Genomic DNA, 144,179 nt, shown 5'->3' on the forward strand with positions numbered 1-144,179 from the left:
TGAGATTAATGCTGCGTTCACATCTTGTCGGAAACTGAGTTAAAATGAATGCAAATTATTTGCATCGAGCTTCCCATTGGTTGATTCTGATACTTCCCAATTGGGAAACTCAGGTATCATCTTTCTACAACGAGTAAGCAAGTCGAAAATCTCTGAGTTTCTGACATGACGTGAACGCAGCATAAGGTATGGTTTGATCCCATTAGGTAGGTGTGGCCTGATCAAAATGGCTGTGAAATATTGTGTGTGAAACCACATAAAAATGTGCAGCTGTGTGAAGTGATCCTTCAGAACAACACCGTTACCATTAAATCAAACATTGCACACCATTGTGTCCTGCTGAACGGGGCCCTGATTGCTAGCTAGCTTACAGCGTTGGTACTTAGCTAATGTTTGAACTAGATAAATATTATCTACAAACTAGCTAGCTAGCTAACTGGTTTTAAGTTAGCTAACTTAGAACAGCCCCTAACATGGCAGCCGTTCTAAAACCTGGCCAAACTATCTTAAACATATGGGGAACTTTGAGCAGTTCTGAACTGGCTCCGACTGACATTTGTGAAGTGTCAGCTTTCCGACCCCACATTTGCATGTCATTTTCTGGCCTAACCACACAAAGAATCTATTATCAAAATTGACAGTGGCAGTCTAGCAAGTCCAGCCATTGTGGTTTCATCTCACTGTGATATTCTCAGTCAGATTTAGAGCTCTCAACATGAAACAAATACAACATATTTTCATAGAATTTAAATAACAGCACTTTCTCTTAGTCACAGACAGGACAAAATCACTTTGTGCTTAAAAGCTGAAGTTGTGACAAGTCTGCACACATTTGAATGGATTCTCAGCCGCTCTGTGGACGTTTAGGAGAGAATTCTGTCGACAGTTATAAGAAAGTGAAGATATTGTCCTGTCATTAAGCATGATATTTATTTGACAGGTATGATAGATTGTATAGTAAGTTATTTACAATTTGATTGTTATTATATCTAGAAAGCATTTCAGTCATTTCAAGCCCTCTAGCCACACCTTTGAACAGGGAAAGAAATCATAGATATGATTTTGCATAATATTTGTACTATGTACTTGAGATTGTGTCCTCAAAAGTGAGTACACCTCAGCAATAAAAAATAATAATAATAATAATACATCTTCCAAAAAGCTGAGTTCCAGACTTAAAATTATTATTTTTTTAAAATGCAACATTACCTGTTAATGTTTATGTCAATCTCATGAAAAGTAATTCAGTCTGGGTATGTCTATTTAGGCAGAAATCTAAATGTTGCCCCATCATTTAATAGATGGCTCTGCCAACAACCAAAGACTCTTAAAATCTATTTGCTACACAACCCAGCAGGAACATGCGTGTTGGCTTGATATAGCTAACGTTAGCTAGAGGTGTGTGGTTATCTACAATATCAGTAAAAAGTTTGTACACACCTATTCATTCAAGGGTTTCTTTATTTTTGACTATTTTCTAGATTGTAGAATATTGAAGACATCAAAACTATGAAATAACACATATGGAATCATGTAGTAACCAAAACATTTGTTAAACAAATCTAAATATTGTATATTTGAGATTCTTCAAAGTAGCCACGCTTTGCCTTGACAGCATTGCACACTCTTGGCATTCTCTCAACCAGCTTCATGAGGTAGTCACCTGGAATGCATTTCAATTAACATGTGTGCCTCACCAGCAAAGCACCCCACACCTCCTCCTCCATGCTTTACTGTGGGAACCACACATGCGGAGATCATCTGTTCACCTACTCTGCGTCTCACAAAGACACGGCGGTTGGAACCAAAAATCTCAAATTGAGACTAATCAGACCAAAGGACAGATTTCCACCGGTCTAATGTCCATTGCTCAGTTTTTTTGGCCCAAGCAAGTTTCTTCTTCTTATTGGTGTCCTTTAGTAGTGGTTTCTTTGCAGCAATTCAACCACGAAGGCCTGATTCACACAGTCTCCTCTGAACAGTTGCTGTTGAGATGTGTCTGTTACTTGAACTCGGTGAAGCATTTATTTGGGCTGCAATCTGAGGTGCAGTTAACTCTAATGAATTTTTCCTCTGCAGCAGAGGTAACTCTGGGTCTTCCTTTCCTGTGGCGGTCCTCATGAGAGGCAGTTTCATCATAGTGTTTGATGGTATTTGCGACTGCACTTGAAGAAACTTTCAAAGTTTTTGACATTTTCCGAATTGACTGACTTTCAGGTCTTAAAGTAATGATGGACTGTCGTTTCCCTTTGCTTATTTGAGCTGTTCTTGACATAATTTAAATGCATTCCAGGTGACTACATCATGAAGCTGGTTGAGAGAATGCCAAGATTGTGCAAAGCTGTAATCAAGGCAAAGGGTGGCTACTTTGAAGAATCTCAAATATAAAATATATTCTGATTTGTTTAACACTTTTTTGTTAATACATGATTCCATTTGTTATTTCATAGTTGAAGTCTTCACTATTATTCTACAATGTAGAAAATAGTAAAAATAAAGAAAAACCCTGGAATGAGTAGGTGGGTCCAAACTGACTGGTACTGTATTTAGTTAGCTAGATTGCTAATGAAAATACTATTTTTAAGGTCTCTGTGATAAATTAAGTAGAGTAGATAGTTAGCCCTTTAGCATAACGCTAAGAGTCATAGGACGAAGGCATCTTGTTCTGTGTGGGGGAGTTTTGTTAAGAGCTCTGACAGTCAGTCTGAAGATTAACACGCATCGCTAGCGGCACGGTTTTGGAAGCATAAGGACCTTATCTTTCATACCAGGGAGACATAATTGGCAAAAAACAAAAGGTTAAATTGATACTATAGGGTTAGGGTTCCCACACGGTCATATCACAGTGCGTGTTTACAAACAGAAGACAGTGCTAATTAGCTATCATGCTACGAATACCTGTGTGTAATTATTTACCCTCTTGCACCCCAGTATTTCGACTTGCACATCATCACTCCAGTGTCAATACTACATTTTAATTATTTCGCCTCTGTCCTATTTATTGCCTTACCTCCCTACTCTTCTACATTTGCAAACACTGTACATTGAATTTTCTATTGTATTATCGACTGTACGTTTGTTTATGTGGAACTCTGTGTTGTTGTTTTTGTCACACTGCTTTGCTTTTTCTTGGCCAGGTCGCAGTTGTAAATGAGAACTTGTTCTCAACTGGCCTACCCCGCCAGAAAGGTGGTCACTGAAAAATACTGTCAGTTGAAACTGTGATAAAAACCGTTTAAAAAAAAGTGTACAGTAAGTGTATATTTAGCATGTGAAATTATTTTGATGTGATATGAAAGTAACATTAAATGGCCTTTATGTTTCTAGAACCGTATCGCAATTGAGAATCGATTCACGTTTAGATAAGAGTATTTTGCTCTTCTGACAAAAACTTACGGTCCTTGAACCTTAGGGTAACTAACGGTAGGCTCCTTAAGAGTACATATTGGACTAGGTAGATAGCTCGCTTGCTAGCTAGCTACTGTACGTAGCTGATAGTTACTTATCTAGCTATGCAACGCTAGCTAGCTACCTTTTAGTTAACAGAAAGAAACAAGCGACTCCTTTGGCGAGCTTACCCATTCATTTGCTTTGGAATTAAATGTGTACAGTGCTACCTGTCCGGTAACATCGAGAAGTTTGTTGATATACGGATCTTGTTGTTGTAGAGCTGCAAGGCTCATTTTACTGGCGGTCTCCATCTTGAATACAATGCTTACCACACGGAATAATTTCTATGAACACTCAATGTCCACTGTCCTTGGAAGACATGGTCACAATGCCTTATAGTTCTGCCCCACTTTTAGTTCCGCAATGAGTTGGAGTGATTGGTCGTGTTCGAGAGCGTCAAAATTAAAAACCGTAGCGTATCATGTGTAAATTGTGATTGACTGATATACAAATGCTATTGATAATTTATTAATGACTCATGGTGATTTGTAGATCAGTCCAGTCAGTGTTGAATCTCATTTCGCAAGTGCCTAAAAATGATTGCTCGCTCACGCTCATGCATTTGAGAGGTGGCTATTTTGCTATGGGCCTGTCTATCCAAGTAGACTATATAACTTGAGGATGACAAAACGTCAAACCCATAGCTCTGGATTATCATAACCCAGATCTCTAAAAACCCAAACAATATTTTTTTTGATCAACATAGCCAGCTGTCAGTGGAAAATAATGACCACACCAACCAATTCATCCATTTATTTTAGTCCCAGGAAAAGTGTTAGGGTCTAAGAATTAATTTCGGACTGGGCAAAATATTATATTTTTTCCTTAGGGCCAAATACTATGTAGACTGCACGATTTACCACAAGGCGGCACTGATGCAATATATTTCGATGACACCGATAACCCATGTGGCAACACCTTTATAATAGACAATTTGGAGCTACTGGTGACCCTCAAATTTAAAGCATCTTTTAGCATAGGGGGGAAGACATGTTTTTGAAATAAGCACCTCAATGTGGGGTTTGGAATAGTAAAAGAGATACCTGTTCTGTCAATAAACCTACCGTTATTAGTTTTAAGTGAATGACGGGCCTCCAACTCAGTCTTAAACCCGTAGGCCTATGCTATAGGCCAAAAGATCAAATTGGATATTGAAAGTCATTAGTTATTTTCTGAAGTAGCCTTAGGCTAGTTAGGTCAACAACATCCTTTGCTTCAATTCACTGGGGAACGAAGTATTATAATTAAGGGATTATCGCTGTGAAACAGTAGTCCAGCTGAAGACAGGTAGACCTAGGCTAATCCAATAACCAGTAACCGTCCAACACACAGATGGTTCATTTCCTTTCGGTTCGTTACAGAATGTGGGCCCTAAACTGTGTCATGTGGTCCCAAAAAAGAGGGAGATGATATTACGGTCACGGTCAGGGTTCGACGACACCGGGGTAAATCATGGGGATAGTGTTACACAATTTATGTTGCCTAACGACCTCATGCTATTAGCCTAATCAATGGCAAAATTTGAAAAAACAACTGACTGACAATATATATTTAATGTGTAGGTATAATAACACACGAGCGACATTATTTTTTATAGGATATACATTTTATACCGTAGACCAGTAGCAGTGTGTGGGTAAAATCACTGGGGAAGCCAGAAAAAAAATCTACATTACAACCTGTGTTGTGATAATTGCCTTGTTTGCTCTATAAATACAGTTAGCTCATATGCCTTGCAACCATGATAAAAATAGGCCTAAGGCCAAGACAGTAAGACAAAGTGGCAGAATAAATTCCTTTGTTTCATCACAAAAGCAGAGAGCAACATCTGTAAGGTGAAGTCCACAAAGCATATTTCATGTAACAAACAATTACATGACCTACAGAATGGCCAAGCAAATTAATATTTCCAATATTTTCCCACCCCTAAAGAACTATTGATTTAGAACCACGGAGACTTTACCGCAGGTTGCAAAGAAAACAGGAGCTACCTCCACTCTTCCTGAACCATTTCAACTTTAACATTTCAACATCAAATCACCTATAACTCGTCTAATACAGTGCCAACTAAAAGATACCAAAAACAATTTAGTCCAATCAACATAAGCTAAATATGATGTGGCGATGTTTGTGTAAGTAGAAAAAACATGTTGACTCACTCTACTTGTAGAGAGAGATATGCCATTACCATCCTCCTCTCTTTCATGTTGACAAAACAGTCTATCACGCTGTCATATAGTACACTCTTTTATTTTTTTATTGTCCTAGGCTACCTGGCTAAAACACCTGCTTGATAGCCTTACTTCCTTTCATGGGCAACATTAGCTAGTTAACATTGGCCTTCTACATCTAGCTACATATTGAACTTCAAAACTCCCAGGCCTGGCACACAATGTATGAATTAATGGTTGGATCAGAATCACAGTTATAATCATTGGCCAGTATGGATAATCAAGTGTAACCACAACTCCAAATCCCTATCTCCATCCATGGCTAATTTAGGAAAAGGACAATTTTAGTTAGCTAGCTAGCCACTGGAGGGCAACAACACAACAAGATGCAACAAGTTGTTTCTGTTAATGATATATGCTCTGGATGCAATTTGATAGGAGTGAAGCCAAATCCAAACTGGCTTCCCTTGACACTTTTTTTGGGGTGTGCAAGGACCATTTACAGTTGAGCTCACTCAGTTTAGCTCAATGCTGATTTTTATTTTTTAATTTTTAAATTTAACTAGGCAAATCAGTTAAGAACAAATTCTTATTTACGATGACAGCCTAGCCCGACCAAACCCGGACGACGCTGGACAAATTGTGCGCCGCCATAAAGGACTTCAATAACATGGGCAGCCACAATGTCATACTTTTTTTGGACCAGATAGCATCAGATAGATGGCCTACACACACGGAGACAGAGTGGCGCTGTTTCGCTCGCTCGGATGCTTTCTCCGGTGAGATGCATTCAGACAATTAGGAAACACAGAGACAAAAGATAAATAATTGTATGTTTTTTGCTTGGTACATTTTGTTGAGGTAGACTGGCTTACCATGGGCCCATGAATACACGCCACTGCTGTAGACCTATTTTATGGGCCTTCAATTTCTGTGCGTAATGTCCTCCTCTACATGATAGCCTATGTACCAGATGTAGAACCTATGTTGGACTAATAATTGGCTAATGATTATTTGGCTTTTTAGACAAAAAAAATAGAGCCTTTTAAAAACCAAGTGATTATAATGAGACAGAATGATGATTAATAACGTGATAAATGTGAAATCTGCAAGGTGTGCACACAGTAATTCATTTGTGAAATATACATGCAGGGAATTCAATTATGTGATATAAAAAACTAATAATTTTGAACTTAAAAGTTGCCCATTTTGGTTTATAATAAGACATGTATAGCCTACCAAGCCCATAAACACATTTATTGTCCAAACCTCAGTGACCCGTATTAATCCAAAAGCATGCATATTTTATTGTGGTGTCAGCGTGTGTGTGTGTGGGTGTGTGGTGTGTATTTGGTTTGGCCATGCGTCCACCAGCGCAGGTACGTAATTTACGATGCCACAGGCCCATTTGTCTCTGTGATTGCCCTGGAACGTTATTGAGCAACAATTGATTAACCTTAAATCTACACATGATCATAATAGTTATTACATCGATGTCATAGTAATATTAGGCCCATGATTTATTAGTTTACTTTATTAGTTTGATTTATTACGGTTATTGTTGATGGTTATTAGGCGATATGGCCATCCATATAGCCTAATAATAATAATATGGGCTCCTGAGTGGCGCAGCGGTCTAAGGCACTGCATCTCAGTGCTAGAGGCGTCACTACAGACCCTGGTTCGATTACAGTCTGTTTCACAACCGGCGGTGAATGGGAGTCACATAGGGCGGCGCACAATTGGCCCAGCGTCGTTAGGGTTTGGCCGGGGTAGGCCATCATTGCAAATAAGAATTTGTTCTTAACTGACTTGCCTGGTTAAATCAAAATCAAAACATTAATTTTAATTGATTGGCATTGGCCCAACTCAGAAGCTGTTTTTTAATTATTATTTTTGTTATTTTTTTTTACAACAACCGTACCTGGTAGACTACTACAGTAGATTGCTATCTCTAAACGGATTAGCATGGGATGCCCATTAGAGAGTAAATAGTGACACCTTGGACACAGGGTCCAAAATCACATCTTCGCGTAGTTTTGAGAGGATGGTCACAGCTGTTTTCCTGTTGCTTCAGTAGTCTAACCAAAAACTTCGAAGAGACTCGTAGCCTATGGACCACTGATCCAGGATATAATGTAGGCGTCTTTATTTTATCCATTTTATCCATCTACGATCCATCATGCGCAACACCCGGATGTTGCAATGCAAAGATGCTTGTGGTGTAGGCTACTCTCTGGGGTTCTGTAGGATTTATGAAATGTTGTTGTTGAACACTTTCGTTTATTGTTACACTTTTTGATTTTTTTTTTACTGTGTTGGAATTAAAACGGTGTTTCAATGTGGAGAAGAGGATGCAAGAGGCAGAGGAACAGCCCGAAGGTAAATCCGATGTAAATCAGTTGTCACTGGAGCGCTGCGCTGTCGGAAGGACGCCCGTGCGCTCATATATATATGTGTGTGTCTTATGTCAGTCTTGTCGTACGTGTCTCTCGTGTGACCCGGAGCCCAAAGCTTTCTATTTGTTTTGTGCTGCAAGCATCATTCATTTATTATTATAGTTTTATAAGCAGTGGACGTCACTGATGTCTCCGTAATATATTTGAATAATCCTCTGAAATGTAGTCCTGAGAAAAAGGTAGGTATATTTGTGGATTGATTTGATGGAAGTTTGGAATGTGATCATATGAAGTCCAGGCGAGAGGAAGCAGTGACATTATTTAGATTTCAATAATTCAATTGTATTTTGTCTGACTCAGTTTTGCATCAATCAATCATCAATTGGTTGTAACAGTGGATTATGTGATCCATTTCACAGTATTCAATTAGGTCATCACCAGAAATAAATCATTATTTCCACATTATTTTCCGTTTTTTTTTGTAGCATCCTTTATGGTCTATTAGGCTCTTACAATGAGCAGCCTTCCTCTGTATCCTCTGTGTTTTCATTGGTTGTCAAGGGAATGCTCCCTGGTCAGCTTAGCCCCATCTCATCAAGCAATAACAACATCACTATCCTGTCCAAGGAAGTCATTGCTTTGATTACAGCTTGCCATTCTAATCAGCTCACCGCAAAATTCATGTTTGCCAATATAAATTAAATGTAGTGGTTTTCTGAGACCAACAAAAATCAAGTTTTATTAAAAAGAGATTCACCAATATCTAGGCATACATACTAAATAAAGCCAATTGGCTTCAATTGTGGACGTTGTAGCATCTTCCTGTGAAGAAATACATGCAGCGTTAAAAGGTTTATTTGGATATTGAAGTGTGACTGCATAGTCACAGAGACTGGTGAGGGAACCTTCTGAGTTTCACATACAGTTTGTATTTCATGCCTTTCTCTCTCTCTTCCACTCTCTTTCCCCTGGTTGTCTCACCATTCACTTCCCTCCCCTTCCCCACTCTCCCTCTGGCGTGCACCTTTCTCTGATCAATCCATCTCTCTCTCCCCTTTTCTGTCCTCAGGGGCACAGTATGCCAGCAGCAACAGAGCCCATCACTCTGGTGACACGTCGGCCCTCGGGTCAGAAAACCCCTCCCACCCGCAGCCCGAACCCTGCCCCCAGACCGGCACTATCTCCTGGCAGGCCGCGATCCATGCTGCTCGTAACGCCCAGGGCGAGGCACCCCAGAGCATGAGCGCCCGCCCCCCTGTCCCTGGGGCCACACCCGCCCCGGTGGGCTCACTGTCACAGAGGAAGAGGCAGCTGTATGCCAAGAGCAAGAAGCAGGGCGGCTCCACCAACAGCAGACCGCCCAGGGCACTGTTCTGCCTCACCCTCAACAACCCCATCCGCAGAGCCTGCATCAGCCTGGTGGAGTGGAAGTATCCTTTCTGGGGCTCTCACGATGGAGATATACAGGGACTCTCTGTGTCCCCACATGGGACCATGGAAAACACCTGTGGCTTTTGGTCTATTTGTTTACAAGAGAAAGCAGTCCATGATAGCCATGATGGCAAGTGTCATCCTCTGATATTTCGCATCTCTTCCCAAGCTCTAAACAAACAATCGGCAACAAAATCATTTATTCTGCAGTCTATAGTGATCATTCTATAGTCTATAGTGATCATGTATCCTTGCCATTGTCTGGGTCTTTCCTCTTCTAAGCTGAAAACACTCCCAGACCAGACCTCGGCTGGAGACAGTCTAGAGCAGCGTCCTCGAGTAAACGTTTTTGCCCTAGCACTACACATCTGATTCAAATGATTCAACACTTGATGATTAGTTGATTATTTGAATCAGCTGTGGAGTGCTAGGGCAGAAAACCAAAACGTGCACCCCTTGGGGTCCCGAGGAGTTTGGGAAACCCTGGACTAGAGAAATTCATTTGAGTGTAGTGCTGAATGCAAACATCTCATACCGTATCCAGTGTGTTTTTATAGATGGCGCATTAAGACAATCCCATGATAAGGAGTAAGCTCCCCATCTTTCAAACTGATGAAGTCCCTGTATTTGAAAATGTTTGCTTTGAGCATTGTGCTTTTCACCTCATCAGAGCCAAGATAATTTCAGGATCCCCCCCCACCACCTTTACATGACTGCAATGTGCTCTCTCTGTTTTATGCTTGTTCCTTAACTGTGTGCCTCAGACCCTTTGATATCTTTATACTGCTCTCTATTTTTGCCAACTGTGTGGCCTTAGCTGTTTACATCCCCTTCCCTGAGGACGACTCCAACTCCACCAACCACGACCTGGTGAGCATTCCATTCTATTCTATTCTATTCTATTCTAAAGTATGGCAGGGTTTCAGGAAGTGACACTTGTCCATAGTTTTTCTAGGAGGATTGTTTCTGCTATTGAATGCTTTGTGTGTTGCCGCTGGTGGATGTGGCTCACCATAGGTAGTCTGAAGAACACACACACACACACACACACACACACACACACACACACACACACACACACACACACACACACACACACACACACACACACACACACACACACACACACACACACACACACACACACACACACACACATTATTTGGTGATGTATCATGTTTCGTTTGTTGACGCAAACAGTATGCTACGCTAGTCTGTTCTGGAGGTCATCTGTCCTGTGTGTCACGCCCAGTCTGTTCCACATTCAGCAGTGAGGGCTTGGAGAGGAGAATGCCCTGATCATTTGTTAAACCATGTTAGTTTGTTTACAGTATTGTGCTGATATAATCGCACACACTGCTGCAGCATAGAAGCAATAAGGAAATTAAAATGATCAAATAGAATTTACCCAGAGCAGTAATAGTTAGCATTATAGTTCTATGACCAGTTATATGTCAATCAGCAACCTTTAACAGTGACCAGCAAATTATTTTAGAATTATATTGGAGCGGCCTCAGGTTCTGACTTCTTGGCGTAACGCTTAAAGTGTTGGATTGATAGTCGATGGACCTGGGTTCGAGTCCCGGTCGGGGCTACCCCCCAAGTTCAGTATATTGGCGTCAAAAGTGGAATGGAGGCCGTTGGGCCACCGGAGGGGCGTGTACACACAAGGGACTTGGTCTATACCAAGTGGGGACACGCTCTCCCAAAGAAAAGGTGTACTGTAGCGACCTTAACCCAACACCTACCGACCTCGTTAAGAGGTTTGGACTTCTTGGCGTAATGGTTAGAGTCCCGGTCGAGGCTACAATATGTAACAAGTGCTTGTCAAAGATACTTAATTCCATTTTGACATACAGAGCTGTATACCTTGTATCTCACGATTCACAGAGAGTGGTACAGGGAAGGATGACATGAGAGATGGCCGTAGGTATTCAGAGTTTCTGATGAGTTTTGCTCCTTCTTTGCGTGTTAGAATGACCATCTATCTCGGTTCTATACCATCTCTGTGCATGCAGATCCAATGGCATGCCAGGCCCCTAACTGTTAAAAATGTGAAAAGACGTTTGTTCTCTTTAGATTGCACCGGAAGACACATGCCTATGAACTTGTCGTGCTGTGAATGATGTTGCCCTGAGATCTGATATTGCCCTGAGATCTGATATTGCCCTGAGATCTTCTTAGAGAAGTAAGTATTAAAAAACAGATCTCTTAACAGATGGAGGAAACCGAGTATTAACTCTCGCCAAACCTCTGGTCGGCATCATCTCATGTCCAATCTTTATTTGATGGAGGTTTTCTCTACTCTCAAAGCTCTCGTCAGAATAAACACATTTAAAATGAGCAGGAAGGAGATCAAATAATTGATTTGTTTATGTTGTAAATTGCTGGAGGTATAAGGCTGTTGTGAACACATTTTGAGAGAGTCATTTCTAGCATATTTTAGCCCCTCCCACCCGTCTTATTTTATGTGCATAACTTGTATAGAAGCAGTAGGTAGTGTTGTGGCGACAGCGGGAGACATTATTGGAACGCAGCTGTTTCCCATACAGGCCAAGGACGCAGATTCCTCCACCATGGTTATTGTTGAAGTGAAAGCTATAGTGAACTGAGTCACTAATTCATTTTCCTTTAGGACAGTAGTTTGCTTTATTTGAGGGATTGGACTTATCAACATCTGAGGATTTCTACTGTGAAACCGTAGAGATTCAGGTGACGTGGTTTTAGATTTCAACACCTGATGTGTGAGTTGGCATGAGTTAAATCATTTCCAGTGTCTGTGCACTAACAACACACACACACACACACACACACACACACACACACACACACACACACACACACACACACACACACACACACACACACACACACACACACACACACACACACACACACACACACACACACACATGAGCATTACTGAAGGGGGAGGGGTGAGTCTGTGTATGCCAGGGTTGGGGTCAATTCCAGGCAATTCAGAAAATAAACCATATTGCAATTCCACATTTCATTTGTAATTTCAGTGTACTTCCTGAATTGTCTGGAATTTAAATGGAATTGTCCCCAAGCCTGGTGTGTGCTTAATAGGCTAGCTAGCATGAATGAAACCAACAATTCCTAATCTATCAAAACCTTGAATGCACTCTCCCTCTCAGGGTGTAATCCTCATTTGAACACTGTAAGGGTGGATCAGTAGAAGTGCAGATCTGGAGCATGAATGAGTGCGGGTGCTTTAAGGATGATTGCATGTGTGTCTTAAGAGTACATGGCCATGTACTGTCATAATCTCCACCCAGCACAGCCAGAAGAGGACTGGCCACCCATCAGAGCCTGGTTCCTTTCTAGGCTTCTTCCTAGGTTCCCTGACTTTCTAGGGAGTTTTTCCTAGCCGTTGTGCTTCTACATCTGCACTGAGTATCGGTTTCTGTTTAAGCACTTTGTTGCAACTGCTGATGTAAAAAGGGCTTTATAAAATGCATTTGATTGATTGTGTGTCGTGCTGTGTGACGGTCACTTAGGGGCTTGAGACCTTCTCCCTTATGTTCATTGAGCCTGGCCACTCACACCAGTGTGGCTCTTTATCTGGGGTGCCTATATCTGTGGGAGTATCCTAATTTGAGCGGGTGAGGAACTAGGAACATCCTATATTGAGAGAGAGAAAGAGTGTGTGTGTGTGCGCACATGCCTCAGTGACCCTATGAGTGTATGTGTGTGGCCAGGTTTGGAGGATTAAGCTGTGCTGTAGATTAGTGGCCAGTAGATGAGAGGAGGTTGTGCAGGCAGAGACGGGGAGGGGGAGTGGTCAGGGTCTAGCACACGAGTGGGAGGTGGGACTGTGAAAGGGATGAGGGTTTAACAGTGGATCGTGTGACTCTGTCTGTTTGGGTCAGACTGACCCCTGCTGTGGCTGGGATGACGATAAGGATCCTATTCAGCTTGGCTATGATCTGATGGGTACTTATACTTATGGCGTCTCCTCTGACCACCAGCATACTGCTTGTCCAATGAGCGAGCCGTCGCATTGGTCTCCATTGGCAACAGGAGCCAACAGTCACAGCATAAACACACAGTTGAGTAACACTGGATAGACAATCTTAATGAAACCCATTGAGGGATGATGCTTACTGTCCTGTGTGTTCCTCTGTGTTTGATTATTTTTATTCCCCCGGAGATATGTCCATGTATCTGTTGAAGAGAGCCATTGTGTGTGGGTTGTTTCATTGATTCTGTATCACCACGGTCTCACTTTTGATGGAATTGGATAGCTGAATGGTTTTAATCTGTCCAACTATTTTAGACAGTATGCTAGTATCTAAGATAGGGCTTTTGGATTTAATGGTGTTACTAGATGAGTTGTAAGTGGTTTTGGGCTGCGTTCTCATTCTGAGCCGAGCAGACATTGTGTTCATGCCTTTGCATTCTCATTCTGAGCCGAGCAGACATTGTGTCCATGTCTTTGACTGTATGTAGCACATCGTTCAGCGGCTCAAGGCTCAAGACCATGTTTTGTGTGTGTATATACAGCAGGGTCTGAAATTATTGACACCCTTGATAAAGATGAGCAACAAATACTATTTTTCCCCAAAAATGTAGGGGTATAAATTATTGACAGCCCTAAAGAGTCTTATAAATATGGTAGTCAGATATTTGTTCGATTTGGTGGGTACTTAATGACATCTCCTTTAACTACGTGTGTGAGAAAGTCACAGAGGGTCAAAGATCATACCCCTAAGACGTGCTAACCTCCCCTGTTATTGGTAATGGTGAGAAGTGGAAATCTCTTGGAGGTACAAGCTTGATGTAGTAATTTCTTGGAATATGGGACCAAATACTAAACTTTTGACCACCTTATTTTGTTAAACAAAATACATTTTTTTCTGAGCAATTCTATTAGTGTAAAATACTATAATTTCCCCATTCTCTTGAGCATACAATATACTCAATATTTGAGTTATGTATTTTATAGTCATTGTTGTTCATCTTTATCAAGGGTGTCAATAATTTTGGACCCCACTCTATGTGTGTCTGTGTGTCTGTGTCTGTGTGTGTTTTATGCTGCCTATGTGTGTTTGTGTGTCTGTGTATGTGTGTGTTTATGCTGCCTATGTGTGTTTGTGTGTCTGTGTATGTGTGTGTTTATGCTGCCTATGTGTGTTTGTGTGTCTGTGTATGTATGTGTTTATGTTGCCTATGTGTGTTTGTGTGTCTGTGTCTGTGTATGTGTGTGTTTATGCTGCCTATGTGTGTTTGTGTGTCTGTGTCTGTGTATGTGTGTGTTTATGCTGCCTATGTGTGTTTGTGTGTCTGTGTCTGTGTATGTGTGTGTTTATGCTGCCTATGTGTGTTTGTGTGTCTGTGTCTGTGTATGTATGTGTTTATGTTGCCTATGTGTGTTTGTGTGTCTGTGTCTGTGTATGTGTGTGTTTATGCTGCCTATGTGTGTTTGTGTGTCTGTGTATGTATGTGTTTATGTTGCCTATGTGTGTTTGTGTGTCTGTGTCTGTGTATGTGTGTGTTTATGTTGCCTATGTGTGTTTGTGTGTCTGTGTATGTGTGTTTATGTTGCCTATGTGTGTTTGTGTGTCTGTGTCTGTGTATGTGTGTGTTTATGCTGCCTATGTGTGTTTGTGTGTCTGTGTATGTATGTGTTTATGTTGCCTATGTGTGTTTGTGTGTCTGTGTCTGTGTATGTGTGTGTTTATGTTGCCTATGTGTGTTTGTGTGTCTGTGTCTGTGTATGTGTGTGTTTATGCTGCCTATGTGTGTTTGTGTGTCTGTGTCTGTGTATGTGTGTGTTTATGCTGCCTATGTGTGTTTGTGTGTCTGTGTATGTATGTGTTTATGTTGCCTATGTGTGTTTGTGTGTCTGTGTCTGTGTATGTGTGTGTTTATGTTGCCTATGTGTGTTTGTGTGTCTGTGTCTGTGTATGTATGTGTTTATGTTGCCTATGTGTGTTTGTGTGTCTGTGTCTGTGTATGTGTGTGTTTATGCTGCCTATGTGTGTTTGCGAATAATATGTGTGTTATACATTACATTTTCACCGAACAGCATTCTGTGCAGTCTGCCAAAAAGGTGTAATGTGTGTGTGTGTGTGTGTGTGTGTTTGTGTTATTCTTTCTGTCAGGGATGGAATGTTTAGTCAAACAGGAGGGGAAATGAGTCAGGCTAAACAGGTCACGTTTGTGTGTGTGTGTGTGTGTGTGCACGTGCGTGCGTGCGCATGTGTTTGTGAGAGTGAGTGAGAGAGAGATAGAAAGAAATAGATAGATGCAGACCTATTTCAGCCACTGTAAGACTCTCTACTTCTCTCCCAGTCTCACTCTTTATTGATTTCTCTGATAGATTGACTACCTACTAAAAAAATGAAGTACTGTGTTGTGAAACGGATCTAACTTGCATGGTTTTTTTTGGGGCTAAGATACAGTAGCCAGTTTGTGTACAAACAGTAATTTGATTAAACTATGAAAATATATCCATCTATAGATTTGAATCTATAAAATCTATCATTTGGACAGGGTTTCCACTGTTGGGGTTGTGCTATTCAAATGAAATAAAATTGTATTGGTCATATGGATAAGGTACAGCGTAGTTTACACAGTACAATGGAATGCTTCCTTGTCAGCTCTCCTCTCAGCAGTGCAAAAGTTACAAAACAAAGTACAGTACAGTTGAGTGCGTGGTTATAATGCAACTCTGTAGGTTTTAAGCACACAGGGTGTTAGTATGGAAGGCCTTATCCCTATTTGAGACCACATATACAGTGCCTTGCGAAAGTATTCGGCCCCCTTGAACGTTATGTTTGAAGCCACATTTCAGGCTTCAAACATAAAGATATAAAACTGTATTTTTTTGTGAAGAATCAACAACAAGTGGGACACAATCATGAAGTGGAACGACATTTATTGGATATTTCAAACTTTTTTAACAAATCAAAAACTGAAAAATTGGGCGTGCAAAATTATTCAGCCCCCTTAAGTTAATACTTTGTAGCGCCACCTTTTGCTGCGATTACAGCTGTAAGTCGCTTGGGGTATGTCTCTATCAGTTTTGCACATCAAGAGACTGACATTTTTTCCCATTCCTCCTTGCAAAACAGCTCGAGCTCAGTGAGGTTGGATGGAGAGCATTTGTGAACAGCAGTTTTCAGTTCTTTCCACAGATTCTCGATTGGATTCAGGTCTGGACTTTGACTTGGCCATTCTAACACCTGGATATGTTTATTTTTGAACCATTCCATTGTAGATTTTGCTTTATGTTTTGGATCATTGTCTTGTTGGAAGACAAATCTCCGTCCCAGTCTCAGGTCTTTTGCAGACTCCATCAGGTTTTCTTCCAGAATGGTCCTGTATTTGGCTCCATCCATCTTCCCATCAATTTTAACCATCTTCCCTGTCCCTGCTGAAGAAAAGCAGGCCCAAACCATGATGCTGCCACCACCATGTTTGACAGTGGGGATGGTGTGTTGCTTTTACGCCAAACATAACGTTTTGCATTGTTGCCAAAAAGTTCAATTTTGGTTTCATCTGACCAGAGCACCTTCTTCCACGTTTGGTGTGTCTCCCAGGTGGCTTGTGGCAAACTTTAACCGACACTTTTATGGATATCTTTAAGAAATGGCTTTCTTCTTGCCACTCTTCCATAAAGGCCAGATTTGTGCAATATACGACTGATTGTTGTCCTATGGACAGAGTCTCCCACCTCAGCTGTAGATCTCTGCAGTTCATCCAGAGTGATCATGGGCCTCTTGGCTGCATCTCTGATCAGTCTTCTCCTTGTATGAGCTGAAAGTTTAGAGGGACGGCCAGGTCTTGGTAGATTTGCAGTGGTCTGATACTCCTTCCATTTCAATATTATCACTTGCACAGTGCTCCTTGGGATGTTTAAAGCTTGGGAAATCTTTTTGTATCCAAATCCGGCTTTAAACTTCTTCACAACAGTATCTCGGACCTGCCTGGTGTGTTCCTTGTTCTTCATGATGCTCTCTGCGCTTTTAACGGACCTCTGAGACTATCACAGTGCAGGTGCATTTATACAGAGACTTGATTACACACAGGTGGATTGTATTTATCATCATTAGTCATTTAGGTCAACATTGGATCATTCAGAGATCCTCACTGAACTTCTGGAGAGAGTTTGCTGCACTGAAAGTAAAGGGCCTGAATAATTTTGCACGCCCAATTTTTCAGTTTTTGATTTGTTAAAAAAGTTTGAAATATCCAATAAATGTCGTTCCACTTAATGATTGTGTCCCACTTGTTGTTGATTCTTCACAAAAAAATACAGTTTTATATCTTTATGTTTGAAGCCTGAAATGTGGCAAAAGGTCGCAAAGTTCAAGGGGGCCGAATACTTTCGCAAGGCACTGTACCTGATGTAACTTGATGTTCACGGTTGTTCACTATAACAGCACAGTATGTGTCAACCGGGGCCGGACGGCAATTCTGAGAGCAGATGTCCATTGATCGAATCGTGCTATCAGAGCTGTGTAACAGGGTATGACCCCGGACGGGCTAGCCGAGGCCAGGCTCTGCTCCCCAGGCAGCATTATTACAGCCTCGTTTCAGTTCTCGCCTCATTACAACCGGGAAGTGCTCTGTTGGCCTCAGGGGAGGGACACACACACACACACACACACACACACACGCACGTAGTACACGTGCACCATGCGGACACACACATGTACGCAGACACGTGAAACGGACTTCAGTTTGCTGCTGTCAGTATAGCTTCCTCCACTGTCCATGTCCCCATACCGGGCTCAAACCCGTCACCCTCTGTTCGCAAACACAAGTGACCACCCTCCTTGACAACGTACCAACCGTTTAAACTATCGAGAAATATCTCATTCGATAGCGTCATCGGCGACATTTCAAGCAAACCGTGGAGTGAGCTTATGGTACATTCTTAACTCCGTTACACATGCAAGCATGCACACACTTGCACACAATTTGTCTTGACATTTTTGGGCACCGTATTAATCATTTAAGGAATGCTTTGAATTTACCCTGACTCCAAAGGAAACCACTGTTCTTAGTCCACTCCACAAGGTAACCTAAGTGTCTACCACAGAGCGGAGTGTGTGGGCATGGCGAGTGGGTGGATGTCTTACAGCAGCTAGGTCAGGGCTCATTGTCAGTCAGAAACAGCAGCCAGAGACATGGCTGTCAACAACAAAACGAGTAAAACACACCGTACAGCACAGCACAACAACAGTGGGACAGTACAGCACAACTGAACACAACACTGCACTACACAATACAACACAAAGACAGCCTCTCTCTCCCCCAGGGCTATGGAGGACAGAAGCAAATGTTTGCATACATATTCATTTAAACTTAATGGTGTGAAAATGTACTCCCTTTTCCAGTGTGGCTTTTGACTCTCTAAGTATTTACACGGCCAACAAATATCATTGTGTGTATCTGGAAGAGATAGAGAGGAGGAACATACGTGTGAAAAACAAACTTAATGCCTAGCATTTACTGCTCCAGTCTCCTCCTGTTTTCCACAGGATTACCCTCATACTGTAATCATTACCCGCATACTGTAATCATTACCCTCATACTGTAATCATTACCCTCATAATGTGATCATTACCCTCATACTGTAATCATTACCCTGATACTGTAATCATTACCCTCATACTGTAACCATTACCCTCGTAATGTGATCATTACCCTCATACCGTAATCATTACCCTCATACTGTAATCACTACCCCCACACTGTAATCATTACCCTCATAATGTGATCATTACCCTCATACTGTAATCATTACCCTCATACTGTAATCACTACCCCCCACACTGTAATCACTACCCTCACACTGTAATCATTACCCTCATAATGTAAGCATTACCCTCATAATGTAATCATTACCCTCATAATGTGATCATTACCCTCATACTGTAATCACTACCCCCACACTGTAATCACTACCCTCACACTGTAATCATTACCATCATAATGTAATCATTACCCTCATAATGTGATCATTACCCTCATACTGTAATCATTGCCCTCATAATGTGATCATTACCCTCATACTGTAATCATTACCCTAATAATGTAATCATTACCCCCACACTGTAATCATTACCCCACACTGTAATCACTACCCCACACCGTAATCATTACCCTCACACTGTAATCATTACCCTCACATTGTAATCATTACCCTCACACTGTAATCACTACCCCCACACTGTAATCATTACCCTCACACTGTAATCATTAATCTCATACTGTAGTCATGCATGCAGTGTGTGTGTGTGTGTGTGTGTGTGTGTGTGTGTGTGTGTGTGTGTGTGTGTGTGTGTGTGTGTGTGTGTGTGTGTGTGTGTGTGTGTGTGTGTGGAGGTTTCATGAAATGTCAACAGTATTTTGCAATGGGTACAGAGTGTGTCTTTGGTCTGGGTGAGGTGTCAAAAGCTTTTTGCCATGAGTGCTTTTAGGTCTTATGAAATGTCAACTGCAGTTGGCTTCACGCGTGTTAGCCTCATGTAACTTATTTGGTCTTTTGAAATGTCAACAAAAGATCTGCTGCAGTCACTGTATGTCCAGGCCCTGAAGTGGTGTGTGTGTGTGTATGTGCATTTGTGTCTGTGTGTGAACCTGAGGTTCTTTTAGATATACTTGTCAGATCCATCAGATGTGGTCAAGCTGCCCTCATGGCGTTGTCCGTCTGAGATTAGTCATGCTCTGGTGGATGTGAATGTAGTTGCCCTGCTTCGGTCATCTCTCTGTGGGAGGGAGATGGGGACACTGATAGGAATGATGATGATCCGAGCCATGTATTTAGAGAGTTGGGCCAATGCGGTTTCAGCATTATGGTACATTTACACGGAAGCCATTCTATGGCAGCCAAGTTAGCTCCCCATTAACATTACATGACGAATATATATATTTTAAATACTATAAAACTGATTGCCTAGAATGAGCATTATGATGCATTTACATGACACTACAACTATGGCAGCCATGTTAGCTCTGGATTAACATTACACGGGGAATACTGAAACAATGATATGTAACTGAATGTTGAGAATTAGAACAATATTCAACATTCTAAAAGTTGTCATAACTCTCCAAATACAGTATATGCTCTGATGATGATGATGATGATGACGACGACGACAGAGATGTTGGATGGAGAACGGGGAGGATGATGATGATGATGAACAGGATGATGAACAGTGCGCCTGGCTGTGAGGAAGCTTGTCTGTTTTAATCCTGTTGTTTAATCCTGGGGCGGCAGGGTAGCCTAGTGGTTAGAGCGTTGGACTAGTAACCGGAAGGTTGCGAGTTCAAACCCCCGAGCTGACAAGGTACAAATCTGTCGTTCTGCCCCTGAACAGGCAGTTAACCCACTGTTCCCAGGCCGTCATTGAAAATAAGAATTTGTTCTTAACTGACTTGCCTGGTTAAATAAAGGTAAAATAAAAATAAATAAAATAAATATATGGGCCAGTGAGGGCAGATTACTGCAGCCAGGCCTGTGCAGCTAGAAAGTGCCTGCAGCCTGATTGATGCCTGTGTCACCATTGTGCCATCAATGGTCCATCCCCCCTCCTATCTCATTCATCTGTCTCTGTTGTCAATCCCTCACAGTTGTCCGAGAGTCTTGTTTCCTCTCTCAGCTGATCCCTCACTCAATCACTAAGTCATTGTTCTGGACCCATGATAACAGGTTAGGGGGATGGATAGAGCGATGGAGGGAATGTGGGAGCATTGATTAGGTTGTAAGTGGTTTGACATGGGGATTGGGAGGGTGCCGCCCCCCCCCCGCCCTCTTCATTATGCTAGACCAGTTGTTCGACTGGGGAAACAAAAGACTGTGGTGGTAGTTGTTACACACTGCTATGAATCCAAAGAAACTCATTCTTGATGAAGTTTTGAATGTCGAAAGTCGTGGGAGCAGTTTGTTTTTCTTTGGTGTTTTTACAAATCCCAAAGGGGTGGTGAGCAAGGCAGTATAATGAAGCTGTGTTCAGGGTTAGGTAGGTTACTTTCTAAATGTAATCTGTTAGTTATTTAGTTACCTGTCCAAAATTGTAATCAGTAACATAACTTTTGGATTACCCAAACTCAGTAATGTAATCTGATTACATACTCCGGTTCTTTGGCGACTAGTAAGCATTTTTTAAACCTCCCACTTTGGGCTGGATGTGTCAATGTGTAATTCATACATGCATAATGTATGCACAGAATTCCTGTCTTATTTAAATTTGCCAAGATATCCCAAGTTTGAAAGCGACTGTTTTCTGGAAGCTATGCTGTGCAAATGTACCTCTATTTCCCCCCCCATGTGGACCACCCCCCTAGCAATTCGAATTCCAGCCAATGAGAGTCAGCCCCTCATCATTTGAGTGACAGCTAGCAAGAATCACACACAGCAGAGCGCGAGAAAGAGCAATGGTGGTGCATATATCTGCACATTCAGTGCATTCAGAAAGTATTCAGACACCTTCCCTTTTTCCACATTTTGTTATGTTACAGCCTAATTCATTCATCAATCTACACACAATACCCCATAATGACAAAGCGAAAACAGGTTGTATTTATAAAAAAAATCTGAAATACCTTATTTACATAAGTATTCAGACCCTTTGCTATGAGACTCAAAATTGAGCTCAGATACCTCCAATGATCATCCTTGAGATGTTTCCACAACTTGATTGGAGTCCACCTGTGGTAAATCCAATTTATTGGACATTAATTGATCAGGCACACACCTGTCTATATAATGTCCCACAGTTGACAGTGCGATGACCAAGCGATGACTTCGAAGGAATTGTCCGTAGAGCTCCATGACAGGATTTTGTCGAGGCACAGATCTGGGGAAGGTTAACAAAAAACTTCTGCAGCCTTAAAGGTCCCCAAGAACACAGTGACCTCCCTCATTCTTAAATGGAAGATGTTTGGAACCACCAAGACTCTTCCTAGAGCTGGCCACCCGGCCAAACTGAGTGGGCCTTGGCCTTGGTCAGGGAGGTGACCAAGTGATAATGGCGCTGGAGGGGATGGATTCTGTTTTACGGGCTCCTAACCATTTGTGCTATTTTGTTCGTTTTTTTTTCCATTGTTTGTAACTCATTTTGTACATAACGTCTCTTATGACACATCAGACCAGCGATTACTCAACTCAAACTGGACAAAGATTTTTTCATTAGTGTTTCCGGCCCAAAGGATATACTGCTTTGTTGAGACAAGGCCCAAATCCCGTCATCCGCGTGAAGAAAAGACGGGGAAAAAGGGGGACGAAAGCGGGGTGCCTTGTAAGAATTCGCAGACGAGTAGGTAAACCATCACTACCCTCCGTATTATTGGCCAACGTGCAATCATTGGAAAAAGAACTGGACAATCTACGATCAAGACTATAATACCAACTGGAGATTAAAAACTATAATATCTTATGTTTCACTGAGACGTGGCTAAGCGATGTCACAGATAATGTAGAGCTGGCTGGCCTCTCCGTGTATCGGCAGAATCGAGCAGCTACGTCTTGTAAGACGAGGGACAGGTGTGTGTGTCAATTTGTCAATAATTGCTGATGAGCAATGTCTAATATTAAAGAAGTCTCCAGGTATTGCTCACCTGAGGTAGAATACCTCATGATAAGCTGTTGTCCACACTATCTACCAAGAGAGTTCTCATCTATATTATTTGTAGCCATCTATTTACCACCACAAACCGATGCTGGCACTAAGATCATAAGCAAACAAGAAAATGTTCATCCAGAGCCAGCGCTCCTGGTGGCCTGGGACTTTAATGCAGGCAAACTTAAATCCGTTTTACATCATTTCTACCAGCATGTCACATGTGCAACCATAGGAGAAAAAAAACTCTAGACCACCTCCTGATTCCTGCTTACAAGCAAAAACTAAAGCAGGAAGTACCAGTGACTCGCTCAATACGGAAGTGGTCAGATGATGTGGAAGCTACGCTACAGGACTGTTTTGCTAGCACAGACTGGAATATGTTCCGGGATTCATCCAATGGCATTGAGGAGTATACCACCTCAGTCACCGGCTTCATCAATAAATGACTGTGCGTACATATCCCAACCAGAAGCCATGGATTACAGGCAACATCCGCACCAAGCTAAAGGCTAGAGCTGCCGGTTTCAAGGTGCGGGACACTAATCCGGACGCTTATAAGAAATCCCGCTATGCCCTCAGACGAACCATCAAACAGGCAAAGCGTCAATACAGGACTAAGATTGAATCCTACTAATCCTACACCAGCTCCGACGCTCTTCGGATGTGGCGGGGCTTGAAAACTATTACAGACTACAAAGGGAAACTGTGATCACGTTCTCCGTAGACCTTTAAACAGGTCAACATTCACAAAGCCGCGGGGCCAGACAGATTACCAGGACGTGTGCTCAAAGCATGCGCGGACCAACTGGCAAGTGTCTTCACTGACATTTTCAACCTCTCTCTGGCCGAGTCTGTAATACCTACATGTTTCAAACAGACTACCATTGTCCCTGTTCCCAAGAAAGCGAAGGTAACCTGCCTAAATGATTACCACCCTGTAGCACTCACATCTGTAACCATGAAGTGTTTTGAAAGGTTGGTCATGGCTCAAATCAACACCATCATGCCAGAAACCCTTGACCCACTCCAATTCGCATACCGCGCTAACAGATCCACAGATGACTCAATCTCATTTGCACTCCATACTGCCCTTTCCCACCTGGATAAAAGTAACACCGATGTGAGAATGCTGTTCATTGACTACAGCTCAGCGTTCAACACCATAGTGCCCAAAAAGCTCATCACTAGGCTAATGACCCTAAGACTAAACACCTCCCTCTGCAACTGGATCCTGAACTTCCTGACGGGCCGCCCTCAGGTAGGCAACAACACATCTGCCACGCTGATCCTCAACACTGGGGCCCCTCAGGGGTGTGTGCTTAGTCCACTCCTGTACTCCCTGTTCACCCACGACTGCGTGGCCAAGCACGACTCTAACACCATCATTAAGTTTGCCGATGAAACAACAGTGGTAGGCCTGATCACCAACAATGATGAGACAGCCTATAGGGAGGAGGTCAGAGACCTGGCAGTGGGGTGCCAGGACAACAACCTTCCCTCAATGTGCAAAACAAATGAGCTGATTGTGGACTATAGGAAAAGTAGTGCCGGACAGGCCCCCATTCTCATCGACGGGGCCGATGTGGAGTGTTTCAATTTCCCTGGTATCCACATTACCAACGAACTATCTATCAAGTTTCAGGGAAGACCCAGATGCAGACAGTGTCAAAGTAACAAACGTTTATTACTAGAACAGGGGGCAGGCAAAACCACAAGTCAAGGGCAGGCAGAGATAAGTAATCCAGTGGGGTGCGACAAGGTACAGAACGGCAGGCAGGCTCAGGGTTAGGGCAGGCAGAATGGTCATTACCAGGTAAACTAGAAAACAGGAACTAGAAACAGACAGGAGCAAGGGGGAAAATGACGGTAGGCTTGACGAACAAAATTAACTGGCAACAGACAAACAGAGAACACAGGTATAAATATAATGGGGAAGATTGGTGACACCTGGAGGGGGTGGAGACAAGCACAAAGACAGGTGAAACAGATCAGTGTGTGACACTATCACACCAAGACAGTTGTGAAGAGGGCACGACAACACCTTTCCCCCACAGGAGACTGAAAATATTTGGCATTGGTCCCCAGATCCTCATAAAGTTCTACAGCTGCACCATCGAGAGCATCCTGACCGGTTGCATCACCGCCTGGTATGGAAACTACTCAGCACCTGACAGGAAGGCGCTACAGAGGGTAGTGCGTACGGCCCAGAACATCACTGGGGCCAAGCTTCCTGACAACCAATACACTAGGCGGTGTCAGAGGAAGGCCCAAAAAATGGTCAAAGACTCCAGTCACCCAAGTCTAGACTGTTCTCTCTGCCACCTGCACTGCAAGAGGTACCAGAGCGCAAAGACAAGGACCAAAAGGCTCCTTAACAGCTTCTACCCTCAAGTCATAAGACTGCTGAACAATTAATCAAATGGCCACCCGTACTATTTACATTGATTGACCCCCCCCCCCCCCCTTTGTTTTTATACTGCGACTACTCATGGTTTATTTTCTATGCATAGTCACCTCGACTAACCTATACCCCCGCACATTGACTCGGTATTGGTACCCCCTGTATATAGCCTTGTTAATGTTATGTCATTTTCTTGTGTTACTTTTTGATTCGATTTGATTTGTTTACTTTAGTTTATTTAGTAAATATTTTCTTAATTCTATTTCTTAAACTGCATTGTTCGTTAAGGGCTTGTAAGTAAGCATTTCACGGTACACCTGTTGTATTCGTCGCATGTGACAAATTACATTTGATTTGATTTGACAGAGCTCCAGAGTTCCTCTCTGGAGATCGGAGAACCTTCCAGAAGGACAACCATCTCTCCAGCACTCAACCAATCAGGCTTTTATGGTAGAGTGGCCAGACTGAAGCCACTCCTCAGTAAAAGGCACATGACAGCCCGCTTGGAGTTTGCCAAAAGGCACCTAAAGGACTCTCCTATCATAAGAAACCAGATTCTCTGGTCTGATGAGACCAAGATTGAACTCTTTGGCCTGAATGCCAAGCATCCCATCTGGAGGAAACCTGCCACAATCCCTACGGTGAAGCATGGTGGTGGCTGCAGCATGCTGTGGGGATGTTTTCAGTGGCTTGGTCTGGGAGTCTAGTCAGGATCGAGGGAAAGATGAACAGAACAAAGTACAGAGAGATCCTTGATGAAAACCTGCTCCAGAGCACTCAGGATATCAGACTGGGGTGAAGGTTTACCTTCCAACAGGACAACGACCCTAAGCACACAGCCAAGATTACGCAACAGTGGCTTTGGGACAAGTCTCTGAATGTCCTTGAGAGGCCCAGCCAGAGCCCAGACTTGAACCCGATTGAACATCTCTGGAGAGACCTGAAAATTGCTCTGCCGCAACGATCCCCATCCAAGCTGACAGAGCTTAAGAGGATCTGCAGAGAATAATGGGAAAAACTCCCCAAATACAGGCGTGCCAAGCTTGTAGCATCATACCCAAGAAGACTCGAGGCTGTAATCGCTTCGACAAAGTACTGAGTAAAGAGTCTGAATACTTATGTAAATGTGATATTTCAGTATATATTCTTTTTTTGCAAAAATGTCTTAAAACCAGCTTTTGCTTTGTCATTATGGGGTATTGTGTGTAGATTGATGAGGATTATAATTTTTTTGTTATCCATTTATATCATGACACAAGGTGAGACCCAGATGCAGACACAGGAGGTAGATGGTTGGAGTTTTACAGTATTTAATAATCCAATAGGGGAAGGCAAGAGAATGGTCGTGGACAGGGAAAAGGGTCAAAACCAGTTCAGAGTCCAAAAGGTTCTGAAGGGCAGGCAGAATCAAGGTCAGGGCAGGCAGGATGATCAGGAAGGCAGGAAAGTAGTCCGGAGTCAGGCAGGGGTGAAAACCGGGAAGACTATCAAAAATAGAATAGCAATAGGAGTATGGGAAAAACAAGCTGCTTGACTTGACTAACATACAAGACGAACTGGCACAGAGAGACCGGAAACACAGGATAAATACACTGAGGAAAATAAGTGACACCTGGAGGGGGTGGAGACAATCACAGGAACAGGTGAAACAGATCAAGACGTGACAATTTAGAATAAGGCGTCTGAATACTTTCCGAACGTACGTGATGTGATGTAGTACACAATTTTTTATGACCACTTTTTGGCTTTTTTGTGGCTACTTTCAGAACTACTGGCTAAAAAGTATACGAAAGTACCAGAGAATCCCTTTAAGGAGCGTTAGAAGAATCCATCAAATGCATTTGGTGTGTCTTCACGGTGGTCTCTGACTTGTGGTCAGACTCGTTCATTTGGAACGAGAAAACAGAAAGTTGTCATAATGTATTTTTTCCACAAACTTCCTTTCTGAATTTAAAAGTAATCCAAAAAGTAATCTGTAATCTGATTACAATATTTTTCATTACAGTGACAGTTTTTTTTGTAATCAGATTACATGTAACTGATTACATCTTATCACTTACTCCCCAACCCTGGCTTTGTTAATAGAAATCTACTTTATTAAACCATTAAACCAGTTATTAAACCAAGTCACAATGAGATTTACATCCCTTTTTTCATTTTTAATGAGGAGGAAGGCCTTCAGAGGTCCACATAAGGCCACACACAGAGGGTCAGTCACAGTCACATGCTCCTCTCCATCAGTCCAAAACCAGCTCCTCAATCCCCTATGTTACTGATCCCATCGCTTGCCGCAACCCAGTGACCAGCCAAACTGATGTAATGTTGTGACATTAGGTTCACTTAAGTCTGTGAGTAGAACAACAGAATGTGACCTTAAATAGAGTGGGGCTTTACCACCCCGTCCTGGCCGGCCCACTAGGAGGTAGATACCATGACCCGGTTGCCCAGCCTGTCCTGTTGGCACACCCTGTTGTTACACAGACGCCCAACCAACAGAGGGTTAGTGTTAGAGGGGACATAAACTGCAACAGCAAGTCAGAGGGCATTCTTGGGGACCTGGCTGGCACCTCTCTCACATGTGTTTTGTAACCTGTCTTCCCCGTAACTTGAGTATTTACGCCAGTGTGAAGTTAATATAGCGTTTTGGTACTGTGGTTAAAGGAGCAAAATCAATGGCATTGTGTAGAGGGTTTGATATCTGCTGCCCCTTTAATGAAATGCTCAATATCATAGGGGTACATACTGGAGTTGAAGGTCAGGCAAGTGTTTAGTCTAGCCTTGTGTCCTCTGTGCTTATTCCTCTTATACATCTGAGTGGTTATGTGTCTTGTGTGTGATGTGAGTGTGTTATTGTAAGCGAGCGTGTACTGTGTGTGTATTCATCTGTGGCTCCTTCCCTCACCACATTTTACATAAGTGCTCCGCTGCCGTGACAACTGTGTCCATGGAGACTTGAGGGTGTCTGGGAGGAAGTGTTTGCCTCGGAGACTCTCTTCAACCAGGAATAGAGATGAGCTACAGCTGCTCTATTTGCTGCCTGCCCGCCCGCCCACTCACTCCACTCTGTCCACTCCGCAACATAATCTGGCTGTGTTGATGCATAAATATGTGTTGTGTTTGTGTGTGTGTGTGTTTGTGAGTGTGTGTGTGTGTGTGTGTGTGAATGCATGTTTGTATACCAATGTATGTTAATCTGTTTCTCAATGCATACTGGATGTGTGTACATGTTAGGGAACATGTTAGAGAGACACTGTGGCTATTCAAAGGCTGCTGGTGCTAGGCCAACATCAAATATGTTTTAAATTCATTTTATCCATACATCTAGCACTTAAAATAGAAACAAGAGGGAATCATATGGGCTTCATTGTAAAAACCTGTGAGGATATGATGAGGATGGTTGGGAAGAGTTTGTGGAGTAAAGCTTGTGCACTATAAAACACATGTTTTTATATTGATAAAGGACCAGCAAATTCTTATGGATCTCTCGTGCTGTCTCTCTCTCTCTCTCTGTCTCTCTCTCTGTCTCTCTCTCTCACACACACACGCCTTGGTTAACCCTCAGCGAAAGTACTTCACATCACCATAACTCTGACCCACTCCTGTCTCTTCCTGTTCTCCAACCTCCCTGACTGACCAATCAGCATGTCTTCCTCATTATGCTGAGCCAATTAGATATGACATAACCGATCCATGTATTATTAGACGTGTGACATCACCACCATCTCTTTCATTATATGATATAATCAATTATTAGTAATCATTTAAGTGATAATGCCCGAGAAGCTGGTGTTTGAAGGATATATTGGCACGGTTGTTGTTTGGCCCGAGATTCAAATAATGATTGACATAGTTTCATTAAAAATTTTATTTTAATTAATTTATTCATACTATTTCATCCTTCCACAAGATATAGTCCCGACACAAATCTAGAGTTGCTAGAGACACGACCCAGTCGTTCAGTCTTTTTGTTCTGTATATATGGACCCAGTCGTTCGTTGTAAATGTTCCATTGCCATACTGGCTGGCAACGTTCTGATCCCTTGCTTGCTAGCTAGCCAACTACAGCTAACTCACAGTCATGTCAAAAAGTGCAGCCAGAATAAGAGCAAAGTAGCAGCATTTGCATTTGTTTAAGCTGTTTTCTAGTGACATTTATTTGGATACATCCATAACAATGAGCTAATGAGGCGCGATTTCTATTGGCATAGAAAATGTGCTCACTTGTCAGGACACTGTTGTTCAGAGGAGCTAGCCAGCTACAGTAACACAATCACTTCAAACTGAAGCTGGAAAGACTGCAAATTAGCTGGGTTTCGTTTGACCTTTTTGTATATATTTTGAATAATACCCATAAAAATGGTGCCAGCTGATTCATGATTTTGACTGGCTGAGAAACGCTGCCTGCCTGTCTGTCTCATCCCAACTCCCGACACCTTCATTACTATGGGACAGCAGGAGATCGAATTTGAATATTGAAACAATGTTGCAAATGTCGGAGACACAGACAGTGAGGTTTATACAAATCAGATCAAGTTTATAAATTGCCTGGCTGGGCTGATGAGACAGTGGATTGCGCAATCAAATGGAACAGAGTAAATATGTAAGGATCGACGCTGGAGACGAGAAGCAGGTACAGGGAGAGCATTTAATAAACAACGGACATGAAGCAAGTGATGTCAGGAAAATAACCTCACACTCAACGTCAACAAAACTAAGGAGATGACTGTGGACTTCAGGAAACAGCAGAGGGAACACCCCCCTATCCACATCGATGGAACAGTAGTGGAGAGGGTAGTAAGTTTTAAGTTCCTCAGCGTACACATCACAGACAAACTGAATTGGTCCACCCACACAGACAGCATCGTGAAGAAGGCGCAGCAGCGCCTCTTCAACCTCAGGAGGCTGAAGAAATTCGGCTTGTCACCAAAAGCACTCACAAACTTCTACAGATGCACAATCGAGAGCATCCTGTCGGGCTGTATCACCGCCTGGTACGGCAACTGCTCCGCCCACAACCGTAAGGCTCTCCAGAGGGTAGTGAGGTCTGCACAACGCATCACCGGGGGCAAACTACCTGCCCTCCAGGACACCTACACCACCCGATGTCTCAGGAAGGCCATAAAGATCATCAAGGACAACAACCACCCGAGCCACTGCCTGTTCACCCCGCTATCATCCAGAAGGCGAGGTCAGTACAGGTGCATCAAAGCTGGGACCGAGAGACTGAAAAACAGCTTCTATCTCAAGGCCATCAGACTGTTAAACAGCCACCACTAACATTGAGTGGCTGCTGCCAACACACTGACTCAACTCCAGCCACTTTAATAATGGGAATTGATGGGAAATGATGTAAAATATATCACTAGCCACTTTAAACAATGCTACCTAATATAATGTTTACATACCCTACATTATTCATCTCATATGTATACGGAAATACTGTACTCTATATCATCTACTGCATCTTTATGTAATACATGTATCACTAGCCACTTTAACTATGCCACTTTGTTTACATACTCATCTCATATGTATATACTGTATTCAATATCATCTACTGTATCTTGCCTATGCTGCTCTGTACCATCACTCATTCATATATCTGTATGTACATATTCTTTATCCCCTTACACTTGTGTCTATAAGGTAGTAGTTTTGGAATTGTTAGCTAGTTATTACTGCATTGTCGGAACTAGAAGCACAAGCATTTCGCTACACTCACATTAACATCTGCTAACCATGTGTATGTGACAAATAAAATTTGATTTGATTTGATTTGAAGCAGAACAGGAACATCATCTGAACAGGGGGGAAATAACAACATAAATGCTGACACAGGGAACAAACTGAGGAGCAGACAGATATAGAGGGGGTAATCAACAAAATCATGGAGTCCAGGTGAGTCCAATATTGCGCAGCTGATGGTGTAATGATGGTGACAGATGTGCGTAATGAAAGGCAGCCCTCGAGGGCCAAAGAGGGAGAGCAGGAGCAGGCGAGACAAAATAGGCCTTTTAACATCATAGATTTAGCCTGTGGTAATTTGTGGAATAGAGACCAGCTGGAATGCGGTTTTAGGATTAGACCCACCCGTTGTATAAGATGGTATAACCAAGCATGTTATTCACTATGAAGGATCACAGTGTTCACAATAACTAAGTTTCATATTTTATGTTTAGGTTATTAAATGTTTAGTATATACAGTATCTGGTGTCTCCTTTCAGTATGCACTTTAATAAATTAAATTAATCAAAGTGAACAAATTATTGCATTAGTCTTGATCCATTTGGATGACAGGATCAAATAGCCTTGTTAATTAATACAACCCCAATCACCCAGATATATAACATATATCAAATTTGTTTAACACTTTTTTGGTTACTACATGATTCCATATGTGTTATTTCATAGTTTTGATGTCTTCACTATTATTCTAAAATGTAGAAAATAGTACAAATAAAGAAAATCCCTTGAATGAGCAGGTGCGTCCAAACTTTTGACTGGTAAAATGATAACAGAAGAAAGAGAAAACAAATAAATGAATAATGTGTGTGTGTGTGTGTGTGTGTGTGTGTGTGTGTGTGTGTGTGTGTGTGTGTGTGTGTGTGTGTGTGTCTTCACAGGTTTTGTTTTATCAATAATTTTTTTTACTGATTTTATTGCTTGCCTGAGTTAGCTGAGCTAAAAGAGAATTCCATATAGTCATTGCTCTAAACAGTACTGTGTGTCTCCCATCCTCTGTTCTGGACTTGGAGACTGTGAAGAGACCCCCGATTGCATGTCTTGTGGGGTATGTATGAGTATTTGAGCTGTTTGTTAACCGGCTGAACAGACAATTCAGTACTTTCAGCACATCAATACTTCTTTCAAAGACCAGCAGTGATGCTGTCAATCTCTCCTCCACTCTGGACAAGGCGAGACTGATATGTATGATATTGACATTGGCCATACGTGCTACTCTGTTCTGGGCCAGCTGCAGCTTTTCTAGGTCGTTTTTTGCAAGACCTGACCATACAGCTGGACAATTGTCAAGATGCGACAAAACCAGAGCTTGCAGGACTAGTTTGGTTGTGTGTGATGTTAAAAGCAGAGCATCTCTTTATCAAAGATCAAACCTCTCCCCATCGTTACAATAATATAATCAATATGCTTTGACCATGACAGGTTACAATCTAGTAAAACACCAAGAAGATTACCCTTACAATTAAAAAAATGAATCACGAGTCAGACACTTGGTTTTTGGACACAGGTGTGAATTTTCACATGATGATTTTCACCACTTCCAGCTACATCTGGTCTCCCATCCAGGTACTCTATGAAAGGTGTTTAAAGCAGCAATCTTTAAATTGAAGCATGAACTGTAACGGTCGTCGGTAGAAGAAGGTAAGTGTCCATATTTTTAATAACGAAATTGAACACTGAACAAAAAACAACAAAGTGAACGAACGAAACCGAAACAGTTCTGTCTGGTGCAGAATACAAACACTCAACAGAAAATAATCACCCACACCAAAAGGCTACCTAAGTATGATTCTCAATCAGAGACAACTAACGACACCTGCCTCTGATTGAGAACCATACCAGGCCAAACACAAAAACACCACATAGAAAAAGGAACATAGACAACCCACCCAACTCACGCCCTGACCATGCTAAAACAAAGACATAACAAAAATAACTAAGGTCAGAACATGACATGAACAAAGTTTTCTCCCCGCCAAAGTTTCTGTTAAAGCTGAGGGATGGGGCTATGGATGCGAGGACTGACCATCCTTGATATCTAAATTAGAGTTTTAACCATGTTTTTAGGCTATAAATTGACTTTGCTTACAAACATTGGAGTAAATGTGGAGTTTTCTTACATGTGAACCTGCAAATTAGATTTTCTTTCACATGTGATCTTGCAATTCCACATGTGAAAGTGATCCACATGTGAAACGGCAATTATGATTTTCACATGTGAACGTTTTTTTAACATGTGAAACTACACATTTCTCATGTGAAACGGCAAATCACATGAAGTGAAAACGTTCTCCTCACATGTGAAAAGGTGGTGTTAACATGCAAACGTTAAATGTAGTAATATGGTTTCACATGTGAAATGTAAGCTCAGCTTGTGAAAACAGCTATTGGACATGTGTTTTTTCGTGTAGGGGTAGTACTTGCTCAACAATCACATTATTCATTACCAGATTCAGCTGAGGTCCAGTACCTAGGGGGTGATTTGTACCAAATACAATGCTTTTGATTTTAGATCCTTAGATCCTTAAAACTGACTGCAACTCTTTGTTTAGGGTTGCGGTGAATTCACTAGCTGTGGGTGCTGACATGTGTAGTGTTGGAAGAGTCAGAGTAAATAGACACACGGTCTTTGTTTAACGCTAGCTCCCTCACTAGTGAGGGAGATGTCCGTCTGGCTTAAGGATGGACCATGAGGATGTCTGATTTCCATGCTGTTGCTGCATTTGGAGATGTGCCCATAGATCAGCAGTACTGACCTCAGGGTCGCTCACCTCCAGGCCAGGCCAGCTCTACTGCACCCTACTCTACTCCCAACGGTGGGACACACAAAACCGATCAACCCTGCCTCTTTTAGGATATCATTTGTAGATTAGACCCCATTCAGTCCCACAGCACTCTCCCCCTCTCTCCCTCCCTCCATAGGGCAGTACAGTTTTGTAGCTGGTAGAGAATAGGTTAAGATATTTACTGTGCAGAGTACTTAGCCAATGAGGGGGGAGGAGAGAAGAGTCAGATTTGTATCTAGCGCCTGTTGTCGTTGTTGACAAATAACAATAGGTCTGCGTGGGAGGTGAGGTGACAGAAAACCTGAAACTTCTTTTCAGAAGAGGTCCTTTGCTTATTGCGCTTCCATAGAACATTCCACGAGGGAGTGTTGTAACTGTGGTTCACTGTCATATCTGCTTGTATTGAGGTTTTGGATTGCTGTTTTTATAGCAAGTAGGAGGTAAATGGCTATTGGAGTGGTGCTAATGGTGGAGATGTGGGGCTCCTCTGTTCAGCAGTCACTCTCTCTTCCTACTGTGTTCTGCTGTAGTCTGCAACACACTGTCCACCATTCTGGCTCTTATTCATCTCATCAGTTCAATCAGTGCAGAGCTAATAAGGCCTGATTACCCCCACAGCCTGCTACTGGACTACATCAGGGCCTCAGGGTTACTTACAGTAGCATGCATGCACGCATGCACGCACGCATGCACGCACACACACACACACACACACACACACACACACACACACACACACACACACACACACACACACACACACACACACACACACACACACACACACACACACACAGTGGAGGATTTAGGTATGGGCGACATCTTGCTGGGGGCGGCATGGGGCACCCGCACAAAAATATTCGGAATGGTGACATTTGCGCGATCGGTTTTCTAGCACTCATTTGCACGTCACACGTCAATGATATCATGTCACCGTGTGGGACTGTGGGTCAATTAACCCTGTCGGAGTGGGTGCCCTGATTCTAGGTTGTGAGCTAGGCAGGCTTCTGCCTGGGAAGGTCTCCCAGGCAGATGGGGAGGTGGGCGGGGGTTGACCTCAGGTCTCCCACAGGAAACCCGATGTAGGGGGAGCGGGGGAATCTATCAAATAGCACACCTCTAACTTTGTACAGTGCTAAAATCAGTGACACGACAAAATGCTACCAAATAAGCCACAATTCCTTCATAATACTGTGAATATATAGTTTCACAGACGTTGTTGCTTTTCATTCTGGTTTGTGTGAAATCGTTAAGAATAATATAAAACCAGTCTGCACTGGTTAGTGTTGGGGGGGGGGGGGGATGGGTAACGTATTGATGCTCCAGTGCCAAATGGATAAGAAAAGGTCTAAGACTTCAGGTGCCCGGGTTTAGGAAAAATAGGAAAGAAGAAGAGGAGAAACGTGCAAAGATAAAGCTATGTCATCTCTTTACGAGTATAATATTATGTATGTAATGAAATAGGCTAACCAACATAATTGCTATACTAGCCTATGTTGCTATGTTGCTTGCTATGCTATAACACATAGGGCGACAATATTCCGTTTTCTGTCCAACTAGCTTACATAACATTTGATATAATTTCACCAAGTGTCATCATGATAATGTGTGTAGCCTGCAGCAAAACGATTACAACCTAACTAAGGTTTTCTGTGATTGTATTGACTAGGTCCTGAGCTCAGTAAGGGGAATTTCCAATGCTGTAGGCTAACTTAAAAGACGTCTGTCTATATTATGCTGATATTTTGTATCTTTTGTGATATATTGAGTCTTTTCGGGTGTCTTATGCCTAGAATTAGCCAAGGAGGTTGTGTGGATTATTTGGTTCCTGTTCTCAAAATGTGATAAATTGTGCATAATGACATGTACAGTTGAAATCAGAAGTTTACATACACCTTTACCAAATACATTTAAACTCAGTTTTCACAATTCCTGACATTTAATCCTAGTAAAAATTCAGATTTGATTTCTTTCATCACATTCCCAGTGGGGCAGAAGTTTACATACACTCAGTTAGTATTTGGTAGCATTGCCTTTAAATTGTTTAACTTGGGTCAAACATTTTGGGTAGCCTTCCACAAGCTTCCCACAATAAGTTGGGGGAATTTTGACCCATTCCTCCTGACAGAGCTGGTGTAACTGAGTCAGGTTTGTAGGCCTCCTTGCTCGCACATGCTTTTTCAGTTCTGCCTACACATTTTCTATAGGATTGAGGTCTGGGCTTTGTGATGGCCACTCCAATACCTTGATTTTGTTGTCCTTAAGCTATTGTGCCACCACTTTCGAAATATGCTTGGGGTCATTGTCCATTTGGAAGACCCATTTGCTACCAAGCATTAACTTCCTGACTGATGACTTGAGATGTTGCTTCAATACATACACATAATTTTCCTTGCTCGTGATTCCATCTATTTTGTGAAGTGCACCAGCCCCTCCTGCAGCAAAGCACCCCCACAACATGATGCTGCCACCCCCGTGCTTCACGTTTCGGATGGTGTTCTTCGGCTTGCATGCCTCCCCCTTTTTCCTCCAAACATAACGATGGTCATTATGGCCAAACAGTTCTATTTTTGTTTCATCAGACCAGAGGACATTTCTCCAAAAAGTATGATCTTTGTCCCCATGTGCAGTTGCAAACCGTAGTCTAGCTTTTTTTTATGGCGGTTTTGGAGCAGTGGCTTCTTCCTTGCTGAGCGGCCTTTCAGGTTATGTCGATATAGGACTCGTTTTACTGTGGATATAGATACTTTTGAACCTGTTTCCTCCAGCATCTTCACAAGGTCCTTTGCTGTTGTTCTGAGATCGATTTGCACTTTTCGCACCAAAGTATGTTCATCTCTAGGAGACATAATGCGTCTCCTTCCTGAGTGGTATGACGGCTGCGTGGTCCCATGGTGTTTATACTTGCGTACTATTGTTCGTACAGATGAACGTGGTACCTTCAGGCGTTTGGCAATTGCTCTCAAGGATGAACCAGACTTGTGGAGGTCTACAAGTTTGTTCTGAGTTCTTGGCTGATTTCTTTTGATTTTCCCATGATGTCAGGCGAAGTGTGTGTGTAACTAATGCCCATGTGCTCTCCATTAGAAATGACTGTAGCAGAGGCCCCACCAAATCCTGCTGCTTACTGGCCTTCAGTTCTGACTGACAGAACTAGTTTGCAGAGGACCAAGTGAGGTACCTCCTCAATTTGTTTTCCCAAGGAATGAGAGTGATGGAAGAAGTTGCCACCACCAGTATTTCAGGAAGACCTTGGTGACTGGTGAAATAAATCTATAGAAGTTGGTTGGTGTGTTCTGAAAGAAGCAACACTTTTCTAAGAAGAAAATTAATTTAGCAAACTCAGGACTGACAGACTGGAAACATGCAAGTTCTTTGCTGACTTCACACGACAGTAGTCCAGAACACCAAACTGCATGAAAACATGGAAAGAACTGGCAATGAGCACTCATGGAGGCTGAGAGGATAAGATGGAGAGAGGTGTTGACACGTCTGACTGCTATTGTGCAGTCTCTGGCAATTAGAAATCTGTCACTAAGGGGACACACAGAAACACTGTACTCTCCATCAAATGGACATTTCCTCAAAGAGGTTGAACTGACGGCACAATTTGATCCAGTCATGAAAGAGCACCTTAACCGTGTCCAAACAAAGGTGTCCAAGCCAGACTCCTGGAAATGAATCCAAGATCTCTATTTGTGCCATGTGGGGCTCAAACATTGAACCTGGTTGTGGCTGATGCTGCTAAAAGTCCTGTCGATGCCACCGGTTATTTTGGCACCTTGGCCACCTTGTTCTCAGCCTCCACACAGCGGCAGGCCATCCTGAAAAAACATGTGGACATCACTTTGGAGATGTGGACTGAGACGAGGTGGGAGAGAGAAGTTAAGAGTGTCGAGCCACTGAGGTATCAGGCAGCAGCGGTGAGAGAGGCACTGATTGAGGTGAGGGATCAAACCAAAGTGAACCATGTGAAAACGATTGAGACCCAGTCCTTGTCAGGGGAGGTGGGATCATACTGCTTCAGCACCTGTACAGTCATGTGGTATGACATCTGGAGCCAGATACAACAGGTGAGCAAGCTGATGCAGTCTCCCAGTATGCATGTGGATGTTGCAGTCAGTCTTCTCAGAAAGACAGAGAGAGGTCTCAGCAACTACAGGGCGACAGGCTTTATGACTGCACAAACGTCATCCAAGGATATTTGCGAGGGTATGAATGTAGGGGCCGTTCTACAACAAAAAAAGGCTGAGGTCCACAAAGTCCACATTTTTCAATGTCGTTGTTGATGCTGCAACCTAAGCCCTTCAGGAAAGATTTGCAACATTGGAAAATGTGGGAGAGAAGTTTGGAGTGCTGTCAACCTTCCAAAGTTTCTCAAATGAGGAGCTGACAGAACAATGTGATGCCCTTAGTATGACACTGCACTATAAGGAACACTCAGACTTGGATGGCAGAGAGCTCGCACAGGAACTGAAGAACTTGCCTGACTTGCCAGCGAAGACCATGACCCTGCTTGAGCTGCTGATATTTATACACGAAAAGGAGCTCTTAGAAATGTATCCACATTTGTGGACTGCTCTCAGAATGTGTCTTACTCATCCAGTGACCGTAGCTGAAGCAGAGAAGAGCTTTTCAAAGCTGAAGCTCATCAAATCCTACCTGACGTCCACCATGTCACAGGAACGCCTTCGTGGCCTTGCTGTCATCAGTATTAACCATGCAATTGCTGGGCAGATTTCTTATGACGATGTAATTGATGACTTTGAATCAAGAAAGGCAAGAAAGGTCAGGGTTCAGATGGCAGTTGTGCAATTTAGTTTGTGTGTTTCTCGTTTGAAGTGCAATAGTGTAATAATCAGGCTCTCTTTATAAGTGAGTTATTCTATTTGTGTATTTGTGTGATATAGGATTTGTGCAATTTTAGTTTTATTTGTGTGTTTTAGCAATAGGGTAATAGTGTAATAGTTTAATTATCTTTTTATGTGTATTTATATACTACAGTTTGTTTCTATTTGTCTTTGTTATTTATTTATTTGGGGGGGGGGGGGGGGGGGCTGAAGCGGGGGTTCGCCCAGGGAGCCATACAAGCTAGAGCCGCCACTGCACACACACACACACACACACGTAATCTGTATCTCATTATTCATCATCCTCAAAGCAACTGTCCACAATGACCCATAAGATATTCTATCATCACCAGAAGCCTATTGGCCATAGTTACTGTAGTAGTTATTGTAATAGTTACTGTCTCTGCTACTAACGTCACGTTGTCATCATGTGACACCGACAATTCGGGAGGTACCATGTGATCCAAGGTAGAGGTTGTTGTGGTTTGTGCTCATCCAAGTGGCATTGGGTCTGTCCACTCTGATCGGCGTCAGACGCTCAGATGGCATGGCACAAACCCTCTCTGGTATGCCAACCACTCTACCAGTGCTCCCAGCTGATCCATCTAGCAGGTAATGTGTGACGCTGTCCACCCAACCCTGCGAAATTATCGATCCCAAACACACAGAAACACAGAGAAAGGGAGAGGGAGAACGAGAGGGAGAGGGAGAGGGAGAGGGAGAGAGAGAGAGAGAGAGAGAAACAAAGAGTCAGACTGAGCAGAAAACACAGTGACCCCCCCCCCCCCCCCCCCCCCACAGTATCTCCCTAAGTTCACTTAAACTGAATCAATTTGATTGGCCCACCCATGTAGTTGGTGTCCCACATTTATATACAGTGTCAGTGTTATCTCTCTCTCTCACTCTTTCTCCCCCTCTCCCTCTCTCTCCCTGCCTGCCTCCAGCCCATAAACCCAAATGTTCAAAAGAGGATACCTCAGATACTTTGACTACCTGTCCTGATTGGGGTCAATTCAGCTTTAATTTCAAACAATTCACTTAATGGATTGATTGAATTGAAAATGCAACTGACCCCAACCCCAATACCTTTCCAGGATTATCCAGTAGTGGGCTCCACCTCTTTCCATCTGCAGACAAGCATCAGTCTGGGTGTTTAAATCTGTCAACACCATTTTGCCATGTTGAGTGATTGATATATTTGATGGGATGGTAGATTATTCTGAGTACATGGCTGGACCATGATGAGTGATTTGAGCAGCTCAGGCCTGCGGGTGGGTGGGTGACAGACAGGGTTACAGTGAAAAGAGGAGCACACTGCTGCTCTTCTTCCTCCAGTCTCTCTCTCTCTCTCCTCCGTCTCCCATTCACTGTTTTTTCCTCTCTCTCACTATCGGTCTGTCTTCACTCTTTCTATGTCCCTTTCTCACACTTACACGTATACTTTCTCACTCTCCCCCAGTCTCTCACTTGTCCTTGAGAAATGACACTTATGGAAGCCATGTATTGATGGAAAGCGGCATTCTGCTGTTCTGGTCACTGGGCTATGGACTGTATGCTAGGAGAGCTCCCTCTCCTTCCACAGCAAAAGAAGAACACCCTGCACTGACCAACAGCACTACTGCGCCAACAGGACTACAGAGATAAAGAACACTGGTGGAATTGTGTAGATGAGACACACACACACACACTTATCCAATGGCCCTGTTCTCCTCCATTGACAGTATATTAACAGTCCCTTTTCATTAGTTTGTTGTGCAGGATTCTTTTAGAAAATAAATCGTTTCTAGCATCAATCGTTCAGATGTTGTATGACAAGGACCGGATGTTTTATTTGAGTCCTCGGTTTAATTTAGATTGGTTTATTTGGATGCAGCAGAGCAGTTTGGGTTCAGAGAGAGTTCACTGAGAGAGTCGGCTCTGTGTTCCTTCTTCGTGTCCCACGGGTGCAACACTCAGGACTCCACCTGTCAGAAAAACACTACAGGCACTATTTAACCTAACTAAAAAAATAAAAAAACATTATTTGTGTGCTGCATGTTTACATGTTCACTCACATCTACCTTACCTTTGTCTGTACATTATACCTTGATGCTATTTTATCGCCCCCAGAAACCTCCTTTTACTCTCTGTTCCAGACGTTCTAGACGACCAATTCTTATTGCTTTTAGCCGCACCCTTATTCTACTCCACCTATGTTCCTCTGGCGATGTAGAGGTGAATCCAGGCCCTGCAGTGCCTAGCTCCACTCCTATTCCCCAGGCGCTCTCTTTTGACGACTTCTGTAACCGTAATAGCCTTGGTTTCATGCATGTTAACATTAGAAGCCTCCTCCCTAAGTTTGTTCTATTCACTGCTTTAGCACACTCTGCCAACCCGGATGTTCTAGCTGTGTCTGAATCCTGGCTTAGGAAGACCACCAAAAATTCAGACATTTTAATTCCAAACTACAACATTTTCAGACAAGATAGAACTGCCAAAGGGGGCGGTGTTGCAATCTACTGCAAAGATAGCCTGCAGAGTTCTGTCCTACTATCCAGGTCTGTACCCAAACAATTTGAACTTCTACTTTTAAAAATCCACCTCTCTAAAAACAAGTCTCTCACCGTTGCTGCCTGCTATAGACCACCCTCTGCCCCCAGCTGTGCTCTGGACACCATATGTGAACTGATTGCCCCCCATCTATCTTCAGAGCTCGTGCTGCTAGGCGACCTAAACTGGAACATGCTTAACACCCCAGCCATCCTACAATCTAAACTTGATGCTCTCAATCTCACACAAATTATCAATGAACCTACCAGGTACCTCCCCAAAGCCTTAAACACGGGCACCCTCATAGATATCATCCTAACCAACTTCCCCTCTAAATACACCTCTGCTGTCTTCAACCAAGATCTCAGCGATCACTGCCTCATTGCCTGCATCCGTAATGGGTCAGCGGTCAAACAACCTCCTCTCATCACTGTAAAACGCTCCCTGAAACACTTCAGCGAGCAGGCCTTTCTAATTGACCTGGCCGGGGTATCCTGGAAGGATATTGACCTCATCCCGTCAGTAGAGGATGCCTGGATATTTTTTAAAAATGCCTTCCTAACCATCTTAAATAAACATGCCCCATTCAAGAAATTTAGAACCAGGAACAGATATAGCCCTTGGTTCTCCCCAGACCTGACTGCCCTTAACCAACACAAAAACATCCTATGGCGTTCTGCATTAGCATCGAACAGCCCCCGTGATATGCAGCTGTTCAGGGAAGCTAGAAACCATTATACACAGGCAGTTAGAAAAGCCAAGGCTAGCTTTTTCAAGCAGAAATTTGCTTCTTGCAACACTAACTCAAAAAAGTTCTGGGACACTGTAAAGTCCATGGAGAATAAGAACACCTCCTCCCAGCTGCCCACTGCACTGAAGATAGGAAACACTGTCACCACTGATAAATCCACCATCATTGAAAATTTCAATAAGCATTTTTCTACTGCTGGCCATGCTTTCCACCTGGCTACTCCTACCCCTGTCAACAGCACTGCACCCCCAACAGCAACTCGCCCAAGCCTTCCCCATTTCTCCTTCTCCCAAATCCATTCAGCTGATGTTCTGAAAGAGCTGCAAAATCTGGACCCCTACAAATCAGCCGGGCTAGACAATCTGGACCCTTTCTTTCTAAAATTATCTGCCAAAATTGTTGCCACCCCTATTACTAGCCTGTTCAACCTCTCTTTCGTGTCGTCTGAGATTCCCAAAGATTGGAAAGCAGCTGCGGTCATCCCCCTCTTCAAAGGGGGGGACACTCTTGACCCAAACTGCTACAGACCTATATCTATACTACCATGCCTTTCTAAGGTCTTCGAAAGCCAAGTCAACAAACAGATTACCGACCATTTCGAATCTCACCATACCTTCTCTGCTATGCAATCTGGTTTCAGAGCTGGTCATGGGTGCACCTCAACCACGCTCAAGGTCCTAAACGATATCTTAACCGCCATCGATAAGAAACATTACTGTGCAGCCGTATTCATTGATCTGGCCAAGGCTTTCGACTCTGTCAATCACCACATCCTCATCGGCAGACTCAACAGCCTTGGTTTCTCAAATGATTGCCTCGCCTGGTTCACCAACTACTTCTCTGATAGAGTTCAGTGTGTCAAATCGGAGGGTCTGTTGTCCGGACCTCTGGCAGTCTCTATGGGGGTGCCACAGGGTTCAATTCTTGGACCAACTCTCTTCTCTGTATACATCAATGAGGTCGCTCTTGCTGCTGGTGAGTCTCTGATCCACCTCTACGCAGGCGACACCATTCTGTATACTTCCGGCCCTTCTTTGGACACTGTGTTAACAACCCTCCAGGCAAGCTTCAATGCCATACAACTCTCCTTCCGTGGCCTCCAATTGCTCTTAAATACAAGTATAACTAAATGCATGCTCTTCAACCGATCGCTACCTGCACCTACCCGCCTGTCCAACATCACTACTCTGGACGGCTCTGACTTAGAATACGTGGACAACTACAAATAGTTAGGTGTCTGGTTAGACTGTAAACTCTCCTTCCAGACCCATATCAAACATCTCCAATCCAAAGTTAAATCTAGAATTGGCTTCCTATTTCGCAACAAAGCATCCTTCACTCATGCTGCCAAACATACCCTTGTAAAACTGACCATCCTACCAATCCTCGACTTTGGTGATGTCATTTACAAAATAGCCTCCAATACCCTACTCAACAAATTGGATGCAGTCTATCACAGTGCAATCCGTTTTGTCACCAAAGCCACATATACTACCCACCATTGCGACCTGTACGCTCTCGTTGGCTGGCCCTCGCTTCATACTCGTCGCCAAACCCACTGGCTCCATGTCATCTACAAGACCCTGCTAGGTAAAGTCCCCCCTTATCTCAGCTCGCTGGTCACCATAGCATCTCCCACCTGTAGCACACACTCCAGCAGGTATATCTCTCTAGTCACCCCCAAAACCAATTCTTTCTTTGGTCGCCTCTCTTTCCAGTTCTTTGCTGCCAATGACTGGAACGAACTACAAAAATCTCTGAAACTGGAAACACTTATCTCCCTCACTAGCTTTAAGCACCAACTGTCAGAGCAGCTCACAGATTACTGCACCTGTACATAGCCCACCTATAATTTAGCCCTAAAAACTACCTCTTTCCCAACTGTATTTAATTTATTTATTTATTTTGCTCCTTTGCACCCCATTATTTTTATTTCTACTTTGCACATTCTTCCATTGCAAAACTACCATTCCAGTGTTTTACTTGCTATATTGTATTTACCTTGCCACCATGGCCTTTTTTGCCTTTACCTCCCTTCTCACCTCATTTGCTCACATTGTATATAGACTTGTTTATACTGTATTATTGACTGTATGTTTGTTTTACTCCATGTGTAACTCTGTGTCGTTGTATCTGTCGAACTGCTTTGCTTTATCTTGGCCAGGTCGCAATTGTAAATGAGAACTTGTTCTCAACTTGCCTACCTGGTTAAATAAAGGTAAAATAAATAAATAAATAAAATAAATAAATAAATCTACTGTAGGCACTAAATAAAATGTTTACATTGAGACAAAATGAAACATAACTTAAATGCATATACACTGAGTGTACAAAACACATTTTTTTTGCCCTCAGAACAGCCTCAATTCGTCGGGGCATGGACTATACAAGGTCTTGCTGGCCCATGTTGACTCCAATGCTTCCCACAGTTGTGTCAAGTTGGCTGGATGTCCTTTGGGTGGCGGAACAGTCTTGATACACACAGGAAACTGTTGAGTGTGGAAAAACCCAGAAGTGTTGCAGTTCTAGTTACAAAACCACTGTTTCTGGCACCTACTACGATACCCTGTTCAAAGGCACTTAAATATTTGGTCTTGCCCATTCAGCTTCTGAATGGCACACACACACAATCCATGTCTCCATTGTCTCAGGGCTTAGAAATCCTTCTTTAACCCGTCTCCTCCCCTTCATCTACACTGATTGAAGTGGATTTAAAAGGTGACCTCAATAAGGGTTCATAGCTTTCACTTGGATTCACCTAGTCAGTCTATGTCATGGGAAGAGCAGGTGTTCTTAATGCTTTGCACACTCAGTGTAGATTGTTCCCTCTGAGAACCCATAATACCAACCCACAGTGAGTGTAATGTATTCTTTGCTGAGTAGGACGTAGCCTACTGAGTATTAAGACTGATGAGGGCCAGTCTCAGACTATTCAAAAGCATTACAGAGACTTTGATTAGTGGACTGGATCAACAACTTCAGTTTGGGGTTGGACCCAAACGTGGGGATTTAATGCTTATGGTCTACCAGTCCTTAAGTCAAAAGTCATTGAAGTATTCCTTTGGCAGTGGTTTGGTTCATGCCTCTCTCATCCCGTGATTTGGTCAGTCACAGTGGCTGCTAGGGTCCTGTTTCTGACATATTTTAGGATACTGTTCCACTCCTCCATTGATGATGGATTGGATTTTACAGTATATACACATACATAGCTAGCACTTTCTCAAGTGTTCAAAGTGCTTTACATTGTATAGGGGAAACAGCTCCTCCACTAACAATGGATGAAGAGTTGAACCTCTTGTTACCCCCTCATCATCACTTGGCTCTGGCTCTCGCACACTGGATCTGTTCTCACACTGGATCTGTTCTCACACTGGCTCTGTTCTCACACTGGATCTGTTCTCACACTTGATCTGTTCTCACTCTGGATATGTTCTCACACTGGATCTGTTCTCACACTGGATCTGTTCTCACTATCAGGTTTCAGGTAAGACCCAAGTGCAGACTGTGTTGAAGTAACAATGTTTATTGCAACAAACGGGGGCAGGTAAACGACAGGTCAAGGCAGGCAGGGAGCTGTCCAGAGTAGTGGGGCCAAGGTACAGGACGTCAGGTAGGCTCAGGGTCAGATCAGGCAGAGGTTGATAATCCAGAGTAAGGTCAAAGGCACAGGACGGCAGGCAGGTTCAGAGTTAGGACAGGCAAGGGTCAAAACCAGGAGGACAAGAAAAAGAGAGACTGGGGAAAAGCAGGAGCTGAGGCAAAACACTGGTTGACTTGAACAAACAAGACTAACTGGCACTGACAGACAGAAAACACAGGTATAAATACCCAGGGGATAAGTGGGGAAGATGGGCGACACCTGGAGGGGGGTGGAGACAAGCACAAGGACAGGTGAAACAGATCAGGGCGTGACACTCAAACTGGAACTGTTCTCACACCGGTACTGTTCTCACACCGGAACAGATCTCACACCGGAACTGTTCTCACACCGGAACAGATCTCACACTGGAACTGTTCTCACACCGGAACTGTTCTCACCCCGGAACAAATCTCACACTGGAACTGTTCTCACACCGGAACAGATCTCACACTGGAACTGTTCTCACACCGGAACTGTTCTCACACCGGAACTGTTCTCACACCGGAACAGATCTCACACCGGAACTGTTCTCATACCGGAACAGATCTCACACCAGAACTGTTCTCAAACCAGAACAGATCTCACACTGGAACTGTTCTCACCCTGGAACAGATCTCACACTGGAACTGTTCTGTTTGATGCAGCTCTATCAGCTGCAGGTCCAGTTTTGGCTGTTGTGTTTGTGTTCCCATCTTCAGCTGTTCCATTAGTCACTAATAGCGGATGTTCCATATTCTTAGCGGTTCCACTCCCTCCCTGACGTTCTATTAGCTGATGTTCTATCTGTCGGCTGGCTGTTCACAATGGCTGTCTAATGGAGAGATGCTGCTCCTCTCCTCCCTCCACAGAATACACAGATTCTGTCTCTATTGTCACTTGGCTGCAATCGCTCCTAGTCACCCACAGTGACTTAAGGTCACAAAGGCAGCAGCGGGGCGGACGTGGCCTCCGTGGCTGCCACAGCGTCAGAGCTTGGCTAAGTGCTTCCATTCAGACGTGATTATTACTGTAAAGAGGAAGTGGGCAGGTCTACTTTGTCAGCTGGAGACAGAACAGAACAGAAAAAGGGGCCATTTTGGACCGAAGCAAACAAAGGGGAGATGAGTGAGGAAGGGGACACACATTCAAGCAGTTCAAACGTGTGCGTTCACGGCTCTTATCAGTGTGAGGCAGCTAGCGTCGTCACGTGGAGATGCTGGGCCACCATCAGACTACTGGAGACTGTGTCTGTTGTATACTTATGTACTGGGTGTGTGGCGGCAGGACGTTTATTTATAAGCGCTACTTAGGCTTCTCATTTTAGGTACTCTTGGAATAGGTAGGGTTTAAGACGTTTCCGGGAAGACGGGCAGGGACTCTATTGTCCTAGCTTCAGGGGGAAGCTGATTCCACCATTGGGGGTGCTAGGACAGAGAAGAGCTTGGACTGGGATGAGTGGGAACTGCCCTCATGCAGGGGTGGGAGGGCCACGAGAGCAGAGGTGGCAGAACGGAGTGCTGGGGGTGTAAGGTTTGAGGACAACCTGAAGGTAGGGAGGGGCAGTTCCCCTTGCAGCTCCATAGTCAAGCACCATGGTCTTGCAGTGGATGAGAGATTTAACTGGAAGCCAGTGGAGTGTGCAGGGTGACATGGGAGAACTTGAACACCAGGCGGGCTGCGACGTTCTGGGTAATTGGACGGGTTTGATGGCACAAGCGGGGAGCCCAGCCAACAGAGAGTTGCAGTAGTCTAGATGGGAGATGACAAGAGTCTGGATTAGGACCGGCGCTGCTTCCTGTGTGAGTAAGGGTCTTACTTTACAGATGTTGTAGAGCATGAACCTGCAGGAGCGAGTCACTGCGTTGACGTTTGCAGAGAACGACAGGGTGTTGTCCAGGGTCACGCCAAGGCTCTTTGCAGTCTGGGAGGGGGACACCGTGACCAGAAAACAAACATTCACGAATCAAAAGCTTGCTTGTTTTGTTATAAAGCAGCTTTTCCTATCCATTCATTAGACAGTCCCTACGTTGTTGTACCGTTAGCATCCTAACAGGTAAAGCTGTTCTAACTCTGTATTACTCTACATTAGCTAATCCCTGTGTGAAAATGTCTGCTGTCTGTCTGGCTGCATTACGTCCTGTACTGTACTGAATCAACGCGGAGGCCAGAAACAGAGGCTGAGGCTGACTGGCTGGCTTAATGGCTCTTTAAAGCCTGCTGCTAAATCACAAAGCAGAGGCCTTGAATGATGTGGGAATCTCTGCCAGATACAGGGATATGCTCTCTGATCGGTATTAAAAGTCAAACTCATGCCGTTACCCTGGTAACATTTGCATTACGCAACAAACGGGAGATGACAGTTTTCGAATGTTGACTTTGTGCTCCTTCAATTAATTCACTGAGGTGTGGGTTGTTGGTGGGGAAAAGTGTTGCTTTGCATTGTGCCCACAATTATTTGAATACAGAGGTGTATTCTGACCACAGGCTTGTTTATAGGTGAGATCGAATGCTTTCCCAGACCACGGCAGGTTGGTTTTTAAAAAGAGAATGCCAATGTGTCGACCCAAAACAACTTTTCTCGGGTGTGAACAACATGAAGGCCAAGTAGAGGAATTGAGTAATTCAGAGGCTCTCCTCAGGATTACACAAATCAGGCTGCTTTGTTCAGGCTATTCCTTCCCGCCGCACTAATCCAGACCTCACGCCCTGTCACCTTCCAATCGTCTGTCTGTGTGGCTCTGCACCACCAGGCATGATGGGAAAAATAGAGATTATGATCGTCAATCATCCAATGAGTGACATGAATGTTGTTTTCACCAAACTTTTATCTGTCTAACTGGATTAGCAACCTGTTCTCTCTGTCACTTTCATTCTTTCTTTCCCCCACATCTCTGTCTGTTGTTTCTGGCATATTCCATCCTCCACCACTGTAACTGAATCCTCATCATTGATCAAATCCCTGCTCTGGGCCAGGTGTTGGTGAATGACGATCTCCCCGGCACAGTTTAACCCTGTTGGCTCAACCATTACTGCCTGCTCACAATGAACCAATCAGACTTCTTCTTCTTGAAAAGTGTTTGTTATTGTATTTATTATTCACATCCTTCATGTTTAATGGCCCTCTCTCTCTCTCTCCCCCCCCCCTCTCTTTCCCTCCCTCCCCACAGGAAACAGTAGAATATGCCTTCCTAATCATCTTTACTATAGAGACCTTTCTGAAGATCATAGCGTATGGTTTAGTCATGCACCAGAACTCCTACGTAAGAAACGGATGGAACATGCTGGATTTTGTCATTGTCATAGTAGGGTGAGTACCACCACTGTTTAAGTTGAAATTAATGGCTCCCCCAAGACAGAGTCATAGAGTAATTCACACACACACACATGAGTATTCCATTTCCTACTGATGCCAAGGTACATCATTACAGCCCAGTATGGACCACTGAAGGTGCACTCAAGAAAAAAAGATATCCTTAAGGGTTGCAAAAAGGTTATTGAACCCACTTCTTATAAAAAGACTTACAGATGCCGTATCTTAATTTGATCATTCTTTGTTTATTCAAGGTTTAAAAAGGCTCCTAAAAGTGAGTGATTTCCACTTAAAAATGTCAGACTTGATTTGCCCCAAAGAAAAATGTATCAACCCCTACAAAAATGTCCATTAATTATAATCCACCTAACAATTTGGTCTGGTCTCTGGTCTGAGTGCTTGTTGAAGGGCATTCTGCTCATTCTTTCCTCTCATTTTTGGTGCCTTTCTGTAATGGTAGTTCATTGAATTTTTTATGATATTTTTATATACTCAAAATTGACAGAAACAAATATTTATATTGAGGAGTTTGTTTGCCACACAAACTAGGCGTCAGACAGACACTCATACAGCGTCTGTCTAAAACACACATTACATAGCGGTAGGCGCAATGTTGATTTTACATGTGTTTTTATTAAATTCAAACACACACACACACACAACAGTATGGCCCAGAAAAGATCACTAAGATAAATCAAAGTTCTGTCACCAGAGAGCTCAGAAAGCCTCAGGGCTGTATTTTACAATGATGTCATCTGCATCTCTGTCTGTGATCTCTATGATATCTCTCTCCCCTTCCCTCTTTCCTCCCTCTCTCCGCAGGTTGTTCAGTGTAGTTCTGGAGGTGATAACCAAAGAGGGCGATGCCGGGGGCCAGGGGGGTAAGCCGGGAGGCTTCGACGTCAAGGCCCTCCGAGCATTCCGGGTGCTTCGCCCCCTCCGCCTTGTCTCAGGAGTACCCAGTGAGTTGCCATGGCACCAGAATATTTAATAAATTTAGACTCTAGAGATTAATCATTATGTAGTAATTGATCTGTGTTTCTGATTCTAGTTCAAGCTCAATCTCAAGTTTTATTGATACCCATATAGCAGCCTATACAGGCTGAAATCTATCTGGACATAACGTATACAAATACTGAATGAGTTTCCTCATAATATACTCAATGGATATATTAAATGGATGTCTTCATAGCTTTACACTGTCCCTGCTTCCATCTTGTGTGTATGTGTGTGTGTGTGTGTCTGACCCTTCTCTCTCCATGTCTCTAGGTTTACAGGTAGTGTTGAACTCCATCATTAAAGCCATGGTTCCTCTGCTCCACATCGCTCTGCTCGTCCTCTTCGTCATCATCATCTACGCCATCATCGGCCTCGAACTCTTCATCGGCAAGATGCACGCCACCTGCTACCTGGTGGGCACCGGTAAGGGCCTGCGTCCTGTAACCGGCCTGTCTCGGTCCGTTACTTGAAGTTAAACTTTTCCCAGCTTTTTATTGCATGTCAGTACTGCATAAAAAGACAGGCTTAGGTTATCGATCTATAATTTACAATGGCTTGCGAAAGTATTCATTCTCCTAATCATTTTTCATATGTTCTTGCCTTACAACCTGGAATTGAAATTGATTTTTGGGGGGTTTGTATCATTTGATTTACACAACATGCCTACCACTTTGAAGATGCAAAATATTTTTTTATTGTGAAACAAACAAGAAATAAGACAACAAAAAAATCTGAAAACTTGAGCGTGCATAACTATTCACCCCCCCAGAGTCAATACTTTGTAGAGCCAGCTGCTCCAGCTCCTTCAAGTTGGATGGGTTCCGCTGGTGTACAGCAATCTTTAAGTCATACCACATATTCTCAATTGGATTGAGGTCTGGGCTTTAACTAGGCCATTCCAAGACATTTAAATGTTTCCCGTTAAACCACCTGAGTGTTGCTTTAGCAGTATGGTTAGGGTCATTGTCCTGCTGGAAAGTGAACCTCCATCCCAGTCTCAAATCTCTGGCAGACTGAAACAGGTTTCCCTCAAGAATTTCCCTGTATTTAGCTCCATCCATCATTCCTTTAATTCTGACCAGTTTCCCAGTCCCAGCCGATGAAAAACATCCCCACAGCATGATGCTGCCACCACTATGCTTCACTGTGGGAATGGTGTTCTCGGGGTGATGAGAGGTATCGGGTTTGCGCCAGACATACAGTGCCTTGCGAAAGTATTCGGCCCCCTTGAACTTTGCGACCTTTTGCCACATTTCAGGCTTCAAACATAAAGATATAAAACTGTATTTTTTTGTGAAGAATCAACAACAAGTGGGACACAATCATGAAGTGGAACGACATTTATTGGATATTTAAAACTTTTTTAACAAATCAAAAACTGAAAAAATTGGGCGTGCAAAATTAATCAGCCCACTTAATCAGCCCCCTTAATACTTTGTAGCGCCACCTTTTGCTGCGATTACAGCTGTAAGTCGCTTGGGGTATGTCTCTATCAGTTTTGCACATCGAGAGACTGAATTTTTTTCCCATTCCTCCTTGCAAAACAGCTCGAGCTCAGTGAGGTTGGATGGAGAGCATTTGTGAACAGCAGTTTTCAGTTCTTTCCACAGATTCTCGATTGGATTCAGGTCTGGACTTTGACTTGGCCATTCTAACACCTGGATATGTTTATTTTTGAACCATTCCATTGTAGATTTTGCTTTATGTTTTGGATCATTGTCTTGTTGGAAGACAAATCTCTGTTCCAGTCTCAGGTCTTTTGCAGACTCCATCAGGTTTTCTTCCAGAATGGTCCTGTATTTGGCTCCATCCATCTTCCCATCAATTTTAACAATCTTCCCTGTCCCTGCTGAAGAAAAGCAGGCCCAAACCATGATGCTGCCACCACCATGTTTGACAGTGGGGATGGTGTGTTCAGCTGTGTTGCTTTTACGCCAAACATAACGTTTTGCATTGTTGCCAAAAAGTTCAATTTTGGTTTCATCTGACCAGAGCACCTTCTTCCACATGTTTGGTGTGTCTCCCAGGTGGCTTGTGGCAAACTTTAAACAACACTTTTTATGGATATCTTTAAGAAATGGCTTTCTTCTTGCCACTCTTCCATAAAGGCCAGATTTGTGCAATACACGACTGATTGTTGTCCTATGGACAGAGTCTCCCACCTCAGCTGTAGATCTCTGCAGTTCATCCAGAGTGATCATGGGCCTCTTGGCTGCATCTCTGATCAGTCTTCTCCTTGTATGAGCTGAAAGTTTAGAGGGACGGCCAGGTCTTGGTAGATTTGCAGTGGTCTGATACTCCTTCCATTTCAATATTATCGCTTGCACAGTGCTCCTTGGGATGTTTAAAGCTTGGGAAATCTTTTTGTATCCAAATCCGGCTTTAAACTTCTTCACAACAGTATCTCGGACCTGCCTGGTGTGTTCCTTGTTCTTCATGATGCTCTCTGCGCTTTTAACGGACCTCTGAGACTATCACAGTGCAGGTGCATTTATACGGAGACTTGATTACACACAGGTGGATTGTATTTATCATCATTAGTCATTTAGGTCAACATTGGATCATTCAGAGATCCTCACTGAACTTCTGGAGAGAGTTTGCTGCACTGAAAGTAAAGGGGCTGAATAATTTTGCACGCCCAATTTTTCAGTTTTTGATTTGTTAAAAAAGTTTGAAATATCCAATAAATGTCGTTCCACTTCATGATTATGTCCCACTTGTAGTTGATTCTTCACAAAAAATACAGTTTTATATCTTTATGTTTGAAGCCTGAAATGTGGCAAAAGGTCGCAAAGTTCAAGGGGGCCGAATACTTTCGCAAGGCACTGTAGCATTTTCCTTGATGGCCAAAAAGCTAAATTTTAGAGTACCTTCTTCCATACGTTTGGGGAGTCTCCCACATGCCTTTTGGTGAACACCAAACATGTTTGCTTATATTTTTCTGCCCACTCTTCCGTAAAGCCCAGCTCTGTGGAGTGTACGGCTTAAAGTGGTCCTATGCTTTGCAGCTCCTTCAGGGTTATCTTTGGTCTTTTTGTTGCCTCTCTGATTAATGCCCTCCTTGCCTGGTCTGTGAGTTTTGGTGGGTGGCCCTCACTTGGCAGGTTTGTTATGGTGCCATATTCTTTCCATTTAAAAAAAATTGATTTAATGGTGCTCCGTGGGTTGTTCAAAGTTTCTGTTTTTTTTTTATAACCCAACCCTGATCTGTACTTCTCCACAACTTTGTCCCTGACCTGTTTGGAGAGCTCCTGGGTCTTCATAGTGCCCCTTGCTTAGTGGACTCTGGGGCCTTTCAGAACAAATGTATATATACTGAGATCATGTGACAGATCATGTGACACTTAGATTGCACACAGGTGGACTTTTTGAACTAATTATGTGACTTCTGAAGGTAATTGGTTGCATCAGATCTTATTTGGGGGCTTCATATCAAAGGGGGTGAATACATATGCTTGCCTGTCTGTTTTTTTTATTGAGAATTTTTTGAAGTAATTTTTTTCATTTCACTTCACTAATTTGGACTATTTTGTGTATGTCCATGACATGAAATCCAAATAAAAATATATTTAAATTACAGGTTGTAATGCAACAAAATAGGAAAAACGCCAAGGGGGGTGAATTCTTTTGCAAGGCACTGTACATGCAACATCAGCAGAGAGTTAGGGACTGTGGCGTGTAATGGCGGGGGTGTGTGTGTGTGTGTGGGTGTGTGTGTGTGTGTGAGAGAGAGAACGAGAGAGCCTCTGATGAGCTAGTGTGCTATGAGAATTATGTGTTAACACTGTACACTATACCTATAGAATGTGTATCTGTAAACAAGACAAGCAAAACTGCATAAAGCCACACTTTTCTGTGCGTCCCAGTGCCTTTTTACACCACAGGATGTATTTGATATTCTCATATGGCAAACACACTCTGATATCATGCATCTGATGCGATGCATCATTGTTTACTAAGTTATTTTCCGGCCTTACATCCTATCTTTCTCTCCCTTTCTCTATATGCACTAAAGGTATTCTGGCCGAGGAGGAGCCTGTTCCGTGTGCGGTGTCAGGCCATGGGCGCCAGTGCAGGATGAATGGGACTGTGTGTAGGGAAGGATGGCACGGGCCCAATGGTGGCATCACCAACTTTGACAACTTCCTGTTTGCCATGCTCACTGTTTTCCAGTGTATCACCATGGAGGGCTGGACTGATGTTCTGTACTGGGTGAGGCTGCTTTATGAACCACACCCAGCTAGCAACTAGCAAGCTATCTCTACTTACAGTAACAGAGGTTTCAACAGTGTTAGATTAGCTTCATCGCTAACACTGGATGAGCTCCACTCAAATCCAACTTGCAGAAATAATGTACACAAACATACTCCCCACCTCCCCTCTCTGACCTTCCACCTATTTCTCCCTCTCTCCTTAACCTGTGTCTGTACCCTACCTCTCTGCCCAATCTCTACCTCCCTTTCTCTTTCCTCCGCTTATCCCTCCCCCTGCGTCTCTACTCCTTTTCTCTCTCCGCCAAATGACTCTCCCTCCCTCTCTATCGGTACTGTCCTCTCTTCTCGTTCATGTACCGGTTACTATGGTGATGCCGTGCTATTGAAGCCATGAATGGGGTGAAGGTGACATTGGGAGTGGAAGAGAGATGCAGCCACTCGACAGACATGAAAGGGATTGAGAATGAACTGAACACGGAGGAGGAATGGGGAGATGAGATTGGCAGTTATCCACCTCAAGGTTTTTAAAACACGGAAGAGAAATGCGGAAACTATGGATACAACTTCCCCCGCGGTCGTGCATTATCATAATTCATATGCGCGCTCCACTAGAAACCCTGTCAATAGCATATTTCTGCATTAATTTTGTTAACTGAATCAACTACTGCAATAATACTACTAATACAAGTTAAGACTGGGATGGATCCCCAAAGTATAAAGTGGAAGTATTCCCAAAGTCAATTTATGAGAAGAGACGGACAAACAGTACCCCACCCAGAAGGACTCATCACTGGCTGGGATACTGATATAAACCGTCTGTGACCATCCATAAAGTGAGCCAAAATATACGCATAAATCATTGACTCTCTTGCTGTTGATGATCAGGCTATGGAAAAACTTAAAAAGCTAAGAAGCCTACCAGTATCTAAACAGCGATAAAGTTGGGACCGTTCTGGCAAAGTCCTTCGGAGACGAAGATAAGTGGATCTTCCGAAAAGCCGATGTCGAGCCGAGCCAGTCTGAGGAGCCAGTCCCACCAAGCATGGGTGCTAGCTAGCATGGAGGGCGAGGTACTGACTGCTGGTTTCACATGCATTGCGGTTGAAGGGAAATCCTGCTGCCACGCCACAGCGATGTGGAAGGTGAGATTAATACCACACTAGCTAGTTAGTGGTAGCGATCTATTTCCCCCTTGTTCCTGTGTGTTCGGTTGCAGGACACACATTTCACTCATTTACTTCCCAAACTCATCTGAACTACACCTAGGGGAAGTCTCGTGGGACCTTCCGCAAATAAACAGTGCACATGATGGCACTTTAACATGTTGGGAATGCATGGCTTTCTATTAAATGTTTGTGAAGGTCAACACACACCAACAGGAAAGACTAGAGGAGGAGACGAGAATGCAGGCTTTGTCCGAGGTCTGGTGTGACGCAAGGAAGGTTCAGCAAAGAAAGTGCCTGTGCTGGATACATTTGTACTAGGTCTCGGACAGTGAGGACTTGTCATTTCGTCCCGAGACCAGCTGAGTAAAAAATTATTCTTATTTATTTTGTTTATGTTATGCAGGGATGCACACATAGACACGTGTGTGTACTCATTAAAAACTAATTAAAAAAAACATAGGAAAACATAGGAATTTTCACACAGGGTGCCTTTCCTTTGCTGGGCAGGCCGTTTTAGGCTAAATGTGAGTATACCCACTAATCCAGGCATCACTACACCACTACATAGAGCTGAAGGAAAGACAGCAGTCACACACAGCATGATGTTAAAGGATAACCAGTCCATAAACTCTGACATAATAAGCCAGTAGGTCCCAATCATAAGAATACAAAAACACAACCATTAAGCATTTCCCAATCGAAATGTACAACTATTACTTCCCATTGCAAAAAAACATTTCACATTTAGCCCCCCCAAAGTAACCATTGACCTATAGTTTCAAGTGGAACTGACAGCGCTTTAACGACTTTGCAGAAATGAAACAAACAGACAATCATAATATCAGTAAAAAATATCAAACTCCCAGTTTATGCTACAAAACTAACTTTAGTTTTAAAAATAGGTTATATTTGACTCAACGTTCCATGACGTACATTAGGGCAGTTGGCAGAATAGATGAATACAGTTCAATGCATAATTCATATATTCACCAATACATTTCTTGGTAGTCCAAAAAATATTGCTATCAGGTTGTAAATCACAACTGGCCTGGTACCTTGTTTGCTGCCTCCTGTCGGGATGCATTGCTTCAGTTTCCATGACTCAATATTCTGGACAAAAACAAACCAATGTAACTACGGCTGGGAATTTCAAAACAATCAAACTACCGAGGGCAAATTTAACATTGATACGACACATTTACATAAGTACTCAGACCCTTTACTCAGTACTTTGTTGAAGCACCTTAGGCAGCGATTACAGCGTCAAGTCTTCTTGGGTATGACACGACAAGCTTGGCACACCGTTATTTGGGGAGTTTGCCCCATTCTTCTCTGCAGATCCTCTTAAGCTCTGTCCGGCTTGGATGGGGAGTGTCACTGCACAGCTATGTTCAGATCTCTCCAGAGTTGTTTGATTGTGTTCAAGTCTGGACTCTGGCTGGGCCACTCAATGACAATAAGAGACTTGTCCAAAAGCCACTCCTGCGTTTTCTTGGCTGTGTGCTTAGGATTGTTGCCCTGTTGGAAGGTGAACCTTCGCCCCAGTCTGAGATCCTGAGTGCTCTGGAGCAGGTTTTCATCAAGGATCTCTCTGTACTTTGCTCCGTTCATCTTTCCCTCTATCCTGACTAGTCTCCCAGTCCCTGCCGCTGAAAAACATCCACACAGCATGATGCTGCCACAACCATGGTTCGCCATAGGGATGGTGCCAGGTCTCCCCCAGACGTGACGCTTGGCATTCAGCCCAAATAGTTCAATCTTGGTTTCATCAGACTAGAGAATCTTTTTTTCTCATGGCCTGAGAGTCCTTCATTCCAAGTGGGCTGTCATGGGCCTTTTTACTGAGGAGTGTCTTCCGTCTGGCCACTCTACCATAAAGGCCTAATTGGTGGAGTGCTGCAGAGATGGTTGTCCTTCTGGAAGGTTCTCCCATCTCCACAGAGGAATTCTGGAGCTCTGTCAGTGACCATCAGGTTCTTGATCAACTCCCTGACCAAGGCCCTTCTCCCCCGATTTCTCAGTTTGGCCGGGCTTGGTTTTTTCTCTGACATGCACAGTCAACTGTGGGATCTTATATAGACAGGTGTGTGCCTTTCCAAATAATGTCCAATCAATTGAATTCACCACAGTTGGACTTCAATCAAGTTGTAGAAACATCTCAAGGATGATCAATGAAAACAGGATGCATCGGAGCTCAATTTTGAGTCTCATAGCAAAGGGTCTGAATACTTATGTAAATAAGGTATCAGTTTTTTATTTTATAAATTTGCAAAAATTTGGAAAAATCTGTTTTCGCTTTGTCATTATGGGGTATTGTGTGTATAAAAATTTATTTTTTTAAAATTAATTTTATAATAAGGCTGTAACGTAACAAAATGTCGAAAAAATCAAGGGATCTGAATACGTTCCGAATGCACTGTATGTAACAAGCTAAAAACACGGAGCCTAACATTAGCTAGATAGCTAGCTAGCTGCTAGGAGGATGTCATGTTATGCCATTGGAGAAGTTGGTGAGTGACTGACTTTCCCCCCTCATATCGTTTTTCGGTGGCTATACAAAGCTAGAGATAACAGATGTCATTTGGTTAACTAGCAAGAACTTGAATGGCTGTTATACAGTTAGCATATCTCTTGAGTTTCACAAATTATCTCTGGCTATCTACTCTGATTTCAGAGCACTCTTGTCTGAGTGTGCCAGAGCGCAGAACAACTGATGAATTTATGACCACGCAACACCTGCTGAATATGACAGGTGTCAGTAATCGTAGGCAAAGAAAGTAATAGTTAGCCAAGAACGCTCTGCTAAGGCGAGTAAAATGGTTAGATTTGTCTCATTTGTCTGGAAATAGCTAGTTAGCCAACTTTAGCCAGTTAGCTTGGGTGCTTGGTTGGGACAAGCATGCATTGGCAGGCAAGCTGCAGAAGGACGAGGAGGCTACAATTCCCCATTGTTTATCAGTGCAATTTTGACGGCCAACAAGATGAAAAAGTTTGAGAGGGTTTATCTAATGTTCCTTTGTTAGATTTTAGCTTATCTTGCTCTGGCTAGCATTAGTTGTTGATTTTGTTGATGTGCATAACTGAGGGAGAGAGAGACTACATTTTCATGGTTGTTTTATCAATAGGACTGTACATTTCCCAAACTTTCTAAGAATTTATGAAAACGTGAAAATAAATATATCTAAGTGGTCGTTTGTCATAATTTTTTGTGTCATATTCATCCTGGAGGTGTATATGAACATATTTTAATATGATTTCATGTACGCTAAACTGCTGTCAGTTCCACTTTAAATGCAACAATGTTTCACACACAAGTTATTTTTCAAAGAGATGACTAACAGCTAGCGCACTGCAGTAAAAAAGCACAGTTCCATTCACCAGATGATGATAATTTGAAACTTACCGTCTTTTTGAAAAGGGAGGAGCTAACAAATTAGCAACAACATCCTCTTTGATAACAACTGCTGCAAACTAGCCGACAACAAAATCTTGCTAGCTAGACCGTGGGAAAACTAATGCTCGCTATTGAACAATGACCTGTTGCCCTTCAAGGCAGAAGTTTCCATACGTTTTTGTAAAAACGGTCCCACCCACTAAGTCAAAATGAGATTGGTTAATTCTACTGTCACTCCAAAATTTGCCCTAATACAGTTGAACGGCAGATGCCTTTTTCTAGCTTCTGATGGCCTAGCCAATGGCTGACTAAGCTAGCTAGATTTACCTCCCCGGAGACCAGCAATGAAAAATGTTGATTGAATCTTTTTCGTCTTAAGCTTTAACTCTTTTAAAACAAAACATATTTGAAAATAAGAATAATTACAGTGCCTTGCGAAAGTATTCGGCCCCCTTGAACTTTGCGACCTTTTGCCACATTTCAGGCTTCAAACATAAAGATATAAAACTGTATTTTTTTGTGAAGAATCAACAACAAGTGGGACACAATCATGAAGTGGAACGACATTTATTGGATATTTCAAACTTTTTTGACAAATCAAAAGCGGAAAAATTGGGCGTGCAAAATTATTCAGCCCCTTTAAGTTAATACTTTGTAGCGCCACCTTTTGCTGCGATTACAGCTGTAAGTCGCATGGGGTATGTCTCTATCAGTTTTGCACATCGAGAGACTGAAATTTTTTCCCATTCCTCCTTGCAAAACAGCTCGAGCTCAGTGAGGTTGGATGGAGAGCATTTGTGAACAGCAGTTTTCAGTTCTTTCCACAGATTCTCAATTGGATTCAGGTCTGGACTTTGACTTGGCCATTCTAACACCTGGATATGTTTATTTTTGAACCATTCCATTGTAGATTTTGCTTTATGTTTTGGATCCTTGTCTTGTTGGAAGACAAATCTCCGTCCCAGTCTCAGGTCTTTTGCAGACTCCATCAGGTTTTCTTCCAGAATGGTCCTGTATTTGGCTCCATCCATCTTCCCATCAATTTTAACCATCTTGCCTGTCCCTGCTGAAGAAAAGCAGGCCCAAACCATGATGCTGCCACCACCATGTTTGACAGTGGGGATGGTGTGTTCAGCTGTGTTGCTTTTACGCCAAACATAACGTTTTGCATTGTTGCCAAAAAGTTCAATTTTGGTTTCATCTGACCAGAGCACCTTCTTCCACATGTTTGGTGTGTCTCCCAGGTGGCTTGTGGCAAACTTTAAACAACACTTTTTATGGATATCTTTAAGAAATGGCTTTCTTCTTGCCACTCTTCCATAAAGGCCAGATTTGTGCAATATACGACTGATTGTTGTCCTATGGACAGAGTCTCCCACCTCAGCTGTAGATCTCTGCAGTTCATCCAGAGTGATCATGGGCGTCTTGGCTGCATCTCTGATCAGTCTTCTCCTTGTATGAGCTGAAAGTTTAGAGGGACGGCCAGGTCTTGGTAGATTTGCAGTGGTCTGATACTCCTTCCATTTCAATATTATCGCTTGCACAGTGCTCCTTGGGATGTTTAAAGCTTGGGAAATATTTTTGTATCCAAATCCGGCTTTAAACTTCTTCACAACAGTATCTCGGACCTGCCTGGTGTGTTCCTTGTTCTTCATGATGCTCTCTGCGCTTTTAACGGACCTCTGAGACTATCACAGTGCAGGTGCATTTATACGGAGACTTGATTACACACAGGTGGATTGTATTTATCATCATTAGTCATTTAGGTCAACATTGGATCATTCAGAGATCCTCACTGAACTTCTGGAGAGAGTTTGCTGCACTGAAAGTAAAGGGGCTGAATAATTTTGCACGCCCAATTTTTCAGTTTTTGATTTGTTAAAAAAGTTTGAAATATCCAATAAATGTCGTTCCACTTCATGATTGTGTCCCACTTGTTGTTGATTCTTCACAAAAAAATACAGTTTTATATCTTTATGTTTGAAGCCTGAAATGTGGCAAAAGGTCGCAAAGTTCAAGGGGGCCGAATACTTTCGCAAGGCACTGTATATTATAATCTTCTCTGAAGATGTAGATTGTTCCCCACTGTGTTAGGGTTAGTAATCATTTGTAGAGTGGCTCTATTTTCCCTGCATTTCTTTACTATTCTGAATGTATAAAGAATCCATATGTTCTGAAATATTAACACAACACTGCTGTGCGCATCACCACCAATTCTGCAAAATTCATCCACGAACACTTGTATCCTTCCTTCCGGGGAAACATGGCCACCAAACATGGAAAGGAGAATGAGATCATTGGCCCAGGATTTGTGCAGGCTCAGGAGTTTGAGGTGGCTCACAGAGGTCTGGTGGTCTGCCCAGAGGAGCCATGGCTGGCAGCCCGTCCAGGCGGCATTGTAGATGACAGAGCTGCTGGAAATTAAGTGTACAGTGACCAACTCACTTGTCCAATCCCTGCATGAGAGAAGAGGAGATGTCACTGAGATAGGAGGGGGAATTTGTGATGCAGACCAATGGGCCAAGGTAGTACTACTTAAAAGTTCAGCTGTGGATGTACTGCACAAAAACCACCTCATCAGTGGACCCCATAAGAACAGATAATACTGGACATACCGTTTGACAACAAATTCACAAGGCAGCAAGTAGAATGACCCTGACTGTTCTGCTTTGGGCATATGCTGCCTTTTTTGGGAGATGAGTTTTCTCAGGGGAGACTGCAGCTATGACAGAAATATCTGGACATTCTCAAGAGCTAGATGCCAAAGATGTGTGATGGGGTAAAATGACACAATCTGTTTTAAAAATGGTTAATTCATGGAAATCTCCTTCCATTGTTTGATTTAATCTCTGTCTTCAATCCGCCCTGATAATACACCACAGTATTTTATAATGTTTATGCCGTAATATAATATGCGTGTTCTGATGTCATATTCAACTTATTACAGAACAAACAAGAAACTGTTTAATCTTTTTGCACTTGTTTATTACTATGTCACATAAGTAGATGTAGGAAGTAACATTATCACATTTCTCACATTCAATAATTAATTAACATTTCAAAAGTTAGGATCAGAACATCAAATCAAATCAAATAAATTTATATAGCCCTTCGTACATCAGCTGATATCTCAAAGTGCTGTACAGAAACCCAGCCTAAAACCCCAAACAGCAAGCAATGCAGGTGTAGAAGCACGGTGGCTAGGAAAAACTCCCTAGAAAGGCCAAAACCTAGGAAGAAACCTAGAGAGGAACCAGGCTATGTGGGTTGGCCAGTCCTCTTCTGGCTGTGCCGGGTGGAGATTATAACAGAACATGGCCAAGATGTTCAAATGTTCATAAATGACCAGCATGGTCCAATAATAATAAGGCAGAACAGTTGAAACTGGAGCAGCAGCACGGCCAGTTGGACTGGGGACAGCAAGGAGTCATCATGTCAGGTAGTCCTGAGGCATGGTCCTAGGGCTCAGGTCCTCCGAGAGAGAGAAAGAAAGAGAGAAAGAGAGAATTAGAGAGAGCACACTTAAATTCACACAGGACACCGAATAGGACAGGAGAAGTACTCCAGATATAACAAACTGACCCTAGCCCCCCGACACATAAACTACTGCAGCATAAATACTGGAGGCTGAGACAGGAGGGGTCAGGAGACACTGTGGCCCCATCCGAGGACACCCCCGGACAGGGCCAAAAGTATGTACATTTTCAATTGAGGAAACAAACAACATATATACAGTAGTAGTCTTCCAGACTCTCACCACCTGTTTGTATCACAGCCAGTGGAGTACACGACTGGCCACTGGGATTAGTTGTTTACCAGTTTCCATACTCAGGTTCAACAGCACGGATTTTCCGGATTTTGCTGGTACTTTGGTGTCAGACTGATGGGGATAGTTTGTGAAAGGATCTTGGGAACACCTTCAAGCGCCCGATTGCGCGTTCGACATGTATCCTGACATTTTGCCATCTGCGAGTTGACCTCCCTTGTGTGTGAAACAGGAACGTTCAGATGAAACACCGTACGGCAGAACACAGACTGTTGAGGAGACATTGTATTATTGTATTATTGTAAATGTGTAAATATGGAGAAATGTACATTTGTATGATGTATTACTTGATTAATGGTGTATTGTTTTAGTCCTGTTTGAACCCCAGGCAGCAGCTAATTGAGGATCCTAATAAATACTAATACGTACTAAGGGGCAGGCAGACACGCGTTCAGGAATCTGCATCACCACATCTTGCTTATGCATGAACTAACTACAATTGCCTGTTGATCACGATTCCGCTCAGTTGTACCCAAGGTACAATTCCGGATAGGGGTGTTCCATGGTGGGTTGCTTGTTGAGGAAGTGGAATGAGCGCACACAAACAAGTTGTTTGGTGGCTTCTTCAGATTAAAGCCCTCAGCCATTGTGTCTTGTCAACTTCAGTCACGAGCATCTTGTGAAAAGAAAACCACGGTGGACATGAACATTTTGCCGTAGCCTGTGGCTTGTGGTTGAAACATTTCTGTCTTGACCACTCCTGTAGTTTCTTCCCGGGAATTGTTGCACCCACGAACTGCACAGGTAGTTCCAGAAAACCCGGTGGTTATAGCTAGCTAGTAGCGGCTAACTCTGACGCTAGTAGCTTAATAGCTTACGTTAGCGAACTTGAATGAAATAAATCTACAATCACACTTGTTCACTAACACTTATACTTGGCTTTTATACTGTATAAATTGACCTCTTCTAACAATTAACAAAATGTTTTTCAAACGCTGGGAAAGTAGCTGAAGGTAAAGTTAAGTTTGCCGCTGGCGCGCTGCAGTAAAGTAAAGCAGAAGTCGAATCCATTACTTCCTTATAGCAGTGGTGGGCAATCTTTTCTGTGTGGGTGCAGGCTTTTGCTCCAGCCAAAACAAAAACACAACTAGATGTATAGTGTTCATCAACAAATGAGCTGTGTTACTGTTATGGCTACATCAAAAGCCTGCACCCACACTAGTCTTAGAGAGAGAGAGAGTCACTGCAAAGAGAGATGCCAGGGATCATCTGTAGTTACTGGTGTAATAGTTTCCATCGACAAACTTAATAGGTGTGAGTTTTTATGGCGGCCTGTAATCTGTACTTCTATTAGGGGCTAAATGATCATTGATATACAGGGACGTATGTATTGTCCTCTGAACTGTGACTGTCAATATTGTTGTTTCAGATGAACGATGCCATGGGTTCTGAGCTACCCTGGGTCTACTTCGTCAGTCTGGTCATCTTCGGTTCCTTCTTTGTTCTCAACCTGGTTCTGGGAGTGTTAAGCGGGTAAGATATCCGAGCATTGCTAACACATACACGTACGCACCCACACACATGGAGGGAAAATGTTTCTAAGTGTGTGTGTGTGTGTGTGTGTGTGTGTGTGTGTGTGTGTGTGTGTGTGTGTGTGTGTGTGTGTGTGTGCGCGTGTGTGTCCGTCCACAGAGAGTTCTCCAAGGAGAGAGAGAAGGCCAAGGCTCGTGGAGACTTCCAGAAGCTGAGAGAGAAGCAGCAGCTGGAGGAGGATCTGAAGGGCTACCTGGACTGGATCACTCAGGCCGAGGATATCGACCCTGAGAATGACGAGGAGGGGGACGAGGAGGGGGGCAAACGCAATCGTGAGTCGCCTACCTCGGGCACTCCCTTCACCTCACATTCCCATCTCTTCCCCTCTACCCTGTAAGGGGCATCTGTGGTTCAGAGACAGGGACAAAGGTCTAGTTTTGAAACCCACATGGCTCTGACACTTGGATTTCCTTTGACATAAAAGTGAGTTAACAGTGCTAATCTTCTCTATTCAAGGTGGAGCCCAGAGAGAGAAGAGTTTAGCTTTAAATGGTGGGATGTTGAAAATGTGTTTCTATACGGCGAAATGAATGCATGTCCAGCATTGGCATTCTGCTGCTGCGGTCTTGTTCCATGCTGTTGCTTTTATTTTTTTCCCCTGTGGTTATCATCTAAGACCACTGTGTTAGATCAGTGGTAAAAATACATATTTAACACTACAGTAGCCTGTAGGTTTTTGAGTCTTTGCAGTAATGAATGTTGGTTCCCTGTTGGTTCTACCACCTGTTCCTGAGAAAATTATGAACGTGAATGTTGTGTCTGCTGCTTCAGCCATCCCCCCCCCCCCACACACACACACACACACACACCAGTGGCGGTCAGTGCTGTTTATGATGAGGGAGGACGATTCTTTATTTCACGAGCATGGCCGTATTTCTATTACAGCATATTGGATGACTGTCATTTAGATTTCATTCACCCAGTGCAATGTAACATAGGTTTAGGCTACTACGTGATACTCAAATGTTCCCCTATACCCAGCATGAGGTTGTTACAACCTTGCCTATGAATGAAAGTTTACAACGTAGCTCCTCACAGGTCGAGAGAAAATGTCATGGTGACAGACAGTGACACATTCAATACCGCCTTGCATACTCTTGCCTGCATCTAGCTGATCTAGGGTGTAATCATTAGTCCAACAGTTGCAAAAGAGAGTTTCTATTGGACAAATTCAGGTACGTTATGGACTTCGATGCACAACACATCAGAAGTATATGACCAGGCGACAAAACCTTTCCAAGCCAAACCATATCCTAACCGCTACACACAGCCTACATCGTTGTCCCCGTATTAGCTAAAGTAGCGTCCTTGTCAACATAGCTAGTAGAATTAATGCATTAGTAAACCCCCTACAATCACGCGGTGACGTTTCGGTCACTAAGCAGTATAGCGGTTACACCGGCTGGTCACGGTGGAAATAAATCAATAAAACCAAAAGCTTACCTTGACTTGAAAGAGTTCCAGTGTTGTGTTGGATAGTCATAGCCAGCTAGCTAACATAGCATCCCTCTCTTTGAACCGGGTGTTTTGAGTAGGCTAAACTAGCTATGTGCATTTGCTAGCTAAGTTAAACTGAAAGTGAAAAAAAATTACAATCTCTCTCGCTCTCTTGCTTCTTCATTTTTGAAGAAATTAATTTGTTCAAAACTGTTCAACTATTGTCTTTTTCTCTATTTGAGTGCAGTTCTAGCTAGCTGTAGCTTATGCTTTCAGTACTAGATTAATTGTCTGATCCTTTGATTGGGTGGACAACATGTCAGTTCATGCTGCAAGAGCTCTGATAGGTTGGAGAACAGTCTCCGGAAGTTGTCATACTTTGTAAGTCTATGGAAGGGGTTGAGAACCAAGAGCCTCCTAGGTTTTGTATTGAAGTCAATGTACCAAGAGGAGGACGGAAGCTAACTGTCCTCCGGCTACACAATGGTGCTACCCTACAGAGTGCTGTTGAGGCTACTGTAGACCTTCGTTCCAAAAAGTGTGATTGAATCAATTATTTGGTGACGTGAATATATAATTTCTATAGTTTTATCTAAAAAGGATAACTTTTTTAATGTTTTACAATTTTTATGAAATTCACTGAGGAAGATGGTCCTCCCCTTCCTACTATGAGGAGCCTCCACTGACACACACTTATCGTCAGCCCCTGCCTGTGTGCTCAATCTGTGCAGTGCAGGGTGGTCAATGGCAGGATTGATGATGATATTACTTTTATGTGAAAGAAAGAGAGAGTAATCCAAATCCTTTTTATTTAAGTATGACACGTGGTGGGAGGAGACGACACAGCACTTCCTGTTTGAATGAGACACTCACTGGGCATAGATATTGTTACAGACAGACAGACGGACAGTGTGTGTGTGCACGCGCGCATGCGTGTTTCAATGTTGAGTGAGAGAGAGAGAGCGGCTCTAATTGAGATATCAGCCTCATCTGGGCCATTATTAAAAGACATAATAGGCACATCAGACATGTTGTCGTTGTTCTGTTTTTGTCATTGTTCTGCCCCCCCCCCCCCCCCCCCCCCCACCCACACACACACACAATGCATGACTCATCTATTCCCAGATGTCCATCTTTAGTGCTGATATAATTCAGTGAGTATGCTGCTGAGGCTCAGAGAGATAGAGATATGTTTGATCTGTCATTAGCTATAATGCCTGGTGGAGATATGTTTGATCTGTAATAAATTCTAAAGCCTGTGAGTTAGACTAATGCATGCCAGTAGGTTTGAGTGCCTCATTGACCATCGACTGTATTAGCAGCACACTCACTCTCTCACTATTGGCCTGTACATGGTCGCTACATGATGTACTGTTTCTTATCGAGTGTGCGTGGGACATCAGTTAACCTGGTGGCAATTCTAAACAAAATAACAGGAAATACTACCACAGTGTCCAGTGTCTTATCATGATTAGGATAACCCAATCAAACTCTGCCCTCAATAATTGTAGGTTCATGCTAGAACACTTCATGTCAGAGGGCATATGTATACGTGGTCAGTAGCAGTGTTGCACATGCTTTAGTTTACACCCAGTGGGAAGTATGTTAGTCTGTGATTTCTGAATGGGTTTTCTTGGCAAAGATCACTCAGTTGTAGAATCACTTGAGGCCTCGAGGTGTCTGTGTGAGGTCTGGGAAAAGAGAGAGACGAGTGGTTGGAACAACCCCCCCTCACTGTGTTAGACTGTTGGCTCTCTCTATGTCACTTGTCTGTGTCTGGTGTCAAGCTGCCGTGCTGCATCTTCGGCATAGAGTCAAACTGTGTGTGACCCAGCCGATACTAATCAATGTCCTTCTTCCTCTTCTCTACCTTTACTCTTCAATGGCTTTGTTACTCATTCTTCTTCTGTCCTGTCTTCTAGTTCTTGGCTTCTCTTCTCTTTCATCTCTTCTGTCTTCCTTAGTGCTCCTCTAGTCTCTTCTTAATGTGCTGATATTCTGTGGTGGATTGTCTATTGTCTATTGTTCCCTCTTCTTCGCTGGTGACTCGCTGTGCCCTCTGCTGTCTGAATGCATGTACTGCGTACATTTTAAACACCAAGGGGTGACACTGGCTGAGCTCATGGAGAAGAAGAAAGGGAAGTTTGGCTGGTTCAGCCAGTCCACAGAGTCACATGGTAAATTGTGCTGTATGTGTGTGTGTGTGTGTGTGTGTGTGCGTGTGCGTGTGCGTGTGCTAGTGCGTGTGCGTGTGCGTGTGTGTGTGTGTGTGTGTTTTGCCCTCCCTCATTTCCTTGCTTGTGCTTTGCTACTGGCTTGATGTATGCTCCTCCATTTTTTTGCGTTCAATCATCTTTACTCACTCAGCCTCTTTGTTAGATCTTGTTCTCATTTTGTCCCGAGTCTTTGATAAAGTAGTGAGTGGGTGGATTTGTGGATTAAACATCAGAAGTACATGAGAGACAACCAGCAGGTTTTAGGCTTCTAGAGGTTACGAGAGGCCATGTGCATGTTGTAGCCTAGAATTCTCTAGAAATGGACCAAAGGTGAATAATGTATGTGTTGTCTGCAGAATACATTGATATGTTGACTATGGAAAGGGTATGCATATTTGTAAATCGGTCAACAGAGATAGATTGCAATGTAAACATCCATTGTGTGGTCATTTCGAGTCATTCATTGTCATTATTGTTTTCTTCCATTTCTGTGCGTTGTGGTTTGGATTTTTCCTTTCGATGTTCTGTGGAGTATTTTTGAACCCTGTACTTGAGCATATGGTTTGTACAGCATCTGCACAGACCCACTAGTATAACATTTTGAGCCTCTTTAGAAACCACACTATTGTCATCCCATTCACATAGTAAACAACATGGATGATCTGTGCAGGTGCTGCACTGTCTGCCTCTGAGTCAGCTCTGACTGTCAGTGACAGTCCTCAAAGAGCCCTGTGCTTAATCATGAGGATTTGAAATCATGACACGGTTACTAGATTTAAGCCATAGAACCGAAAGCACTCGCCCATAAGGGTTCTTTAGGTCTGAAACTCAGAGCCATCGTTCGATTGGATCTCACCTTACTTCCTGTGTTTGTGTGATGTCACAGCAAGCGTGCCTGCCAGCGAGACAGAGTCTGTGAACACTGACAACCCCAATGGAGAGGACGATAAGGCTAACTGCTGTGGACCACACTGGTGAGTCTGTCAAGGTTCAAGATTCCTTCATGCCTGGATCGATTAGCTTGAAAAGCTTCTGTAATACGTCATTCATGCAAATGGGTATTAACAATATGATTCTTCATTTTCCCAGTCAAAAAATTACTAAATCAAAGTACAGGTCAGTTCTCTGTCAGTACTATGTGTCATGAATTTTCTTTGCATGTTCCTGGCATTGTGGAGACTCATCGTTACGCGCTTGTGTTCCCCCCCACACACACACACTCCGTTCCCCCTGATCAGTCACTGCACTCCTGCCCATGTCCTCTTCATCATCACCACATTCTCATCATCACAATCATTATATCTCTGCCTTTTGTTTAGTCTGTGACACTTAGATTTGAGATCTTCTGTATTAACAAGCATGATTTCATTACAGTTCACAATTAACCTGTGCAAGAAATCCTGTGTGGACATAACACCATTTCCTAGTTCGAGTCATATTGTGACATCATTTCCTCTCCCTTGCAGTCGGCGATGGCGTCACTGGAACCGGTTCTGCCGCAGGAAGTGTCGTGCTGCCGTGAAGTCGGTGTCTTTCTATTGGCTGGTGATCATCCTGGTGTTTCTGAACACGCTCACCATCTCGTCAGAGCACTACAACCAGCCTGACTGGCTCACGGAAGTACAGGGTGGGTAGAGGGTCAAAATGCTATTTCCCAATTACATACCCTCAGCATAATATGCACTTTACAGTGTCCTTTGCAGGAACCCAGTATACATCCTATGCTCTGTATCAATCGTACAATCTGCAACGTTATTGTACTACAGTGTCCTTGATAATCCGACGATACCCGTGACATAGCCAATAAAATGTTTGTGTTTTTACAACCAGATACTGTATATCTGCAGCATATTGTAACCCTTCCTACCAGATCCCCCATAGCAATGATCTTTGTAACTGGAACGTGTTGTACTGCAATGTCTACATGCTGATGTCCGCTGCTCTCCAGATGTGGCCAACAAGGTTCTGCTGGCTTTGTTCACGTGTGAGATGCTGGTGAAGATGTACAGTCTGGGCCTGCAGGCCTACTTCGTGTCCCTGTTCAACCGCTTCGACTGCTTCGTGGTGTGCGGCGGCATCGTGGAGACCATCCTGGTGGAGCTGGCCGTCATGTCTCCTCTGGGCATCTCTGTGTTCCGTTGTGTCCGCCTGCTACGCATCTTCAAGGTCACACGGTGAGACTGGGAGAGGCTGGACATAGACTAATGTTGTGGAGGTGTATTATGGGTAAAATGTTTGCCTCTGTGATACTTTCACCTCGTATCTTGTTCTTTACTCACTGGTTTGATTTGCCATATACTGTTGGAAGAATGTATATCGGTGTCTAGGTTTGTGTGTGCATGTGTGTGTTTGTGTGTTGTGCATTCATCTTAACCTCTCTAGGGTACGTGGGTCCCACCTCGTCAACAGCCAGTGAAACTGCAGGGCGCCAAATTCAAAACAACAGAAATCCCATAATTAAAATTCCTCAAACATACAAGTATTTTACACCATTTTAAAGATACACTTGTTGTAAATCCAGCCACAGTGACCGATTTCAAAAAGGCTTTACGACGAAAGCAAACCAAACGATTATGTTATGTGAGTGCCTATTCACAGAATAACACAGCCATTTTTCCATTCAAAGAGAGGATTCACAAAAAGCAGAAATATAGATTAAATTAATCACTAACCTTTGATGATCTTCATCAGATGACACTCATAGGACTTCATGTTACACAATACATGTATGTTTTGTTCGGTAAAGTTCATATTTATATCTGAGTTTACATTGGCTCGTTGTGGTCAGAAATGCATTGTCTCAAACAAACATCCGGTGAAAGTGCAGAGAGCCACATAAAATGACAGAAATACTCATCATAAACATTGATAAGCTATACAAGTGTTTTCATGGAAATATAGATAAACTTCTCCTTAATGCAACCGCTGTGTCAGATTTAAAAAATGCTTTACGGCGAAGCACACTTTGCGATTATGTTAGCTAGCCACAGAAACGCATACAGCCATTTTCCAGCCAAGGAGTGTCACAAAAGTCAGAAATAGCATTAAAATTAATCACATACCTTTGATGATCTTCATCTGGTGGCACTCCCAGGTCTCCATGTTAGACAATAAATGTTTGCTTTGTTCGATAATGTCCCTCTTTATGAGCAAAAACCTCCTTTTTGTTCGCACGTTTTGTCCAGTAATCCGAATGCAGAAGGCACTAATTCCAGGACGAAAAGTTTTTTTTAAAGTACAATAAAAGTTAGTAGAAACATGCCAAACAATGTTTAAAATCAATCCTCCGGTTGTTTTTGCCATAAATAATCAATAATATTTCAACTGGACAAAAGCTTCGTCAATAGGAAAGGAGAAACAAGGAAGGCGCGTTCACGATCAGGGCGCATGGCTGATGAATGGACATTTCCACTGGTCACTGATTGAAAGTGCTATATCTCCCTAATTTTTCAGAGTAAAAGCCTGAAACAATGCCTAAAGACTGGTCACATGTAGAGGAAGGTACAGAGCTCATGAACTGGGTCCTAAGTCTTTGTATGGTGGATAGGCTTTCAATGGAAAAACACCCTTTCAAAATAATAGTACATCCTGGTTGGAGTTTCCTCAGTTTTTCGCCTGCCATATCAGTTCTGTTATACTCACAGACATTATTTTTTAACAGTTTTGGAAACTTTAGAGTGTTTTCTATCCACATCTACTAATTATATGCATATCCTATATTCTGGGACTGAGTAGCAGACAGTTTAATTTGGGCATGCTTTTCATCCAAACTTCCGAATGCTGCCCCCTACCCTAGTGAAGTTATAACCCTCTCTCGCTCTCTCTCTATGCCCTTTAGCCACTGGGCATCTCTCAGTAACCTGGTGGCGTCGCTGCTCAACTCCATGAAGTCCATCGCTTCCCTGCTGCTTCTGCTCTTCCTCTTCATCATCATCTTCTCCCTGTTGGGCATGCAGCTCTTCGGAGGCAAGTTCAACTTCGACGAGACGATAACCAAGAGGAGCACCTTCGACAACTTCCCCCAGGCACTACTCACAGTGTTTCAGGTAGGCCGCCTCTACCCGCCTCTCTCACAGTGATTATTGACCTATTGACGTTGTGATAACATTGTGATGACTTGTAAATAATAACACTGTAGTAATGTCGGGATGACGTTGTGATGACTTGTAATAATAACATTGTAATAAGGTTGTGATGGGATGACATTGTGACGACATTGCGTTACCCTGTTGTGCGACTCAGATCCTGACAGGCGAGGATTGGAACGCTGTGATGTATGATGGCATCATGGCGTATGGTGGACCCTTCTCATCGGGCATGGTCGTCAGCATCTACTTCATCATACTCTTCGTCTGCGGAAACTGTATCCTGTTTCTAACACATGGATTCCACTGCCTGTAGCTGTCTAGAGTTTAGATCAATGTTATCCGCTGGTTCTAGAGAGCCACAATATGTGCAGGTGTTTGTTTCGCCCCAGCACTAACTCACCTGACTCAGCTAGTCATGAGTTACTCTTCATGAGTACATGGTTTGTTGAATCAATTACGCTAGTCCTGAGCTGGAACAAAACCCTGCACACATTGCAGGCCCACAGGACCAGGAGTGAAGAACAGTGCATTACATTGAAACGTTAGGTGAACGTTGTAGCTCTGTTGCCCTTAAGTCCTGTGTGTAATCAGACATCCTGCTGAACGTCTTCTTGGCCATCGCCGTTGACAACCTGGCAGACGCAGAGAGCCTGAACACAGCCCAGAAGGAGGAAGAGGAGGAGAAGGAGAGGAAGAAGAGTTCCAGGTAATGCCAATACTGTCTGACTGATAGGAGATAGTGATGTGGTTTTGTTTTTCCTCCGTACCTGACATTTGATTTGATTTGACATTGTCTTCTGTTTGGGGTCATTTTCTCCAGAAGTGACACAGACAAGACCGAGAATCTGAAACCTGAAGGCCAGGATGAGGAGATCAAGGTAATCACAGGCTGACTTCTACTTTCAGAGATTAGAAAGTCAGAGGAGAGCAATCCATAACCACACAGAGGCACCATTAGATAACAAATTGCGCTGGTAATCCTTGGATATTTATTCACGTCTGCATTTTTAGCAACTTAGAATGGTACGGTGAGGTTAAACCATGTGTCATTCATAACAGTACTGATACTGTTCTGACATGTCATTTGTGTCTGCGTGGGTGTAGCTTCCATTGGAGGAGGAAGTGGAAGAGGAGAAGGAGCCGTATCCCACTCCAGATACTCCAGGTAAACTCTTCTGGTCTGAGGTCAGTGTCCTAGCTTTGGTGCTGTAGCTTCTGTGCCCTGACACTGCTTTGTCTCCGATCCTGGGTATCCCCAGTTGGTGACGATGACGACGACGACGATGAGCTCCCGGAGGTTCCGATTGGGCCACGTCCTCAGAGGCTGTCGGACCACAGCGTCAAGGAGAAGACTCCGCCCATCCCTGAGGGCAGCGCTTTCTTCATCTTCAGCAACACTAACCTGTGAGTAGGCCTCAGTTCAAAACATGGGATATTATGCAAACACACGCACACTGACTTTTTTGCATACCGTCCCAACAGATCCATAGATGCTGCTATCTCAATTGCTCTCCACACTGCCCTCACCCACCTAGATAAGAGTAATACCTATGTGAGAATGCTGTTCATAGACTACAGCTCAGCATTCAACACCCTTCGTCCCCTCAAGCACGTCACCAAGCTTTAGTACTGTGGGTCTGAACAGCTCCCTCTGCAACTGGATCCTGGACTTCCTTACGGGCCGACCCCAGGTGGTGAGGGTAGGCTACATCACCTCCTCCACGCTGACTTTCAACACAGGGGCCCCACAGGGGTGTGTGCTTATGTAACGGATGTGAAACGGCTAGCTTAGTTAGCGGTGCGCGCTAAATAGCGTTTCAATCGGTGACGTCACTTGCTCTGAGACCTTGAAGTAGTAGTTCCCCTTGCTCTGCAAGGGCCGCGGCTTTTGTGGAGCGATGGGTAACGATGCTTCGTGGGTGACTGTTGTTGATGTGTGCAGAGGGTCCCTGGTTCGCGCCCGGGTATGGGCGAGGGGACGGTCTAAAGTTATACTGTTACACTTAGTCCTCTCCTGTACGCCTTGTTCACCCACGACTGCATGGCCAGGCATGACTCCAACCCAATCATCAAGTTTACTGACGACACGACGGTGGTAGGACAGATGACCGTTGATGATGTGTCAGCCTACAGGGAGGAAGTCAGTGACCTGGCAGTGTGGTGCCAGAGCAACAACTTCTCCCTCAATGTCAGTAAGACCAAGGAGCTGATCGTGGACCACAGGAAACAGGGGCGTGAGCACGCCCCCATCCACATTGACAGGGCTGCAGTAGAGCAGGTCGAGAGCTTCAAGTTCCTCTCTGTCCAAATCAATAAAGACTTAAAATGGTCCAAACACATGTGCACAGTTGTGAAGAAGGCGCATCAACGCCTCTTCTCCCTCAGGAGATTAGAAAGAGTTTGGCATTGGCCCTCAAATCCTCAAAGTTCTACAGCTGCACCATTGAGAGCATTTTGACTGGCTGCATCCCTGCCTGGTATGGCAATAGCACTGCCCTCGATCACATGGCGCTACAGAGGGTGGAGTGGACAGCCCAGTGCATCATTTGGGCCGAGCTCCCTACCATCCAGGACATTTATATCAGGCGGTGTGGTGGAAAGGCCCGGAAAATCGTTAAAGACTCCAACCACCCAAGCCATAGACTATTCTCTCTGTTTCCGCACGACAAGCCGTACCGGTGCGTCAAGTCTGGCACCAACAGGCTCTTGAACGGCTTCTATCAATACGATTGATAAATAGCTAACAAAATAGCTACACGGACTATCTGAGTTAAACTTGTATATTTATTGACCTAGTTTTGTTTTTACGCAGACTCACATTGCCCTACACACTCACTCACACACACTCACTCCATCTGCTCAATCACACATAATATGCACATACATTTATATTCATACCTTGTATATTTATTGACCTAGTTTTGTCTTTACGCACACTCTACACACCCACCCACACACCCACTCACATACAAGCTGCTTCTACTCTGTTTATCTTCTATCCTGTTGCCTAGTCCCCTTACCCCTATACATATCTACCTCCATCACTCCAGTATCCCTGCACATTGTAAATATGGTATTGAACTGAGCCTGTATATAGTATGGTATTGAACTGAGCCTGTAAAGAGTATGGTACTGAACTGACCCTGTATATAGTATGGTATTGAACTGACCCTGTATATAGTATGGTATTGAACTGACCCGGTATATAGTATGGTATTGAACTGAGCCTGTAAAGAGTATGGTATTGAACTGACCCTGTATATAGTATGGTATTGAACTGACCCTGTATATAGTATGGTATTGAACTGACCCTGTATATAGTATGGTATTGAACTGAGCCTGTAAAGAGTATGGTACTGAACTGACCCTGTATATAGTATGGTATTGAACTGACCCTGTATATAGTATGGTATTGAACTGACCCGGTATATAGTATGGTATTGAACTGAGCCTGTAAAGAGTATGGTATTGAACTGACCCTGTATATAGTATGGTATTGAACTGACCCTGTATATAGTATAGTAATGAACTGACCCTGTATATAGTATGGTATTGAACTGACACACACACACACACACACACACACACACACACACACACACACACACATACACACACACACACACACACACACTCAGAAATAATGTAATTTCATGGCTTTCTTTCTCAGAGTCCGGGTGGCCTGCCACAAGCTGACCAACCACCACATCTTCACCAACCTCATCCTGGTCTTCATCATGCTGAGCTCTGTGTCTCTGGCTGCTGAGGACCCCATACGCAACTTCTCTGCACGCAACATTGTATGTAGGCTGCAGCAGCAGCCTTTTCTCTGACATTCAAAATAACATTTAAAGCTGCAATATGTAACTTTTTGGGCGACCCGACCAAATGTACATATAAATGTGAGATATAGATCCGCCATTCTCATTGAAAGCAAGCATAAGAAGAGGTAGATCTGTTCTATGTGCGCTATTTCAATGCTTCCTGTTCTTAACTTGCGCTTTTGCATCGTTTACTTCCGGGTTTTGTACACCAGCTTCAAACAGCTGTAAAAAACAATATTTTTGGTAATTGAAAATATATTTCTTAGTGGTTTAGATGGTAATTAGGCAAACTATTAGAACCAACCAGGAAATGGCGGGGCCAATTCTGCATATTGCACCTTTAATAGCACCAAGATGATGTCTACTTCCATGAAAGCAATTTTACAGTAATTTTACAGTAATGACATTAAGATCATGTTTAATGGTAATATGGAATATCCATGTTAAAAACAAAACTTGAACTAAAAACTCAAACCTGTACTTTTGTTAACAATTTAGGACGGTTGATGCATTCTGAAGTTGTTGATGTCATGTGGTGATGCCTTGGCCTCCTGTTAAACTTTCACATTGCCTTTTGCAGATACTTGGTTATTTTGACTATGCTTTCACGGCAATCTTTACTGTTGAGATCCTGTTGAAGGTAAATGCTTTCCCCCTGTGTGTGTGTGTGCTGTGCTCTACTGCTTGTGTGGTAACACTCCAACCTTCTCGTTGCTTTCCAGATCCTAGGCTATGCAGATTATGTCTTCACTAGTATGTTTACCTTTGAGATCCTGTTGAAGGTAACCTGGTTTCTATGACAACCATAGCCTTGCTGCACTCCCCTGTCTACTGTACGTCGCCTGCTTGTACTTTGTCTGTCAGCAACCATCACGGCACCTCTTTTTAATCACAAACGGACCTGAAGCTCAATAGAAAACATCAGTTGTTATTCGATGAGTTGTTATTATTTTAATTTGGAGCCAAAAGAGGGGGCAATATATATTTGTGTACATTTTTCGAGAGTAGCATGATCCACTGCATTCTTATTGGGTCCAGTTTAAACTGCACCCTGTAAAGATGAGGGTTCATGGTAGGTCACCTCTTTGTGAATCTCCACCATAGAGATTCCTACCCTGGTTGCCAGATCTGTTTCTCCTTTAGCCAACAAGTTCTGAGTTTGGCCTGAACTAAAGCATAAACAGATCTGGCATCCGCATCCTATTGGTATGATGTTGCCATCCCATCCCCCGCGAGTACTTCCACAGAATGTGCATGAAACCACGACACACATGAATGACTCTGAAGCAATTTGACTACTCTTTTGAATGTAACCTTACCCCCCCACCCCTCCCCAGTTTGAGCAATCTTTGCAGTTTGAGCGATCTTTGTTAAAATCTTTATAGGAAATGAATAGCAATATCTCTGAAATAATGTGTCCAATGTCAGAACAGTTCTCATTTGTCTATGTTTTAAATGTCGTTGCCTGTGTGCTGTCATGTGTGTGTGTGTGTGTGTGTGTGTGTGTGTGTGTGTGTGTGTGTGTGTGTGTGTGTGTGTGTGTGTGTAAGAGAGAGAATATGTGCAGGTGTCGACGATTGTCTGATATGCAATTAAATGTGTACTTTGTTGTGTCTGAGTTTCTGTAGAAACCCATTTGTCTGGCATTGATTATCACATCGAGAAGCATGCGTAGGCGTTTCAGTAAGAGATCTGTGTGTAGGTGGACGTGTTTCACTATACTTGTGTGGACCAGAAGTCCCCACAAGAGTGTCCCCACAAGGAAAAAGGCTATTTCTAGGGGATTTAGGGTTAATGTTAAAATTAGTGGGAGGATTAGGATTAGGGTTAATGGGAATCAATTGTTTGTCCCCACAAGGTTTGACAAACAAGACGGTGTGTGTTTGTCTGCCCACGTCTATGTCATCTACAGTTATGGCTAAAGCTGTTGTGTCTAGTAAGGGGACAGCCCAGTGTATAAGTTCAGGATATCTGATGCCAGTATCTCTGTGCTCTCCAGATGACAGCGTTTGGGGCTTTCCTCCATAAAGGAGCCTTCTGCAGGAACTACTTCAACCTGCTGGACCTACTGGTGGTGGGAGTCTCTCTGGTGTCCTTCGGCATTCAGTACGTAACCAATTTATCCATCCAACAATCAAGCAACCAACCAATGTGGCCATAACTGTCTCTGTTTGGTGTTTAGGTCATCCGCCATCTCTGTGGTGAAGATCCTGCGTGTGCTGAGGGTGCTGCGGCCCCTGAGGGCCATCAACAGAGCCAAGGGCCTCAAGGTGAGACAGGGGTCCAGTTGGCCACAGTGGAACAACTGTTTAACAACGCATCCAGAGAAAAACAGTTCTAACTAGCACACTTCCACAAAGGAACCGGCCGCTGAAATCTCCTGCAAATCATCATGCTAAGGGTAGAGGGTTCAATGAGGTTAATTCGTCCCTTAATTCTCTCTCGTCTCCTCTGTTTTTGACCCCTGACCCTGCAGCATGTGGTCCAGTGTGTATTTGTGGCCATCAGGACCATTGGTAATATCATGATCGTCACCACGCTGCTACAGTTCATGTTCGCCTGCATAGGAGTGCAGCTCTTCAAGGTACCTACCTCCATTGCAGTATGACGGAATGAGTGTTGTGTGTGCAATTTATTATACAGTTGAAGTCGGAAGTTTACATACACCTTAGCCAAATACATTTAAACTCAGTTTTTCACAATTCCTGGCATTTAATCCTAGTAAAAATTCCCTGTCTTAGGTCAGTTAGGATCACCACTTTATTTAAAGAATGTGAAATGTCAGAGAGAATGATTTATTTCAGCTTTTATTTATTTCGTCACATTCCCAGTGGGTCAGAAGTTTACATTCACTCAATTAGTATTTGGTAGCATTGCCTTTAAATTGTTTAACTTGGGTCAAACGTTTCGGGTAGCCTTCCACAAGCTTCCCACAATAAGTTGGGTGAATTTTGGCCCATTCCTCCTGACAGAGCTGGTGTAACTGAGTCAGGTTTGTAGGCCTCCTTGCTCGCAAACGCTTTTTCAGTTCTGCCCACAAATGTTCTATAGGATTGAGGTCAGGGCTTTGTGAAGGCCACTCCAATACCTTGACTTTGTTGTCCTTAAGCCATTGTGCCACAACTTTGGAAGTATGCTTGGGGTCATTGTCCATTTGGAAGACCCATTTGCGACCAAGCTTTAACTTCCTGACTGATGTCTTGAGATGTTGCTTCAATATATCCACATAATTATCCTACCTCATGATGCCATCTATTTTCTGTAGTGCACCAGTCCCTCCTGCAGCAAAGCACCCCCACAACAAGATGCTGCCACCCCCGTGCTCCACGATTGGGATGTGTTCCTCGGCTTGCAAGCCTCGCCTTTCTCCTCCAAACAACAATAGTCATTATGGCCAAACAGTTCTATTTTTGTTTCATCAGACCAGAGGACATTTCTCCAAAAAGTATGATCTTTGTCCCCATGTGCAGTTGCAGATTGTAGTCTGGCTTTTTTATGGCGGTTTTGGAGCAGTGGTTTTGTCCTTGCTGAGTGGTCTTTCAGGTTATGTTGATATAGGACTTGTTTTACTGTGGATATAGATACTTTTGTACCTGTTTCCTCCAGCATCTTCACAAGGTCCTTTGCTGTTGTTCTGGGATTTATTTGCACTTTTCACACCAAAGTACGTTCATCTCTAGGAGACAGAAAGTGTCTTCTTCCTGAGCGGTATGACGGCTGCGTGGTCCCATGGTGTTTATACTTGCGTACTATTGATTGTACAGCTGAATGTGGTACCTTCAGGCGTTTTGAAATTGCTCCCAAGGATGAACCAGACTTGTGGAGGTCTACAATTTTTTTTTTTTTACATCTTGGCTAATTTTTTTTCCCATGATGTCAAGCAAAGAGGCACTGAATTTGAAGGTAGGCCTTGAAATACATCCACAGGTACATCTCCAATTGACTCGAATGATGTCAATTAGCCTATCAGAAGCTTCGAAAGCCATGACATCATTTTCAGGAATTTTCCAAACTGTTTAATTAAAGGCACAGTCAACTTAGTGTATGTCAATTTCTGACCCACTGGAATTATGATACAGTGAATTATAAGTGAAATAATCTGTCCGTAAACAATTGTTGGAAAAATGACTTGTGTCATGTACAAAGTAGATGTCCTAACCGACTCGCCAAAATTATAGTTTGTTAACAAGAAATTTGTGGAGTGGTTGAAAAACACTTAGGTTGGAGTCAATAAAACTTGTATGAAAACTTCCGACTTCAACTGTATGTGTGTGGTAGTGTGTGATAGAATAGCAGCTGTTGATGTTCTGTTCTCTCGCTCAGGGCAAGTTCTATCGCTGCACAGACGAGGCCAAGTCCAGCCCAGAGGAATGCAAGTGAGTTGGATTGCGCTCCATTTTCCCCTCCTTGCGCTATGCTGGATACAATTGTAAGCTTACCGTTGTGCGTGTGCATATGTCTGTATGCTAATGTGTCACACAGATATGTCAATCTGTGTGTAAAAGTGTAACTTCTTCTTCTCTCCTCGCGTAGAGGCACATACATTCTGTATAAGGATGGCGACACAGTGTTGCCTGCGGTCAGGGAGAGGATCTGGTACAACAGTGACTTCAACTTTGACAACGTCCTCATGGCTATGATGGCTCTGTTCACCGTCTCTACATTTGAAGGCTGGCCTGCGTAAGAGCCTCTCACAGATACGCACACGCACACACACGCAGCGAAAGCGTACGTGAACATACACACTCCTACGTATGTCCAGACGTTCATTTTGACCACACGTCTCACTGATTAGTGTGCGTTTGTTTCTGTGGCTCAGTCTGCTGTACAAGGCCATCGACTCCAACAGAGAGAATATGGGTCCCATCTACAACTACCGCGTGGAGATCTCCATCTTCTTCATCATCTACATCATCATCATCGCCTTCTTCATGATGAACATCTTTGTCGGTTTCGTCATCGTCACCTTCCAGGAGCAGGGAGAGAAAGAGTACAAGAACTGTGAGCTGGACAAAAACCAGGTAAGAGTCGTGTATGTGTGTGTGTGTGTGTGTGTGTGTGTGTTTGATTAACTCTGTGTTCTCTCTACCCTCTCTAGCGTCAGTGTGTAGAGTATGCTCTGAAGGCTCGTCCACTGCGGAGGTACATCCCTAAGAACCCCTACCAGTATAAGTTCTGGTATGTGGTTAACTCCACTGGCTTTGAGTACGTCATGTTCGTTCTCATCATCCTCAACACACTGTGTTTGGCGATCCAGGTGAGTCCCTACTGCCAGCCCTCTATAGCCCTAAATAGGCCTCTATGGCCCTCTATGGCCCTCTATAGCCCTATATAGCCCTCTATAGCCCTAAATAGGCCTCTATGGCCCTCTACAGCCCTCTATAGCTCTATATAGCCCTCTATAGCTCTATATAGCCCTCTATAGCCCTTTATAGCCCTCTATGGCCCTATATGGCCCTCTATAGCCCTATATTGCCCTCTATGGCCCTCTATATGCCTCGATAGCCCTCTATAGCTCTAAATAGCCCTATATAGTCCTCTATAGCTCTAAATAGCCTTCTATAGCCCTCTATATGCCTATATAGCCCTCTATAGCTCTAAATAGCCCTATGTAGCCGTCTATATTCCTATATGGCCCTCTATAGCTCTAAATAGCCCTATATAGCTCTAAATAGCCCTATATAGCCCTCTATATGCATATATAGCCCTCTATAGCTCTAAATAGCCCTATATAGTCCTCTATAGCCTTCTATAGCCCTCTATATGCCTATATAGCCCTCTATAGCTCTAAACAGCCCTATAAAGCCCCCTGTAGCTCTAAATAGCCCTATATAGCTCTAAATAGCCCTCTGTAGCCCTCTATATGCCTATATAGCCCTCTATAGCTCTAAATAGCCCTATATAGCCCTTTATAGCTCTAAATAGCCCTCTGTAGCCCTCTATATGCTTATATAGCCCTCTATAGCCCTATATAGCCCCCATAGCCTTCTATAGCCCTCTCTCTGTTCTCTCTCTGTGTCTGAGTCTATTTCTCTGTCCCTCTGTGTCTCTCTGTGCCTGGGTCTATTTCTCTGTCCCAATATGTGTCTCTGTGTCGGGGTCTATTTCTCTGTCCCTCTGTGTATCTCTGTGTCTCTATGTCGGGGTCTATTTCTCTGTCCCTCTATGTCTCTCTGTGTTCTGTGTACAGTGGGGCAAAAAAGTATTTAGTCAGCCACCAATTGTGCAATTTCTCCCACTTAAAAATATGAGAGAAGCCTGTAATTTTCATCATAGGTACACTTCAACTATGACCTGCAAAATTAGAAAAAGAAATTCAGAAAATCACATTGTAGGATTTTTAATTAATTTATTTGCAAATTATGGTGGAAAATAAGTATTGTATATATATGTCTGTACCTCAGTCCCATCTCATCATCCTTCTTTCTGCTCTTTAATGCCCCTTTCTATCTCATCCTCCGACCCCCTCTCTCTCTCTCCCTCTCTCTCCATTTCCTCAGCACTATGGCCAGTCCCACCTGTTCAACTACGCCATGGACGTCCTCAACATGGTCTTCACTGGCGTCTTCACCGTGGAGATGATCCTCAAACTGATTGCCTTCAGACCCAGGGTGAGTCAGCCTGCCTCTCAGCTTGCATCATAGACCAGTTAACTCACCCCTCTCACTCCTCTCATCCCCCTGTCTTTCTGTCAAGCATTTCCCTCTGTAGTATTGACCTTAACACCCCCCTCCCCCGCTCACCCTTTCCCTCTCTACTTCTTACCCTCCACTGACCCTCCTACCCCTCTCCCTACCTCCCCCTGCGGTGCGCTCTGTACCCTGGCCTGTAGGGGTATTTTGGAGACGCCTGGAACGTCTTCGATGCCCTGGTGGTGATCGGCAGCGTAGTTGACATCATTCTCAGTCAGGTAGATGTGAGTATTGTAATAGACCTGCCCTCCTCTCTGCCCCCTCTCTTCCTTCCTTCCTTCCTTCCTTCCTTGCCTCCCTCACCTTTTTCTAGACTCACTCCTAAAGCCAGTCTGTTGGCTCCTTGGCCTAGTGTTGAACCTCTTTCAGGGCTGGTCACCCATAGGTCTTGATCAGGGTTCCCTAACTGGCGTCACGGCCCGCGGATGGTTTTATTTGCCCCCCCCCCCATGTTCTCTGAGCAAAAAAAACTACATTTATTTTTTTTATTTTTTTGGCATCTTCATTTTTGGACTTCAAAATATAATAAAACCACCAGGAAATCAACTCCAAGTGATTGGTTTGAAATGATTGTGTTTTAGTCAAATATTATATCTGTTTGGGCTTCTTGCAGTCAATTTGCAGTCTACAAATGATTTGTAAATATGTTTCGGGCCCCCTGACCGTCCGCTCAAGAAAAAAATCGCCCCCGCCGCTGAATTTTAGGAGATGATCCCTGGTCAGGACTGGTGTTGGGTCTAGGTCTATGGTGGCCAGTTACTCAGCACTGTGTCGGCACTGTGTCAGTGAGAAACGTGTAATATCTTATAGAGGGTTGTAGAGGGTTCATAACAGATCACAGTCAGAAGAACTTCATTCGCTGTTTCATATGTATCAGTTGGGCTACTTAGAGGCATGCGCGACAGAAGCCTGCTGAGGGGAGGGCGGGCTCATAACAATGGCTGGAATGGAGTTTAAGGAATGGTATCAAACGCATGTGTTTGATGTGTTTCGATACCATTCTATTCATTCCATTCCCGCCATTACTACGAGCCCGCCCTCCCCGGTTAAGGTGCCTCCGGCCGCTTTGTATTCTCACAGACAAGTGCCACTCAGACGCTTTTTCTACTTGTTGCCCGTATTCTTTCATGTCTTAACTCATTTGTATTTTCACATATCTCTATCCTTCTCATTCTCTCTTTCTGCTTCTGTGTCTCTCTCTGTCCTCTTCTCTTTTTGTCCGTGGACTGGCGCTTACAGCACTATTTCGCCGATGCATGGAACACGTTTGATGCCTTAATTGTTGTCGGTAGCGTCGTTGACATTGCAATCACTGAGATCAATGTAAGTAGCCATCTTCACGCCACTTGTCCCGCAGCACTATTGGAGGGAATGCCTTGCAACAACGTCAGGGTTGCATTCGAGATCTCAAAATTGTTTCACGTCCCAGACATGTTCATTGACTATCCTCTTGATAAAGGTGTTGCTCTATCTAGCTGTTTAGTAGCAGTGATAATCATGAATGCAACCCTATGATCCTTGGAGATCAAAATGTGATATGGGATGTCTATAAATGTGATGACAACATATTTTTACGATTTTATAATGATAGGACAGTTTTGAAACACTCAGTGGTATTCAAAGTCGGGGTCACTGGGGAATTGCTGTGGGGCCAAAAAAGATACAAATAAACTTTTATTTGAAAAAAAATGACAAAATACTAAGAGTACAGATTATTGTATGGGACAGTATATAACATTTGAGAAATGTAATTAAATTGAGTAAATGTATTGATTGGTTTCTTTTCATTTTGATACGAGGGATGAAAATGTAATGAATTGATTTTTTTTTTAATGTAAAAATCTAAAAGTACCGAATTGAAGGTTGTGTCATTTTGATTTGGGGTGTGGTGGGTTCGCCCGAGAAATTCAAGTGGAAAAGAAATGGGGTCCCCCGCTGAAGAAGTTGGAATACCGCAGCTATGAGGGTTATTGCAATGCCTCCCTCCAATAGGTTATCTAGATTAGTGATCCATGCTTGGTGCTGTTCTGGTAACTGTGTGTCATCATGACGTTTGTGTGGCTTTGTCTTTTGTTCTGTTTGGAACACAAATCTAAACACACACACACTGCCTTACACACATACACAAAAAAACACAGTGTCTTACCTACATGGTAAGTAAGCTAAGTGACCCTATATTATTCTATTAGTTATGTTAGTCATCTTATAACATACTCTCATAAATGTGTTTGACCAGTGAGTGACAATCACATTGGATATTTACTTTAAGTGATTTAAATATTCAACCGAGTTTGTATTTGTGGGACCCACTCGTTCTCAGGTACAGGTCACAGTTTTCTTTCTTCACCTGTGTAGAATTGAATGGCCCGTTTTATGTCCCGAACGTGCCACCGTGGTCATACTGTGCTTAAGCTCTTGTGATTCTGCTTTGCGTGAGCGGCAACGATGATGGTGTCCCGCCGATACTGATGCTTACTGTAACATGTCTGTTATGGATGGCTTTCTGATTCCCGAGCTGTATTAAAGAAGTTACGATCATATTGTTGCTGGGTTTGATTCAATCGACGATGAAGAAATGTAATGACATTGGGAAGCAGTGAAGTCATTATGCCAATGACAATGACTCATGGATGACATCAGTGATGAAGGTAGTCAAGGTGTTAGTGGTTAACCCAGACTTTTTGGTCTCAAGGCCCTGCCAGTGGTGAAGGTGATTGTGGAGCCAGGGGTAAGAAGCCCCTCCCACTACCCCTCTCTTCCTCATCGTCATCGTCATCGTCTCAGCACAGAGCTGTTTCTGTTGTCAGTCATGTCGTCACGTTCGTTTGGAATGAAATATGTTCTGAATGATATTCGTTCATGAGGATTTTTGTCTTGCCTGTTTTGTGGCCCGGTACCATGGACAAGATCTGTTTTGTGGCCCGGTACCATGGACAAGATCAGTTCTGTTTTGGGATCTTGTTTGTGTTGATGGTCATCTCATTATCAGTCTTTTGTTGTGTGCCTTTGTTCACGTTTGACCTGGGATCGCGTAGATGCTGTGGTTTTGCTTGTGTCTCAAGCATTCCCGCCGAGTCTGGAGGCACGTCCCTGTATGACTCCTAGGAGTGGGGACACTTGTATGTATGTGTATGTATGTGGCTGTGTATGCATTGCTTTCACACAAGTCGAGGACTGTTGCATGTTCCTCTACCTGAATGCGTACCCACATGCACTGATGTGCACCCACCCACACACACACACACACACACAAACTGCGTGTTGATCTCTGGCCTGCTCCTATCTGTGTGTTAAAGCAGCACCATCAGTCCTATGGAGGTTCCACCTCCTGTCTCTCTCTCTCTCTCTCTCTCTCTGTCTCAGAACACAGAGGACAGCGCTCGCATCTCCATCACATTCTTCCGCTTGTTCCGAGTCATGCGATTGGTCAAGCTGCTCAGCAGAGGGGAGGGCATCCGAACGCTCCTGTGGACCTTCATCAAGTCCTTCCAGGTGATAGAATAATCCACTCAGGGTTGACAGTGGAGTCATATGGGTCCGACTGTAACCGTACAGGTGAAGGTGCACCCTTCTCTTCCTGAGTCTGAACACACTCCTGAAACAGTCTTTCTCTCTCTTTGCATTCATTCCCAGGCTCTTCCCTATGTTGCCCTCCTGATAGCCATGCTATTCTTCATCTACGCTGTTATCGGCATGCAGGTAACTGGCAAACATTTCTCTTTTGAGTTGGCATTACGATTAGCTTATCTCCGGGACTTGTTTCTTCCTAACACACTGTGTTTGTTTGTTTCAGGTGTTTGGAAAGATCGCCATGGTAGACGGCACACAGATAAACCACAACAACAACTTCCAGACCTTTCCTCAAGCTGTCCTGATGCTCTTCAGGTGTGTGTGTGTACGTGTGTGACTAGTTTGTGTATTATGCGTCATCATATTGCGGTGCGCTAGGGACAAGTTTGGCGTCAGGTCAAACGCACGCGTGTGCGGTTATGGACGGTGAATAGTTGTGATAGTGTTGGGGTTATAACATGACTTGAATGTTCTCAGGTGTGCTACAGGCGAGGTGTGGCAGGAGATCATGCTGGCATGTCTGCCAGGGAAGCTGTGTGACTCCGAGTCAGACTACAACCCCGGAGAGGAGAGAACCTGTGGCAGCGGATTCGCCATCATCTACTTCATCAGCTTCTACATGCTCTGCGCCTTCCTGGTACACACACATACACACAGCATGTAGACACACACACACACACAAAGTCTTGTACAGCTAACCTTGTGGGGACACACAATTCAGTCCCATTTAAAATCCTATTTTCACTAACCTTAACCCTAACCCGTACTCTTACCCTAACCCAAAAACCTAACCTTGACCTTGACCCTAAACCTAAACCTAGCTCCTAACCCTAAATGTAATTCTAACCCTAACCCTAATTCTAACCTTAATCCTAAACCCCCTAGAAATAGCATTTGACCTCGTGGGGACTAACAAAATGTCTCCAGTTGGTCATATTTCTGTTCATTTACTATCCTCGTGGGGACTTCTGGTCCCCAGAAGAATCGTTAAACACGCCCACTGAGTGTTTCACTACCTCTGTTTCAGATCATCAACCTGTTCGTGGCTGTCATCATGGATAACTTTGACTATCTGACGCGGGATTGGTCCATTCTGGGTCCTCACCACCTGGATGAGTTTAAAAGGATCTGGTCTGAGTACGACCCTGAGGCTAAGTGAGTCTGCATTAACATCTGGACATACAGGACACACACACACACACACACACACGGTGGTGAGAAAAGTACTCAATTGTCATACTTGAGTAAAAATAAAAATACCTTCATAGAAAATGACTCAAGTAAAAAGTGAAAGTCACCCAGTAAAATACTACTTGAGTAAAAGTATCTGGTTTTAAATGTACTTATGGAAAAAATGAATAAAGTGCTATCTAGAACCTAAAAGGGTTCTTCAGCTGTCTCCATAGGAGAACCCTTTGAAGAACCCTTGTTGGTTCCAGGTAGAACACTTATGGTAGATATATTAAAACCAGACAGATTTTTTTGTGTAAATGCATTGACAGTTAAGGGGACATTCAAACACTCAGACATCATTTACAAACGCAGAATTTGTGTTTAGTGAGTCCGCCAGATCAGAGGCAGTAGGGATGACAATATGCTAAATTGATAAGTGTGTGAATTGGACTATATAGCTGTCCTGCCTGAGCATTCGAAATGTAACAAGTATTTTGGGGTATCAGGGAAAATATATGGGAGTAAAAAGTACATGTCTTCTTTATGAATGTAGTGAAGTAAAAGTTGTCAAATATAGAAATATTCAAGTACAGAAAAATGAATTAAGTAGTATTTCAAAGTATTTTTACTAAGTTACCTGTGCGCGCGTGCGCACACACACACACACACACACACCTGCAGTCATTAATCTACATTAGTTCTCCCTGTGTTGTTTCTGTATTTGGTGTTGCTGTCAGGAGTGTGTTGCCTTCAGTGTTGGTGTTGCTGTCTCTTTCAGGGGCAGGATAAAGCATCTGGATGTGGTGACCTTGCTGAGACGCATCCAGCCTCCTCTAGGCTTCGGCAAGCTGTGTCCACACAGAGTGGCCTGCAAGGTGTGCTTATGCACCCACACAAACACACACATTGTATTCAACACACCACACAAACACTGCACACGTTACACAAACGTTTCACACAAGGTGTTCATTTTTGTGGGCTCAATCTTGCCCTGGTTAACCCACACGGTTGCATAACCGTGACTCCTTTCAGAGATTGGTTGCCATGAACATGCCCCTGAACAGTGATGGCACGGTCATGTTTAACGCCACCCTGTTTGCCTTGGTGAGGACCGCTCTGAAGATCAAGACCGAAGGTGAGCAGTGCGGTCATCGCAGCACCAGCTGCTGTGGGCATTCAGCTTTGAGCATAGGCGAGCTTGGTATATTACACTACCGTGGCCCGAAAGGTAACCGAAAGGTTGCTGGATCGAATCCCAGAGCGGATAAGGTCTGTTGTTCTGCCCCTGAAGAAGGCAGTTAACCCACTGTTCTTAGGCATTCATTGAAAATAAGAATTTGTTCTTCACTGCCTAGTTAAATAAAGGTAAAAAAATTACACAACCTTTTATAGTAGGGGATTTAGTACTGCCTGTAGCCACAAGAGGGTGCTGCTGGGAGCTGACACAGGGACGATGTCTGAATGAGGACACGCAGTCGTCATCCAGTTTCTCAGAATGTACTGTACTCAAAATACTCGTATATACAGTGGCCCGCTAAATGGCTGGTTTGATTGGTCCAACACATTTACAAAGTGTTTGATTTCCTAGGCAACCTGGAGCAGGCCAATGAGGAGTTGCGAGCGGTCATCAAGAAGATCTGGAAGAGGACCAGCATGAAGCTGCTGGACCAAGTGGTGCCCCCTGCTGGCGGTCAGTAGAATGGCTCCAGCCTCTGTGACGTCTGTCTCCAGTAACTGGACGGTAGATGTAGCGTTAAACTCATGGCTAGCCTGGCTACAGAGGTGTGGCAGACTGCCCTGCGCAACCTGTACACTTCAAACATACAAATGCGCTGTGCAGACGCACATGCATAAGCAGGGTTATTGCTTATGCACTGTGTGTGTGAGGTCAGGGTGGCAACCCTATACTCCAGGCTGACCTGCGACAAAGCTTTCCCTCAGCAGTGGTACTACACACACTATGTTCATGGGACTTGTTGCATAGAGGTGCATGGATCGCTAACAGCATAGGTTATTAGCAGTCCCACATTAAGGATCAACTCGTTCATTGACATCAGTGATCCACTGTAATGCCGACCCTCTAGTGGAACAGTTTGCGTAGACTAATTATTGACAGGCAGTCGAGTCCTCTCTTTTAGTTGTCATGTGTCAATAGCTGTTAAAGCCTAGTCGTTTGACCACAGATAAGAGCAGGACCAGATAGAGGAGCAGACAGTCACTTCAGTTCAGAGAAACTCACCTTATCTGACTCTTATCTTGCCATCCACACCGAGTGTGCTCATATCAAAGGTCAAATAGAGGGTGCTTCTATAAGTCTGTAACCTGTACAAGTGTGTGGTGTGAAATGGAAATGTTTTTTTTTTTTTTGCATACCCCACTCCCCCTGCGACACCCTCAGAGAGTGGGGTCACAGCCAGGGATCCTGAAAATGCTCACTTCAGCCTGACTCTGGGGCTCCCTATTGATAGTCAGGCCAGGTTCAATCTGATATGGCACCCTATTCACTTTCTTGTGCACTTAGTAGTGTTCTTTATAGGGAGGGAATATGATTTTGGTTAGGACGCGGACTCACAGCACCCATGCGTTTCTGTGCAATGCCATGCTCAACTGTTTTGCTGTGTGTTCTTTTGTTGTCTCCCACTTGGCTGTCCTGAGCCGTACTATCCTAAACAGTCTATAGTGTCATGCTGTGCTGGTGTTGACCAACCTGTGATGTTTTCACTGTTCTCTAGTTTTCTGCAACCCACCCCTATTCGTCGTATTCATTTTATTTCCCTAGTTGTCATTTGCTGCACTATGCTTTGTGCTTTGGCTCTCTGATGCTTTGGCTCTGATGCTTGGCTCGTTCTAGCACTGCATGCTCTGCTATAACTACTAACTCATCTTGATCTCTCTCTCTCTTTCTGGCCAAGCTTCTCTTCACCACAGCTTTCCCTCCTCTTCCCTAGCCTCTCTCTCTCTCTCTCTATCTCTCTCTCTCTCTCTCTCTCTCTCTCTCTGCCATCCAGAATTTCCTGCAGCAGTTCTGTTTTTGGCCGGTGGCATGAAACTATTGTTGCCGCACTCTCTTGTGCCTTGTGTCCCCAGTCTGCTTACTAGCTAGCTGAGTGACACAGACCGCTGCTTCCTCTGTTCTCTACTGCTTCCCTGGCCTGCGCGTCGTTTTCACAGCTTAGATATACCAGTCTCTCTGCTGTAGTCTTCTTGTTAGATGCTTCTTAACTGTGGCGGTGTCCCTGTACTGTAGCTAGCTAAGCCTTAGGTAATAACAGCAGTACTGTAGCTAGCTGTGTGGTAGACTTTGGTGAGATGTGATTGTGGTTGGTTTGATAGAAAACAAACGTGACATCGCTTCATCTCCTGACTGTATTGAGTTGAGGCTCGTGTCTCTTTGTTGTTTAAAATTCTACTTTTCAGATCTGTTCGTATTTTGCCATATTTTCTGTTCATATAAATGCCACAGATAGTCTCTAGTGGGTAGAGCTGCCGATGTTGTTTTGAGAGGACTGGTGTGCTGATGTTTTGCTGGAGGTTTCTGTTGGCCGTCTTGTCAGAAGGTCAGGACTGTGCTCGGCTATGTTCTCTGTCACCACAGATCCAGGTACAGGTACAGGCCCAGGAAGAGAGCTGAGAAGCCGCTGAGGCTGTCACACTGGTCTGGTAGACACCAAACTGCAGTGTAGTGCTTGGTTAAAGTCCCATTTTGGTTTTCAGCTTTTTTGATTTCATATTTGAATACGTTACATGCCACAGACGGCTTTGCACAAAAGCTCAGTTGTCCCTAGAAAGTCAGCTACAGTGCCTGAGAATGATGGATAATACGGTGAGTGGTGGCATGGTGCGGTGCTGACAGTGGAGGCGTTTGTGTGGTCTGTTCACTCAGATGACGAGGTAACCGTGGGGAAGTTCTATGCTACCTTCCTGATACAGGACTACTTCAGGAAATTCAAGAAACGCAAAGAGCAAGGCCTGGTGGGAAGAAACTCATTCACCAGCCTGAACTCCACCATCGCTCTCCAGGTGAGTCTCAACTTCTGTACTGGACTGTACCATTTTACCTCCTCTAGGGCTGTAAACACTAACAAAAGTCCACTATTATAGCCAATCTGTATGTAATCAATATTTTTCAACTGCAGGTACAGTTGAAGTCGGGAGTTTACATACACCTTAGCCAAATACATTTAAACTCAGTTTTTCACAATTCCTGACCTTTAATCCGAGTAAAAATTCCCTGTCTTAGTTCAGTTAGGTGAAATGTCAGAATAATAGTAGAGAATGATTTATTTGAGCTTTTATTTCTTTCATCACATTCCCAGTGGGTCAGAAGTTTACATACACTCAATTAATATTTGGTAGCATTGCCTTTAAATTGTTTAACTTGGGTCAAATGTTTTGGGTAGCCTTCCACAAGCTTCCCACAATAAGTTGGGTGAATTTTGGCCCATTCCTCCTGACAGAGCTGATGTAACTGAGTCAGGTTTGTAGGCCTCCTTGCTCGCACACGCTTTTTCAGTTCTGCCAACAAATGTTCTATAGGATTGAGGTCAGGGCTTTGTGATGGCCACTCCAATACCTTAACTTTGTTGTCCTTAAGCCATTTTGCCACAACTTTGGAAGTATGCTTGGGGTCATTGTCCATTTGGAAGACCCATTGGCGACCAAGCTTTAACTTCCTGACTGATGTCTTAAGATGTTGCTTCAATATATCCACATAATTATTGTGAAGAGCACCAGTCCCTCCTGCAGCAAAGAACCCCCACAACATGATGCTGCCACCCCCTGTGCTTCACTGTTGGGATGGTGTTCTTCGGCTTACAAGCCTCCCCTTTTTTCCTCCAAAGATAACGATGGTCATTATGGCCAAACAGTTCTATTTTTGTTTCATCAGACCAGAGGACATTTCTCCAAAAAGTACGATCTTTGTCCCCATGTGCCGTTGCAAACCGTAGTCTGGCTTTTTTATGGCGGTTTTGGAGCAGTGGCTTCTTCCTTGCTGTGCGGCCTTTCAGGTTATGTCGATATAGGACTCGTTTTACTGTGGATATAGATACTTTTGTACCTGTTTCCTCCAGCATCTTCACAAGGTACTTTGCTGTTGTTCTGGGAGACAGAACGCGTCTCCTTCCTGAGCGGTACGATGGCTGTGTGGTCCCAGGATGTTTATACTTGCATACTATTGTTTATACAGATGAAGGTGATACCTTCAGGCGGTTTGCAATTGCTCCCAAGGATGAACCAGACTTGTGAAGGTCTTCAATTTTTTTCTGGGGTCTTGGCTGATTTCTTTTGATTTTCCCATGATGTCAAGCAAAGAGGCACTGAGTTTGAAGGTAGGCCTTGAAATACATCCACAGGTTCACCTCCAATTGACTCAAATTATGTCAATTAGCCTATCAGAAGCTTCTAAAGCCATGACATAATTTTCTGGAATTTTCCACCTGTTTAAAAGCACAGTCAATTTAGTGTATGTAAACTTCTGACCCATTGTAATTGTGATACAGTGAAATAATCTGTCTGTAAACAATTGTTGGAAAAATTACTTGTCATGCACAAAGTAGATGTCCTAACCAACTTGCTTCCAACTTCCAAAACTATAGTTTGTTAACAAGAAATTTGTGGAGTGGTTGAAAAACGAGTCCAACCTAAGTGTATGTAAACTTCCGATTTCCACTGTACCTGTAGAACTCACAATATAATGACCTTTGAAACAACAACTGATGACATGACTTACAAACCCAAATATGGGTGCTATTTTAGTAAGATAATTACACATTGATAAGGGTAAACAATATGTAACTGCTAGTTAGCGATAAATCACACTGAGTAGTGCTTTGCCCAATCACCACAGGACATCGGCAAAGCAGCAGGCCACTGCACCTGAACACACACAATGCTGCTTCTCTGGTCTGCACTTTGCTATTTCACCTCTGGCCGTGCTTGTAGCTGCAGACTATCCCTTTTATTATGAGAGATAAAGAGAACAGTGCTGTGCACACACCCCGCATTATCTACAGCTTTACAAAGCACCTCAGTATGTCTGGTCTGAGGGTCTTTGTGTGTACAGTTCACATGTGTGTATCTCTGTGTTTGTGTTCCTGCCGGCGCTCAGCTGCTCTCTTGTCGTCATTGCAGGCCGGTCTCCGCACACTGCATGATATTGGGCCTGAAATCCGCCGAGTCATATCATGTGACCTGCAAGACGAGGGCCTTGTCGACATTAACGCAGAAGACGGCGAGGAGATTTACAGGGTAAATCCCTGTCCCGGTTCATTCAATAAGCGCGCTTGATTTAGCTCACCCGACACGTTCAGTGGGCAGGGTTCGCTTTTTTACAGCCAATGGAATGGTCTCGAACTCTGTTCGTGGTTGCTGGGTGCTCTAAATCAAGTGCCTATTCAAACAGGTCCTTCGTTGACCCGCGGTTTGGGAGGAGCTTGCTTGCCTGTTAGGGGCTGCATGTTCATGGTGTGCTTGTTAGCAGTAGGTGACGTTTGCTGAGGGAACTAGGTTACGTAAGCTGAAACCCACCCTTGGTAGCTGTCATCAGGTTAATTGACTCCTAACTAAATGTCAAGGATAGTTACATTATCTTTAAACTTCTAGCAACCCAAAGGTTGCGTGTTCGAATCTCATCATGGACAACTTTGGCATTTGAGCTAATTAGCAACTACAGTACTTACTACTTTTTAGCTACTTAGCATGTTAGCTAATCCATTCCCTAACCTTAACCTAACGTGACTCGGGTTCGCTTCCGGCTCCCTCCATTCGATACAATAACACTCATTGCCTGTGAACTCAGAGCATGCAGATGACAGAGTTGTTCAACCCAGTGGTTTTTAAAGGCAATCCTCTTTCATAGCATGTTTAGCGCAAAAACTAAATGCACGGTTAATTTTAGTACCTTCATTATCTGTTGAACATCATTTAGTGAAGATTGGAATTAAGACCTCAATGACAAAGTGCCCTACCACCAGAACAGATCCAAAGCCAGTGGTTAAGTTTAGTCACTGTGTTTATTATGGTCATTTGTACTGTCGGTTCTGACAGTGTTGTCTCTACAGAGGAACGGCGTGATCTTCTCCAACCACACCAATCACGTTAACAGGGACCACCGGGGTTCCGCCCACCAGACAAACGTCACTCAGCGGCCCCTCCAGGTCCCTCCGCCTTCCTGCCACGCCTCCGTGGAGCCCTCCCAGGTCGGCTCTGAGGAGAGGGCAGGCGAACCCCACTGGTACAACTACTACTACCCCAAATCCCCCATATCCTCAAACGCCAACCTTAACAATGCCAACGTGCACCCTGTGCCCTCCCTGACAAACGGGGGGCAGCGCCGCTGTCTTCGCCGTGAGCACCCGTCTGCTAATGGGGCACCCTCTTCCAGCTCGCACCGCAAGATTGTTGACTTCGACACCCACACCACGGTCCAATCTGCAAGGTAACTTAAGATTCTTCTTTCTTGGCTGGGTCTCTCTGGTAAAAGAGGTCTCTTTCATTTATCTAGGTAAGTCAGTTAAGAACAAATTCTTATTTACAATGATGGCCAAACCCTAACCCAGACGACACTGGGCCAATTGTGCGCCGCCCTATGGGACTCCCAATCACGGCCCGGTTGTGATACAGCCTGGAATTGAACCAGGGTCTGTAGTGATGCCCTTTAATGAACTAGGTGATTATTTTAGTTGTGATTTCATGTGTGATGAGCACACACTGGTTACCTGCTTGCGTAATGCCTAGGAGCTGTGGAGCGCCAGTGTTGTAAAGTACTTAAGTAAAATACTTTAAAGGACTACTTAAGTAGTTTTGGGGGGGGTATCTGTACTTTACTTTAATATTGATATTTTTGACAACTTTTACATTTACTTCACTACATTCCTAAAGAAAATAATTTACTTTTTACTCCATTACCCTGGCACCCATAGAATGGATCTTTTCAGTACCGTTAATTCCTGCACCACGAGGGTCTCTATTCAATCTATCTAGCTGAAGCGTTACCGATTTGCGCAATAGAAATGTAAAAGAATTATCAGATTAAGCCGACATATGTAGCGTTTACCGTGAACGCAGGAACATTGCCTTTCAGTTTCAATCACGCTGCAACGAGGAACTTCAGCGATACGGATTGAATAGAGCCTAAGAGCTCTTCATGTTAAAATCCTGGAATTGTGTGTATTTATCAGCAACACACACACACACACTCCAGACCCATTCATTCATGACCACCTGACCTCACCGCTCCCGGTTTCCTCTGTATCCATCCACCTACCTTTCTTATTCATCACCAAATCTACTCTACACACAGATAGTATGTTACCTGTGGTGTTATTTCTATGATGTTTCGCCCTTTTTTTGGTGGTCATGTTTATTGTTTCATACGTCTCTGATTATTATTTCTGTTTGTCTCACATTACGGATTGTGTCTTGTCTGTGTCATTGCATGCCCTTCTCCTCCCTTGTCCCAAATGCAAATTATATACTACTACTACTACTGATTACGGTTGTAAACCATTTGACGAATTAATCTGTGTCTTATTTCAAATGCAGGGCTTTAGTCTGTGATCTGTATGTACTGTTACGTCACTTTTTCCTCAATCGGCCCTCAACTTCTGGTTGAACCTTTGACCTCAGGTCAGATTCAGGGGGTGTTCGTTACCCTACCGTTCGTAGAGAGGAGCCAGGGAGGGCAGACAGTGATGAAGACAGGGGCTCTGGGGAATACTTCAGCGGGGAAGAGTACCAGGAGGATGATATCATGTTGCACAAAGACAGGTATCACCATGGAAACCACTATGTCCTCTACTGTTCCTGCTGTTGACAAAGGTGGCTGTTGATTGATGATGTTGTTGTTCAGGATGTCCCGTAAGGAGTGTCAAGACCATCAACCGGACAGTCTCTGTGATGACCACCAGCAACCCATTTACCAGGATGGTGGGCGGTCGCCGAAGCGATGGTTTCTCCCCTCTACACCCCAGGGTGAGGTCCCTTGGTCACTGATTGGCTGATAAAGAGGACGATGTAACACTTGTAATTATGGCCCAAAGCTGTAACAAACATGGGTCTCTCTTGTGTTTGAACCTCTAGCCCTCCACAGACCCTCATTCAACTTTCATTGTCTGCGGAAACAAAGCAGTCAAGGCGATGACACCCCCTTGACCCCTTCGGTTCCCCTTCGAACAGCTCTACCCCTGCATCTGCTGCAGCAGCAGGTGGGTACCACTGAACCAAACTGATGTTTACCGTTATATCCACCGAAATATGCTAGACAGGACTCGCTACACGTACAATATGCACCCGTCTTCATTTAGGCAGTAGAATAAAGGTATGGTTTGACGCCCGTTAACCCCTTCATTAATCTGTTGCCAAGGTGATGGCGGTGGCTGGCCTGGACTCCAGCAGAGTCCCGCGTCTCTCTCCGTCACGCTCTCTACGCTCCTGGGCCACGCCCCCCATCTCCCCCAGCAGCAGGGACCACTCCCATTACTACACACCCCTCATCCAGGTGTGTGTGTGTGTGCGTGCATGCGTTGGTGTGTGGTAAGCAATGGCTGAGTGTATTGAGAGATACTATACATGTGTGAATGTAAACGTGTGGATTCATGTGTCTGTATTTATCCAGGTGGACTGGCGTGGGCTGAGCAGTGTGAGTAGCACCCCTGGCTCTGTGAGAAGGAGCACCTGGTACACTGACGTCCAAGAAGCCCCCCTAAGCCGTACTTACTCCCCCTTACAGCTCCAGATCCCACCTGAATATCGCAGGCAGTACCACCAGAACAGAGGCAGTGCTAACAGCCTAGTGGAGGCTGTGAGTAGCACTGACACACACACACACACACACACACACTTTGACTGATTGAATGATACATTTTTCCCTCTAATGTTTCAGGTGTTGATTTCAGAAGGCCTGGGGAAATACGCCAAGGACCCCAAGTTTGTGTCGGCGACCAAGCACGAGATCGCGGACGCCTGCGAGATGACCATCGACGAGATGGAGAGTGCCGCCAGCAACCTGCTGAACGGCAGTATGGGTAATGGGGCGGGGCCAACGGACACAGTGACTGGCACGAGCCTCATGGACCGCAATCTCGAGGACTACAGCGATGAGGAGCCGGACACGTGCGGGAAATACGAGGAGGATCTGACTGATGAGATGATATGCATCAGCACCCTATAGCAGTCACTCACACTAGACATAGGCTGCGTCTGACATGGCACCCTATTCCCTATAGTGTGCTTCTAGTGCACTATATAGGGAGCGATGTGCTTTTTGGATGCAGCCAACAACCATACAAACAAACAAACGAGAACAAAGTGCCTTTCTTTCTGTGGAATGAATGGATGGATGAAAACACTGCCAGCTGGAGAGGAGTGGAGTGGCACGCCAAAGATCCAACTTCAGAGGAGTCCCGCCCCTTCCTCTCCGTCTGTTTTGCAGCACCCAATGAAACAGAGAGTGAAATATAAGAGGGGGTTGTCCCAAAGGGGATGCAGTAATGTTGGGTTTCCTCCTCAACGACTTCATACAGAAATCACATATCAGTGAAATTAAGTTCCAGTCCTCAGCCATATCCCCCCTGCCTCCCGTTCGCCTTACCATCTGCACAAAGACACTAAGAGTAGTCAATCATAGATGGAGAGTAGCGGCCATTTTACAGACCGCATTTTGAAACTGTGAACAACCAACATGAGAAAACGGTGTATTCCAATATCACACTCACTCCTGCCCAACCAATCACTCTTCAGGGATGACTTAGCAGCCATAATATTTGAATGAAAATACAATCTATTAAATTGTAGGTGTATTTTAAACCCTAACAAAAATATTATTTGAAAGAGATGCTTTATATGTAGTTATTTATGGATCGTTACAGGTATAACATATTCCCCATGCCTATGAAATAGATAAGTATTGTTTTATTTGGAATGAATATGAAATTATATTTTATTATGTTTAGCCTTTTTTCTCTCACTACTTTTAAGGGGAATCATGTTGATTTAGAATTGATATGATGTCAAAGAGGTACTTTATCTCAAGTGCGCGTAGTTTGTTTCTACAGAAGTAGGGTTTGCCATTTACCAGCTTAGCTCACTGCCAACAGAAAATAACTAGTAACGCCAGGTTAGTGGGTTTGATTCCCAGGATCACCCATACGTAAAATGTATGCACGCAATGACTAAGACGCTTTGGATAAAAGCGGCTTCTGAAGGGCATACAGAAGGACAACTCGGTACTATCATGGAAATGTGTTTCTGTCCTCCCAACCTATAATGTGCAACAAAAGTGCTCTTTCAAAAAAAACACCAAAAAAGGGAAAATTATGCTTTAAAAAGACACAGCTATTGCCAATAAAGCTGTACGATTCAAATGCGTTTTTCCAAACGTGTCAAGGTCAACATAAACCCGGGTCACGTCAGGGATCTTTGTGAAATGGCGTCCCGAAATGTAAATTCCTTGCCAATGGAATAGTTTTCAACTCCTCAGCATAACTACCAGCTTTCTCTCGACACAGAACGCTCTCAGTTCAACACATGAATGGTGGAGGGCATTTTAAGATGGCCGCCAATAGTGATGGCCACTCTGTGGGTGTTTTGACTAACGGGGTTTAAATCCTGACATAGTGGTAACAATACCCACTGCATTAGAAGTTATATCACTGGTTCAAGTATATTTCAAATTAATTTCAAATGTAATTAAGATGGTGAGACTGTACTTTTCCCTGTATGTCGTTACTGAGACCTTTGAATCAGTGACCTGCCAAGTGATACGTGACGGTATATTTCACTAAATTAAAACCCATCTTTATTTATACTGTATGCCAATGATTGAAGAAGAAAAAAAGACAACCTTGAAACAGAAAAAGGTTTGTTATACAACTTGTGCAATTCACAGCTTTATTTTTTCAGACTACTTCTGTTTTAAAGATGCATTGAAATGTTGATGGTAATGTTAAACCCTGTACAGAATGTGTAAATTAAGGTTAAAATGATTCACTGTACTTGAGGATTTCTACCCGCTAACATTACAGCTAATTCCACTTAGTAGCAAATTAGTTTTACCTAAAAATGGAGTTTAACAAAAAAATGTAAAAAATACATTCGCGTTAGGGTCTTGAATATTTGCCTGGAAATATAATGGACTGCTGATGATTTTGTAATGTTCACAACTGAATAAACTCCACTGAATGCCTCCAGAGGACAGCATCTGTGCTCTACGTACTCAGCCGGCAGGAATTAGAAAAAGAATCAAATCTTACAAGGATTTCTAAAGAATATTAATTTTCACAATCACAGCGGTTCTTGAGTCTGCGCTAAAATCGGTGTGCAAAGTGTTCGTGTAAGGCTTAAAGTCAATCAGCTCAAGGGCTCCACTCAATCAGATCCACTTTACCCGACATCCGCAAAGTGGTTGTTTTGACGATGTTGGAGGTGGAACTGCGTTAGAAATGTCGAATCCACCTAAAGCGGACATTGCCATTGGTTGCACGGAGTCGCATTAACAGAAATCCCATGCAGCCTTGTTCACAAATTTGAACACTGGAATGTTGAGATGTAATCTACACCTGGATTAGGCTGATAGAAATCCTCATTTCGTTGAATGATTTTCATTTTGAGCGTCATTTCTATATAGCCTACATTTTCTGGTTCTGAACTTCTAACGTAATTGGGACGAGTGCGGCTTCGTTACAATGATCATAAGAGCAGCTGCTCACCAATCTGACAGCTAGAAACCGCAGACACTGCATTAAAAACATCCGCTGTGTGGGTGTTGGCAGTCGCCGGTTCACGCTTGATCTGATTTAATCTAGGCCCGAGATGACATCTCACATTCCAGTGTTCAAACTTGTAATCAAGGCTGCATGGGCCTTCGTGCGGCCAATGGCAATGTCTGTTTTAGGTATAAGGCCAGGAGCCACTTGACAGCTCTAAACGCTGTCCCACCTCGGACACCGCTAAAACAACTACTATGCGGATGTCGGCTAAAACTGATCTGATTGAGTAGAGCCCTAAGACTTAGAAGTCACATTGTTAAGGCTAGCATGAACATAAGGGTTAATACTATGCAAGCGTATGAGAATACTACTATAACATATTATTGCAGCTCTGCTCAAATTAAGCGATAAGGCACAAGGGGGTGTGGTATGTGGCCAATATACCACGGCTAAGGGATGTTCTTATGCATGACGCAACGTGGTGTACCTGGACACAGCCTTTAGCCGTGGTACATTGGCCATAAAACACGAACCCCAGAGGTGCCTTATTGCTATTATAAACTGGCTATGAACGTAATTAGAGCAGTACAAATAAACGTTTTGTCATACCTGTGGTATACGGTCTGATATACCACGGCTGTCAGCCAATTCGCTTTCAGGGCTCGAACCACCCAGTTTATAATAATCAATAGATTACCATAAAATGTATCATACCAAACATACTTCAATCAAGACAACATACTTCAAAGACACTTTCATGATTGGCAAGGCAACTCAGGTGACTATCAAAAGCTTAAATCCTTCATATAAATCATCTTCATATAATTGTCAACATAAATGTAAGAATTAATACCCAGAGAACTTGATCAAACCACATCAGAAACTCACTGGGAAATGAGTTAGTCTTTCAAAAGGTTAATTAATGTTTCTGAATTCAGGTAACTGCCTTCATCTAAATGTTTACCACATAGAAATTGAATGATTTACTTCATTTATTATTCATATGAAATGTCAACAGTGCAGTTAAACGGACGTCCCAGCTCTCATTGTAAATGAAGAGAGAGGTTGGACAGAAAACCAGCATTATCAGGAAAGTAGGGAACACTGCCATCAAAAGTGATTCTCAGGGTTGTAGTTTCTGCTGGTTAGCATGCCGTGGCACTTTATTGACTACCAACGGAGTCTACTACATCTTCATGATGCTGAGTATTAAATATCAAACAAAAAAGCAGCTGCCACTGAGACCCTTGAAGGTACAAGCTCTACCAGAATTTTACACCAATGGACGGGTTAGACAATGGAAGGCTTATCTGTACTTTTTACGCTACTGTTTTTCTTTACATATATCAAATCGTAAAAAAAAAAAAAGATAAACTTTGTCAGTAAAGACAGACGGATGTGTACATGAATACCTAGCATCCACCTCTGGCTGTTCAGGCCCTTAGGAGATGGTGACGCTGCAGGTTCCACACATCTGTGTGAAGCTCATCGCTGGGTCTCTAGAGATCCAGGCTGGTACACAGGCACCCCGGGGTCGCTGAGCGCCGGTCGCCCTCTGATGATGTCAGCAGCCTTCTCCGCGATCATAATGGTGGGGGCGTTGAGGTTGCCGCTGACGACGCTGGGCATGATGGAGGCGTCGACCACACGGAGGCCCTCGAGGCCCAGCACGCGCGTCTCTGGGTCCACCACCGCCATTGGGTCAGATGGAGAACCCATCTTACACGTGCAGGACGGATGGTAGGCGCTGTCTGCCTTGTCACGCACAAACGCATCAATCTCGGCGTCTGACTGACACTCAGGCCCTGGCTGTACCTCGGGCCCCCGGAATGGGTCGAAGGCCTTCTGGGCAAAGATCTCCCGAGAAAGCTTGACACACTCCCTGAACTCCCATACATCTGTGTCTGAGGCAGAGAGGGGAGACACACAAGTCATCAACCACACAGGGCCTGTTTCCCAGAACCAGATTAAGACTACACCTGGACTAAAAAGCAGAGGCATTTTCAGTTTGGGAATAGGCTTAATCTGGGTCTGGAAAATAATCCATTCAGAGAATTTTGTTAGGCATGGTCTGGTGACAGTATACAAGGCAGAACATACCTGTTGAGAGGTAGTTGGGCTGGATGATTGGGTGATCTAGAGGGCTGGCGCTCTTCAGCTTTAACCATCCAATACTAGTACTTCTCATTGGTCCCACGTGAACCTGTCACATCAAAACGGGCCAATCGGTTTCCAGTCTCAACATTAGTTCATATTTCAGAGACGTGACAGGTTTAGCATGACAACAAACATCATGAGTTTGCTTAAAGCACAAGCTGATCTGCTAACAGGTTAAGGTTCATTGCTACTTCATGGGGAAATCCTAAGTACATGCGAGTGTGAACTTGTACAAACTATGGTAAATTATTGGAGTGTCATTATGTCTCATCTAGGCTCAGTGGTACAGCTTCAGAAAAGTTCTCTAGAAACATAACAGGCAATGTTATTGTCACATTTATGACCGAAGGCAGCGGTTGATAAAAGTACTTTCCATTTAAAATTGCAATAGGAATGGCTACAGATTCTGAGGAATTGTGCCGTTGTTGCTCCCCGTTCAAAACAGTGGATTTACACACATCAAAACGGGCCAATCGGTTTCCAGTATCAACATTAGTTCATATTTCATTAGGTAAAAAGAATTAGGTAAAAAGGCACAGGAAAAAGGTTCAATAAAATGCAAGTCCTGGTGATAAAGTGCTTGCAAAAATTCTCGCACAGTTCAATCGATACCACAAGTGTGAATGCATCTCTGAGAATGCACTACGTGTGTGCAGGTGTGAGTGGGAAACGCCTTTCACAACATGCAGAGCCTTGGATGAGTCAGAGCATGGACATAAAGAGGGTGTTCAGCATGGAGAGATTTATCGGGTGTAAGGACACACACATCCCCACAGACATGCCCAAAAACACATCCCCACGCACAGCTTACCTGGTAAGCTTCTATCTTGGAGGCGACGCGGCCGTGGTCGATGACCTGCGAGGGCAGGAAGTGGAACTGGATGTCGGGGTGGGCCACGCCCCCTCTGCTCCGGATGAAGCCCCCGCTCTCCAGGTGGGCCGTGGCCCCGTATCCTGGGAGGAGGGTGCCATGGTTACCGGGTTAAATCATTTGGATGCCAGACACAATTCCCGTGAAATGACATTCTCACAAAATAGAAACGAGCCATCAGAACCGTCGCTGGTGTGTTTACCCTGTGCACTTGTTTGACCTGTGCACTTGTTTGACCTGTGCACTTGTTTGACCTGTGCACTTGTTTGACCTGTGCAGCTTTGCTGTACTTGTTTGTTATACCTGTATATTGGAGGAGCCACTCCAGGCCAATCTTGACCATGTGGAAAGGCTTCTGGGCCTTGTACAGGGTGATGGGCTGAGAGCACTGCTGCTGAACATACAGCTCCAGGTGGTCCTGAAGATTACTGCCCACTCCTACAGATAGGAACGCACACACAACATTATGTAAGGACATTTAAAAAAAATATTTTTTTATTTTTTTTAAACAGTACTACTCTCCACACACACACCCTGTATATGTAATCATTAGTGAATGTCCTTGAGCTTTGCTACAGCTGCTATAATGCATTTCACTGGCTCATTATTATTTGTATATAACTAACTGACTTCTCTGGAAACTTGCCTCAATGGGAATGTCTTACTATGAAACCTAACCGGCTTTAGCTGTCAAATCAAATGTTATTGGTCACATACACATGGTTAGCAGATGTCAAAGCGAGTGTAGCGAAATGCTTGTGCTTCTGGTTCTGACAGCGCAGTAACATCTAACAAGTAAATCTAACAATTCCCCAACAACTACCTAATACACACATATCCAAAAGGGGTGAACGAGAATATGTACATATAAATATATGTATAAGCGATAGCCGAGCTGTATAGGCAAGGTGCAATAGATGGTATAAAATACAGTATATACACATATGATTTGAGTAATGTAAGATATGGAAACATTATTAAAGTGGTATTGTTTAAAGTGACTAGTGATCTATTTGTTAAAATTACCAGTGATTGGGTCTCCATGTAGGCAGCAGCCTCTGAGTTAGTGATAGCTGTTTAGCAGTCTGATGGCCTTGAGATAGAAGCTGTTCTTTAGTCTCGGTCCCAGCTATGATGCACCTGTACTGACCTCGCCTTCTGGATGATAGTGGGGTGAACAGGCAGTGGCTTGGGTGGTTGTTGTCTTTGATTATCTTTTTGGCCTTCCTGTGACATCAGATGCTATAGGTGTCATGGAGGGCAGGTAGTTTGCCCTGATGATGCGTTGTGCAGACCGCACCACCTTCTGGAGAGTCTTGCGGTTGTGGGCGGAGAAGTTGCCGTACCAGGCTGTGATACAGCCTGACAGGATGCTCTCGATTATGGATTTGTAAAAGTTTGTCAGGGTTTTGGGTGACAAGCCAAATTTCTTCAGCCTCCTGAGGTTGAAGAGGCACAGTTGCGCCTTCTTCACCACAGTATCTGTGTGCGTGAACCATTTCAGTTTTTCGTTGATGTGTACGCCGAGGAACTTAAAACTTTCCACTTTCTCCACTGCTGTCCCTTCGATGTGGATAGGGGGTGCTACCTCTGCTGTTTCCTGAAGTCCACAATCATCTCCTTTGTTTTGTTGACGTTGAGTGAGAGGTTGTTTTCCTGACACCACACTCCGAGGGCCCTCATCTTCTCCCTGTAGGCTGTCTCGTCGTTGTTGGTAATCAAGCCCACTACTGTTGTGTCATCTGCAAACTTGATGACTGAGTTGGAGGCGTGCATGGCCATGCAGTCATGGGTGAACAGGGAGTACAGGAAGGGGCTGAGCACGCACCCTTGTGGGGCCCCAGTGTTGAGGGTCAGCGAAGTGGAAATGTTTCTTACCTTCACCACCTGGGGGCGGCCCGTCAGGAAGTCCAGGACCCAATTGCGCAGGGTGGGGTTGAGGCCCAGGGCCTCCAGCTTGATGAGATTGGAGGGTACTATGGTGTTGAATGCTGAGCTGTAGTCAATGAACAGCATTCTTACATAGGTATTCCTCTTGTCCAGATGGGATAGGGCAGTGTGCAGGCGATCGCATCGTATTGTTCTTTAGCCGTAGTGTACTTAGTTTAAATTTGTTTCTGTTCTTGTCCATTAGTGTTCTGTATTTTCTCATGTTCTATGTTTTGTGTGGACCCCAGAAAGAATAGCTGCTGCTTTTTCAACAGCTAATGGACACACACACACACTGTGTTGATCATTTATCCTGATTGCCTAGTCATCTTTACTCCTACATACAGTGCATTTGGAAAGTATTCCAGACCCCTTCCCCTTTTCCACAGTTTGTTATGTTACAGCCTTATTCTAAAATGGATGAAATATTAATTTTTTCCTCAGTCTACACACAATACCCTATAATGACAAAGCAAAAACAGGTTATAATTTTTTTGCGAATGTATTAAAAATAAAATAACAGATATAACTTATTTACATAAGTATTCAGACCTTTTGCTATGAGAGTCGAAATTGAGCTCAGGTGCATCTTGTGTCCATTGATCATCCTTGAGATACTTCTACAACTTGATTGGAGTCCACCTGTGGTAACTTCAATTGATTGGACAGGATTTGGAAAGGCACACAGCTGTCTATAAGGTCCCACAGTTGACAGTGCATGTCAGAGCAAACACCAAGCCAGGAGGTCGAAGGAATTGTGCGTAGAGCTCCATGACAGGACTGTGTCGTGGCACATACCTGGGGAAGGGTACCAAAACATTTCTGCAGCATTAAAGGTCCCCAAGAACACAGTGGCCTCTGTCATTCTTAAATGGAAGAAGTTTGGAACCACCAAGACTCTTCCTAGAGCTGGCTGCCTGGGTAAACTGAGTAATCAGGGGAGAAGGGCCTTGGTCAGGGAGTTCAGAGCTCCTCTGTGGAGATGGGAGAACCTTGCAGAAGGACAACCATCTCTGCAGCACTCCACCAACCAGGCCTTTATGGTAGAGTGGCCAGATGGAAGCCACTCCTCAGTAAAAGGCACATGACAGCCTGATCTTGATAAACAAGATTTTCTGGTCTGATGAAACCAAGATTGAACTCTTTGGTCTGAATGCCAAGCATCACGCCTGGAGGAAACCTGGAATCATCCCTACGGGGAAGCATGGTGGTGGCAGCATCATGCTGTGGGGATGTTTTTCAGGGGTAGAAACTGGGAAACTAGTCAGGATCGAGGGCAAGATGAATGGAGCAAAGTACAGAGAGATCCATGATGAAAACCTGCTCCAGAACGCTCAGGAACTCAGACTGGTGCAAAGATTCACCTTCCAACAGGACAACGATCCTAAGCACTAAGCTAAGACATTGCAGAAGAAGCTTTGGGACAAGTCTCTGCATGTCCTTGTGTGGCCCAGCCAGATCCCGGACTTGAACCCGATCTAACATCTCTGGAGAGACCTGAAAATAGCTGTGAAGCGACGCTCCCCATCCATCCTGACAGAGCTTGAGAGGATCTGCAGAGAATGGGAAAACATCCCCAGATAAAGGTGTGCCAAGCTTGCAGTGTCATACCCAAGAAGACTTGATGCTGTCATTTTTTTTTTTTTAAATCAATTTTAGAATAAGGCTGTAACGTAACAAAATGAGGAACAAGTCAAAGGGTCTGAATACTTTCCGAATGCCTTGTACATGTATAAATTACCTCAACTAACTTTTACATTGACTCAGTATCGTTACTCCTTGTATATAGCTTTGTTATTGTTATTTATTGTGTTACTGTGTTATTATTATTTGCACATTTTCTCTCTTCATTGTTGGTTAAGGGCTCGTAAGTAAGCATTTCACGGTCAACTCTACACCGGTTGTACTTGGCACATGTGACAAATAAAATGTTATTTGATTTGAAGACAATGGGGGTCAGGTGGGGTCATTAGGTCACCTGGTAGATGCTGGACCACAGGGATGTCTAGCTGTTTCAGGTCATCAGCGTTGCCCACCCCGGACAGCATGAGAAGCTGTGGGGAGTTGATGGCCCCACCACTGAGAATTACCTCCTTTTCAGCAAAAACCTGAGAAAGAGAGAGAAGAGATGAATAGAGAGATATGTGAGGGGATATAGGCTGTTGAATTTCCCAAAGACCTACCTGCTTCTTCTCCCCGTTCTGAGTGTACTCCACACCCACAGCTCTCCTCCCATCAAACAGGATCCTGGTGGTCAGACATTGCACCTCTGTCCTCAGGTTGGCTCGGGTAAGGACCGGTCGCAGGTACGCACTGGCTGTGCTCCACCTCTTACCTTGGGGACGGGGGGACGGGACGGGGGGGGGGGGGGGTGAGAGAAAGAGGGGGATGAGAAGATGATAAGTCTGTTTATAATGCCGTTCCCTACTTCTTTTACTTGTACAGATACAGACGTCTGCATACACTGTGTACAAACATTAAGAACAACTTCCGAATATTGAGTTATGTCCTCAGTACGGCATCAATTAGTCAGGGCATGGACTCTACAAGGTGTCGAAAGCATTCCACATGTTGACTACAATGTTTCCCACAGCTGTGTCAAGTTGGCTGGAGGTCCTTTGGGTGGTGGACTATTCTTGATACACACAGGAAACTGTTGAGCCTGAAAAACTGAGCAGCAGTGCAGTTCTTGACACAAACAGGTGTGTCTGGCACCTACCACCATACCCCGTTCAAAGGCACTTAAATATTTTGTCTTGCCCATTCACCCTCTGAATGGCACACGCACACAATCCATGTCTCAATTGTCTCAAAGCTTAAAAACCATTATTTAACCGGTCCTCCCCTTCATCTCGACTGATTGAAGTGGATTTAACAAGTGACATCAATACGGGATCATAGCTTCCCCCTGAATTCACCGGGTCAGTCTGTCATGGAAAGAGCAGGTGTTCCTAATGTTTTGTACACTCAGTGTATGTGCGCATATCTTTAATTAATCCCCTACCTTCATAGATGGTCATGTCCATCCAGCCCAAGCCCTCCTGCTGAAAGCCGTTCATGTCGTTAGTGAAGGGGTACCCAGCCTGCTGGCCAGCCTCTATGAAGGCCCGGTGTAGAGGGTGGTTCGTCTTCCCCCGGGACACATGCAGGGGCCCGCTGCCTCCCCGGTACCGGTCGCCCCCCAGCTCGTGGCACTGGGCCTTGCGGAAGTAGGGCAGGCAGTGGTCGTAGTCCCAGCCCTCCGCCCCCTCCCTCTGCCAGCGGTTGTAGTCCTCACCGTGGCCCCGGATGTACACCATGGCGTTGAGAGAGGAGGAGCCACCCCACACCCTGCCGCGGGGCCAGTACATCACCCGGTTGTTCACGTGCTCCTGGGGCAGGGTGTGGTAGAACCAGTTGACCTTGTCGTCACACAGGTTGTAGGTGAGGGCGGCCGGCATGTGGATCTTCCAGGAGAGACGGACGTTGCCCAGGGTCCTGTCCTTAGGGCCGGCCTCCAGCAGGAGCACCGACTCTTGGGGATCCTCCGTGAGACGGTTGGCCAGGACGCAGCCCGCCGAGCCAGCGCCCACGATGACATAGTTGAAGGACTCGGTGCTGGATTTGGCTACTGTGGTGCTGTACCTGGGAGAGAGGTCCCAGTCCCTCCTTCTGTTCAGGGCATTGGGGGACCCTCTTAACCAGGCTGACACACACCTGCCCACTCCCATCCCCATATTGAACCCGACTTTGCCTGAAGCAGCTGCAGAGAGCATCCTGATGGCTCTGATGGCACACCTGCACAATAAAATACATCACGAATAAATAAGAAATATTACATGTTTTTTTTTGTGTGTAGTAAAAAAATAACAGATGATTTCAAGCAAATCACTTCAGATGTCAATTATATTATGTAAACGCTTGGAAAACAGAAGATTAGTGGAACAAATATTATAAAAAACAGCACAACTCAAAGTCCATGCACTGCCTGTCACATGATGCGCACAAGTTTGAGATTCTAGGAACAACATGACAAAATGAAAACATGATACAGCACCCTACTTGTATCATATTGCTAGTCTAGTTGAATAATGTATGGGCTTTACGGACTATACTGGGAGGGGCTATAGATAGGAATTAACGCCTTCCTTCTCGAGTTTCAGTTTCAACATAGCAAATAACTTTCATCTCTCTCAAAAAAAGAGAAATGTTTGCAACATCAACTATATTTTTTTGCAATAACGTTTTTTTGTCCGCGTCAATAAAAACACATGTGTATGCTATGATTTTTAAAAGATGCAGGCAATAAGACGATATAAAACTTTGGAGTGGGGTCACAACAATTCAGAAAACGGCGAATAAGTTTGCGAACTGTGGTTGTGGTTGACACAAAGTGTCATTAAACTTCGCCCACTTTATGTGGTTAAACATGGAAATAACGGAGTGGAAAAACGGGTTTACTTACGGTTATACTTGATCGCATCGACCTATATCTTCCGAAACTGTCACAATCTGCAGAGATAAGAGGGCGGAGTTGACGGTCTGCTAGCCACGGGGTGCTGGATTTGGCTTTGCAATGCACCCCGGGTACAGCAAAGTGGTAACGGTCCTACAATGATCTGTCCTACCCAACAACATATATAACACCTCAAATCAAATCAAAGTTTATTTGACACGTGCGACGAATACAACAAGGGTTGTAGATCTTACAGTGAAATGCTTACTTACAGGCAGTGCAATTTTTAAGTAAAATAAAAGGTATTAGGTGAACAAGTATAGAAATAAAAACAACAGTAAAAAAGACAGTGAAAAATAACACTAGCGAGGCTATATACAGTAGCAAGGCTATAACAGTAGCATGGCTATTACAGACAGACACCTGTTAGTCGGGCTGATTGAGGTATGTACATGTAGGTATTGTTAAAGTGACTATGCGTACATGATAAACAGAGAGTAGCAGTAGCATAAAAGAGGGGAGGGGGGGGGGGGGTAGACATTTGATTACCTGTTCAGGATTCTTATGGCTTGGGGGTAAAAACTGTTGAGAAGCCTTTTGGTGCTAGACTTGGTGTTCCTGTACCGCTTTTTAGGGCCTTTCTCTGACACCGCCTGGTATAGAGGTCCTGGATGGCAGGTACAGTGATGTACTGGGCCGTACGCACTACCCTCAGTAGTGCCTTGCGGTCGGAGGCCGAGCAGTTGCAGTACCAGGCAGTGATGCAACCAGTCAGGATGCTCTCGATGTTGCAGCTGTAGAACCTTTTGAGGATCTGAGGACCCATGCCAAATATTTTTAGTTCCCTGAGGGGGAATAGGCTTTGTCATGCCCTCTTCACGACTGTCTTAGTGTGATTGGACCATTCTAGTTTGTTGGTGATGTGGACACCAAGGAACTTAAAGCTCTCAACCTGCTCCACTACAGCCCCGTCGATGAGAATGGGGGCGTGCTCGGTCCTCTTTTCCATGTAGGCCACAATCATCTGGATTGCTAATGTTGTGTATTGGCCATTGAGAAGCTTTGAAGCCATCGGTTGGCCATATTGCACTCCCTAGTAGGAGCAGTCCACTATTGGAATGAATTACATTTTACAGTATTTCAATTAAACGTTTCAAGGACAAAATGACATGTATTTAAGTGTGCGTTCATAAATCCACTGGAGTGCTAGAGTGCACACAGAGTGCACTCTGGGCGTTCATAAATTCAGAGCGTTGGTAGAATGTCCATTCTTAAATTCAGAGCGTTTCGCTCCCGGTGTGTTCAGAACACACACTGGACTCTCTTGTCGGGTAGTAGGGTTGATCAGAGCGTTCTGACCTTCCAACTGCAGTCAAGCACCCAACCTAACTGGCTAACATTGGCTAGATTGCTAGCTACTTCCAGACACAAATGAGAGAACACCTCACTCTGATAATTATAATTTTACTCGCCCCAGCAGAGCTGGTTAGGCTTTTTTCGTGTTATCCAGAGCGTTGGTGAATAACTGTGCAGCCAGAAACAATTTAGAGCAGAATAACTGCTCTAAATTGTTATTCAGTTATTCTGCTCTCTGGCACTCTCAAACGAGAGTCTTCTGATATCGAAGTATAGCCAGAGTGAGGACAGTAACATATGTACTCTCAACAACAACAAAAATTGTTTAAGGAAAATGTTTTTATATATATATATATATATATGTTTAGCTCACATAATATAATTTCAATGTATGCATTAAGGTGTATGTAATATAGTAAACTAATCAAAAACAATGTAGATATTAAAAAATGCATTTCTATAGCTTCCAAAATATTTTTTTACAACGGAGGAGGAATACCAAGATGGCTGCGGTGTGGCTTCAATACAGTTCCCCCTGGTAATCATGCAGGGGTCATCCACATCGTTGGTCCTGCCATGGGACCCTGCAATCCAGAGCTCCGGGTGCCAAGCACACTTAACGGTACATGCTGTAGCTTGTCCTCATATTTAACCAAGACTCAACTTCAGTAGGCGGATGAATTTGGGGCTCTCACGAGTTTATTATAGGGCAGACTCTTTCACGTGATATTTATTTTGCAACTACAGATGACTAAAGTTGTATCATTTTCAATCATGAGGACCTTGACATTGATTTTATTCTCTTAGTCGCTTACTGCTCAGCCATCACCTTCAATTGGAAGTTTTATTTATCCTATAAAAAAAAAACAGCCACATTTTTTGTGAAAAAGCTTTGATGCAATATTCATCTTTTGAATGGTTGTTTATTTCAAATCCACAGTGTTACCTGTGAGAAATTAGAAGATGGTGAGTTGATAGTCCAAGGATGGTTCACTCAGATGACAAAATATTTGTGTTCTCACCTTGAAGGTATGAACAAGGAGAAACTATAATCCACATTAGTCAAAATGAGTCTCTCTAGTACATAAACTGTTTCTCGACCTGCATGGGGCACTATCAATGTTCGCTACACTGGTGTCAGAAGTGGGATGATGGGTTTGGGTTATTTGTTTCCACAAGGGATACCACCGGAATGGACAGAGATTCCTGAAGCCAATCCTTCTCATCTGTGTGCACTCAAAGTTGCTCTTCTGCCTGAAGACTGGGGGGCTGTTCGGCTGAACATAAGTTAGATCATCAACATATACAATAGGGAAAGCTAATATGAATTCAGTTCATGATATAAATAGATTTGGTGAATTTACAGTGATGCATGTTATAGCAACACATCATAACGTTTGCAGGAAGTATTCACGATCTCACAGGAACTTACATACCGCTGTCGTTATGAACCACCTTTGGGAGAAGTTGACCTCAGTGGTCTCGAACAGTTGGGACTACTATAGCCTATTCCTTTACAGCAAACTTAAAATCACAATCATTGGCTGTATTGCTGAATAATTGGAATAGTTAAAAGGCGAATGTCTAACTCTCTGTATTATGTTCAGGTAAGGCTCATTGAGATCATTTCTCTTCTTCATACAGCTGTGGTTCTATCACCTTGCACCTGCAGAGCCAGGTTTCCAGCCAATCACCACTGCTTACAATCTCCCGCCACCGGCATTAGGTGAATATTCAAAGTATACGACATGCAATGAATGTTACGTTTTTTAAAAGTATTATTATATTTGTTTTATTCCTCCAAGTTAATGGTGATATTTGTTTATTTTATTATAATAACATAAATAATTAGCATATACTGATGGAATTGATACTACACTGGAAAAAAATATCAACGCAACATGTAACAATTTCAAAGATTTTACTGAGTTACAGTTCATGTAAGGAAATCAGTCAATTGAAATAAATTCATTAGGCCCTAATCTCTGGATTTCACATGACTGGGAATACAGATATGCATCTGTTGGTCACAGATACCTTTTAAAAAAAGGGAGGGACGTGGATCAGAAAACCAGTCAGTATCTGTTGTGACCACCATTTGCCTCATGCATCACCACACATCTCCTTCGCATGGAGTTGGTCAGGCTGTTGATTGTGGCCTGTGGAATGTTGTCCCACTCCTCTTCAATGGCTGTGCGAAGTTGCTGGATATTGGTGGGAACTGGGACGCTGTCATAAACGTCGATCCAGATCATCCCAAACATGCTCAATGGGTGACATGTCTGGTGAGAATGCAGGCCATGGAAGAAGTGTGACATTTTAAGCTTCCGGGAATTGTGCACAGATCCTTCCGTCATGGAACCGTGCATTATCATGCTGAAACATGAGGTGATGGCGGCGGATGAATGGCACGACAATGGGCCTCAGGATCTCATCACGGTATCTCTGTGCATTCAAGTTGCCATCGATAAAATGCAATTGTGTTTGTTGTCCGTAGCTTATGCCTGCCCATACCATAACCCCACTGCCACCATGGGACACTCTGTTCAAACCGGTCACACACATGACCCCATACACTATGTCTGCCATCTGCCCGGTACAGTTGAAACCGGGATTCACTCCTCCAGTGTGCCAGTGGCCATCGAAGGTGAGCATTTGCCCACTGAAGTCGATTATGACGCCGAACTGCAGTCAGGTCAAGACCATAGTGAGGACGACGAGCACGCAGATGAGCTTCCCTGAGACAATTTCAGGTTGTGCAAACCCAAAGGTTTCTTCAGCTGTCTGAGTTGCAAAATGTATTTGACATAAACTGTGTTCCTTTTTGTGCCTTTTCAAGTGGATCAAGAGGAAGAGTCTTTCCACAAGATTGATGACGAGGGAAAAGCAGCAAGCCTTCTAATAGTCAGTCTTGGATACTGAGCTGGTGGCACTGGTGGCCTGCTCTCTCTGTGTATGTTTGTTCCAAAGTTACCTACCACCTCTCTTATGTTTTTTACTTTGTTTTGAAGTAAAATTCCCACTTCACTCAGCTGCCGAAGGCCTCCGAGGTACTTGTTTTCAGTGCTCGTGGTGTACCCTGCCATAAAACCATGTCTTCCAAAGAGCTGCGCTAGCTTTCGCTGAGTTCATGCAGTGGCATGGTGTCTTAAATTGGACACGGTTGCCCCCCTGTGGCTAAATATGGAAGTCAAGTCTGTAACACATTCCTCTCTTCCAGCCTTTCTTTCCTCCAAAGCAGAGTGCCCAAACAAACTGACAGGCAACAACCTTGTTTTGAGAAATTCTTCAAGACTTCTAAACCAGATTAAGCATGTTTATAAGGTACCTCTGTATACACCCTGATATGCTTAAATCCTTCTTTTGTTCCTTCTAGGTCTGATAAGGTGTTTGAGTGGAAGGGGAAGGGACTGGCCACAATTGAAGACTTATATATAGATAAGCAATTAGCATCATTCATCCAATTAAAGAATACATTCAAACTCTCTCCATCATATGTTATTTACAAGTCAGACACTATGTCAAAGGGAAAATGTTGATACCCTCCCTGTACAACATTCGTTTTGGTCCGCTACAGGGCCCTCCCAACTCAAAACACCTCATCTCACAGTTTGTCTCCAACTACACAGAGGCCTCTACTAGTCATCTCAAGGAGAACTGGGGTAAAGAGTTCAATATTGAGATCTCAGATGATCTATGGGGAGAAGCCCTGTCTAGAATCACTCCTGTTCCATCAATGGAAATATCAATTAATACAATACAAAGTCCAAGTCAAAACCAAATGACATAGAATTTAACCCCAGGTCTCCTCACTGTGTGACAAATGAGGAGGATTCATTAACTCATCTTCTTTGGCTCTGCCCCCTAATTAATAATTTTTGGAGGAACGATTGGTATTCAAAGGTATATGAGAAGGACATTGAACTTGACCCAGAACTTGCTCTCTTTGGCTGTTCAGAGTCTGTTTTAAGATAATCCTATGAGGAACAACAAGCTCTGGTGTTTGGAATGGTGGCTGCAAAAAATGATCCTCACAGACTGGAAGTTAGCCATCCCCCCTTGCTTCCGTAGATGGCAAGCAGAAAAGATTAACATCATAAACATTAAAAAAAAACATGTTTTAAATCAGGACTAACTCCTCCAGAAGAATTTTCAAAAGTTGGGGTCCATTTCCTGACTTTCTGGACTGATTGTGAACACTGATTAGGAACACATTTTTTGTTGTTACTGTCATAGTGTTCTTCTATTCTTGTCTTGCTGAGGCAATACTTTACAAGTCTGGTAGCTGTTTGCTATTTTTGTGTGTTTTTGTTTTGCACTAAATTGTAAAAGAAAATCATTTAAAAATAAATAAATATATAGGGAACACATTATGAACTAACTGTGTCTGAATGTAGACATAATTAGGATTCATGTGCTCCCCTCTACCCTAGTGTTCATTACTATTACATATTAAGGAACTGGCAGTACATATGTGTGTCTCTCTGTTTTCTTCCACGTACATATTAGACAAAGAAGAAAATCACTGAATAAATACCTTATAGATCAGTGGTTCTCAAAGTGGTGGTAGCAAAGTTTTGGGGGTTGCCAGTGTGAAACTGAAAAACATATACAGTGCATTCAGAAAGTATTCAGACCCCTGGACTTTTTCCACATTTTGTTAAGTTACGGCTTTATTCTAAAATCGATTAAATAGTTTCCCCCCCCCCCCCCTCATCAAGCTACACACAATACCCAATAATGACAAAGCAAAAACAGGTTTTTAGAAATGTTTTCAAATTTATAAAAAATAATGAAATATCACATTTACAGAAGTATTCAGACCCTTTACTCGGTACTTTGTTGAAGCACCTTTGGCAGCGATTACAGCATCGAGTCTTCTTGGGTATGACGCTATAATCTTGACACACCTGTATTTGGGGAGTTTCTCCCATTCTTCTCTGCAGATCCTCTCAAGCTCTGTAAGGTTGGATGGGGAGCGTCGCTTCAAAGCTGTTTTCAGGCCTCTCCAGAGATGTTAAATCGGGTTCATGTCCGGACTCTGGCTGGGCCCCGCAAGGACATTCAGAGACTTGTCCCAAAGCCACTCCTGCATTGTCTTGGCTGTGTGCTTAGGGTCGTTGTCCTGTTGGAAGGTGAACCTTCACCCCAGTCTGAGGTCCTGAGCGCTCTGGAGCAGGTTTTCATCAAGGATCTCTCTGTACTTTTCTCTGTTAATCTTTCCCTCAAACCGGACTAGTCTCCCACAGCATGATGCTGCCACCACCATGCTTCACTGTAGGGATAGTGCCAGGTTTCCTCCAGATGTGACGCTTGGCATTCAGGCCAAAGAATTCAATATTGGTTTCATCAGACCATAGAATCTTGTTTCTCATGGCCTGAGAGTCTTTAGGTGCCTTTTGGCAAACTCCAAGCAGGCTGTCATGTGCCTTTTACTGAGAAGTGGCTTCCGTCGGGCCATTTTACCATAAAGGCCTGATTGGTGGAGTGCTGCAGAGATGGCTGTCCTTCTGGAAGGTTCTCCCATCTCCACAGAGGAACTGTAGAGCTCCATTGGGTTCTTGGTCACCTCCCTGATCAAGGTCCTTTTTCATTTGAACTGTTATTTAACTAGGCAAGTCAGTTCAGAACAAATTCTTATTTTCAATGACGGCCTACGAACAGTGGGTTAACTGCCTTGTTCAGGGGCAGAATGACAGATTTTTACCTTGTCAGCTCAGGGATTCGATCTTGCAACCTTTCGGTTACTAGTCCAACGCTCTAAACACTTTGTTGGCCAGCTCTAGGAAGAGTCTTGGTGATTCCAAACTTCTTCCATTTAAGAATGATGGAGGCCATTGTGTTCTTGGGGACCTTCAATGCTACAGATATTTTTTGGTACCATTGGGCTCACGAGTGCTGCAGCGGTCTAAGGCACTGCTATCTCAGCGCAAGAGGCATCACTACAGTCCCTGGTTTGTATCCAGGCTGTATCACATCCGGCCGTGATTGGGAGTCACATCGGGCAGTGCACAATTGGCCCAGCGTCGTCCGGGTTTGGCCGGGGTAGGCCGTCAATGGGGGTTCGGATTGATTGGTTGGGGTTGCTTGGGGGAGAAAGATGCGGGCAGGGCTGGCCCTTTCACCTAAAGAACACAAAGAGGTAAACATAAGTGTTGGACAAGTAGAAAAATCTATGTTAAATGTATCAATGCGTATGTGTGATTGTTCTGCAAAATGATTTGCTTTAGTATGATTTTGTACTCTTTTAGAATGTCATGATTTCTGTCAAATTTAGGTCATTTTGTAGAGATGGTGACTTACCGGTAAATTTTTGCACAGGAAACATTGTCTGAAATAGAAGAACAATGACATTGTTAGTGTTAATCAACAATTACAATCAACAATTACTTAACAGCCTGTACACTGACCAACCTCGAAAGTCCGTATTGACTTTCCTGCAATGCCCCTATTTATCCTGACCAGCCTGTGAGGCCCCTATTTATCCTGACCAGCCTGTGAGGCCCCTATTTACAATGACAAAGCTCATGATTCTGTGAGTTCCGGGCCTGCGAGGAACCTATTTATCCTGACCAGCCTGTGAGGAGCCTTTAATTATACACCAGCCTGGGAGGAGCCTTTAATTATACACCAGCCTGGGAGGAGCCTTTAATTATATCCCAGCCTGGGAGGAGCCTTTAATTATACACCAACCTGGGAGGAGCCTTTAATTATACACCAACCTGGGAGGAGCCTTTAATTATACACCAGCCTGGGAGGAGCCTTTAATTATATCCCAGCCTGGGAGGAGCCTTTAATTATACACCAGCCTGGGAGGAGCCTTTAATTATACACCAACCTGGGAGGAGCCTTTAATTATACACCAGCCTGCGAGGAGCCTTTAATTATACACCAGCCTGTGAGGAGCCTTTAATTATACACCAGCCTGGTTGGACCAATTGTGTGCCGCTCTATGGGACTCTCAATCACGGCTGGATGTGATACAGCCTGGATACGAACCAGGGACTGTAGTGATGCCTCTTGCACTGAGTGTCTTAGACCTCTGCGCCACTCAGGAGCCCATTGAGTTGCACCCCGTTTTGGCCTCAAAAGGACCTCAGGACCTCAAACTGGGGCGAAGGTTCACCTTCCAAAAGGAAAATGACCCTAAGCAAACAGCCAAGACAACACAGGAGTGTCTTCGGCAAGTCTCTGAATGTCCTTGAGTGGCCCAGCCAGAGCCTGGACTTGCGGAAACTGAGAATGGATGAACAAGATTGTAGTTACGTCACAATACTAACCTAATTGACAGAGTGAAAATATGGAAGCTTGTACGGTATAAAAATATTCCAAAACATGCATCCCGTTTGCAACAAGGCACTTAAATAATACTGCTAAAATTGTGGCAAAACAATTAACTTTTTGTTCTGAATACAAAGTGTTATGTTTGGGGCAAATCCAATACAACACATTACTGCGTACCACTCTCCATATTTTCAAGCACAGTGGTGGCTGCATCATGTTATGGGTATGATCGTTAAGGACTGGGGAGTTTTTCAGGATAAAGAAGAAATGGAATGGAGCTAAGCACAGGCAAAATCCTTATGGAAAACCTGGTTCAGTCTGCTTTCCACTAGTCACTGGGAGATAAATTCATCTTTCAGCAGGACAATAATCTAAATCACAAGGTCAAATCTACACTGGAGTTGCTTGCCAAAAAGACAGTGAATGTTCCTGAGCGGCCAATTTAAACTACTTGAAAATCTATGGCAAGACCTGAAAATGGTTGTCTGGCAATGATCAGCAACCAATTTGAAAGAGCTTGAAGAATTTTGAAAAGAATAATGGACAAATGTTGCACAATCCAGGTGTGGAAAGCTCTTATTTACCCAGATAGACTCAACCGTAATCGCTGCCAAAGGTGCTTCTACAGAGTATTGACTCTGTGGTGTGAATACTTATGTAAATGAGATATTTCTGTATTTCATTTTCAATACATTTGCAAACATTTAGGAAAAAAATCTCAATCTAATCCATTTTAAATTCAAGCTGTAACGCAACAAAAATGTGGAATAAGTCAAGGGGTACGAATACTTTCTGAAGGCACTGTAGTTATCGTCTCCCTTTACTACTGGTCTGTAGGATGCCTTGCCCATGTCGATAGCGACGCTGAATTCCTTGACTAGAACACGGAAGTAGCATTGGAGACGACTTTGTCCAATTTATCTATAACTAACCCAAGATAGTTGATCTGTGTCGTTTAGTGGGTGCAAATGAAGCATAGTGGAAAGAACATGCAAGTAGGTGGGTGAAGCTCCTACTAGCGTGTTGTTGAACGTTTTAGGGAACGCCTCCTCTGTGAAGTGCGCCTGTGCACAAACCCATTCTGTCTGTATTGATGTTGCATGTAATTGTGTGGAGTAAAGAATGACATAGCCTACTGTCGGAACTAAATTACCTACCTAACTCACATTCGACTGAAAATGTATCAACTACAGTTATTGCGCGTGTTTTTAAATGAGCGTTTAACCGCGGCTGCTGTGGAGATTTTCGGGGCAGTTGAGAAAACGGTAGTGGAGTACCAGGAGGAGAATGATCGGCTACGGAGACTGCTGTGGATCACGCCAGAGATAAAACAACGTAGAATAGGTTCGTATGCTATTCCACTGATATATAGTTCTACTCAAGCAATTAACTGTTTAATTAAAGCTACCAGCGATCACCGTTTCAACCATGCTAATGGAGTTGTTTTGAAACTTTTAACGTACATGGATAAAAACAATGTCTGCGTCCCGAAAACGTTTGTTTACGGATGTAACCGTGGTTCTCTGATTAGAGAACGACACATGGGAACTCTTTTCCAGTTCACGCGATGTGATGGAGATGCTTAATATCAAACATGTTTACGGTCACGCCACACCCTTACTGTACCCACGTGATATGTCACCATAACAGGCGGGGTGGTCTCTATTACTCCACTTGAACCCCACAGAGGCGAACGACATGAAAGTTATGCAATTACTCAACTCTTTTTATTATTATTTTTTATATCTTTTAAAAAGTTTTATTGCAGAAAAAACAGTATACAGACAGACAATGATAACAAATGCTAGGGGCTACAGCAAATTACAGATTATACAAAGACCTTAAAAGAAACACACATATTGATTGTTTTAACAGCTTTCTTATTAGAAGAATGTAGAATGGTCTTAATGTACTGCTCTAATTCGTTATAGAAAACACGGAAGAGTGTTTTTTTTATTAGTGAATTTACATGTATGAATATAAGATTTTTCCATTAGCGCAGTAAAATTGAAGTAAAATGTTTTTTCTTTATCTTTATTATAGTTAAGGAAACCGGGCAGCACATTCTCCCATAAAAAAACCGAAAGTCATCAAGAATGTTAAAAATGATAAATCTATGAATATCTTTCTGTTTTTTTTCAATAATATGTATGACATTTAATGAGCATCTTTCCTGATGATCCTTAGATATGGTAATCCCAGGGTATGTTACTTTTTCCTTGACTGGAATGTTGTATATAGAGGGTATCACATAGTCTTTAACAGCAAACAATTCACAACCGTAATAGGGAAAGACCAGATGCTTTGGGAAAAATATTTATCACATCGACTGCTCTAGGAATCTGGTCAGCATCTTTCAAAAAGAGGGAGGTGTCATCTGCAAGCTGATTTATGGTAATATCTCTATCAGAAATGATATCGCTGGATTTAACAAAACTTGTAAGAAGTTGGGTTGCAAGCAGGAAGAGGTAAGGTGAAATTGGGTGACCTTGCTATTCCTCATGAAGCCAGATTGGGTCTCTTCTATAATTGAGTCCAATACTGCCTTAATTCTTTTTGCAAATATAGAGGCTAATATTTTGTAGTCGTTATGTACGCCAATTATCGAGGAGAAGCAAGTCTTTTTTGGGCTTAGTTATTAATGTAATCAGACCTTGAGTCAAACTGGGAGGGAGAGCATTATTTACAATGCTTTCAGAAAAGTCCTCCAACGGAAATGGGGCCAACTGTTGAAAAACAGTTTTGTAAAACTCAGTCCCAGGAGACTTATTTTTTTAAGGTGTTCAATAGAATAAATTATTTATTCAACTATAATAGGGTCATCACACTGTTCCCTCTCAGCCTCCCCAATATATTTCACATCCCCCAGAGAGTCAAAAGAAAAGAGTTGAGGAAACTTTCACAATACTTAGAACTATATCAATTCATGTAGAAGTTGCAGCTAAAGTTGGAGATTAATTTGGGATCACATTTAATTGTTGAATTGTATTATTTTTAGAGTGGTATTTTTATAACCTGAAAAAATAAGATGAGTTTTGTTCACCCTCCTCTAGCAGCTTCTTCCTAGATCTGACAAAGGCTCCCTCTGCTTTCAGTTTATACATATCATCCAACTTGTGTTGTAGCTCAAACAGAACAGATTTGTCCTCCTCTGAGAGACTTTCAACATGCTTTTGAACAAGAGAGGTGATCTTTGTAATTACACTTTCTTCCTCAGCTCTCCTCGTCTTGACAAGAATACTCCCATATTTTCTTAAATATTTTCTAACCTCATATTTAAAAAGCTCCCAGTTATTATTGTATGAATTGTCATTTATACCTTTGTTCCAGAAGTGTGTAATTAAATTGTTTATCTCCATCTTGACCAACTCGTGTTTTAATATAGAGCTATTCAGCTTCCAGTAGGATGCTCTGCCAAGGCCATTATCAGAGATGAAAAGTTTAAATAAATAGCTCTATTATCAGTAAGGGGAGTGTCAAGGATGTTAACAGAAATACCCTGTTTATCAAAACATTTAGACACCAGCCAAAAATCTATGCGTGATTGTCTGGAGCATGCCTTATTACTCCAAGTGGAAGACTTTAGGAAACTCTACTCAGAGAGAACGTTTTCTTTCGTTTTCGTACCGGGTCGCCAAAGAAGCTGGGAGAGGCTGTACCAAAGAGGCTGGGAGAGGTTGTACCAAAGAGGCTGGGAGAGGCTGTACCAAAGAGGCTGGGAGAGGTTGTACCAAAGAGGCTGGGAGAGGCTGTACCAAAGAGGCTGGGAGAGGCTGTACCAAAGAGGCTGGGAGAGGCTGTACCAAAGAGGCATTTCAGAAAACAGAGTGTGATAATTAACCATATAACCAGGGCATGCTCCAGGCAGAAGCAACATGAGCAGTCGCTTAGGACCCCAGACCACTCATAATAATAATAATGCATTAAAAAATACACTACCGTTCAAAAGTTTGGGGTCATTTAGAAATGTCCTTGTATTTGAAAAAAAAGCAAAAATGTTGGTCCATTAAAATAACATCAAATTGATCAGAAATACAGTGTAGACATTTTTAATGTTGTAAATTACTATTGTAGCTGGAAATGGCAGATTTGTTATGCAATATCTACATAGGCGTACAGAGGCCCATGATCATCAAATCAAATTTTATTGGCCACATACACATGGTTAGCAGATGTTAATGCGAGTGTAGCGAAATGCTTGTGCTTCTAGTTCCGACTATGCAGTAATATTTAACAAGTGATCTAACAAATTCACAACAACTACCTTATACACACAAATACACACAAATGTAAGGGGATGAATGAGAATATGTACATAGAAATATATGGATGAGCAATGGCGTGCGGCATATGCAAGATGCAGTAGATGGTGAAGAATACAGTATATACATATGAGATGAGTAATGTAGGATATGTAGACATTATTAAAGTGCCGTTATTTAAAGTGACTAGTGATAACTTTATTGAGTCCGTTTAATTAAGTAGCCAGAGATTTGAGTATGTATGTTGGCAGCAGCCTCTCTATGTTAGTGATGGCTGTTTAACAGTCTGATGGCCTTGAGATAGAAGCTGTTTTTCAGTCCCTCGGTCCCAGCTATGATGCACCTGTACTGACCTCGCCTTCTGGATGATAGCAGGGTGAACAGGCAGTGGCTCGGGTGGTTGTTGTCCTTGATGATTTTTTTGGCCTTCCTGTGACATCAGGTGCTGTAGGTGTCCTGGAGGGCAGGTAGTTTGCCCCCGGTGATGCGTTGTGCAGTCCGTACTACCCTCTGGAGAGCCTTGAGGTTGAAGGCGGTGCAATTGCCGTACCAGGCGGTGATACAGCCCGACAGGATGCTCTCGATTGTGCATCTGTAAAAGTTTGTGAGTGTTTTAGATGACAAGCCAAATTTCTTCTGCCTCCTGAGGTTGAAAAGGCGCTGTTGCGCCTTCTTCACCACGCTGTCTGTGTGGGTGGACAATTTCAGTTTGTCCGTGATGTGTACGCTGAGGAACTTAAAACTTTCCACCTTCTCCACTATTGTCCCGTCGATGTGGATAGGGGGGGCTACCTCTGCTGTTTCCTGAAGTCCACGATTATCTCCTTTGTTTTGTTGACGTTGAGTGAGAGGTTATTTTCCTGACACCACACCCGAGGGCCCTCATCTCCTCCCTGTAGGCTGTCTCGTCGTTGTTGGTAATAAGGCCTACCACTGTAATGTCGTTTGCAAACTTGACGATTGAGTTGGAAGCGTGCATGGCCACGCTTTCATGGGTGAACAGGGAGTATAGGAGAGGGCTGAGAACACACCCTTGTGGGGCCCCAGTGTTGAGGATCAGCGGGGTGGAGATGTTGTTTCCTACCTTCACCACCTGGGGCAGCCCGTCAGAAAGTCCAGGACCCAGTTGCACAGGGCGGTGTCGAGACCCAGGGTCTCAAGCTTAATGACAAGTTTGGAGGATACTATGGTGTTAAATGCTGAGCTGTGGTCAATGAACAGCATTCTTACATAGGTATTCCTCTTGTCCATATGGGATAGGGCAGGGTGATGGCGATTGCATCATCAGTGGGCCTATTGGGGCGGTAAGAAAATTGGAGTGGGTATAGGGTATCAGGTACGGTGGAGGTGATATGGTCCTTGACTAGTCTCTCAAAGCACTTCATGATGACGGAAGTGAGTGCAATGGGGCGATAGTAATTTAGTTCAGTTACCTTAGCTTTCTTGGGAACAGGCACAATGGTGGCCATTTTGAAGCATGTGGGGACAACAGACTGGGATAGGGAGAGATTGAATATGTCATAAACACACCAGCCAGCTGGTCTGCGCATGCTCTGAGGACGCGGCTAGTGATGCCGTCTGGGCCGGCAGTCTTGCGAGGGTTAACACGTTTAAATGTTTTACTCACATTGGCCACGGCGAAGGAGAGCCCACAGGCTTTGGTAGAGGTCCGTGTCAGTGGCACTGTATTGTCCTCAAAGAGAGCAAAGAAGTTGTTTAATTTGTCTGGGAGCAAGACGTTGATGTCTGCGACGGGGCTGGTTTTCTTTTTGTAATCCGTGATTGACTGTAGACCCTGCCACATACGTCTCGTGTTTGAGCCGTTGAATTGCGACTCTACTTTCTCTCTATACTGACGTTTTGCGTGTTTCATTACCTTGCGGAGGAAATAGCTGCACTGTTTGTATTCAGTCGTGTTTCCGGTCGCCTTGCCATGATTAAAAGCGGTGGTTCGCACTTTCAGTTTTGTGCAGATGCTGCCATCAATCCACGGTTTCTGGTTAGGGAAGGTTTTAATGGTCACAGAGGGTACGACATCTCCGATGCACTTGCTAATAAACCTGCTTACCGAGTCAGCATATACATCAAAGTTATTGTCAGAGGCTATCCGGAACATATCCCAGTCCACGTGATCGAAGCAACCATCACTCCTGTGTTCCAATGGCACGTTATGTTAGCTAATCCAAGTTTATAATTTAATCATTAGAAATTTGATCATTAGAAAACCCTTTTGCAATTATGTTAGCACAGCTGAAAGCTGTTGTTCTGATTTAAGAAGCAATAAAACGGGCCTTCTTTAGACTAGTTGAGTATCTGGAGCAGGGATGTGGCTCAAAAGGGCTAGAACTTTCTTCTGAAACTCGTCAGTCTATTCTTGTTCTGAGAAATGAAGGCTACTCCATGCAAGAAATTGCCAAGAAACTGAAGATCTCGTACAACGCTGTGTACTACTCCCGTCACAGAACAGTGCAAACTGGCTCTAACCTGAATAGAAAGAGGAGTGGGAGGCCCCGGTGCACAACTGAGCAAGAGGACAAGTACATTAGAGTGTCTGGTTTGAGAAACAGAGGCCTCACAAGTCCTCAACTGGCAGCTTCATTAAATAGTAACCGCAAAACACAGTGAGTCTCCGGGATGCTAGCCTTCTAGGCAGAGTTCATCTGACCAGTGTCTGTGTTCTTTTGCCCATCTTAATCTTTTCTTTTTATTAGCCAGTCTGAGATATGGCTTTTTCTTTGCAACTCTGCCCAGAAGGTTGTGGCTACTGTCTCTGGCTGCGTGTAGATTAATCCACGAAGACTCAGTCTCAAGTCAAAGTCGAGTCCCGAGTCTTGAGGTTCCAAGTCCAAGTCAAGTCTCAAGTAATTTTTTTCTTCTATCAAATCCAGTCTTGGGTGGGTGTAGTCCAACTTGCAGCAGTACAGATCGAGTCCAGGGCCCATGAAGTGACCATGCCCCTGGTGTAGTATGTTACTACACTGTCTAGAGTCGGTCTACCTTCTGCACTGTATGATTTTGACACTGTAGTGGTAATCAAATGTGCCAGTCCCTGCTTTGAGACAGGGTGCCCTTTGGTGTTCTCCCCATAACGCACAACTAAAACTGTTCTGTTTGACCAACAGTTATTGCTGCAGCAAGATAGGCACTCAATGCCATAACCGGGCAAAGTGTATGCAACTCACAAATCTCCTGTGAGGGCTGGTTAACGTTAGGTAAGAACGATTGTAGGACAACGTACAACTCCTATGAGGGTACTGAAGGAGCTTTGCTGGTCCGTAACCTGCGGGCACCATTCATGAATTGCGATACAAGAGGGTTTGCCTATGGTGATGCACCTGCAGTCTGGTCATGACCCATAAAGATGGGTACCATATACACTTTGAATGTATAAGGGTACTACCACAAGCTCCGGGAGGAAAGTCAAAATGTCATAAATTGGGCAGGTGATTCTGCATGGTCGACACACCACTTCCTGAACACATTCCACATTCCAAGAATACAGGGTTAGAGTAAAGGATGCCTGTCTGCCTGAATTGTATCAATTACCAAGGAGGTCAACCCTGCAGCTACAAGGCGGTCACGTTCAGGGGCCACACCCACACCTTCGGTATGCTGGGTTTGTGGTGCCAAAGCTTGCCTTTCGACTTGTGATAGAAGGTCCGCTCGAAGAGAGATGTGGAGCAACAATGTGGAGCAACAAGTATAACTGATGCGCTCTCGAGGCTGATCGTCCTCAAAACCTGAGGGACCAAGGTATTTGGTGGAAACGCATACATCAGCCCCCTTGGCCGTCTGTGTGATAGGGCATCAACCCCGAGTGCGCCTGCTGGACCCTTTATGGAGAACCACATAGGACAGGGATGGGCAACTTTGATGGGGGTAGGGCCCACAAAAAATCTGAACTCATCATGAGGGGCCGCAGTTGCTCGCGGGTCTGTGTACCCATATGTTGATCTGAGGGCCTTCAAACGTTGCCCATCCATGACATAGGACAATGGGTTAAGTCTTGCAATGCGAACAGATTGAAGAGGGCCTCCTCTGGAGAGAAGCTCTGCAGCCTGAATCTCCACCTCCGGCAGGTGTATTTGCTCTGAGTGATGTAAGATGACCGTTTTGCCCAAAGCAGTAGCTCCCTTGCTACCTGGTGCAGTGCCATTGACCTCAGTCCGCCCTGGCGGTTGATATGTGTAACCACGGTTGTGTTGTCTGTCCATATCCGTATATGTTGTCCTCTCAGTACTGGGAAGAAGTGCCGGAGTGCAAGGGAGGGGGAACCGCCTTGAGCTCCAGTACGTTCATGTGAGTTGTCCGTGTTGCTGACCCTACACCGTGAACCCCTGACTGGTTCAAGACTGCTCCCCATCCCTGTATGGAGGTGTCTGTGGTCAAAGTCGCCTGGTTGTGAACTGCGCCTAGGGGAACTCCACTAGGAATTTGAAGCGCCATTGTATTGCTCCCCAGCAACTCGTTGAAACTGTCAGCTTTTTGTTTTTGTCCCTTCCGGGACATAAATTGTGTTTGTTCTACCAGCACTGTATTTGGCCACATTGGGAGCAAGCCCAATGGTATAGCATGGACTGCAGCAGTTAGGAGGCCTAGGAGCCTCTGACTCTCTAATGCTGTCAGCTGTTTTCTCAGTTTGAATGTTGAAAGTCAATTTTTCAAAGATACCACTATTTCTGGAGAGAGTGTTGCTCACATGATTTGAGTGTACAGTGTCAAGCCCAGGAAGTGGGGACCAGAGAACTCTTTTCCAAGTTCATTGTTCATCCCAACTCTGAGAGATGATGTGAGACCATGGATGTGTATGCCAAGGATTGGTGATCCTGCACATATTAGTCAATCGTCTAAGTAGTTCAGGACCCTGACTCCTGCTTGGTGAACAGGAGTTAGCACTGCGCTTATCCACTTTGAAAGTGCGACCGGCGAGCGAAAGGACGAATGGTAGAACGCAAAACTAAAAAACGTGTTTTTCGAAGTCAAATCTCAGTCATTTTCTGTGTGCTGGTAGAATTGGGATATGAATGTATGCGTCGTTCCGGTCCACTGTGGTGAACCAATTGCCTGGTTGTACTGACTGAATGGGGAAATGGACAAAACCATTTTCATCTGCACCATGAACTGTAGATATGCTTGGCATGGCAGGGGTTTTGTCATTTGGCGTGCTCCAAGTGCATTGGAGCTCATGCACAGAGTCTTTGAACAACAGGAGAACGGAATTCATCAAACTTGGATGTGGATACCATGGCAGTAGGTGCATGTTCCACAATTAGCTTCCTGCTTGCCCTCTCAAAGATTTCAGACAAGGATATTTTCTAGTCAACCGTCACTGCCATGCCGGTGGCTGAGACTGGACGATGCTAGGGCTGTGGTACATAGCATCAGAGTACTCATAGTCTGTGTCATAAGAGTGGGAGGCTCTTTTGGACAGAACATCAGTGTCATCCGATTCAACAACCACTCTCCGTTCAGAGGTAAGGGTTGGGTTTGGTACCGGCAGGGGAAGCCTGGCCAGAATGTGCTCGAAGGCAGACCCTATGGTTGCCGTACAACTGTCCAGTGACTTAATCTCCTTGCACATCTCAGTGTATTGAGATTTGTGTCTACGCGAGGATCCGTGATGGGATTTATTGGGGTTTGGAATGATCATTGATTTGTGTAGCAGACTCATCTGATAAATATCCGGAGGCTCCGCCCCCAAAGCGTGCAAGTCGAGATTTCGATGCTTTGTTTTTTTGACAGTGAGTGCAAGACCTGCTACCCTGTGCAGCTGCTTGAGCATGTTCAGTTCCCAAGCAAAACATGCAAAGTGTTTCCTCATCTGAGGCTGGGAGTTGGATTTTCACATAATTGAGGTGTATTCCAAGACAAAGGTAACAAAAAATTGCTTTTTGATTTGGTGTGTCTCGTGTATTCTTTCGATTGCCTCAGTATCGGTTTCGGATGCTTTGAGAGAAAGTTATACTTACTTTTGGCACCGACCTGTCATGCTTTGGGGTCGAGACTCCCGCCTAAATATTTATCAAGGTCCGGGCTCGAAACTCCCGCCCATATTAAGCTATCTTACTGGCACAGTCAAGCGTGTACTGTCAGTCTCGGCGTTGGTCGACCCGGTAGCCTATAGCACAGCTCTGTGATCACAGCAATACTCGAAGCGAGGGAGTGGCAATGGTGGTGTGGCAGTCAAGACTTCCTCAGTACGACATCCTCGTCGACCCACTGTGCTGTCAGACGCAGCATGCTCATGCGGCTGACATCGCTGGTCCAAATGTCAGTCTTGAAGCTAATAGCAGTAGCAAGTAGCTCAGGGATGTGCATTTCAACAATACTGTGTAACTCCGGTAGGGCAACAACTGAAAAATAGCGCCTACTTGGTAGTGTGTACCGGGGCTCGAAGTGCTTGACCAGTCGGCGAATAGCATCACCACAATTCATAAATGTAATATCAACAACCCATAAAGTCCACCCTCTTCTCACTGTGACGGTCCGTGTTCCCATACCAAACTGTAATGGATGACGTGAGAATGCTCTGTATGATGCTTGTGTAAAACTGAACCAACAGCTGTTGTTTAACCTTGTACTTTTTCAGTTGTCTTAGAAAGTACAGTCTCTGCTGGGCCTTCTTGATGATGTGGTTGGAGTTGATGTCCCATTTCAGTAAGTCGCTGATGTAAGTGCCGACTAATTTGAAATAATCTGTCAGTGTTATTGGTTGGTCAGTGAATATGACGGGATCCTTGAGGTTCTTTCTTCTCCTGTAGTCTATTGCTATCTCTGTGGTTTTTGAAGCGTTGAGCATGAGGTCGTTGTCCTTACACTACGTCACCGTCCGAGCCACTTCACAGTGATACTGTGTTTCATTGTTGTCTGTGATGAGGCTGACTATGGTAGTGTCGTCAGCATATTTAAAGACCTTAACTGAGGTCTCCTGAGATGTAAACTGGTTCATGAAGAGAGAGTAGAGCAGAGGGGACAGCACGCAGCCCTGTGGTGCACCAGTACTGAGGGTCAGAGAACAAGATGTCAGATTGTTTAAATTGATATTCTGGCTTCCCTTGCATTCAATGCTACTGGCATCAACAATGTCATACTCTTTATGACCAGACCACATCAGATAGATGGCCTACACATACAGAGACATAGGAGCGCTGTTTCGCTCGCTTGGATGCTTTCTCCAGTGAGATACATTCAGCCTCTTGCAAATTGGCGAAAAATTGCCCCCACGTGCAAAGCTGTCATCTAGGCACAGGGTGGCTACTTTGTTTAACACTTCTTTGGTTACTACATGATTCCATGTGTTATTTCATATTTTTGATGTCTTCACTATTATTCTACAATATAGAAAAAAGTATTTTATTTTATTTTAAAAAACCTTGAATGAGTAGGTGTCCAAACTTTTGACTGGTATTGTATATATTTTATTTTGACATGGTCTATTGATCCAAGAGACACCAGATTCTTCTTCTTCTGTGCTATTATTTGCTATTTATCTTGAATCGTGTTATTTTTATATTGTCGTGTCTCAGTAGGTCACTAGGCTATCAATAGGAGCTAATCGCAATGGTCAGGTCACTCTGGGGAAGACATCAGCTTGACATTGAAATGTCAGTCCCTTGAATTCATCCTGAACAATGGATTAAAGTGGGAAATAAGAAACTCATCTCTCCTTTCTCCTAATTCTGCCACGAATTAGTCCTTTTGAACGTTTTACTTGGTGTAAGCCCTTTTGTTGGATATTTGTCATTGTTGTCGGGAATCCATCTTACTTTCTTTTGTTTGCTGTAGCACGGAGGCCTACCTTAACTCCTATATAGCTAACCTCTGCTCCTCCTCCCCTTCCCTACAGACTCCCTGCAGCTCTCTCTCACAGTATCTGAAGAGGAGGTTCTCCCTGAGCAGCAGCACTGTGAGCCGGAGTGGAGCCCCAGTCTGGGGCAGGAGGACCCCGAGCCCACACAGATTAAAGAGGAACAGGAGGAAGTCAGGACCAGTCAGAAGGAAGAGCAGCTTCAAGGGCTGGAGGCTGATATCATAGAGTTCCAATTCACTCCTTCCTGTGTGAAAAGTGAATGTGATCAGGAGGACCCACTTTGGTCCTTGACTCTTCCCCAAACCCAGACTGTGGAAAACAGAGAGTGTGACTCTATACCAGTGGATCTCAAATCTTTTGGCACTGTGACTCACCCAAAGAGTCTCGCCATTCCCCGTAACCCTCCAGATAATGATAGCAATGCCTCCAGCCACAGCTCAGCCATAAGCAGAGACCCAGTAGGACTTGACAGCAGCCCACAATTGGATTCCAGCCCACCATTGGAGAAACGTTCTTCCAAACCCAGCATGACGTCTAGAAAAACTCACCGCTGCTGTGACTGTGGTGAAATGTTTGCTCCAAAAGCTGACCTGCTGAGTCATGTAACTCTAAACAAGAAGAGACCCAGGGAATGCAGCTTCTGCAAAACCTGTACACTGAAGGCCCATGTCCGACTCTGTCACATGGAGAAACCCTGCACCTGCCCTGATTGTGGCAAGTCATTCAAATACAAAGGAGATCTGTCCAGGCACATGAGGATTCACACAGGAGAGAAATATTTTAGCTGTGGTGACTGTGGGAAAAGTTTCAGTCTCAAGGGGAACCTAATGAAGCATAAACTGACTCACACAGGAGCAAAACCATTTAGCTGTGGTGACTGTGGGAAGAGCTTCAATCGGAAGGAGAACCTCACCATGCATATACGTACTCACACAGGAGAGAAGCCATTTAGCTGTGTCGACTGTGGGAAAAGCTTCAGTCTCAAGGGGAACCTAATGAAGCATAAACTGACTCACACGGGAGCAAAACCATTTAGCTGTGGTGACTGTGGGAAGAGCTTCTCTGTCAAGGGGAACCTAACCACGCACAAGCTGACTCACACAGGGGAAAAACCATTTACCTGTGGTGACTGTGGGAAGAGCTTCAATCGCAAGAAAACCCTAACCATGCATACGTATTCACACAGGGGAGAAATCATGTAACTGTAGTGGCTGGGAAAAGCTTCAGCGTCAAGAGGAACCTAATTGTGCACAAACGGACTCGCACAGGGGAGAAACCATTTAGCTGTGGTGACTGTGAGAAAAGCTTCAGTCGGAAAGGGGACCGAGAGGGGCTCATACTGACTCAAACAAGAAATAAACACTTTTAATGTGGTGACTGCAGGAAAGATTTAGTGTCAAGGGGAATCTAACCACTCATAAACTGACAAAGGAGTGAAACAACATGGCTACTCAGTCTGGTAAAATATTCACTCATAAGGTTTATCTGCTTAAACACGTCCACAAAGAAAATATGAAGAAAACTGAAAGAAAAATGTAATTAAGACATAGAGATCTGTCAGTAGATGGCAATAAAAAGGCAGGATGTGGACAACACTTTTAGGAAAAGCAAAGCAACTCTGGATCATTAATGCTGTGGGTTTCAGATAAATAGATCTATAATGGATACTTTTGTAATACGTATGTAAATAAAGTTTGATTTAACTTGAATGATGACTGGAAGTGTGTGGAGACATTTTCCTTCCAGCACCTTCACTAATCTATTGGGTGTGCGGTAGATTCTGCCTATTATCTACATGGTATTTTCATCACATGTAAAATATATAGAATAATAAAATAAGATTTGAAAAAAAATACAATTTGAATGACATATCTGTAAAACATGGTCCTAAATATAACACGTCAATTTAGTGAATACCATTGGTGTTTAATATGAAGCTTTCAGTATGAAATATCTTTTATCTTTTGACTTTTATTTATCTTACTATGTCTTTGTTTTAAATGTTTTAGCGCAGTTGTGAAAAAAGTCAATAGTTGGAAGAGTTGCAGAGGGAATTGAAAATAATGCCATTGTTAATTAATACTTTTTTTGGGTATTAATTAGGCTATTTTCTCTTGAAACATATGGTCTCTACTAGAAACTCATGAACAATATGGACACAGATATAAAAAAAAGTTATACTTTATATTATTAGAAATTTTAAGTTATTCAAAGTCAAATTTATTCAAGTATAAATTACCATAGATTGCCATAGATTACCTGTTTAATTACCAACAATGATGGTAACACTGGTCATTTACCGGTAGTTTTACAACCCAAGGCCAGACTGCTGTTATTGACACATTAAATATATGCTTTCCAGAAAAGGGCTCCTTCCATTTGTCCAAGACTATTTCTCATCCATTTTGACCTAATGCTGCTCATTCATGATATTGTTTAATCTTGTACAGAGTAATGATATAGAGTTGACTCATGATGAATAATTGATTCTCCCAGATCATCCTATACTTATGATTACCGGGTTGTTCCACGAATAGAGTACAACATGAAGAGGGTACAACAAAACCTATTCCCCATCGGGAGACTGAAAATATTTGGCATGGGTCCTCAGATCCTCAAAAGGTTCTACAGCTGCACCATCGAGAGCATCCTGACGGGTTGCATCACTGCCTGGTATGGCAACTGCTCGGCCTCCGACCGCAAGGCACTACAGAGGGTTGTGCGTATGGCCCAAGTACATCACTGAGGCCAAGCTGCCTGCCATCCAGGACCTCTGTACCAGGCGGTGTCAGAGGAAGGCCCTAAAAATTGTCAAAGACTCCAGCCACCCTCGTCATAGACTATTCTCTCTGCTACCGCATGGCAAGTGGTACCGGAGCGCCAAGTCTAGGTCCAAGAGGCTTCTAAACAGCTTCTACCCCCAAGCCATAAGACTCCTGAACGCCTAATTAACTGGCTACCTAGACTATTTGCATTGCCCCCCCCCCCTTTTACGCTGCTGCTACTCTCTGTTATTATCTATCTAAACTAGGTGAAGGATGTACTCTATTCGTGGAAAGACTTAATCAACCACGGTTTGTATACATGTAGTTATCGTGTTCCTTTACTACTGGTCTATAGGCTGCCTTGCACGGTAGTAAAAACCCTTCCACCTGGCCGGCGCTTTTTTTGCGTTTCTGGGCTCGCCTCTGATCGGAAACAAGGAATTTTCAAAAATGATTTGACTAGAACACGGAAGTAGGTTTGAAGAAGACTCTAGCACAGAGTTTCTAAACCCAGAGGTGCAACCATAGAAATACGAATTAATTCTTATTTGTATGGGCGCAACATCGCGAGACTTCCGGGAACGCTTGTGAAACAAACCAAACAAACCAACCTATGGTTTGAGAAATCAATGATCGAAGTGAAAATTCTTCCTTAGTTGTTGAACATATTATTACTCCAATTTGTTGAAGGTGACAGGTATGTTTTCATTTTCGTCAAAAACAACTTTTTGATTTGACGGCCTGCATATGCGCAGTTCGGCCCGAGACGACATTTGACCCGATGACTCTAGTTTGGAGTTTGACCCGTTCTACCAGCAAGAATAAGGCTGTGACCTCGGGGATTTTCCTTCAAAATAATAGTCCCACAATGAAGATCGTAAAAAATAATATAACATTTTATAAATTTAGACCATTTGTAAGGAAATGTTAGCACACTTAGAATTTTGTTTAACAATATTAAAAAATGAAAAGTTAGTCGCCTTTATAGCTCAAGTAATATTATGGAATTGACATTATTGTTAACAGCACTTCTGGTTTCAAAATCTACAAAGTTTATATTCAGAGGAGCATCGCTGCAGATTATTTTGTACGGTGCAATAAATAATAGTACTTAACAAAACATTGTTGACCATTCAGGTGTAAATATTTTTTTTATAGAAAAAAAATGACAATATTTTTAAAAAATACTTGTAATTATTATTTATATGATAACTAGTATGAAATATTTTGATAATTGTGCACATTTTCCATCATTTTCACAATAATTATACATTTACAAAATGTACAGGATGGGGCATTTATTCTGAAGGACTTCAAAAATCGGTGACCCGGAAGTACTTATTTATTCTTGCCTGCTTCACCGTCGGTTTGATTTAGCATACCTTGTTATAAATAAAGAAAGATCAAGTGACTCAACTGAAGAGGCTACCTAACTCTCATTTGACTGAAAATGTCTAAACTAGATTTGTTGCGTGTGTTTTTAAATGAGCGCTTAACTGCGGCTGCGGCGGAGATTTTCGGGGCCGTTGAGAAAACGGTAGTGGAGTATCAGGAGGAGAATCATCGGCTTCGTGGACTGCTGCGGATTACACCGGGGATAAAACTATGCAAAAGAGGTTCGTTTGTAGATATACTGATAGTTACCTATAGTTCTACTAAATTCGCATACTGTTTAGGCAAATGTTCTCCATTTGTTTTTCTTTATACAACGATGGATCTGATAATGAATGCTGATAGCTTAAAATCACATTCCAATCAAATTTGATTAGTCACATGCGCTGAATACAACTGGTGTAGACCTCACAGTGAAATGCTTACGAGCCCCTAACCAAAAATGCAGTTTCAAAAAATACAGATAAGAATAATAAATAAAAGTAATTAAAGAGCAGCAGTAAAATAACAATAGCGATACTATATACAGGGTACTGGTCCAGAGTCAATGTGCAGAGGCACCGGTTAGTTGGGGTAATATGTACATGTAGGTAGAGTTATTAAAGTGACTATGCATAGATGATAACAACAGAGAGTAGCAGCAGTGTAAAAGGGGGATCTAGGTAGCCATTTGATTCAGGAGTCTTATGGCTTGGGGGTAGAAGCTGTTTAGAAGCCTCTTGGACCTAGACGTGTGGCTCTCCAGTACCACTTGCCGTGCGGTAGCAGAGAGAACAGTCTATGACTAGGGTGGCTGGAGTCTTTGACAATTTTTAGGGCCTTCCTCTGACACTGCCTGGTATAGAGGTCCTGGATGGCAGGAATCTTGCCACCAGTGATGTACTGGGCCGTTCGCACTAACTTCTGTAGTGTCTTGCAGTCGGAGGCCGAGCAGTTGCTATACCAGGCAGTGATGCAACCAGTCAGGATGCTCTCGATGGTGCAGTTATAGAACCCTTTGAGGATCTGAGACCCATGCCAAATCTTTTCAGTCTCTTGAGGGGGAATAGGTTTTGTCGTGCCCTCTTCACGACTGTCTTGGTGTGCTTGGACCATGTTAGTTTGTTGGTGATGTGGACACCAAGGAACTTGAAGCTCTCAACCTGACGGTATCCAGCCGGTGTCTAGTGCACAAGTTACCAGCCAGCTAAATTTATGACATTAAAATGCCTATTTACTCTGGTCCATTTGACTTCTTTATCCACTGTCTCATCAGCCCAACCAGGCAATTTATAAACTTGATCTCCACTATGAAAGCATCTAGACATCATCTCACATTTCCTTTAGACTAACATTTTATTTTCAACAGCGGAGATTTGTGTAAACCTTGCTGTCTGTCTCTCCGACATTTGCAACATTGTTTCAATATTCAGATTCAATCTCCAGCTGTCCCATAGTAATGGTGTTGGGACGAGACAGACAGGCAGCTTTTCTCAGCCAGTCGAAATCATGAATCAGTATAATTTCATGGATATATACAAATATCTATCAATAGAAAACAGGTAAAACTAAACAAAGTGCAGCTAGTTTGCTGTCTTTCCAGCTTCAGTTTGAAGTGATTGTATTAGCTGTGTTGTTGGCTAGCTCCTCTGAAAAACATTGTCCTGACGAGAGAGCATATTTTTAATACCAGGTGAAATCGCACCTCATTAGCTCATTGTTATGGATGTGTCAAAATAAAAGTCACTAGAAAACATCTTAACCAAATGCAGCTGCTGCTGTTATTCTGGCTGCACGGTTTGATGTGACTATAAGTTAGCCCTAGGTGGCTAGCTAGCAAGCAAGGGGATAAGAATGTTTCCAGCAAGTATGGCAATGGAACATTTAGACTGAACGACTGGGTCGCATCTCTGGCAACCGATAGAATGTCCAGCCGGCTTGTGTAGCAACCCTAGATTTGTGTCGGGATTAGGGTTTCAAAGGTTCGGAAACTTTCCAAAAAAGTTCCATGGGGAGTTAAGCCTGGGAATTTTGCTTAAATTCATCAAAAACGTTAGCTTATAACAGTGAACCTTTTCTGTGGGATACACATAAGGCAATTCTAGGTCTTGTGGCATATTTTGGTTAAACTATCCACAATTCATTGGAATTGCAACCCTCTGCATGCACAGTGCATTCTTCCATCACATGTACAGCTGATTCTCAAGATCTTGCACACTAATTAGATGCTATTGAGCCCACACTACGAAACCGTCTGAGCCAAGGACTACATGCTGTCTGGTAAGTTGAGATACTGGGTGGGGTGAATATATTTTATATGACAATTTTTTGTTAACTAGTAAATAGTAGCATACAGCAAAGTGGGTTTAAATAATTTCTGCTAGTTGGTTTTAGCTTGCTTGAGCCTGCTAACTGAAGAGTGTTAATTCACCTGTTTCCATACATGTTTAAAAAAAAAACATTTATCTTACAAAAGGAGTTGTTTAATCTAACTGCTTAACTATTTATCTGTACATGGAATTGTATGTATTTATTTATTTATTTTACTATTATATCATGGCACTGAAAACAATGGATGTACTCTGCAAGAGAGCCAAGGAAATGGTTAGGTATGTGAAGGGTCATCAAGTTATTGCAGCAATCTACCTCACCAAGCAAAGTGAGAAGAATAAGAGCACCACATTGAAGCTGCCCAGCAACACCCGTTGGGGTGGTGTTGTCATCATGTTTGACAGTCTCCTGGAGGGGAAGGAGTCTCTTCAAGAAATGACCATATCAGTCTGCTGATATGGACAGCTTCATCAAGCGGATCAAGCAGCCTGAAACTCCTGAAACCTATAGCAGTAACCATTGCACTGATTGAGGGAGACAATGCCATCCTGTCTGATGTTCAGACTCTGCTTGCAGATGTAAGAGAAGAAATCCATACTGCTCTGTCCACTTCACTGTTGTTACAAGCAGAGGAAACTGCCCATAAATGCCGCAGCGTACATGTTGGACACCAGGTATCTTAGCAAGAGCATCCTGTCAGGTGCAGAGATCAGCACGGCCTATGGTGTCATCACTACCGTGTCTCGCCACCTTGGCCTGGATGAGGGCAAGTTTCTTGGCAGTCTGGCGAAGTACACTTCCAAGCAAGCGCTTTGGGATGGAGATGCAATATGGCAGTCATGCCAACATATCTCATCAGCCACCTGGTGGAAGGGACTTTGTGGATCTGAGGCTCTTTCCCCTGTTGCTTTCATCATCCTCCAAATTGCACCAACATCAGCCGCCTCAGAGCGCAACTGGTCCTTCTTTGGGAACACACACACCAAAACACACAACAGGGTTGAAAAATTGGTGTCCATCCAGGCAAATGTGAGGCTTTTTGAACCGGACAAGAAGCCATCCTCAACAAGGTTGAAAAGTGGCAAGGAAGATGAGGCCTCAGTCTGATATTCAAGAGGTGGACATTGAGGAGGTCAAGGGGGAAGACAACCAAAGCTTTAGTTTCTACACTATCATTTTACAGATGTTTAAAACGTTTTTGGGAGATGCGATGGATCATTGGGGATCATTCAATATTCCCTTTTGTTGTTCAGTGAAATCATCCCATGTGAAGAGTCAACTAATTTAATTAAAGTTCAATTTGAAACTAGTCATTTTTATTTCTATTGAAAGGATTTAATCATTTGCAATTATGTCTAAGAAACAAACCTTTTACCTTCTCCACATATGGTAAATATATCCAATGCAAAAAACATCTACATTTAAATGGTATTATTATACATTTGCATATATTCCCGTTAATTCACACAAAGTTTCTACCTCTGAATATTCCCCAAAATGTGCAACCCTAGTCTGGACTATATATATTTTTTGTGAAAATGTCAATCGTTATTTGAATATGTTGGTAATGCCCGAGAAGCCGGTATTTGGGGGATGTATTGGCACGATTTGCCAACACCCGTCCGTGCCAGTATATCCTTCAAACACCGGCTACCCGGGCGTTATCACGTAAATATGCAATTTTTCACGTGTGCCTTTGAAAACTTTCATAAACAAATCTCACAAGTATCTGACACCGCAAGCTCCCAGCTACTATCTAATCAACACAACATTGAACATTGACATTATCCCACCCCTGGTTAGCCACTATTGGCTTAGAAACACAAACCTATCTGCCAATTCATTTCCAGCAATATTGCCTATGTCTGTCTGTGATGCGCGTTTGTCTATCAATCCGTGTGTAGCCAGTTGATATAAGCATCTTGTGGGTCGACAGAAATAGCTTCCCCAAAACCTTCTCAATTAAATGTTAACTGCAAAGTAGACTTACCTATATGTTATTTGCTAACTTTTCCATGAAATGAGCAGCAGCAGTACAGAACCATAGCTAGACCTGCACGTTCCTCTCTCGCCAGATGCACAATGAAAGGGGAATTACACTCAATAATCAATTTGTTCTTCCAAACCTAAAAAAAAGTATTCTGATGTGATTTAACCATTGACATGGGTTCAGAACATCCAATATTGTTGTTTCTCTATGAACAATTGTAGTTTTGAGAGTAGTTTGAACATGGAAACAAAACTATTTGATGGAATGCTGCCTGGTTGACAACATTACCAAGCGGTGCAGATTGCTGTTCATTTGAGAAGGGCGCTCCTCCCTCACCTCTGTTGCCGGTTCATGTCACCGGGGCCACAGACTGGTGCCCTGTGGCTCAGCATAACCGAATCCGCTAAATGACAAGAAGCAGCCTCGTGGGGAATCGTAGGTGGCTCGTTTCAGCTAGCTTTATCTTGTTCTTGATACCATGTCTTGTTTTGACTGAAATGTCAAATTTGCTAGCTAGCTAACCAACATCTTTAACGATGTGTTTGAGAGACAAGTGCTCACTGTGCAAATGTATTTATGTTTTCAGTAAACATTGGAGACAAAATAGTTAAATGGTGTCAACAATCGAAGCCAACTCTGTCGGTTTTGTGTTAAACAACCAACCCGTCTATACACCAATCCAGCTGTTAGCTGTGAATGTGTAGCCTACAAGATGAAATGAACAACTGAATCAAAAAGCGATTCATATGAGTATATTTAAAATAGGAATATAGTTTGTCATAAAAATCATTTTGATATGGCATGTCAATGTATACAGTCTTACTTATTATAACTATTCAACCCACATTGGATTTGAAATCAAAAAAATTGTCACTGATCTACACAAAATACTCCAATGTCAAAGTGAAAAGAATTCAAATTTATGAAAAATATATATATAAAAAAAAAAAAGAAAAAGCTCACCAAATCACATAAGTTGCATGGCCATAATAGGTAGCAATAATAGATGTTAACATAATTTTTAAATGACTACCCCATCTCTGTGCCCCACACATACAATTAATTATCTGTAAGGTCCCTCAGTCATGTAGTGGATTTCAAGCACAGATTAAATCAAAGACCAGGGAGCTTCTCCATACCTTGCAAAGAAGGGCACCGATTTAGTATATTGGTAAACATGTAAAACGCTGACATTTATTTAACCTTTATTTTATTAGGGAATCATACTGAGAAAAATGTCAAAAAAACAAACCCATTCATCAGTAATACGGTCCTCAATCAGCTTTCTGAGTTGACCTAGAGGCACCAGAACATCACATTCATCAGTAATACGGTCCTCAATCAGCTTTCTGAGTTGACCTAGAGGCACCAGAACATCACATTCATCAGTAATACGGTCCTCAATCAGCTTTCTGAGTTGACCTAGAGGCACCAGAACATCACATTCATCAGTAATACGGTCCTCAATCAGCTTTCTGAGTTGACCTAGAGGCACCAGAACATCACATTCATCAGTAATACGGTCCTCAATCAGCTTTCTGAGTTGACCTAGAGGCACCAGAACATCACATTCATCAGTAATACGGTCCTCAATCAGCTTTCTGAGTTGACCTAGAGGCACCAGAACATCACATTCATCAGTAATACGGTCCTCAATCAGCTTTCTGAGTTGACCTAGAGGCACCAGAACATCACATTCATCAGTAATACGGTCCTCAATCAGCTTTCTGAGTTGACCTAGGAGGCACCAGAACATCACATTCATCAGTAATACGGTCCTCAATCAGCTTTCTGAGTTGACCTAGAGGCACCAGAACATCACATTCATCAGTAATACGGTCCTCAATCCGCTTTCTGAGTTGACCTAGAGGCACCAGAACATCACATTCATCAGTAATACGGTCCTCAATCCGCTTTCTGAGTTGACCTAGAGGCACCAGAACATCACATTCATCAGTAATACGGTCCTCAATCAGCTTTCTGAGTTGACCTAGAGGCACCAGAACATCACATTCATCAGTAATACGGTCCTCAATCAGCTTTCTGAGTTGACCTAGAGGCACCAGAACATCACATTCATCAGTAATACGGTCCTCAATCAGCTTTCTGAGTTGACCTAGAGGCACCAGAACATCACATTCATCAGTAATACGGTCCTCAATCAGCTTTCTGAGTTGACCTAGAGGCACCAGAACATCACATTCATCAGTAATACGGTCCTCAATCAGCTTTCTGAGTTGACCTAGAGGCACCAGAACATCACATTCATCAGTAATACGGTCCTCAATCAGCTTTCTGAGTTGACCTAGAGGCACCAGAACATCACATTCATCAGTAATACGGTCCTCAATCAGCTTTCTGAGTTGACCTAGAGGCACCAGAACATCACATTCATCAGTAATACGGTCCTCAATCAGCTTTCTGAGTTGACCTAGAGGCACCAGAACATCACATTCATCAGTAATACGGTCCTCAATCAGCTTTCTGAGTTGACCTAGAGGCACCAGAACATCACATTCATCAGTAATACGGTCCTCAATCAGCTTTCTGAGTTGACCTAGAGGCACCAGAACATCACATTCATCAGTAATACGGTCCTCAATCAGCTTTCTGAGTTGACCTAGGAGGCACCAGAACATCACATTCATCAGTAATACGGTCCTCAATCAGCTTTCTGAGTTGACCTAGAGGCACCAGAACATCACATTCATCAGTAATACGGTCCTCAATCAGCTTTCTGAGTTGACCTAGAGGCACCAGAACATCACATTCATCAGTAATACGGTCCTCAATCAGCTTTCTGAGTTGATCTAGAGGCACCAGAACATCACATTCATCAGTAATACGGTCCTCAATCAGCTTTCTGAGTTGACCTAGAGGCACCAGAACATCACATTCATCAGTAATACGGTCCTCAATCAGCTTTCTGAGTTGATCTAGAGGCACCAGAACATCACATTCATCAGTAATACGGTCCTCAATCAGCTTTCTGAGTTGACCTAGAGGCACCAGAACATCACATTCATCAGTAATACGGTCCTCAATCAGCTTTCTGAGTTGACCTAGAGGCACCAGAACATCACATTCATCAGTAATACGGTCCTCAATCAGCTTTCTGAGTTGACCTAGGAGGCACCAGAACATCACATTCATCAGTAATACGGTCCTCAATCAGCTTTCTGAGTTGACCTAGAGGCACCAGAACATCACATTCATCAGTAATACGGTCCTCAATCCGCTTTCTGAGTTGACCTAGAGGCACCAGAACATCACATTCATCAGTAATACGGTCCTCAATCCGCTTTCTGAGTTGACCTAGAGGCACCAGAACATCACATTCATCAGTAATACGGTCCTCAATCAGCTTTCTGAGTTGACCTAGAGGCACCAGAACATCACATTCATCAGTAATACGGTCCTCAATCAGCTTTCTGAGTTGACCTAGAGGCACCAGAACATCACATTCATCAGTAATACGGTCCTCAATCAGCTTTCTGAGTTGACCTAGAGGCACCAGAACATCACATTCATCAGTAATACGGTCCTCAATCAGCTTTCTGAGTTGACCTAGAGGCACCAGAACATCACATTCATCAGTAATACGGTCCTCAATCAGCTTTCTGAGTTGACCTAGAGGCACCAGAACATCACATTCATCAGTAATACGGTCCTCAATCAGCTTTCTGAGTTGACCTAGAGGCACCAGAACATCACATTCATCAGTAATACGGTCCTCAATCAGCTTTCTGAGTTGACCTAGAGGCACCAGAACATCACATTCATCAGTAATACGGTCCTCAATCAGCTTTCTGAGTTGACCTAGAGGCACCAGAACATCACATTCATCAGTAATACGGTCCTCAATCAGCTTTCTGAGTTGACCTAGAGGCACCAGAACATCACATTCATCAGTAATACGGTCCTCAATCAGCTTTCTGAGTTGACCTAGAGGCACCAGAACATCACATTCATCAGTAATACGGTCCTCAATCAGCTTTCTGAGTTGACCTAGGAGGCACCAGAACATCACATTAATCAGTAATACGGTCCTCAATCAGCTTTCTGAGTTGACCTAGAGGCACCAGAACATCACATTCATCAGTAATACGGTCCTCAATCAGCTTTCTGAGTTGACCTAGAGGCACCAGAACATCACATTCATCAGTAATACGGTCCTCAATCAGCTTTCTGAGTTGATCTAGAGGCACCAGAACATCACATTCATCAGTAATACGGTCCTCAATCAGCTTTCTGAGTTGACCTAGAGGCACCAGAACATCACATTCATCAGTAATACGGTCCTCAATCAGCTTTCTGAGTTGATCTAGAGGCACCAGAACATCACATTCATCAGTAATACGGTCCTCAATCCGCTTTCTGAGTTGATCTAGAGGCACCAGAACATCACATTCATCAGTAATACGGTCCTCAATCAGCTTTCTGAGTTGACCTAGAGGCACCAGAACATCACATTCATCAGTAATACGGTCCTCAATCAGCTTTCTGAGTTGACCTAGAGGCACCAGAACATCACATTCATCAGTAATACGGTCCTCAACCAGCTTTCTGAGTTGACCTAGAGGCACCAGAACATCACATTCATCAGTAATACGGTCCTCAATCAGCTTTCTGAGTTGACCTAGGAGGCACCAGAACATCACATTCATCAGTAATACGGTCCTCAATCAGCTTTCTGAGTTGACCTAGGAGGCACCAGAACATCACATTCATCAGTAATACGGTCCTCAATCAGCTTTCTGAGTTGACCTAGGAGGCACCAGAACATCACATTCATCAGTAATACGGTCCTCAATCCGCTTTCTGAGTTGACCTAGAGGCACCAGAACATCACATTCATCAGTAATACGGTCCTCAATCAGCTTTCTGAGTTGACCTAGAGGCACCAGAACATCACATTCATCAGTAATACGGTCCTCAATCAGCTTTCTGAGTTGACCTAGAGGCACCAGAACATCACATTCATCAGTAATACGGTCCTCAATCCGCTTTCTGAGTTGATCTAGAGGCACCAGAGCATCACATTCATCAGTAATACGGTCCTCAATCAGCTTTCTGAGTTGACCTAGAGGCACCAGAACATCACATTTAAGAACATTTTGAAGATTGTTCCGCAAATAAGCTGATTTACCTAACTCAGTAGAGGCCAAGGGGAATTTCAAGACTTAGCCAGCCCTGAGACCCGGGTGTGGTAACTCGTATGTCTAAAGACTTAGCCAGCCCTGAGACCCGGGTGTGGTAACTCGTATGTCTAAAGACTTAGCCAGCCCTGAGACCCGGGTGTGGTAACTCGTATGTCTAAAGTGTCGTTATGACGTTAGGTGCAGTGGGACCTCTTGTAAAAGGGTTTAAAATGAAAACATAGCCATGTCTCAATCTACGTGACCTCAAAGCGGGCCAACCAACTTTCTGGTAGAGAATGCAGTGAGACCGTTGCCCGTATTAAAGTCCAGTGCGCTATGATAAATGGCATCTAACGGCTTAAATGAAGCGCCAGCTGCGCTCGTATAGAAGATGTCGCCATTGTCTAGCGCCGGTAGGAACGTCGACTGAATAATCTGCCTCCTGTTTAGCGAGAGGCCGGACCTATTTCTATAAAGGTTAAAAAAATGTATACTCTGGTTCTTAACTAACGCATCAATATGGTTTTTTAAAAGACAGCTTTTCTTCTATTCAGATGCCCAGGCATTGGTAAACAGGAACACGGTCAATATGGGC

The 144,179-nt window shown here is 43.5% G+C and overlaps 5 protein-coding genes across 11 annotated transcripts in view; 3 read left to right on the top strand and 2 right to left on the bottom strand.

Annotated features, from left to right (window-relative positions):
• Positions 1 to 3,890, bottom strand: part of LOC139416334 (mRNA-decapping enzyme 1A-like) — a 12,389-nt gene extending 8,499 nt beyond the window's left edge. The window contains exon 1 of one of the 3 annotated variants that reach the window (XM_071164852.1): positions 3,579 to 3,890. In XM_071164852.1, coding sequence (XP_071020953.1) covers positions 3,579 to 3,701 — 123 coding nt within the window. In that variant the 5' untranslated portion in view covers positions 3,702 to 3,890. The remainder of the gene's footprint in view (positions 1 to 3,578) is intronic. The other 2 variants (XM_071164854.1, XM_071164853.1) reach the window with 2 other exon arrangements.
• Positions 3,891 to 7,789: 3,899 nt separating this feature from the next.
• Positions 7,790 to 97,993, top strand: LOC139416331 (voltage-dependent L-type calcium channel subunit alpha-1D-like). Of its 4 annotated transcripts, XM_071164847.1 has the most exons (50): positions 7,851 to 8,003; positions 9,090 to 9,450; positions 10,216 to 10,321; positions 48,901 to 49,040; positions 49,866 to 50,005; positions 50,313 to 50,465; positions 54,058 to 54,254; positions 64,012 to 64,115; positions 64,275 to 64,447; positions 67,715 to 67,789; positions 68,715 to 68,802; positions 68,918 to 68,944; positions 69,295 to 69,455; positions 69,777 to 70,002; positions 71,667 to 71,874; positions 72,071 to 72,191; positions 72,508 to 72,622; positions 72,737 to 72,794; positions 73,021 to 73,081; positions 73,176 to 73,320; positions 75,587 to 75,716; positions 76,321 to 76,380; positions 76,463 to 76,522; positions 77,740 to 77,846; positions 77,923 to 78,010; positions 78,217 to 78,324; positions 80,064 to 80,116; positions 80,274 to 80,420; positions 80,560 to 80,761; positions 80,839 to 80,997; positions 82,241 to 82,351; positions 82,573 to 82,650; positions 83,672 to 83,755; positions 85,796 to 85,924; positions 86,066 to 86,131; positions 86,226 to 86,317; positions 86,480 to 86,639; positions 87,030 to 87,157; positions 87,954 to 88,050; positions 88,208 to 88,310; positions 88,764 to 88,865; positions 91,059 to 91,195; positions 93,308 to 93,424; positions 94,237 to 94,613; positions 95,804 to 95,944; positions 96,027 to 96,148; positions 96,257 to 96,381; positions 96,540 to 96,674; positions 96,792 to 96,977; positions 97,059 to 97,479. In XM_071164847.1, exons 1-50 carry the CDS (start codon positions 7,976 to 7,978, stop codon positions 97,344 to 97,346), a joined length of 6,579 nt encoding a protein of 2,192 aa, XP_071020948.1. In that variant the 5' UTR covers positions 7,851 to 7,975; the 3' UTR covers positions 97,347 to 97,479. The 4 variants fall into 4 exon arrangements, with proteins under 4 accessions (XP_071020950.1, XP_071020948.1, XP_071020949.1 ...); XM_071164849.1 differs by lacking the exons at positions 67,715 to 67,789; positions 76,321 to 76,380 and having other exon boundaries at positions 7,790 to 8,003; positions 82,573 to 82,656; positions 97,059 to 97,993; XM_071164848.1 differs by lacking the exons at positions 67,715 to 67,789; positions 68,918 to 68,944 and having other exon boundaries at positions 82,573 to 82,656.
• A 1,040-nt stretch (positions 97,994 to 99,033) lies between these two features.
• LOC139416333 (choline dehydrogenase) lies at positions 99,034 to 109,416 on the bottom strand. Its single transcript, XM_071164851.1, has 8 exons — positions 109,284 to 109,416; positions 107,844 to 108,616; positions 107,023 to 107,174; positions 106,818 to 106,947; positions 103,214 to 103,348; positions 102,851 to 102,993; positions 101,983 to 102,085; positions 99,034 to 101,786 (listed from the first exon to the last, which is right to left on the bottom strand). Exons 2-8 carry the CDS (start codon positions 108,592 to 108,594, stop codon positions 101,368 to 101,370), a joined length of 1,833 nt encoding a protein of 610 aa, XP_071020952.1. The 5' UTR covers positions 108,595 to 108,616; positions 109,284 to 109,416; the 3' UTR covers positions 99,034 to 101,367.
• Positions 109,417 to 118,976: 9,560 nt separating this feature from the next.
• Positions 118,977 to 132,352, top strand: LOC139416336 (zinc finger protein 479-like). The gene is made up of 2 exons (XM_071164855.1): positions 118,977 to 119,258; positions 130,023 to 132,352. Exons 1-2 carry the CDS (start codon positions 119,093 to 119,095, stop codon positions 131,186 to 131,188), a joined length of 1,332 nt encoding a protein of 443 aa, XP_071020956.1. The 5' UTR covers positions 118,977 to 119,092; the 3' UTR covers positions 131,189 to 132,352.
• Positions 132,353 to 134,095: 1,743 nt separating this feature from the next.
• Positions 134,096 to 144,179, top strand: part of LOC139416337 (zinc finger protein 8-like) — an 18,064-nt gene continuing 7,980 nt past the window's right edge. The window contains exon 1 of one of the 2 annotated variants that reach the window (XM_071164856.1): positions 134,096 to 134,367. In XM_071164856.1, the coding sequence (XP_071020957.1) occupies positions 134,202 to 134,367 (166 nt within the window). In that variant the 5' untranslated portion in view covers positions 134,096 to 134,201. The remainder of the gene's footprint in view (positions 134,368 to 144,179) is intronic. The other variant, XM_071164857.1, reaches the window with a different exon arrangement.

The sequence above is a fragment of the Oncorhynchus clarkii genome, chromosome 9, assembly GCF_045791955.1.
Source record: "Oncorhynchus clarkii lewisi isolate Uvic-CL-2024 chromosome 9, UVic_Ocla_1.0, whole genome shotgun sequence".
Lineage (NCBI taxonomy): Eukaryota > Metazoa > Chordata > Actinopteri > Salmoniformes > Salmonidae > Oncorhynchus > Oncorhynchus clarkii.

Bases quoted from the DNA above. Each gene is read 5' to 3' on its own strand.
- LOC139416331 (XM_071164847.1), top strand. From the start codon at position 7,976: ATGCAAGAGGCAGAGGAACAGCCCGAAG. The intron at 73,082-73,175 runs GTAAACTCTTCT...GGGTATCCCCAG, and splicing joins TCCCACTCCAGATACTCCAG to TTGGTGACGATGACGACGAC. The intron at 76,523-77,739 runs GTAACCTGGTTT...TGTGCTCTCCAG, and splicing joins CCTTTGAGATCCTGTTGAAG to ATGACAGCGTTTGGGGCTTT.
- LOC139416333 (XM_071164851.1), bottom strand. From the start codon at position 108,594: ATGCTCTCTGCAGCTGCTTCAGGCAAAGTCGGGTTCAATATGGGGATG. The intron at 107,175-107,843 runs GTAGGGGATTAA...CCCGTCCCCAAG, and splicing joins GGACATGACCATCTATGAAG to GTAAGAGGTGGAGCACAGCC. The intron at 103,349-106,817 runs GTGACCTAATGA...TCCTATCTGTAG, and splicing joins TGTGGTCCAGCATCTACCAG to GAGTGGGCAGTAATCTTCAG.
- LOC139416336 (XM_071164855.1), top strand. From the start codon at position 119,093: ATGTATCAACTACAGTTATTGCGCGTGTTTTTAAATGAGCGTTTAACC. The intron at 119,259-130,022 runs GTTCGTATGCTA...CCTTCCCTACAG, and splicing joins GATAAAACAACGTAGAATAG to ACTCCCTGCAGCTCTCTCTC.